Source organism: Euprymna scolopes, chromosome 2 (assembly GCF_053919585.1).
Source record: "Euprymna scolopes isolate OS-2025 chromosome 2, ASM5391958v1, whole genome shotgun sequence".
NCBI lineage: Eukaryota > Metazoa > Mollusca > Cephalopoda > Sepiida > Sepiolidae > Euprymna > Euprymna scolopes.
In genome coordinates, this window is record NC_136483.1 from 19,203,925 (window position 1) to 19,348,103 (window position 144,179).

Here is a 144,179-nt window from a genome sequence, read left to right on the forward strand (position 1 = left end):
TGCATGTTTGGTTACAAGGAAGACTGCAACGTTTTTTTTATGTTTTGATTATTATATAAAGTCTTTCCTGATTAAACAAAACGAAAACACAATCTGGACTGAAAGAATATAAAAAATGTTCAAATGTTCTGAGCTGTTTTCACCAACCATTTTCTAGACTATATATCCTTTAATATTATATAATATCAATACAAGTTTTTAGCCGTATCTTCTACGGGAATGCTACAGTGACGAAATTAATTTATTCGCATTAAAATGGCTGCCAAGAAGGCACTAACTACATCCCTGTATAAAATCAGGCATATGTAACAGCTTACTCTGAATGGAAGGATGATATTTTACAATACACTTGTACAGTTGCTACTGGGTTAATACGTTTGAGTGGGCAGGTTCAATTCTAAATTTCTGAGGGTTTATTTCCTATAAGAAAAAGGATACCTTGAGACTATTAAATAGTATATTGGTCGAAACGTTATAACAATAGCAAACAAAACGAAAAAAAAAAACAATTATAAACATGTAAATAATAAAAACAAACCAACTTATTTCAAAATAAAGAATTGAATATACCCAGAATACTTTGCACAAAATATGCAAAACATGACTTGTCTTCCCTCGCGATCACTATTCCTTGAATAAGTAAAACGTGTCTTTCCTCCTCTTGCGTTCACTACTTAATAATAAGTAAAACATGAATTGTCTTCCCGGCGATTACTACTACTTGAATAAATAAATAACGAGTTGCCTCCACTTGCGATCAGTACTCCATATCTAACGTAAACAATCATTAATCAAAATTTGTATTGTTCTATTTGGAGGGGGGATCTAGTGATAAATTGAAATATTTTCCAATAGGTGGCGATATTTTTCAGTCTTACGAAGCAAATCAGAATTTTACTAAGATAACCATTATGTCTTCCCTATGTGAATTATATCCATATTTATGCATTTTTTTTTGTAAAAACTACTGACGAAATTGATAAATATTCGATATGTCATTTTACCCAAAATTTTGATTCGTAAAAACTCGTCTTTATGATCATATAATTTTATACAAGATGTTGTACAAAAGTAATGTACATTTTTTAAAACAACCAGAGAATTAATGAAATAGCAGATTAGTAGAATAATAGAATAACAGACGCACGGATGGTGACAAAAAAAAACACGAAACTATCTGTGATCCTTTGAGTTAACTTTTGTATATTATACGTTTGTATATGCATTTCTTCTTTGTTTACGTCGTTTACTTATTTACATCATCCTCTTGCTCTTCTCTTACGTTGCTGACGCTACCAGTACTACCACCGCTATTCTGTCCTCCAAATCACCCTTCCCCACCTTATTCTACTACTCTTACCACTTCTCGTTGGCTTACGCCAATCCTTCTTTCATATAAAAAAAGTAATGCGCAACCAAGCAAAAATACGAAAATTCAGCATTATATAGATATTGGAGATATTTTGAATATTGAATTTGTAACTGTTTATAACTATTAATATTTTGCGTGTAGACCATTGTCAGTAATTTAAGGCGTGAAGTTTGAAATCTTTGCATCAACATATGTTGTTTTTTTAACCCTTACAAGTATTTCTTTTTACTAGAAATCACTTCAGACAAGACATGAAGTCACTTGATATAAGGGGATAAAAATACTACTTCAAGATAAAAAATTAGCTGATGATATGTGTTATAAAGATAGATTCCAACCCAGAAAACAGTAATTCTTCTGACTTTGTCGCAAGCATCGCTCATGGAATGTGAGGACTAAAGGACAAAATAAGTGAAGCTAAAAGTAAACAAAAAGTACACTTTCTGCATTTTTATAGATAAAGAATTAAAGTTAAAAAAATTCTGAAGATTCTAAGAATTAATAGATTGCTTTTGTTTTATCGAGTCTAAGGAAGAATCAATGTGTAACATCTGTTCTGTACTCGGGAGGAGGGGGAGAAATTCTTTTAATGTTACATAGATAAATCCATTCGTTTGCTAAGACCTTCATTACGTAAGTCAAAAAGTGAAATACTTGTTTTCCCGTTGGAGGATTTTTTAAGCATTTTCCTCACGCGTGTTTGTTCACCATTAAAGACTCAAATAATCTAAAACGATTTTGATCGCTCACTTTATTTGAGGTTACATTTTTCTTTCACTCTTCCATGTATCGTGTGTGTGGGGGTGTCGACACCCATCTCTAGTTAGTCAATGCTTATAATACATCTTTGCTGCTTAGTACAAAAATTCGCTCTGATTATTCAAGTTTTTTTTTGTTTGTTTTTTGTATAATTTTTTTTTTGTTTTTTACTTGGGAGGCACCATTTATCAAGGCCCGGGGGTCACTTCAGAATAAAGATTAATAAGTGTAAAGTAGATGGTGAGACAGCATGATCAGTAATGGTGAAACTTAGGTATTGGCTGAAGTATTTAAGAGGACGGCTCACTAAGAGCTTATCTATTGGTAAATAGCATGTATCCATATCTAATTAGCATAAAAATCACTTTATCTATTGACTTCTCAAACTTTTCGTCATAATAAATTCACCTCCACTTACATCAACTCTTCAGAAAAGGTAATTTTAGTGTCCATTTTCATTAAAAAACCGATCTCGTCGGAAAGCAAGAAAAGAAGTGCATCCAATAACTTATATTAAACGGTTTCTCCAAATCTCCCGAATACTGCCCAGTGCTGAACTTGCAACGACAATGGCATATACGTATACTCGCAATACCCTACTCTAGTCTTTTGTAATGCTTCATATTCCGCATTGGTTTATGTTTTTTCTCCTACTGGCTTCTCAATATTTAGTGCTTTTATGTATTATTCTACTTTTTAACGCATTTGCAGGCGTATGTTTTAATGTCACTGATTTAAATGTATATTAAATATTCAAAATCAATACCTCTATTGTCACTGCTGGCTAAATATTTTTGGACTGGATTAGAGTTCAGAAAAGATGGGAAAAATTGAATATTAATTCGACCATCCCTTAAACTAAATGCCTGATTTTTTTTATAAATAAATAAATGCTTATGTGAGTATCATTTAACTGGGTTAGTATTCAGGAAATATGGAGATAAATTAAATATTATTCTGTGTTATCCGTGACAATGAACGTCTAAATTCATGAATGAGTAGGGAAATATTAAAAGTTAAATATTTAAAATTATTAAAAGTACTATTTTTATTGTTTAACTAGCGTAACTAACGGGTTAAAATACGTTTAGATGTATTTTAATTCATGCACATTTCGTATGTATTATTAAAGAGCCAATTCTCTATTTAATATTATATATATACAGACAGGGTGGCGCATAAGTCACTGCGTGGCACAGAAATAACGTTGGTATTTTAAAATAAAATATCGTTTTTGTAAATGAGTGTACGTTATTAATTTTTTTATTAAATAGTTTGAAGATTTATTCTTATTTTCATTTTATTATTATATGAAAAGTAAGGTAACGTAAATCAAAATTAATTTCATATAAAAAAATTTTTTAATGGTAAAGTGTCTTTTGCGCTATCATATATATATATATATATATATAATATATATATATATATAATATATATATATAATATATATATAATATATATATATATATATATATATATACGTGTACGTGTATATGTGTCTGTTTCTGTGTGTGTCTATGGTATTCATTTAAAAAATTAAAAGAATGACTTGGGTGCCAGTCAGCGAGATTCGAAACTAAAATATTTACCGCTTCAATTCCGTTCCCTATCGTTTAAGCTATCGCTAAATATATAAAAATATTTAAAATTAAACAACTTCGAGCTATGAATGAATTTGCGCGTGCGCAAAAGTAATAGAAATATGTGAGCAATAAAATGAACATTTTGCATTTCAAACTGCCGACATATTTCTGTATACGTTATTCATAATCCAAACAACGATTTTACTCGTCAAACTATCTGTCTCTGATTATATTTCATGTACAATTTAGAGTGTTATGTGACTAGTAATTTAAGAGTGTATCTCTTAAATATTTTCACACACACATATGCATACATCTACTGTTTTACTTCTTGTGTAATGTTATTCAATCTAATTTACGTTGGTGACAATAGACGTGCATTTGAAGTTTTACTTATAATCCTTGTAAATACATATGACTAGGTGCAAAGCCATTAATTCAATGATGTCAGCAGATCTTTTACTGCGTTATTTTATTTTCATTAACTTAGTTAATCTAATCCCTGACGAGAATAGAGTTAGTCATCGTATCTTCTTTCTTTTATAATGCATTAAGATCTGCGCGTTATGTTACCACGGTGAGTGCTGGGAGTTTCTCATCAGCCAAAAAACAACTCGCAACACGAATTCGTTTGTTAGAAAAATATAAAAATATTATTTTATTTCTTGCCTTGTGTGCGCGTTCCCAAACTGTAGATGGAGAGAGGAAGCAAGAGTGGGTGGATTCAACAGCGGGCTCGTTTAATGTCGTTTTCTGACTAGTGGCTTGTGCTTCCCTTCTTTTATATATATAAAATATTTTCTAGCAGGTGTTTCAACCCAACAGATTTGAGGGTTAGTTACTTGACCTATTTACCTCCGACGACATCAGTTTTGGAAGCTTCACCCCCATCTCTCAGTACGTTTTGGCTACCGACTGTCATGCGGGTGTGTGCGTGTGTGTACGCAGAGTTTCAACACGCGACTTACATCTTTTGATTGCAATGGCAGGAAATGTTGCTCTTTAAAGAAAAAAGATAAAATTTTCGGCCACTAGTAAACATTGTCAACCGCTTTCTAGAGATGTCTTCCAATCTTGGAAAGTTCCATTCACAATACCTTTTACTCTGTATCTTGTCTTGCTCGCTTTTTACTGCACACCAACCTCCTGACAAGGGAGATATGACACACAAGATCCTTTTTCTGTGGTTGCGATAAGTTTTGAACGTTTCTCTCTTTTAACGGGAATAGAGTGAGTAATTTTTTTTATCCTCTTTATTTGATAATAAGTTATGGTATGTATTATCGTGTATTGATTGATTTTCTCTATCTATAAACGTCTTTGAATAGGTTAAGCCTTTATATAGGTCAAGCCATAAGCACCAGAAAGACGTCTTGCTACAAGAACAGAAGAATAGCATTTACTTCAAGTATGAGACATTGATTTATCGGCTGCAACCAAAAACTATTTCATACACACTATAACAATAAACTTTATCGTATCTTCTTATATTGATTAGCGATATATAAGTTTGGACGATTCATACAAAATTATGCATTACGTCAGGGAGGGTAATTTTTTAAGGCTGGGGCAATTACATATATAATTGTTACCGGTTATCTTGAGAGTAATAGTGCGTACAGTTGAAGAAAAATTCGAACATGCGTAACATCATCTACCTCTGTAAATAAAGACTATCTCCGTTTATTTACCGTTCGTTTCTGCTCTTTAAAATCTATTTTGTACTCAGAGTGTTGAAGAGCTACAGGAATTATACCATTAAAACGAGTGACGTTTTGTGATCCAGGATTTAACATTCAATTTTGCTTTTATTTGATAAAAATATCTTTTTAATGTGCTATTTGCACGTAACTATGATTTTGGCTACATATATATATATATATATATATATATATATATATATATATATATATATATATACAGTATAAACCCGGGATACAGCATTAAAAATAAGTAACAAAATACAGTATGTATATGTATAATACACATGTATATAATCAAATAACATTATAAATAGAACCGTAAGGCGGGTAAATACCGCAATCAGGGACCGTAAAAACGTATTCCACATCTTAACCAGAAAAAAACAAAACATATCTGAGGGCCACCGTATCCCGGAGGTTTACTAACATATATATATATATATATATATATATATATATATATATATATATATATATAGGCAGTTGCGTTTTCCTTACTCTGATATTGATATTAGAAACATTTTTTTTATTTAAAAATTATATGAAACTAACTTTTTAATATACTCAGTCATGGATATGCAAGCATCTACATGAATGCTGACTAATTTGCATATTCCGTTGAAAAACGAGCGCTAATTAATTACTTATTCATATTATGGTTTCGTATTAGATGATTGGTTTAATTTCAGTGTTACGTTAAATTTTGTTTGTGCATAGTTTCTACATTCTGCATAATTGCGTAGAATTTTGAATAAAAGCGTTGAGAGTTGTATGTTTTGGTTTCGATTCTAGCTGATGGCACCCACTCCATATTGTTTTTTTTTACTTTTGAAATCACTATATATTACGTACAATATAATAATCGATAGAAAATTGGCTCTATAATAATAAATACGTAATATTCACGAATTAAAATATATTTAAGCGGATCTTACAACTGAACAACGCCGAGCGGTCTGCTAGTAGATATATAAAAGTGACCTTGTCGGTGTATGTGCGAAACTACTCTACTAAACTCCTTTTTGAATATTTGGTCAACAGACTTGAAATTTGATATATAGGATATATAAACCATGAGGACACTTCTAATTTGATTTTTAACCTGTTAAAATTTCTGCTAAGGGGTAAAAATTGAAAAAGTTGACCTTGTAGGGGTAAATCGACTAACTTCATAGCATGCGTAAATATTCCTATTTTTAGCTTGAAGTCGCTTAAATTTAGTGCTTTTATCTAAATAATTACTATGGCTGAAACCATGAATGTTTTGGTTTCGATTCCAGCTGATGACACATTTTTTTTTTACTTTTAAAATCATTACTATATATATTGGGTACAATATAATAATCAATAGAGAATTTATTTTATAATAAGTATAAAATCTGCATAAATTAAAATATCATATTTAGGCGTATTTTACGACCAGGCAACGCCAGGATGACTGTCATAAATATCTCAATTAGGAAACTTTTTGCTATAAAATTACACATAAACCTTTTTTTATTGTTCCGATAATTTAAAGACAATAGCGGTTACCTAAAATAAGTGTTGCTTGAAATAGAGAAGGAATTATCTTCTAGATCATCTGTGAGCTGTTTAGTCAGTATTTGTTGTATATATATTAATAAATATGTATAAAATACTTTTGAATTTTCCAAATATTTTAGAAAATCTTCTGGAAATTCCCAAATACTTTCACAGCTATTGAAACAATTCCCAAACATTATTATATGAGAGATATATAAAACTGTTTGAGTTGAAAAAGGTTTACCTTGTGATGTCATAGTAGACTTTCTTTCTCTTGTAATAATAGACACTCTGCCCCCCTGCTTTCTCTCTTTCTCTCTCTCTTTCAATTTTCTCTTCAATTTGTCCTATCCTTTCTTTCTACGCTTTTCTCTTTCTACTTCATTTTATTTTTCGCATTTCCTTTTTTGTAAACCCCAACCCTTACCCTAAATCACTCCATCTAAAAGTGTGCACGGTGACAAACAATAACAGCATCATATGTTGAGTATAATAAAAATTTACACTAGAAAAAGACTGGTGAAATAAGTGAGAGAGTTACAAACGATTTCATAAATTATTTCTCATCCATACTTTACAAAAAAACAAAACAATGAAAAACGAAAAAATAATAATATTAAAGAAAAAACAGGAAAGACTTTACAAAAAAAACTATGGAAAGAAAAAATAACACTTTCAGTCTTCCCTTCCTCTTCTATTTGACCAATGTGTATTGATATAAACAGGAATGTACACCAAAAAGTGATAATCCCCTGATTTTTACTCAACTGTACATCCATACATGCATATGCAAAGCGTTATTTGTATATGCGTGTATATTGTGGATGTATTTGTTTGCGTTTGTGTGTATTAAACTGTAACAAAAAAAGGAGATACGTGAAGGTCCTTTATGCCTTTTTTTTCATTTAGTAATTGAAATTGTAGAATGTTTTTAGTGGAGGAATTGTAGTTTGCAGTCATCATTCTGAATAAACCGCTGATGCTATCTAGAATCGGTCATTATTCTTAGAGACAGCATTTCATAGGATATATATATATATATATATATATATATATATATATATATATATAAACTTGTATCTTTCGTTTCTTTACAGAACGTCGTCAAAACAGGAAGTTAACACAATATTGTGTAAAACACAAAGATAGCGTATGCATAAATAGGTTTAAAATAAGAATTGTTTTCTGTGAAGTGCTAACTCTCTAAAGTTTTCAAGAATGGCACAGGATTTGCATGCCAATCACGCAGCATTTGTATCAAGAACAACAAATATACGGTACATATCTAATATACATGTCAGTCTGATTTCCTATTTCATACAAAGATAACATTGCATATTGAAATTAAATTTTGATTGTGTTTAGCATTTTTATTTCGTAAGAGGTTGATGCATGTTATTAAGAAAAATCCATTTTAATTTCTTTGTCGATATAATTTATCCTGCTCGGAATTGTAATTGCAGAGCTTCTATCAGTAAAGTAAAGTTGAGATGGAAGCTAATTTTGTTATCAGTAGAAAAATTCATTAATAATTAGTACAATTAGTAATAAAAAATATAATTTCTTCTTTAATTACTGATAACAGTTTAAAAAAATCGATAACTTTATTCCGATATGATCCGACATACAAGCAAAAAGACAATACGCTAACTCTTTTATATGCCGATTCACACTTTATAAGCAGTATATACAGACAAATAACTGAACATATTCATAGATATGATTATCCAAAATAAAAACTCCAAAGTTTTAATTGAAAATGATAAAGAGCGATGAAGATGGGAATAGAATCATTAAAATGAGCAACGTTTTGTGCTCTAGTATTTATTTTTCTACATATTTACCATGAATGATGGCTAGGCATGGGCGTCTGGAGCGTGCTTTTTCGCACGAGTTTCGTTCCAAAGGTTAGGCCTCCTATTTATTTTCAAACTCAAAATGTTGAAGAGCTACAAAGACGGAAGTTATACAATCAAAATGAGCGACGTTTTGTGCTCTAGAAGTTTTTTTCTCTATATAGTCACCACTATTTTCAATGCCTTTTTACCAGGAATTAAATACCGCCTCTCTGCTTCTGACGGACGTCGATGACAGGGTTGTATTCTCATAGTGTCACAATACAATATCAACAACAGAGATATGAAAATTTTAGGTCATGAATGCACAAGTTCAATCATCATAAAAATACGATTTGCAACTTCCCTCTCATCCATTTGGGTGGAATAAAATAGGAGGTATTACTTTTGGAACACTCCTTGTACTTATCTTGGGTTTCGGCATTGTTTCTCGAAACATCATTGCATTTAAACTGTTCAGCAATTTCACTATGTCGCTATATTTTTATATGAATGGTGGGTATGATTAAAGAAAATTGGAAGTTTCTGCTTATAGACATTGGCGATATGAACTGACCAATCAAATGGAGCCACGTTCTGTTAGCAAACAATCAGAAACAGGAATTGCTCCATAAAAATATTGGATCTTTTAGAATTCCTGCACATAATTTGTTCGTGTCCACAGAGCCTACCTCCAGAAGTTTAACGTTCAAGGCTTATACACATTAGCTACCCGTCGAAAACATGTTTTATCTCCAGACTTATACAGAAAAGCTACCCATTGGAAACTCTTCTTAAATTAATCATTTAGGCTTTTAATTCAAAACACTATATCACTGAACTGTGTTGGTTTGACATCACTTTCTGGAAACGCTTAATTAACCTTGCATCTTTAATTCTTGTGATAAATTTGCTTTTGCTGCCTGAAGATAACTTACATCTCGGTGTAGCATTATGTCAGTTTAGTTAAGTTAAGGGTATTCTGAAAGATGACAAAAGTAGTCTGAATTGGACATGTCGGCATTTATCACTAAGGGAGACTCAAATGATTGAAAATAAACAAACCCTCTCTCGAAATGTCTAGGAAAATGGCTCTTTGAAACCGGGCAGAACTATAGTTGAGTAAAGTTAGCCATGAAAGTTGACTTGACGCTTAACCCTCTACATCCGAGGTCTATCGGGAGGATATTTGTTGGCTAACTATTTTTAGCACATTGTTCCTACATATATTCGTATGTTCAATATTCTTCCTCAAAATACACCTTAAGATACCGACGATGATAAACCTTATTTCAGTTGGAAATATAATTCGGTGTTTTAAAACACCTGTATGGTGTCATTCCGTGGAACAACTAAGCATATCTATTTTCTGTTCAAATGCTCGAAATGTTCTTTTCGTTTACAAAATGTATTCTATTTTTTCCTTCAAGCTTTTATTAACAGTATCACAACACCTTTCGTAGTATTGACAATGATCATCAGAATTCATTATTTCTTCAGATATTGCTTCCGAGAGCATGCGTGCATGTCGTTTATATAAAACATTGTACACGTATGGTTCACGTATAGACAATTATAGGTTAAATTGACAGATGAAGATAAACAGAAGAAAACCAAAGAAAATAAATCGCAGATATTTGTTAATACTTTTTTCTATATGAATTTAAACATAACAAGAAAAATGAATAAATGTTGAAAAGATTTTAACCTGAATGCATCAAAAATACAAATAATCATTTCAACATATTTCCCCAACGAATCAAAAGTGGGTACTTTAAAGTGTGCAGATTATTTCAGAATAACAAACAAAATATCTGTATATCTATTATTATATAAAAGAGTAACTGTGTGTATGTTCGTTCCCAATGGGTTCGCAAACGTCTGGGTCGATTTTTATGAAATTTTACACGGAGGTACTCTCTGTGCCCGGCAGTCTTCTTAGGTTTTGTATCGGAATATCTTCAATAAGTATTGATAACTGATAAACGAATTTATCCGATGAAAGGAGTAACAGGCGATTTGACCAAAATCAACACCTTATACAGCCTAACATCACAAATGCAGTTGAGAAATGTTATTACCACACAAGCCGAAATCTGATAGGGTTGTTATAACATGCTTTCATAGCGCGTTTGCACACGTCGACATGACAGAGGTAAGGATGACTAATTTTCCTTTTTACTATTAGTAAATTCACCGGAGAAAATGTCTTTTGAGATTCACTCATTGTCCACGCGGTGCACATGGCGTATCAAGCGTAGGTATATTTGGCGAAGGAGAGTGAACATGGAGTGGATACCAGCCCTAGCGAGTACAGTATTGTTTATAACTTTGTATTTCCAAGAAATTCCAAGAGTTCACTGTAGATTACGCATGTGAAATGTGTTAAGTCTCCGTTTTCGGTGGCTGTAGATTGACCATACTTTGATGTCATACAGAAGAGTGCTGATGATACAGGCCATGTAAGCGTTTACTTTTGTGGAGATAGTGAAATATTTATTTTCCCACAGCCTAATTATCAATTTTGCAAGAGTGGTGGATGCTTATCCGATGCACTTGCTGAGTTATATATCAAGAGATAGGTTGTCTGAGACTGTAGACCTGAGATATTGGAATTAATGGAATACATTTAAGTAATGCTTATTTATAGTGATGATGGGAGATGTTCCTTGGCTAACGACCAGGGTTTTATTCAGATTGACTTCAGCAAGCATTGAAAAACCTGTCCATGAGTATTGAAAGTCCTTCAGTTTGAGATGCTACCAACAAATCATCAACAAACGGTAGGTCCTTGATCGTAAATTGTCTGACTTTGGTCGTGGGTCGAGGGCGGTTGATGCTGAAAAGGCGGCCACCTGACTTGGAGCGAAGGTAAACTCTGTCTTCTGACGAATTAAATGCATTTTTTAAGAGAAGGGCAAAGAAAATGCCAAATAGCGTAGCATCTCTACTGATTATGTTGAATGTCTTAGTAAGGGATCAATGAATGCAAGTTGAAATGGCCTGTTTTGTTTCCATGGAATTGGCGTAGTGAGAAGATCATGTCAATGGTAGAACATTGTGATTCAGCGTATGCCAGTCTCGGCAAAATGATGCGGGGAAAACAGTTTGCCAATGATGCTCAGTAGCGAGATATCCCTATAATTACTGCAGTCGCTGCGGTCTCTTTTATTCTTGTATGGGGTGAGGGGTGACTATGTTTGCATTCCCATGTCCTGTGGAACAGAATCTTCTTCCCAACAACGCAGCAAGAGTTGGTATAATGGCCTGAGGAGAGAGGATGTGCCGCTCGCCTGAGATGGAATCAGTACTTGAAGCGTTCCCCAGTGAGAGTTTGTCAATCGTCTTGGAAACATCCTCGGTGGTGGGTAGTATTTCCAACTTTTTTGTGAACTCTCAGGATCCCTAACAGGGATCTCCTTCGTCACATACGAGTCTAACCTTGGTCACGGCCCCCAATGTGACCTGTACTCGTTCTTCGCAGGGGACTCAGTCGATCTGGTCGGAATCACTTCACCTTCGGGTTGATAGATCGCTGCTTCGTTGGTCTATTACTCTGGAAATGAATCAATTTTTATGCACGCAAAAGAAAGACAGAGTCAATTAATTCTATTCTACTGGTTAATTCAAGATAGATTTACAAAATATAACTTATACACAATTGTCCATATGTTCAGTTTAACAAAACGCGACCGAGTTCCAATCAGTTTTGCGGTGTTGCTGATCGGAAAGAGATGGGTGGCGACGACTCTTCAATTAGTATTAGATTTCTCTCAAATCTCAGCTCCAACTGCAGATTTTGGCTCGGGGACTCGCTTATATACGGAGGTGTCGGTGTAGGTTCGGGCGCTCTCTAGACCAATCGCCAGTAATAACGTCACCTTAGGGGAATCCCCGTGTGTGTGTACTTTTAAATCTGCAAGCTCTCTCATGCCCGTTTCTCACGATCGGAAAGATTAACCCCGCGACCTCTCGGCCTGGTATTATACTCAGAGGCCAGACGTCCTGAGTTGGAGCTTGCTGGCACCGGAAACGAAATTATATTTCGTTATGTCTCTCAAAATGACATCAAATTGTCACTTTCACCGAACCATCAGATTTATATGTCGGTTTCATAAAAATAATAAAATTTGTCACTTAACTCTTCCTTTCAGCAGGGTCGGCTGCTGTTGCCGGACATACAATAATACTTAACAAATAAAACAAGCATATCTACCCGGAATTCTCCAGTTTTTCGGGAGTCTCAACCTCCCCCAATTGGGAACCATACTGCCCCCCCCGTAGAGGGTAACATCACATTTTTTATATAGTTGCATAGTTTGTTCCAGTACTCGCTTAATATTGACTTCACCTTGTTAGAAAGTCTTACTTGGGTTATCCTTGTATTCCTTAAGAGTGGAACTCTTTGACTCAATGAGAGGATCTAGTTTCTCAGAGTTCGCATCGTACCAGTTATTGTTTTGTCTTCTTCCATAAGCTGAGATTGCAGCATATGTGATCTTCTTCAGATTTCCCATATTTCTGTACACAAGCCGTCGGGGTTGATGTAATCAGCTGCGAAGTTGGCCTCGAACTGCCTGACCCTGTCTTGATGTTACATAGATCTCTAGTTTTCCAGATTGTTTGGTGCGGAAGAATTTCTTTAGTTGTAGTTTAACTTTCCAGCGTACGAGTGAGGGATCGGTGTCACAGTCAACACTGTAATAAATTCTAGTGATTATGAAGTTAGGTAGAAGCTTTCTCCTGGTAAGAATCAGATTGAGCTGGTGCCAATGTTTTGATCTTGGATGTTTCGATCTTAATCTATGATGGGGGTTTGTAGATAAAAAGTGTTGGTTACACTCACCAAAGTTCTAGTGGTCTTTGTCCATTTTCGTTGCACTTTTCTACTTCCAAGTGTCCTAGGCAGGTGGGAAATGTTTAGTTGTCATTCCCAACTAGAGCATTGGAATCACTAATAACTACCAGAATTTTATGGTTCTTGAGGTCTTGAATGTAAGTGTAAAGTTTGCTGTAGAAAGCATCTTTGGTGTCGTAAGTTGCTGATATAGTCGGAGCATGAAGGCACATTAGAGTGATAAGTCCATCTGCGGTGTTAATATATAGTGACATTATGTGGCTAGTGGCGATTTGTCCTCGCTGAGTCTTGTCGAGGAGAGGAGGAGAGAGTTTTTTACCCCGAAACCAACACCGCGCTCATTGGTTTTATCTTCTTTCTTCCTTTGTCCAAAGAAGGTGTAATCGGGCTCTCTGAGGCACCCCGAGTCTGCGATTACAGTTTCCTGAATGTCATAAAAGTTCTTTGTTGACGACAACTGTTTACTGCGTGTCAGAGATGGAGTAAAGATCGTTTGTTCAACCGGTCAGCATCATGTGGGCATTCCAACACATTAGCTTGAGTGTTGGTTTCTTTTAAAGTTGTGTTTGATTGTTTGATGCACCGATATCTGTCCACTTGTAGGAAGAGATCCTATACCTTATGCACCCCATCAGGTAGGTGGCCAGTGATAACACAACACCTTACTTGCTGAAGACTGCTCAGTTTAAGGTATACGATAGCTGTACGATGGGGCTGAATACCACCAGAAATGTTCCCTGGTGCCAATATGTACGCCAACGTAGCTTTGGGCTTATAACCGCTATCGTTTATCTAATTGATTCTACGATGTGTAGCTGGAATTGTCTCTCCAGGGCGCAAAGTTAGGCATTGGTATGGAAAATTAAGTTGCTCAGCATCAATATCCCCGTCTCCAATCACACTGGTGTACTCCAGAGGAATGGTGGAACCAGTACGTCTGGGACCAACTCGACAGCAGTAGCTGCCAGAAACAGTGAGATGTACTACACTGACCTGCCTACGAGACTACACTCCGAATTTTCTATAGGGGTTGTATCCCCTGGCATTCGCTGGGTCAACAGTTAACCACAAGGTAGTGCCACCCCATCACATGATTTAGCTAGCCTGAAGAAGCAAGGAACCAGGGTATGGCAACGTTGAGCCACGTGTGAGAAGTAAGAAGATGAGCGAGGACCAATGACACTCGTTCAACCCCGCAGGATGTAGCAGCTATCTTTTCCAAAACTCCGTATAACCGTAAAATAAATGTATTATAATAATTATAGTTGAATGCATTATGATGATCGTTAAAACTTAATGCCTTTTGGATCCGGAATAGATCACAGGATATTGCAAATTACATTGTTCTTATTACAGAACTTTTAGATTAATGACCTGAAAGTTTCATCTCTCTGTTGCAGATATTAACGGTGCGAGGCTTTAAAAAGGCAATCTATGTCATGGATTTACATCAAAAGCAGAGATGTCTTATAGAATTCTATGCAGATAAAATTAAAACAACTTTGACTGGCGACAGTTGAACGTTTACGAATCCGATGTGAACACATTTATGAGATGGATTCGTCGATTTCAGAGTGGCGGCAGAGATATAAATGCAAAGTGCTCTTCATAGTTTTACGACTGAGACACAGTTATCGTTGGTAAAAATGCATTGAGAATGGTGGTGACTATGTAGAAAAATAAATTCTAGAGCACAAAAGGTCGCTCGTTTTTATGGTATAACTCCCGTCTTCGTAGCTTTTCAAGATTTTAGTTTTTAAGTAAAAAAGTAAGATGCTTTACTTTAGGAATGACCCTCGTATATAATTACAAATGTTTTTAATAAGCAATTTAAAATCTTTAATAATCGCCACTTAAGTATCAAGTTGGACAGGAGTTTTTTGTATGTAATATTTCGGTTCTTCATATCTAAATGACAGCGTCTTTCTACCAAACATATCCGAAACGATAGATAATAACAAGCAAACAAACAAAAAAACAAACAAACAGAAGTAGAGAGAGAGAGAGAGAGAGAGAGAGAGAGAGAGAGAGACACACACACACACACACACACACACACACACACACAGAAAGAAGATTTTATGACAGAAACAAGATTTTTTAGTAATTTTAACCTGCCGTAACATTATTTTACACTAAATTATAAAATTACGAACGCTAATGTTTTTTTATATATATTTTTTCTAATTGCGATATATATATATATATATATATATATATATATATATATATATATATATATATATATATATATATATATATACAAACGGGAGAAGGCGCTTGACTTAGCCCGAGCGTAAAATACGCTTAAATATGTAATATGGAGAAGAACGCACTTTAAACTTCTTTTCGAAATGTCTATAAAAAGGCGCTAATATTGAGAATAATACTGTTAGACACCAAGTTGCCGAAGAAGGCCGACAATGTCATTGCGATATACTTTTTTTTCTGGATGAAATATGGCAAGAATTCAATACGGCACTTTCTATAGAAGTTTATGAGAGTTCCAGGCTGAAGCAGGTTTTTCTGTTAGTTTTGTAGCTAAGAGTTTAGAAGATTCTTTAAGAAAGGTTTAGATCTCTAGTCGGGTCATTAAGTTCCCCTTGACTAAAAATCTGTGGTAGTGAGGAATGAAAAACCGACATCTGAAATAGTGGCTTCACTACTGTCAGTTAACAAAATTCGGAGATTGATTTATAATCCACTATTATATTTATTTAAATAGAAAAAATAAAATCTGAAAGACATAAGGAAAAAAAAAGACGTGTATGAGAAAGTAAAATCAATAACAACAAACGAGAGTATGAAAATGAAGGAGTTAAAGGAATCAAAAGTTAAAGGAATCAAAAGACTGAATAAGTTCGTAAAGGAATGGAACATGAAATATCACAATGCACGACAAAGTTAAAAAAAAAAAAAACATTATCCAGAAGAAGAAATGAGTAAACATACCGTTGATGCCAGGGATGAATGAGGCGTGCTGTGTCACCAATTGTTGCAAAAAGGAAGTAAAGCCTAATTGGAAGACGAAATTAGGAAGAAAATCACTTTTTAGTTAAGAGTAACAATAGGTTGTAAGTTTTGAAAATATATTTGGCGTTACAACTATATAGAATCTTCCACGTTTCATTCTCTGAAATATGTTTATTAGCCTGAGGAGTTCTTATGTGGACTAAACGCAAAAAATTATATAATATTTAATTACCCATTATAGTTTCATAACTTACTAAATATATATAAGTGAGAGAGAGAGAGAGAAAGAGAGAGAGAGAGAGAGAAAGAGGGCACACGAGAAATAGTCCATCAATTTGAAAAAAAGAATGAATAAGACATACTGTTCATAGGGAAGGTATAAATATAGGAACTGAAAGATTTGATTTATGAAGCAAAGAAAGAAATAAGTAAAGCGAATTGTTAAATCGAAAGAAACATTAAAGAAAATAACTTTGACAAACAAGTAACATCGGTAATCAGGAGTGCTTTTGTCATTATTGAATTCATTTCAATTATTCAGCACAATCGAAACAAAATAATGTTTTTATTTTATTTTATTAAAGAAATGGTGCAGGTTACGATCGCAGACAACAATTAATTACAAGTTTTATCTGTTCTACACTATATTAACTTCTTTGGGGAATTATTTAATGCGAAAATTGTTCAATCCTATGCAAATATTCTTTTCGTTAGATCATCAAAATTAAGCGACGTTAAACGTGGTTAGAACTTTGATGGATGACCATTTCAGAATTCTAGGCGCTTTAAGCATACATTCTCCCCATGTGTATCAATAGAGATTTACTTTACTTGGAGGAGAAGCTGTAGTAAACAAGCGTCGGTCATGGGGGTCTTTCTGGTCGGACTTTAAAAAGAGTTTAACTTATTTAGTTAAGACTGACACAGACTGATGAGATGAGCGACCTCTGACCACCAAGAATTTATCTGCCGATCCCAGGAATTTGCACGGTATCGGACAGTATTTCTTTCTTTCTTTTTTTTATTACATTTTTACCCCAAACAAGGCAAATTGCCACTTTGGTGTAGGGGGCTACTATCAAGGTTAACAACAACTGGGATGTTATGTAGGGATTTGGGCAGCAAGATGTCGGTTCACGTTACACTTGAACTTCTGCATGTCAGTACAGTTCGGGAAGCAGGGGCCTGGAATTGAATTCCAGAGTCTAGCGATTCTGGGGAAGAAACTACTGGAGTAGAAAGATCTTTTATATCTAGGGATCTCTACTGTGTGGGGGTGGGATTTAGCTGCCTGTCGGGTTTGTCGAGGGTGTCTACGTCGTGGGGGCACAAGTGTCTGCAGTTCGCCAGAGCATTCACCATTAAAATACTTGTAGAACAGGCAGAAGGATGCTACATTTCGTCGATGGGACAGAGGGTGAAGCTTAGATACCAGTTCAGGGCCTATCAGATTGGTGACTTTCTTTTGAACCTTTTCTAGGAGCGAGAGACTAGTAGCAGCTGCACCAGCCCAAATGTGACAGCAATACTCCATACATGGGCGAAAGGTACAGGATACTTTCGGGTGTTAGTAATTTTCTAGCACGGTAGAGAGAGCCTACCATCTTCGCTACGGCTCTGGCAATGCTTTCAATATAATTGTTCCAACTCACGTTTCCTGTGAACGTTAGGCCAAGCAGTTTGAAAAATGTACTCTCAGATAAAGAGTCACTGGCCATTGATATTGGTGGCAGAGAAGGTTTCTTGCAATTATTGAAGGAAACCAGTTTAGTCTTGGCAGCATTGAATGTGACGATCCATTTTTGTCCCCATTCCACTACAGATTGGAGGTCATCCTGTAGTGTTTCTGCCATTTCTTTAGATATGTGTTCATTTGTTTTCCTGCCATGCCTGTTATAGAGTAGCATTCTCCCGTTCCGTCAGCTACGACGTATTCTTGGGTGTCGTTCGCACTGAGAATTGAATCTTTACCTTCCCGAATAGTGATAATTAAAACTGAATTATTAAGTATTTTATCCACTACGTCCTCTTAATTTATCCGTGTGTTTGTCTGCCTGCTCATTTCCCTTAAATATATATATATATATATATATATATATATATATATATATATATATATATATATATATACATATATATTCGTATATACAAACATGTATAATAGTTTATAATTTATTGATATTCTTTTCATAAGGATGCATACACAAATTAGAATTAATAAATTTACTAATTATTAAATAGAACATTTTGATTCATAAATTAATTAAAATTTTTAGTACGAATAGTTGGGTTTAATGACTTTGTTTGATAAAAATTCAATATTGCGTTATGGAAATATAAAAAGGTATTTGCAGCTTCTCTTCCAATTTTCGGATTTAACTCACAGTCCATTTCCGTTTGACGGATTTATTGTTGCTATTTCTATTGATAAGTTAAGGGCATAATAGATTCACTAATTGATATAATAATTAAGTGATTGATTTTGTGCTGCGAAACAGATACTGTCAAGAATTGTATAAGTCAACTGAATTAAAGGAATAAATTATAAGATGGTGAACGTCATGAATTTTGGAATATAACTTTTTGTCATTTATTCTCTATATTGCTCTGTAATTATATTGAGCTTCTTTAATAAAGATTGATATACAAGAAAATATATTTCTACAGAAATATATATATATATATATATATATATATATATATATATATATATCTTGCAAGAGAAAAATTCGAACATGAAAAGTAATAAGGTTAAGTTTTAACATCGAAAAGTAAAGGACTAGTTGTAAAAACTGGAAAAAAGGAATTTATAACTTGAAATATTGCAGCATTAACAATTGATTATATAATGTTATAAATTGCATTAAAAAATCTTAATGTTGCAATATTTTAAGTTATAAATCTATTATATTTTTTACTAGAATATCTTGTCCTTTTCTTTTCCAGTTTTAACAACTTTAAGCTTAATCATATTACTTTTCATGCTCGCATTTTTCTATTGTAATCCATGATTTTTCCAGGCTTCTAGTAAATTCACTTCTTTGTTTAATTCCAGTCTTATCTTTTTGCTCCCCATAAACATAACATACACATATGTAATAACAATGTATGGCACTCTTCTGCTTTCAATAAAATCCCCCAATTATCTCCCTTTGATTCTTTTATTCTCTCTGTTCCACTTGTTACATATATATGGAGGGACGATAAAATAAGTTGTTGATGATATTATTATGTATATCTATCATATGAGGTATCTACACTTTATATGATAATCTGAAGCGTTTCTACCGTCGCCCACTTGTTTATTTTACTGAACCAATTTAGTTATTAAATTATGAGAATAATCAGTTTTCCACGGAAGTTGATTGATTGAGTTGTTTTAATTTATTCATATCCAAATCAACATTTGTTATTTTACTTGTTTGCAAAATTTAATTAAATTAAAACGAGCAGAAGAAAATTTAATTTATATTTTACCAGGGAAAATCGATATTAGTCAAAGAATTCCACTTTTACTGTGTCTTTTTATTAATTATATTGTTTATCCTCTGAAATATCCGAGTCACAGAGGCTCGTGAATAATGAGTATTTTTGTAACGCATCAATTATAACTACATGCGTTCACGTCATTGTTTGCCTCTTAAACGTTGATTAAGTAAAGATGTTCAGAACAATTATTTATTATGTTCTTATGTTTGTCAATGAATCAGAGATGAAAAAGTAGGGGGGAATATATATATAAAAAAATTAATTCATCTCCCCTCTTTTTCCGATTCATTGTGCCCCCCTTTTCTTTTTAAAACGTTATTAAGCTCAATTTTAGCTCTGTTGAGCGAGCTTCGAAACCGGTCAGCTGACACATTCATTTTTATTTTTTTATTTCACAATCTTAAATAAATAATGCTTTCGAACAAGTTTAAATTTAGTCTTTACATAGCCATAATAAAATTTTGTACCCCGCAAAATATATATATATATATATATATATATATATATATATATATATATATATATATATATATATATATATATATAAGTCATAAAATCAAAAACTTACCACAAAACATAGTTATTTTTTATTCGAAAATCTGACGACTACTAACAATTGCAAATTCATTATATTTGATATTTACTCGTACTAGCCATCTATAAGTTAGATTAGACTACCCATGACCCATTGGGTCAGTATATATTAACTATGGAATTAATGTATGAGCGTGACACTTTTGACGTAAAGAAAATATGTTTTTGTGACGTAACAGAAACATATCTATGAAAGTATATTAAAATGAAAAAAGAATATAGATAGATTTCTATGAGTCGTTCTGTTCATAATTGTTTATTCTTGAAAAAAAAAAACTTACAGTCATTGGATTATAAGTGGTTTGCCATACTTATAGGTAAATGTGCACTGAACAGATACCATAATACTTAAGTTAAATTCAAATTTTGAAATATCTTTTAATTTAAACGTGAAAAAAAATAAAAAATAAAAAATGGGTCGCTGAAAACGTACACAGTAAAACAATACATTGTAAAATAATAGATTTATTTGTAAGAAAATTGCGTTAAAATAACTTAAACTTAATAAGGAAATTAACGATGTAAAAAATGCAGAAAGTATTAACAATTGTTTATTTGGATAATTTAAAACGTAAAAAAAAATTAGGCTACTGAAAACGTACACAGTAAAAAAATACGTTGTCAACAGGTCGAAGTTGATTTATTTGTGAGAAAATTGCGACAGTATAGTTTTAATACAGAATAGTTGCAAAACATCCCCTAAGGGGTCAGTATGTTATATTAGCTATGGAATTAATGTATGAGAATGACACTTATGACGTAAAGAAAATAGATTTTTTGTGACATAACAGAAACATTTCTATGAAAGTATATTAAAAATGGAAAAAGAATATAAATAGATTTCTATGAGTCATTCTGTTTATAATTGTTTATTTTTGAAAAAAAAAACTTCTTCTTCTTCTTCTTCATTAGTAGTATTAGTAGTATTAGTAGTAGGAGAAGTAGTAGAGTAGTAGTAGGAAAAATACATGTCAACCAGTAGTAGTAAGGAAGAGGAGGCGTAGTAGTAGTTGTAAATTGAGAAGTAATAGTAGTAGCAAGAAGAGGAGGCATAGTAGTAGTAGGAGGAGGATGATAGTGCGCAAGTAAACAAGCAAACAACCAAGAAAGACAAAGTTTTCGTATTATATAGATAAGAAGAATAGGGGATGACATTGCAAGAATTTTGAAGTTATCTGTTGGGAAAGCACAAAAAATTGTCTATAATGTCCTTGCAGTGTCTCTCTGTCCTTCTCTCTCGCTATGAGAAGGATAGTGATGAGTTCTTGAAGTAGATGGTAACATGTGACGAGATAGGGGTTTGGCATTATGAGCTTCAGTTCAAACAGCAGTTAATAGATTGAGAACATGTAGACTCTCCAGTGAAGAAGTCTAGCGGTCCACGAAGAAGACGATGCTCACGGTCTTAGGGATATGCAAAGACCAATCAACATTTCATTCCCTGAGAAAGGAAGTACTGTGCCAATTACTGCGGACTGCTGAGGCAGATCAAGAAAGACATAAAGAAGAAATACAGGAGTCATCAGTCAGAAGGAATCATCTTGCATCATGACAACGGAAGGCCCCACACAGCAGCCCAAACGGTGCAGACCATCAACGAACTATGCTGAAAACTGTCACTCAGCCCTCTTACAGCCGATACCTTACTTTTTCGTACCAACATCTGCTTGGTCACTTGAAAGCGTTCACGAGATGCACGAAGTTTGAAAGTGCTGATGAAGTCAAAAGTGTTGCGACTTGTTAAAACATCAGTCCAAAGATTTTTACGCTGAGAAATACATTGTTGAGAGATTACGTTGAAAAATAAAAACAAATGTAAGCTTCTACTTGTATTAGAAGTCCTTATACCGAAAAAATCCTCTTATATATTGAATGACTTTAATATATATATATATATATATATTTATATTTTTATTTTTATATTTTTATTTTTATATTTTGTGTACAGAAAGTTGTTAGTTGAGACAGGTCATTGGTACCGTCGGTTTCAAGCCCGATAATAAGGCCCGTTTAAGGTATCCTTATCAAGCTCTCTTCAGCCAATATTTTTGGATTTTCCTTTTAATTGAGCACTCTGCTGGAATTCTTTTTCCAAAAAAAACTAATCAAATTATATATATATATATATATATATATATATATATATATATATATATATATATATATATATATATATATATATAATGCAAAGTTTTGTTGAAAATTCAAAGACTCACGTTTTCTTTTTTATAACCTTCGTTTATTTCCTGGATTTTTCCATTACAGCTGTTTCATTAATAGGTTGGCAATTTTACGATTTATGTTTCCGTAAAAATATCCTGTCCCCACCAACTTCTTCAGATGTTTATCCATTGGAATTTTACAACAAATGGTATATTTTTAACATGCTGGACATCGTATTCGGGTAAAAAGATTGCCACAGCCATGCTTTCTCATTTCCTCCATCTTTGGTGTTATATATATATATATATATATATATATATATATATATATATATATATATATATATATATATATTTTACTATAATATTTAAATACCTACGGACAATAGTGTTTCGTCCTTTCGGGACTCTTCAGTGCAGGGTGTAACGATTAACACCATTTGAACGATTCGAACCCGGCAACACGAAACATCTGGCTCGATTAGCAAAGACCATATCCATTCGGCTAGCATTAGCCGCGTGAAATAACGTTGAATTTAAACATTTTAATTTAAAATGTTCTTTACGTCAGTCAGACAGTGATCTAATCGTTATACGATGATCTATGCATAAGAGCTAAATTGACCGACTTTAATTCAACTGAAAGTGCTCAACGATAAGAAACGAGTTTCTTAAAGGGGCTGTCATAATTATTTTTTTACTATAATAATTAAATACCTACAGACACTAGTGTTTCATACTTTTGGGAATAATCAGTGCAGGGTGTCACGATTAACACCAGTCGAACGAACCCGGCAACACGAACCATCTGGCTCGATATATATATATATATATATATATATATATATATATATATATATATATATATATATATATATATATATATATACAGAGTACCCATAAAGTTCGTGTGCACTTTAAAAAATTTATAACTTTATTTATATTTGCGATAGAAATAATCTGTAAAAAATGTTATAAAGTTTCATTTATCTAGTTTTAAGTATAGTTATTGAATAATTTTTCACCACAAAATTCGTAACAATTTTTAGATAAGTAAAAAATAAGTAAAAAATATTTTCTTTTGTTTTTCAACTTCAATTGAGGAACAAGTAAACTGTGTCCTTTGGTTGGCTGAATTGTAATCTACTATTGCTGTACAAAGAAAGTTTAGAATTGAATACAATAAAAAAGCGCCTCATAGGAACACCATTGTTAAATGGATGAAAAAATTTAAAGAGGCAGGCTCTGTCCATGATAAATCACGGTCTGGAAGGCCATGTGTCAGTGACGAAAGTGTTGGTTCCATAAAGAACCCTTTACTGCAAGTCCAAGAAAGTCTGTAATACGGGCATCATTGAAGCTCGGGCTGCCAAAGTCTACTGTGCATAAGATTCTGCGGACAAAACTGCATATGAAAACTTACAAATTTCAATTACATCAACATTTGTTAGAAGAGTATTATTATGCACAGCTAACTTTCAGTCACCAGTTCAATGGAAAACTTCGCAATGATGATGCATTTGTGAGCAATTTATTGTTTTCTTATGAAGCAACATTTCACATTAGTGGCAAGGTCAACGGGCATAATTGCCGAATTTGGGGAACTGAAAACCCAAATGAAACTGTTGAACATGAAAGGGCTCTCTTAAAGTTAATGTGTGGCGTGCTTTGGGAATAAATCGAATCATAGGGCCATATTTTTTTGAAGATCGTGTTATTAACAGTGACAGTTACTTAGATATGTTGCAGAATTACTTTATTCCACAACTTGAACAATTAAACTTGAAAGATGATACAGTGTTTCAACAAGATGGAGCTCTTTGTCGCTAGGCTCGGCGAGTTAGACATTTTCTAAATCAGGAATTTCCTAACAGATGGATCCAAAGGGGTTGACCATTTCACTGGCCTCCACGTTCGCCAGAATTTACTCCATTAGATTTTTTTATGGGGACATGTGAAAACAATTGTGTATGCAACCAAAGCTAGTTCATAGGAAGATTTGAAAGCTAGTATAACTAATGTGATTTCAGGCATTACTATAAATCATTTGGCAAATGTTTTTCGTGAACTGCAACATCGTATTACCCTTTGTATTGCAAATGATGGAGGGCATGTGGAAAGTTAAATAAAATTTCAATAAAAGCTTAAAAAATATAAATTTACTTCTTTCAAATCCATTTTACAGATTATTTCTATTGCAAATACTAATAAAGTTATAATTTTTTTAAAGTGCACACGGACTTTATATATATATATATATATATATATATATATATATATATATATATATATATATACTAGCAAAAGTACCCGTCGTTGACTGGGTTCAAAAACAGCCTACAGAAAATGGACTCTGATTTATGAAAGTATGATAGCTTATGAAAAGGGAGGGTTGTAAAGAGATAGCTTCGAATTTGGGGTATCAAAACCAAAGCAATATATGATGAAAGTAAAAATAAAATAGATAAATTCCATAATTTATTATACCATACCTGTTCACACTAAAACACTTATCACGATATTCTGTGGATCTATATTAAAAAACTTTGTTAAACTTTCTAACATATTTTCATTCTATGGAGGTCATGCGCGAACGAACACCCCATAATTTTATTATACCATATTTCTTCAAACTGAAACATAATTATCAAAGTATACTACGCAGATAGATGTGAAAAGTCTTTATTAAAGTGTGTGCCTATTTCCATTCTATGGAGGCCAGGCGCGAACGCAGACTCCACAATTTTATTATACCATCCCTATTTAAGTTAAAGCATACTTATCAAATTATTATGCACATCTATATCAAAAACACTTGTAAACGTTTTTTTTAATTTTTAAACTTTTTATTTCCATACTTTGTGGACCAGGCGCGAACGTAGGCCCCAGAATTTTAATGAACCACTGTTCTGCCAGATCAAACATACCCATTCCTGTGTCTCGACACATCTTCTATCATTATATGTAATCAGTTTTTTTTAAATAGTCAACCATATATGAGCCTATTCGTGACCAGATACACACACACATACATTATATATATATATATATATATATATATATATATATATATATATATATATATATATTCTGGAGTGGTAGAGCAGATGGATGTAAGAGGGAATCAGGTATGGCTTTTGTATAAATGCATCAATTCTTTCTTTTACTATAAAGGCATCAATTCTTTCTAGCCTGGAAGAACTTCCCTGTGGTATGAGTGACCAAATCATAACTATGAGGTTACCTCTGGTAAATGGTATATATATATATATATATATATATATATATATATATATATATATATATATATAAATGACAAAAGTACATATTCTAAATTTCAAAATAATAACCATCTTACCGATTATTACTTTAAGCATATTAGAATATTCACTTCTTGACAATACCTGTTTCGTAACGCAGGATCATGTAATTTTAAAAAAAGAAAATTCATCATTAACTCATTAGAAGAAAATGAACTCATTAACTTTAAAAGAAACTAAAAGAAATATTATAACTTCTGTTTAGACGTTGATACTTAACTTTAATATAATACATATTTACTCAATGACAAATAGAGGGACTTTATTTTATTATATAGTGTCCGGTTTTGTTCTTTAAAAAAAACCTTGTTAATAAACAAACGCTGAGATGGTGTCTATTAATTAAGATCTCGTTTTAAAATGAGTTCATTTTCTACAAATATTAAATTTATTTTTTCTTTACAGCATTTAAACAAATGTTGACTCTTTAATTTATGATGTGTGCTTTGTTTTCTTTCTTTTGTTTTTACAGAACGTAGTAATAAACAAATGCAGACATCGTGTGTCTATCTTATTAAATTATTGTTTTTGTAATGAGTTCGTTTTCTAGGGTTATGCGATTTATATTTAATGTAAATTTGTAAAATAATACATTTTAAATAATCAAAAGCAAAAGTTGTATTTTTATGTGAGGGCTTTTATTTTTTAAAACATTTTTTATAAACGAACGCCAAGATGGTGTCTATTAATTTAATCTCGTTTTAAACTGTTCATTCTGTAAAACTATTCAATTAGTTTTTTTTTTTATTTTAGGCGTGTAATAAAAAATATAAAATCTTTAATTCCTTGAAACTCGGCTAAATAAAAATATTTGACCGGTTTTTGTAAGGTATTCTGTCAAAAAATAAATTTTACATGTAAATTTCGGTTTGCAGTTCTCATTTTTGTTTCTGGTATATATATATATATATATATATATATATATATATATATATATATATCAGCACTAAAGAGCTGTGATACAGCGAAACAGTCTGTTGATTATATATATATATATATATATATATATATATATATATATATATATATATATATATATATATATAGTAAAATTGGTAATTAGTAAAACCTGAAGAGAGTGCTCAATACTATTGTAGAGCAAATATGTGTTTACGATCCAGCAGCCAAATATGTGTTTACGATCCAGCAGCCTCGTCAGACCTTACAGAAATACAGTTGGCAGGCCTGCTGAAACCAGTACACAGAGTATAGCTCTTGGAGCTAGCGAGAGATTTAGGATTTGAGTGAGGACCAGTGATCTCTGTCCACCCTATTTGGTGCAGCGGCCAGAGATTCAAAGGTACTATCTCTACTCAGAACCCCCTTAACCCTGAAGCGTTGTTGAATTTCTCTGAGCTCCTGAGGGGGTGCAGCAAGGGATCGCAGAACGTGTGTTTTCTAGAGAGAAGAGAATTTGAACATAACCGCCTTCGTCATAGGGACGCCCTTCGTGCAAATATGAAGGCAAAACACCAGAAAAATCCACCAAAAATGAATATGTATGCCACTGTGGTTTCAAAGCATGCGCCAAGCAGGTTATCTGCTCACTCGAGAAGGTATCATTCACCGACGAGCATATGGAAGTTCACCATCTGCGGAGGAGTGTGCCGGACGTCTACAGGATTACAATTATGCATGTGGTGTTACAGAGCTTAGGAGCTGCTGAAGATTGCATACTGAACCCTCATTCATCGTCTTTGATGACGAAATCCACCACACACACACGCGTGCGCGTACACACACACACATATATATATATGTGTGTGTGTGTGTGTGTGTGTGTGTGTGTAATTGGAGGCAAATCCATCATTTCCAAGTACTGAATGAAAACCGATATGCCATTTTGCCCTAAACCCCATGTTACAAATTAGTAAAGTCTGCGTATTAATTTGAATTCATATCAGCTTTAGGTATTTTTTCTTTTTATATATTTATGCGCTGAGCACGTTTTTATATTTCCTATTTTCCCAGCCTTGTATTCATAGGTTTTCTTTTGCAGCGGCTTGTTAGTATTGTGGTTGAGAATGCCGGTCCTGTTGCCTTGGTAGCAAATTGGAAATGGCTTCCCTTATCCGGATGACTAGAAGAATTTTGTTTCTCAAAGTTGATTTATAAGCGGTAAGCGAGTCCTTTACGCACGGGGCTTCCCAGTCTGATAATTGCATTAGAACAAAACTCAGTAATTTAGTCGGTTAAACGGTTAACGATTATCGTGTTCGTTTCATATCAACTCTTATACCAAAGCTGAGTTCATCAACGTTTGTTCCACAACGACTTTACTTCTATATTTTAATAATACCATGTACAAGCTAAACTATAAACCCTTAGTTTTGTTATTATGTTTAAAAAAACAAATTCGATTTAAATCCTTTTAATCAGCCATAAATTATAATTAACTGAAAAGTCCATCTAGCTCTCAATTAACAAAGTTAAAGTAAGGTTTTTTTCAGACACCGCATCTAAATTAAATGCGTATGTGTGTACACACGACAATCATGTTTATAAACCTGATGACTATATAGTGTTTTTATCTTTATAGAAGAATAATAAAGAATAATAATACTTGCATAAAATAATAACAATGATAATAATAATATAAATGTAAAAAGACTTATTATTTTTAGTTATGCAAAAATACTGTCGTAACAGATATGCCACAGTTTATAATTTTTTTAATGAAATCAGTGTAGAAAAAATATTTGTAATCCTTACAAACCCATTATTTCTGATTGCTTGTTTTTAATAAAATATTGTAAATTCAATTCTACAGTATATTGACTTTTTTAATTTATTTCCTATTTTTGCTATGAATTTTAAATTGAAACCAAGAGGGAAAAGTATTGAGTTTATTCTGTTGGATACCCAAACGAATGGCGAGATTAGGTTCTGTCGCTAGTTTGTCACATTGTCACAAGTTTGAAATTGCATCTTCGTTGTTAAATGTTCACATTTTAAGGGCGCATCGTATTTTAGGTACATTCAAGAATCTACCCAACAGGTTCTCTCTGTCTGTCACCTATTCAATACCAAATAAACCAAATATTTTCATACGCGGGTCTTTTATAGTCGCCATTTTTTCACAGCTTTCTTGGTTCATTCTTCCGTTAGTTTTCTCCTGCTCTTCTGTTTCTCATTATGTTCATTATGTATATGCGTGCGTGTGACGTACCCTAACTCTCTTTCAATGTTCACTGATGCCGCCGTTACTCTTCGCCTATAAGTTTACTTGGACTAATAAAACTTCTTTTGTGTAAGAAGAAATACAGATACGTTTTGGAGAGTTTCTAAAGTTTTATTTACGGATAGAATTGACTCGCACAGAAGAGAGAAAGAGAGACAAACGTTCTCTTAACTAATTCATTATTTAATTTATCTTCTTACTTAAATCTTTAAGTGACATGCGAACAGATGTTAGGGGTAACATTTCGCTCTTAGCGATATTTAAAGTTTCATTCCAGCATTATCGGTGATGTGTTTTGCACCCGCTTCCACAGAACAAATTTGAAAACCTTTGTTTTCTCTCCGTTTCTACGCCGTTTAATCTGCTACATCACGTCACTCATCTATAATTTACACATGGGAATGATTCATTTTAGACCATTATGACATGTATTCAGTGTGACTCAAGCATTATTGGTATAGAGTCCTTAATATCATTTGGTTTGTCACGCTGAAATTTGAAATAGGATTTTCATAGATAAACGCACAGGTTTAATGGGCACATTAAAAAAATGTAACGACGTAATTATTTTAGAGGTTTGGTATTTCAATTAATCTGTCTGTCATGCTTAAGGTAAAAATAACATTTTCGCTGTCCTGTCACACTTAAGTATTTTCAGCAGTTTGTCACATATAAGTCAGAAATAGCATTTCAAAGGTTTGTCATGCTTAAATTAGAAGTTTAAATAGCATTTTCTTCAATCTATCACACAAAATTTAGAAATAGCATTTTTATCGTCTGTCGCGCTTTACTTAAAGGCAATATTTTCCCCGGTTTGTCCTGCTTAATTTATTAAATACCTTTTCTTTTAAACTATCACGTCTTTGTTAGAAATAGCATTTCGTTTCTCTTTCTTAAATTAGAAATAACATTTGGCCATTTTTGTTCATGTTTAAATTAGAAATAGTATTTCGTAGGTATGCCAGCTTAATCTAAAAATATCATTTTCGTCGGCCTGTCATGCTTTGGCTAGAAATACTATTTTCGTTTGTCTATCACGCTTAATTTAGAAATAGAATTTTTGTTTGTTAATCACGCTTACGTTAGAAATAGCATTTTCGTGTGTTATCACACTATAGTTAGAAATACCACTTACTTTTGTCTATCATGCTTAAGTTAATATAATATTTTCGTGTGTCTATCACGCTTATGTTAGAAATAGCATTTCCGTGTGCTATCACGCTTAAGTTGGAAATAGTATTTTCATTTGTCTATCACGCTTAAGTTAGAAATAGATTTTCGTGTGTCTATCACGCTTAAGTTAGAAATAACATTTTCGTGTGTCTATCACGCTTAAGTTAGAAATAGTATTTTCGTTTGTCTATCACGCTTAAGTTAGAAATAGCATCTTCATTGTTAAACGTGCAGATAGACTGATCGAATTTTATCGACGATGCGGCTGCACATCCATTTAAAAGGTTGTGCCAATCGAGTTTTATCACACTTTTTTTTTGTAATTGCATTTTCACGTCAAAACAAATTGGATGGGCGCAACATCAGAAGATCCTTTGTGTAGTAATTTTCTATTCAATCTGTGTTAGCGTGTTCCAAAGTGTACAATTGGAGACGCATTGGAATAATTCACAAAGCAATTAACGATACTTTCCGTCTCCATTAATACAGTCACTATTAAAACTAAATAAATAAACAATACGAGTTATAATAAAAAAGAAGCGATGTAAAAGAAGTATCATGCGAAAATTAATCGATCTTTTTTTTTGTTTTGTGTGCGTTCGAGATTGTGACACCAACGATTTCCCATAATTCATCTGTAGCAATCGTCCGTTTTATTGGTGTAATGGGGAAACTAAAGACTTACGAAATAAAGACAGCAGGGCTTGCACACACAAATCTCTATAGCAATAATACACAATTAAAATGGTTTATCACATTTTCTAAAGATTATTGACTACATATGTGCATACATATTTCTACTGCACCCCTTTTTAAGAGACAGCTTCACCAAGGCTTATCTTTTGGAAAACCAGACTTACATCTGTTCTACATTTATCATAAAAAAGAAAGAGAAGGTGAGAGGGAAAGGAGAGAGAGAGAGAGAGAGAGAGAGAGAGAGAGAGGTGAAGAGATAAAATACAAAAGGGTTTAAAAGGTCATGGACCGATCCCAACTTTAGAGTAAGAGTATTGATAGGAATCATACTACTGTGAGACGAAAGAAAAATGTTTTTGAACACTTTAAGTGGTGATATATAAGATTTCAAACTGCCCAACCGCCATACTCCATAATTTTTTCCCAGTCGCTTCTTTTCTTTTATACTGCATTTTTGTACTTTCTTTCATCCACCCTCTTTCACCTCTCTTTGTTTTTATTAAAAATTGGTTAAAAGAAATAATTCCATAAATGAAGAACAGATTTAAGTTTGGTTTTAAGATAATATAAGGCTTGATGAAGCTGTTTTCCTAAATGGGGTGCAGCAGAAATACGTATGTACTTATGCAGTCAATACATTTTGTATAAATAAACATATTATATATATAAATATATAAATATATATTTTTATTTAAGTTCGGTTTTGAAATATCGTTAATTTCAATGTATACCGTTTTAATTTAACAAGTCTAGATTGTTATTTTAAAAACCAGTCACCGTTAATTTTGAGTTAAGTATCTATTTAATAGGTGCAGAGCATATATGCGTTTTCTTTTTTTTTTTGTAACCTTCGTTTATTTCTTGGATTTTTTTTTCATTACAGCTATTTCGTAAGTGGAAAGGGAATTTTACGTTTTATGTGTCCATAAAAATATCCTGTCCCCACCAACTTCTTCAGGTGTTTTCCCATTGGATTTTTACAAAAAAAGGCATATTTTTAACATGCTGAACATCGTATTCGGGAAAAAAGATTTCCAAAGCCGTGCTTCCTTACTTCCGCCATCTTTTGGTGTTATGTGAAGATATTTTTCCGTTTTCACCCGTAGTTTCGTATTTTTATTTTTAATTTATTTTTTATTAATATATTATTTATTTATTGTTTTGATTCCCGCTTTTCCCCCCTATTTGTTTTTTCCAGTTATCTTATAATTTTATTTCTACATTTACACGTGTTTATTTTAATATTCCTTTTTTGCTTGGTGTTTGAATTCGTATTTTCACCTGATCCCTCTGTTTAAAGGGGAGGTCACTCTCATGGTATCATTTTTTATCTCTAGGATTACCTCCCTTGCACCTTTTTATCTTTCCTTCTATTATACGTTTAGTTTTTACTAGTTTATATATATATATATATATATATATATATACACACACATTCTGAAAAATATATAATTATATATATACATATATATATGTTTATATATAGAGAGAGATAGAGAGAGAGAGAGAGAGAGAGAGAGAGAAAGAGAGAGAGAGAAAGAAAGTGATGCAATAACCAATCCAGAAGCAGTCACATAATTTCTGTACTTTATATAAATACCTATTCTTGTTAACTACCTCATCGTTGTCTTTTTTCTTTTCGTCTCTTTAAGGCCACAGCTATTATATAACATTTGGAATGAACTTTAAAACGATACTATCAAAATACTCTAATAGAAATGTATACGATAAAAGTCCCCAATTTCTTTATACTTTTTTAGATTTTATTCCGAGTTAAAAATAAACAAATACCTATTTTAATTATAATTTCAGCTTTTTTAATAATCAGGTACCTCATATCTAGAGGACTTTTGAAACCCCTCTTGCTTATGACCCCTCCCGTCTTGTAACCTTTGACCTTTTGTTCAACATTAGCACATACTTGTGCTTTGGCTCTCCTTCCCGTCGAAGTCTACATAACATTTTCTTTTAACTTCGAATGAATGTTATTGCCAAATAATATACAACGCATGCGTATGCGTCTACCTTTCCAATCATCCGTGAAAGGCTAACAACATTACTTTTTATGATAGCTGTTCCATTGTTGAATGTTATTTTTGGTTGTTGCGTTCGTAGGCATCTTTCCAGATTTATTCAACTATCGAACCCTCGTCGCTGTTAATCGAACCTAATCAGTACTCGACATTTGCAAAAATAGACGCGCGAGGGAGAAAAAAAAGCCTATTGATAACGCTGTTCGGATCTCTTCTCATGACCATTTAAGAAAATCCGTTTTTCTCTACGCTGTCCGCGTCCTCTCTCTCTTTCCTCTTACCTTTCCCTTTGAGTACATATCTAAATCTGATCATACAGGTATTTTTCTAAGTTTAGCTTTGTCTGGGGCAAAGCCAGCTGGCATGACGTTCAGATGGAATGAGGCCATAACACAATCAATTAAGTTGCTTCATAATATACGAAGTCTGTTCGATCTCTCATAATACTCAATTGATACCTATTTAATGATATCGAGAGAACAAAACAACAATATTTATTATGAAAAACATTTTGTAGTGCATCTATATCATTGTGTACGCATGAATGTGTCTTTAATTAAAAAGAATGACATAAAGAGGAGATAATTCAAATTTTGGCGGAGGAAGGGGGAGATAAATTCATTATCAAATAAAACTTATATCTGATTGCTCGAAATATGGGCAATACGATATGAACCTAGAAGAGTTGGGTTTTTTAATTAGAGATAAAAGCAAGTTAATTGATTTTTTCCCTAGCACACAGACTTATTTCAGGTGCCGAAATCTGAATTTACGACACTTTTTGCACCGATTTCAATTACTTTATTTCATTTCAATTACCTACATTTTTTAATTGAAAACTGTGTTATCAATCACTAGCGGGATGAGGGCACTCGGCTTTGGCCGGTCGTAAAATACGCTTAAATATGATATTTTAATTTGCTCAGATTCCGTATATATTATTAGAGTCATGATTTCAAAAGTAAAAAATAAAGTATTTGGATGCCATCAGCAAGAATCGAAACCTTAAGCAAAACTTTAGCATTCAAAGCCGGTAACGTTACCATTATACCGACGTGACACGCCATTGGACTGATTAAAAATAAACTATGATAAATGTACAAAATGTATAAATATATTTTCAATTTTGACCCTTTTTGACCCCTTAAAAAATATTTTAACCGGCTAAAGACCTATAAAAAGACAATCCATAAAACATCCAATTATTTGAGGCCCCTTGCGCTGCTCTGTGACTTTTAGTTTCCGAAGTGATATAGTTTGAAAATATGGAGATAGACAGACAGGCAGACATAGTGAATTTTATAAATTAGACTAAACTTAGATATATTTATTTTGTTCAGATTTCGTATATGTTATTATAGAGTCGTGATTTCAAAAATAAAATAAGTATTTGGGTGCCATCAGCTAGAATCGAAACTGAAACTATAGTATTCAAAGCTGGTGACGTTACCACTGTACCAACATGACATAAAAATTAACAATTAAAAATAAACTAAGATGAATATACAAAATGTATAAGGATATTTTCAATTTTCACTATTGCTGACCCCTTAAAAAGTATTTTAACCAACTGAAGACCCATAAAAAGACGGCCCATAAAACAAACAATCACCCCGCGACTTTTAGTTTGGGGGGAGATAGAATTTGAAAATATGGAGACAGACAGACATATTTTATATACATTAGATTTGGTGTTTTATTTATTCCACTAAATTAATTTAATTTAACGTATCCTCTGAAGTCTCATTTGATTTTGGATTTATCTCCCTTTTGATCCATCTCCCCCTTTTCATTTCCTTCTTTTAAATTAAAGACTGAAGTATTTCATATGGACATAACGATGCAGAAGCACCATTTTTAAAGGTGTTTATACATACACATGCACGCTCGCACACACAGACATATATATATATATATATATATATATATATATATATATATATATATATATAATTATGAAACACAAATAACCTTTTAACGAGTGATGTAACCCACTTTCCGGTTTACAACATCCGGTTGCGCATGCTCGCATAAACGTTAACCCATAGCAACGTAAAGAAATAAACAAAAATCGCTTCTTTTGCAGCTTTTGACCTGCGCACTGAAATATTAACGTTATTATTTCGAAATTATTATTTAACATGGGAAGAGTGGGGGTGTTTTGCAACTATTCTGTATTACAACTATACTGTCGCTATTTTCTTACAACCAAGCAACTTTAACCCGTTGACAAATATAAGAACAATTGTAGTAAAGTCAAAACTACTACTACTCTCTTACGTCGCTTTTCCTTCCTTCCTTCCTTTTTTATTTTTTGTTTACATTTCTAGATACAAAATAATTGTGTGAGAACGGTGAATTTGTTGACACATTTGCTAATCTGTTTCAATATTAGTTTTATTTTATTTTATTTATTTAGGTTTTATTTTTTTTGCTTCAGGTTTTATTAAATATTTTTTTATTTTAGATTTTAAGTTTCTATAACTTGGTTGAAAGATTCCAATATGGGTTTTCATTCTTACATTTCTCTTCGGTAGGTTCATGTGCGTTTTTGCGGCTAAATGATCTTCGTCGGCGTTCGATTCGTAGGAAAATCATGTTTAATTTTCGATTTTTGAGTGATTATTCGGAAAAATAGGTAACTTTACACTAATAGGGAGGATTTTTTCCATGTTGGAGTTATCTATCCGTGATTTTTCATTTTTAATATACTTTCATAGAAATGTTTCTGTTATGTCAAAAAAAAAATATTTTCTTTGCGTCACAAATGTCACGCTCATACATGAATTCCATAGCTAATATAACATAGTGACCCAACGGGTCATGGGTAGTCTAGTATATATATATATATATATATATATATATATATATATATATATATATATATAGATATATATATAACTTAAATTTGAACTTAGCATTTTTATATTACTGTTAAAATTGAACTATGCATTTTCATCTGGTTTTACTGATGAACATAATGGCATGAATAAATATAATACAGGGTGTCCCAAAATGATCTGACACATTTGTAAGTGAAATAAAAATGAAATAAAATTAAATAAAGAAAATATATTTTTTAAATTTTTTAAATGTACGGGGAATGCCATTTTATTTTAATTAGGTCAAAATTTATTTATTTCTATATTTATTTCTATTGTTTTCTTTCTATTTAGAATTCCTTATGAATTTGATTTCTTTGCGTTATGATATTGGTTGGGCCACATAATCACCTGATCTAAATCCTTGCGATTTTTCTCGCGGGAGATATTTAAAGTCGAATGTATTCAGCCACCATCCTTGCTCTCTTGAAGAATTAAAATGAACTCTTCGTTCTGAAATTGCTTCTATTGAAACTGTAATGACCCACTGAGTTATCGAAAACCTTCATGAACATCTACAATTGTGTGTTAACAATGATGGGAAACATTTAGCCGATTTAATATTTAAGAATGCATGAAATAATATGGCATTCTACATACATTTTTTTTATTCATTTATTTAATTGTTATTCAATTTTTCCCTAGCAAATATGTCAAGTCATTTTGGAACACACTATATGAGAAAATTAATAATAATAATAAAGTGATATATACTAATTATCTCAGTCGTAGTTTGAAATTTCTGGTTGGGGATTGATGATTTATATTATAACGTTTGTATAGTTTATATGGTTTGGACTACAATTCTCATTGCATACGTTATTCTCACAATGTTTCAGCCGAATTAATCGGTGTATTTCGTTAGATGCATCTTCTCAAAGTTAGAAATCATTGCGACGAACTCGAAAATGTATATGAAATTTGGTACTGAGCTATTTATTACAGGATGGTTCGATAAAATTGTTGCCCTAGATGGTTCCATTTCCGTTCGATAAAAACCGGTTTTCTTACCTGCTGTGTGTTATAGCTTTCTATATAATTAATTCGTGTTTTTGGAATAACATTTCACTTAGATGACGCCATCAGTTGAGAATGTATAAATAATGCATCCTTCCAAATATTTACAAAAAATATTTGAATATTGGTAATGTTTAATTTATTTGGAAATATGTTCGGACTAGCTTTAAACTTTAGAGAAAAAAACGAAAAATTTTAATGATATCATTTAAAACTTTCAATTCAACATTGGAATGAAAATAAAAATAAAATTGTCAGAAAAAACATGGCGATTGTGGCAATGCAATCAACACACTGTTAGCTAGAGGCATGTCATTTTGTTGAGATTAATTGACATTTGAGGAAATAAATTAAAAAACGACCAAGACGTAATATTTGCTACGTTTTTTTTTATCGATTCGAGACAAGTATTTTCAAAGTTTATTGACTCTGTTTTAGAAGTAGTCAGTGATACAACGACAATTTATTCAGAATATACAATTTTACTTATAAGCATTTTTAGGTTAGACTTATTTTCCTGGAGCAAAACGATATGAAGTGCTTGAATGTTTGCTTCGTGGCGTGGTAAACTTAGGAGTGGAACGTCATCGTATATATAATAAACTAACAAAAATTACGCAAGTATAATACTCCGGTCTTTCAGGGGAGTTGGCGTAAGTATGAACACAGATAATTACTAGCAAAGATATCCGCGCTTCGTACGGGGCCTTGCTATATGCAATTTTCATGGTTACCCGTGCGTACACCAAAGTCTCGCCCTTAACCTTGGACCTTGACGTTAATAAATGGTGTGCACCATCTCTAGATTGGAGATTATAATGTCAGGTTTGATCATGATCGCTCCAGGGGTGTGGGCTGTAGGAGAGTATATATATATATATACATAGGCTACGACATTGACCTTTGATCTTTACCTTGGAAAATTGTGTGCACCATCCCTAGGTGGGGGACCATCATCATGCCAGGTTTGGTCATGATCTGTCCTGTGATGTGTACTATAGGAGAGTTATACACACAGACACACACACACACACACGAATGCTACTACTTTATCTCTCTCTCTCTCTCTCTCTCTCTCTCTCTCTATATATATATATATATATATATATATATATATATATATATATATATCCTGACAAACCGCCCCTTTAAGTAAGACACTCTATCAAAACTCCCAATACTAATGATTACTACAATATTATCTCATCGATTACTGTACACGTACTAACCCTTATCTCTGAGTGGCCTTCGGGCCTTGATAAGTGGTAACCCCATGTAAATATATATATATATATATATATATATATATATATAAACACACACATATATATATATGTATTAACACGCACATACACACACATATGTGTGTGTGTGCGTGTGTGTGTGTGTGTGTGTGTGTGACCTTACAAAGATTGAAATCTAGTTATAGTGTAGTGCTATTAAACCTCTTGGGTCTGGAATATTTGTTCTAATCTTGAGAAAAATCTATTATATGATTAGGATACTTGAAAACATCTAAATTTTAAGGTTCAAGTAAAAAAGGTTTTTAAGAAAAAAAACCTAAGATTCCGACAATAATTGGTGATTCATAATTATAGATCAAATGCAATGCAAATCTGAAATATTTAACATTTCAAATGAAAACAATTTCCACATATAAATCATTCAAATAAATATACAAATATGATACTTGTTGCAGAAGTAATGTCTCCTATTTATTTAACACAAAAACTCAAACGCTGAAGAGCTACGAAAAAGGGAGTAATACCATTAAAAAGTGCATCGGAATTTATTTTTATACATAGTCACCACGATTCTTAATGCACTTTTACAAGTCTCTTTTGGTGCTTCAGTCATAAATGTACGGAGCGCACTTTGTCACTCACACCTCTGTTGCCACTCTGAAATCGACGAACCATTTCCTAACTGGTTTGGTATTAACGACATCGGAAACGTTCAACAGGCGCCCGGTTCTATTTTTTCTGCATGGAGGAATTCAATGTCGCATTACTACTTCTGACGCACATCCATAACAGAGGATGTTTTCTTGGCGTCTCACAAGTCAATATCTGCACCAGCGAGATTAAACAAGTTCAGTTCCTATTACAATGCAATTTGCAATCCCTCTAATCTATTCGGGTGGAATCAAATTAGAAGCATTATTTTTTTAACACACCTCGTATATGCTTAACTTTAATGGATATAATTTACTATATATTCGAGCGAAGTGCTGCTATGTGTATTTATTTGTTCTTCCAACAACACTATACCAAGTACAGTAGTAGCTAACGAAGTGTTAGCATTGATTATAAATAACTGCAGAAAGAAATGAAAAAGAAATATTGATATATTTTACGGCATGAGAATAGTAGTCTAGATATATCATAAACACTAAAAAAGTGCAAGATATCGTTGGCCATTTTTATAAACAGAGGTGCCTCCAATTAGTTTTCAGACTATTTTCATGTAGACACTTTTATTGATAGTATACACATGAAACTCAAATCCTCTTCGAAGTAATCTCCTCTGTCTGCAATGCACTTGTATCGCTCCAACAACTTCTGGAAGGCTCCATCGAAGTCCTCTTCTTTGAGTATGTCAATGACCCTCGTCACAGCCTCTTACATCTCCTCAATTGACAGTCTCTAATGTTTTCCTTGAGATTAGGGAATAATAAAAAGTCACAGGGAGCAAGGTCTGGACTATAGGGAGGGTGAGGAATTGTCTTGATGCTCATCTTGGTCAAATAGTTTGACAAAGATGGAGTTTTAAACTGGTACATTGTCCTGTTGGAAATGACACTGGCCTAATTTCCGACGGAATCTCTTCCTGAACTCCTGAAAACCTCAACATAGTATTCCTTGTTGACTGCTTATCTACCGGTGCTGTCAAAAAAAAGGATCATCATGTTTCTGAATGGAGTTGCTCTATTTGGTCTTCTTGAGTATAGGAGAGCCAGTATGCTTCCACTGGAAACTCTGTTTCTTATTCTCTGGGTCATAGCTATAGATCCAGCTTTCATTGCAGGTCACCAGAGCAATTAGAACTTCGGGATTTAAATTACTCAGCTCGACCTTTGCAGCTATGATACCGTGTTTCTTTCCGATCTTTCTGAACAGCCTTGGGACAGACTTTGCGCAAATCTTCTGCATCTTCAGTTCCTCGCGAATAATTGTGTATAGTTCCCAAACTGACATCAAATTGCGAACTTAATGTCTCTATAGACACAGCGGTCTTGATCTATGGAATTCCTTATTTGGTCACGTAGAGCACAATTGTGGTTTAAGAAATTTCGTGGAAGTTGATGAGCGTAGTCGTCTTCCATCAGATGTTGACAACGATCAATTAAGAGCCTAAATCGAAGATAATTCATGCACTTCACTTCGAGAACTTACTTCTGAATTAGACATAATGTATCCGACGATTTCCAACCACTTGAGAGATTAGAAAGACAGAAAACGTGATAAACTTCAGAGATTAAATATCAACCAAAACAAAACGCCGTTATGAAGTGTCATTTTCCCTTCTTTTGCACAACAAGACGGATCCGTTTCTCCACCAGGTTGCGACTTGCAATGAAAGTGGGTTCTTTATGACAATCGGCGATGCTCAGCTCAGTGGCTAGACACCGGCAAACTCCAGGACACTTCCCGAAGTCAGAATTACACCAAAAGAAGACCATGCTGACTGTTTGGTGGTTTGTGACCGGTACAGTTTTTGAATGTAGGTGCAACCATTACGGCTGACAAGTACTGTCAACAAATGAATGTAATTCCTCAGAAACTTCGACAACAACATACAGCATTAGTCAACAGGAAAGGCCTAAATCCTCCGCCAAGATCGCGCGTTGCTAAACCGACTATGTAGAATGGTGAGCGAATTGGGCTCTGAAACTCTGCTTCATCTGCTATACTTTCCAGGCATTTCACCTGTCGACTATCATTTTTTCAAGCATCTCGACAAGTTTCTGCATGTGAAATTCTTTAAAAGTCTAGGTGATATCAGAAACGCCGTCAGCGACTTCATCGCCACTACAATGCAAGAATTTTACGTTGTTAGCATAAATACACTTTTTGTGTTGGCAAAAGTGTGTTGATGCTGATGGTGCTTATTTCAATCAATAAATTTTTGTTTAGGCCGAAGTATCACAAGAACTTTCTTGTAAACCTTCTATATGGATAGGTTTTAATTTTAAGAATATTCTTTATTTTCTTTGTAATTTTATTTATACATCCACAACTTTATATATAAACATACCTAACTTTATATAGAGATATTTGATTTTATTAGAACATTTTATGCAAACTTATTGTTATTTATCGCACCCAACACTTTTATTGCGTTTTTTTTTTTTGTCTCATCTTGGAGAAAATCTTACTATGCCCAGTTAATGCTTAATAAAGAGGGCATAAAGCTTATATGAAAGCTTATAGTTGATTTATTTGGACAAGCTTAATTTGAATACGTAAAGCGTCTAACATTGGCGATTTAATGCGATTATATATTGAAAGGAAATGTTTTATGGGAAACTCGAAAGAAGAGATTTGCTTTAAAAATAAGTCCAGGGTATTAAAAGAATGAGTGTTATCTCCCCTGATTAATGGGCCTCTCTCTTGTTCTTCCATAATTCAGTTAAGCTAGTTTGATTCTACTCCTATTGGCGATGAAAGCAAACGGCCATGTTTTATTACTGGTTCCACTTTTGAAGATGATATCATACTTTTATTTTTACTTTTCGTATTTTAATTCAACCATGTTTGTTCGATATATTCTCAACCAGGGTTTTACTAGCATAAATATTGTTGGAACTACTCGGATCCGTCTCATGAAAGCAAGAAAAATAAGGCTTTCGTTTAAAAAATGTGTTTTTGAGATAATGGTTAATACATAAAAAACACCACCACCACCAATAATAATAATAATAATAATAATAATAATAATAATAATAATAATAATAATAACAAACACAATAGGCATCAGACAAAGCCAAAGTATTTGCCAAGAACTTTGCAGCTAATTGTATCCTATGCGACCAAGGCCATCAACTCCCCGTATTTCCTCCTATAAGACACCACGCTATGCAATATACAAATGTCCGTGCGAGATGTCACCAAGCTAATCAAGAACTTTGATTCCAGTAAAGCAATTGGCCCTGACGGCATTCCAATTAGTGTTGAAAAAGCTTCAACTAGAACTTGCCACCATACTTACGAAACTGTTTAAGCGTTGCCTTAAGGAGAATTGCTTATCAATACCCTGGAAAACCTCATCAGTATGCCCTGTATTTAAGAATTCCGTCTGCCTGCTTCCCACCTGACTACAACTTGGATGTCTTCAAGTCCAACGTTAACAAATTCCTAATGAACCGCCCCCTTAAGTAAACACTTCATCAAATTTCCACACTAACTTACTGTACTTGCAGTAACCCTTATCCCTGAGTGGCTTCCGGGCCTTGATAAGTGGTGACCACCGTATAAAAAAAAATTAGGTGATAGGTCATCTCCCTCACAGTATAGACCAATAAGTTTCCTGTGTGTCATGAGTAAATTGCTGGAATCCATATTAAATAAAGAAGTAGTCAACCACCTCAACAGAAATAATCTTCTTAGTGACATGCAATATGGTTTCCGTTCTGCTAGATCTAGATATCTCGACAAAGGCTTCCTTTCTAGGGCAATTGCTCTTGACGTGTCAAAGGCCTTCGATAAGGTATGACCTAAAGGCCTACTTCACAAGATTTCCAGCTACGGTATAACTGGAAATGTTTTCTCAATTATTAAATCATTTCTCTCTGATAGGCTCATAAGAGTAGTGGTTGATAGGCAGAAATCAGAATCCCACAGAATTAATGCTGGAGTCCCTCAGGGGTCCATCTGGGTCTCACTCTCTTCCTGATCTATATCAATGATTTCCCAAAACACATACTTAAATCATTTGTTTACATCTATGCTGATGATACGACCATCTATGACAACACATCAAAGGTCGTAAATGACAAAGTTCTCTCTGATGCTCTCTCCTTTCATCTTGAGCGCATGGTACAGTGGGTGAAGAGGTGGCTGGTTACTTTTAATGCATCTAAAACCAAGTTTCTATCTTTACATCATAAACGCTCTGATCCCCATCTGGCATCGACTGAAATGGATGGCTCTCGTCTTGGGTAGGCTCCATGTTTTGACAAGCTTCTGAGATTGACCTGAAATGGAACACGTACATCAAATCTGTTGCCAAGCTCGCTGGAAAAATGGTGGGATCCTTCTATCGCTCCAGTAGATATCTCACTGCTGATGTATTTCTCTATCTATATAAAAGCCAAGTACGTCCAAGGATGGAGTACTGTTGCCACATCTGGGCAGGAGCTGCTAAAAATAGCCTATCCTGCCTTGACTGAGTACAAGTGCTCGTAATTTATGTGGATTAGTCTCAGAGTACGTAGCTTAGTGGAGGATGTCCTTTTCTCTTCCCTACAACCTCTCTCCCACAGAAGAGACGTTGCGAGCCTGTTTTTGTTTTATCGATATTTCCATGGCAATTGCTCGTCTGAGCTCCAATCACGTTAATTTTTCACAAAAAACATCCGTCTAGCTGAAACCACTGTCAATAATTTTCCCCATTCTTTATCTGTGCCTAAACCAAAACGTAGATTCCATGAGCAGAGCTTCTTTTTTAGAAGTGCACGCCTGTGAAACTCTCTTTCATTTTCCTGTTTCCCGCCTGACTACAACTTGGATGTATTCAAGTCCAACATAAACAAATTCCTGATAAACCGCCGCCTTAAGTAAGAGACTTTATCAAATCTCCATTACTAATGATTTCTAGGATATTATCCCATTGATTACTGTACACGCAATAACTCTTATCCCCAACTGGTCTCTGTGCCTAAATAAGTTGTGACTACCACGTAAATATAATAATAATAATAATAATAATAATAATAATAATAATAACAACAACAAAAATAACAACAGCAATAATAATAACAATAACAACAACAATAACAATAATAATAATGATGATAACAACAACAACAACAACAACAATAATAATAATAATAATAATAATAATAATAATTAACAAAAAGGGAAAATCCTGTCAGATCGTAGATTTCGCCGTCCCAGCAGACCACAGGGTGAGTATCAAGGAGATAATGGAGCGAAGCAAATATACAGAAGTAGTCAGAGAATTGAAAGAGATATGAAACATGAAGAAAGTGAAGATAATACCACTAACCGTAAGAGCACTGGATGCAATCGAAACAAATTGGAATCAGGGAAATGATCTAGGAGCAATACTAAAAAACGGCTGAAATTTTAAGGAAACACTTGAATGCTGAGACTAATCCACAGAAATGACGAACACAAAATTGAATACTGCAATAAAAAATAAAAAAAAAACAGAATAAGGCAACAGGAAACCTAGAAAACTGAAACCACAAAATGTTAAGAAAATGATGACGTCAACATCGGATGGCATACATGAGTCGGGAAGAGCCCAGAAGGACCAAGGATGGAGATCACTAACCAGACCTACACGCGGAAAGTGGAGAAAGCACTGGGGCTTTTTTGCCATCACAGTCGCAGGCAATATCCACGACTGTTGCTAGTGATATATCAATGATAAGCGGCTGTTCCGATAACGTGAAGCTATCTGCACTGATTACACTTGTCAACAGCCAAATTGGATCATCAATGTGATCCATGGAATTATACTTTACTAATGACACTGAAACCGATTTTGTTATCAATTTTGCTGAAATATGCCTAAAGTCTAAAACATTTTGAATTGTATGATTCATTAAAAAATCATGGATGTTTTTCAAAATCCAATTTGTTAAAAAATGGTTCCTCAACTATTCAAGAATTAATACTATTGGAATAAAAATACGAAAATACTAATAAATATGATTTTATTATAATAAATGTTGAAAAGACTGCATTTGGCAAGCAAAAATAATGTTCATAAAAATGCTTCTGGACTTCTTTCGTTTTTTGCATACAGTGTCTTCATATTCTCTCTGTAAACTCTTACAGCAGTCACCCAAAATGTTTGGGCTGTACTTCCCTTGATATCTCTTCTTGATAACACTTATATCTTCTCGATAACACTTATATCTTCTCGATAACACTTATATTTTCTCGATAACACTTATATCTTCTCGATAACACTTATATCTTCTCGATAACACTTATATCTTCTCGATAACACTTATATTTTCTCGATAACACTTATATCTTCTCGATAACACTTATATTTTCTCGATAACACTTATATTTTCTTGATAACACGTATATTTTCTCGATAACACTTATATCTTCTCGATAACACTTATATTTTCTCGATAACACTTATATCTTCTCGATAACACTTATATTTTCTTGATAACACTTATATCTTCTCGATAACATTTATATCTTCTCGATAACACTTATATCGTCTCGATAACACTTATATCTTCTCGATAGCACTTATATTTTCTTGATAACACTTATATTTTCTCAATAACACTTATATTTTCTCGATAACACTTATATCTTTTCGATAACATTTATATTTTCTCGATAACATTTACATCTTCTCGATAACATTTATATCCTAGTGGAAACGTTCACAGTGTTCGTCACTGACATCTCTCATGTTGTTAAGGAAGAAATTAAGATGAGAATGAAAGGAATGTATTTTCATTGACATCTGGGCTCCATCTTTATTAAATTGATTCAACATACCTGCTACAATATCCTTGTAATTTGCTGATCACACACTTCCAAGAAATTTGTTCATACCTCGTTTAATGGTCGCCATGCTCTTTTCTCTAGAGTAATTAAGTAGTCTTCAAAAGAAGCATCTTCAACAAACATGCATATCTGAGGTCCATTCAATACTCCCTCCTATTTAGACTTAGACACAATGCTTCCTAATTTTTGGAGAATATATTTCAAACATTTTTATCCATGGATTTGATGAAGTTTTTGATGGTCCCTAACTTTAAATGGAGAAGGTGTAGGAAAACATTTTGGGGTCCACAAATCGTAGACAATAGCAATTGTATCTTGCAACAATAGGTTCTGGTCTCATAAGCCAGTCTCTCCTTGTGTAGTGTTGCTCATCTGTTCTGCTATCGCAGAGACACAGAAATGACATGTGCTTTGTATAACCCTAATGCAAGCCCAACAGCAATTCTAGTATTACTTTTAAATCTCTACAAATGTTTCATTTGTGTCTAGAATAATTCAGATTTTATAGAAGAGCTTTCATGATATCATGAATCTCTGGCATACTTGCACCATGAGTTAAGGAGATGGAAATTAGCCGATTTCTATTCTAAAGCAGAATTGATTTCAGGCTGTTTTTACCTAAGCCTATTGTGACAAAATACTCTTTTTTCGATGTCTCAGACAAAGCCCGAATGAAGAGGGAGGAGAATTTCGCGAAACCAATATCAGACGTTCATTCTTTAGATTTGACCATCACCCGATCCAGGCTGATTGTCCTTGGAACCAATAGCCGATAAGGTTTATAGCTATTAATTCATTTGGTTGTTATTATTATTCTTCAATTCCGGTGATTAAAATTATCTTCCTTCGGATTTAAGTACGTCTCCATTCAGGTCCAGCAGGGTGAAGTTTAAATTCGAATCCAACAGCGAAATTTTAGTATATACATAAATATATAATCTTCCCTTCCTTATCGATATTCTTAGGAACAAAATGGGTGTGACGCGTATTCAAGCTTTACTAACCGTAACTGGTGGAGTCACTTGTCACTCTCTTATATATTCCTTTTTTTTATCCAACGGTTTACAACCTGAGGTTTGGAGTGCGGCCAGCCGTCAATATACGCTGTTATCTCCTTCCCCCAAATTCTGCAATTAATTTTATTTTATCGTCGATTCTCGACCATGGCTAAGAAGTGAAACTTGATCTGATTGGCCGGATCTCGACCAATTATGTTACTGTTCACTATCCTCATCACCGTCATCATCATCACTATTAATACAGTGTTCACTGATATTATATTGGTTCGCGACAGAGTCTCCGGCATGTAAGATCATATGACTCCGTAGTGCACATATGCATCATTCAGCGACATAGCAGTAGCAGAATTATATTTTATGTTTTTTTTATTGTTGAATGTACTTTTGTGGTCATAGTATCGGGTTTTGAAATCTAAGGAAGTCATACCTACGTAATATTTCTTGTTATTCGGGTTTTCTTTCGCAAATATTGTGGCCTGGTAAACTAAACTTTTGGTTAGATAAAACACCGTATGAAAACAACACTAGCGAATAAATACTGGGAACTCAAAGAAAGCGGACATTCGCCGGTAGTCGAATGGAAAATAATAAGACAAGCTACCACGTGTAGGGACCTAGACGACCCATGTAGATTATGCCTTCATGAAAAATTTGCTATCCTGTACTTTAAAGAACCCCAATATCTATTAAACTGTAGAAGAGAAATAGCAAACAACTGTGTTCACAAGATAAAATTTACTCTAGGATAGCGATACAAAATAGTTTTAAAACTAACAAAAACAATAGGAAATAAAAAAATAAATTAAATAAACATGTATGCACATAAACGATCACACATATATGTATGTATATATATGTGCATATATGTGTGTACACATATATATATATATATATATATATATATATATAAACTAACATAAAAAAACACTAACCTAGTTTTAAAACAGATCAAGAAACTAAATAGAGCACACACAAAGGAACAGGTCAACCAGAGGCCAAATAGGCCTTTGTCCGATAAATGCATGCTCATTGGCTGATAGGAAGGGTGCGGTGGATACTAAAAAGCTGATTGACTAACTAAAATCTCAAAAGAAGAGGAGCATATAAAAACGATAAACAACCACGGAATTCGCGCATAAGCCTGAAGAGTCCGAGAGTGGATGAAACGCGTAATATTCAGTGTAGCTTAATCGGCATATATATTTTATGAATTACTAACTAGCTCTACCTACGTATTGAGCACTTTTGAAGTAAATACTTAAAGTTTACGCATAAATCTATACTTTCGTATATTAATTTATGTGAGTAAATTAAGTAGCTATATATATATATATATATATATATATATATATATATATATATATATATATATATATATATATATATATTCGGATTTTTTAATACTGCATTTACTGCATAATACCACATACATTTTATTTTCGTTTACTGGATTGATAGGTGTGGTTACTTTTGTGGAATTAAAATCAGAATAGATTCTTGATTGCTATAATAATTAAATGAATGATTTTGTACTAAAGAACAGTTGCTGTCAAGAATTGTAAATGTCAACGTAATTAAAGGAATAAATTGTAAGATGGTCAACATTATGAAATTTGGAATATAAACTTTTGTCATTGGTTTGTTATATGCTCTATAATTACATTGAGCTCCATAAATTAAAGATTGTATAAATAAAAGGATAAATATAATTGAGAAATAATATTTCCATATATATATATATATATATATATATATATATATAGTCATCCACATACAGTACTGTTTCGCTGTTTCACAGCTCATCAGTGCGGCTAGACAGGCAACTACCTCAAGCCAGGATTGAAACCCGACCGTTTACACGGCAGTCAAGATACATGCATTAGTGTTGGGAAGATTAATTGGAATCGGGAATCGAAAAATCGGTACTTTTGGTGGCGTCAGAATCGGTAGAGGAAATATATGTGCGGATTTTCCGATGCCGAGATCGATTTTTTTAATTATCTTTTTTTTATTTGATTTTGTTGAAAGTAATTTCTACTTGCCGGTATAATAATCAATATCTAATGATTTTAATTTACCAGTAATAATAAAATCAATAGCTCATCCTCATTTTGTGTATTTTATTTGTGCAAATAAATATTTATCCCCCCTCCCCATTATAAGTCAAAAATATTGCAACAATAGGCACTAACATTAATTTAAGTAAGAAAAGGTATTTTTCTCCCTATCAACAAGAATTCTTCTAGAGCGAATGCTGAGTGTCTGTGATTTTTATCGATTTTTCTTGCACGGTCGCCCTTGATGATGCCATGACGATGGCGCTTGCCGACATCTGTCGCTAAAATATGCATGGACCACACAGAATGGTGTTTAGCTGCGACATATTGAACTGACTTTCCTTTCTTTCTTTTCATATTTGCACTTTCTGTTGCTTTTTTCTCTTCTTTCTTTCTCTCCTAAGATTCCAGACAAATTGCGACTTTTTAGTATCTGAAGCCTAGCAGCAACATTTTTAACGTCTAATGATATATATATATATATATATATATATATATATATATATATATATATATATATATATATATGCTTATTCAATTATATTTCCTCTTTTATTCATATCAGTTCTTTTAATTTATGAAGCTCGATGTAACTATAGAGCATATGCAAATAACTAACATAAGAGCTATATTCCAAATTTCAAGATGTTGTCCATCTTACCATTTATTTATGTAAACATGTTCAATTCTTGATTGTATCTACGCTACGAAATAGGTGATGTCAAGAATTGAATATTTTAACATGCTTAAAGAAATAAACGGTAAGATGGACAATATCTTGAAATTTGGAATATAGACCTTTTGTCATATATATATATATATATATATATATGTATGTATACATATATATATATATCAACTGACATTTTACATTAGTACGACATTCCCTTGATACCTTCGCTTTCACGGAAAAACGAATAACTCGGCCAATAGGGTTAAACCGATCCTTTATTCGAACAGTCGAATAGTATCGGCCAGCTGGTGAAGGAAAAACAGTCTAAGATATAATTCAAATTAAGAATCTGAATGTGTTTCTATTCGAATAAAATTAAATGATTATTACTAGTAACAATAGAGAGATTAAAGAAATATAATCTACAAGAAAATATACCCAGCGTCGTCCAGTATTAAACTTAACGTTAAATTCCTTTTTAAAAAATGAAGTAAGAAAATAAACAAAAAGAAACTGAGAAATGTATTGCGAGTATTATGCTTATTCTAAACAGTTCACTTCTTGTAAGTTAAAAAAAAAATACTAAAGCTAAATTCGAAACAAAACCTAAAGACACTGAGTCAAGTACGATAACCATTAGACCAGCTTGCCAAGATCTTTAAAATTTGTCTTCAAATGTTGTGAAACATTTGAAAAACCGATAAAAATCCGATCCCACTTTCAAGTATCAATTGTTCAATTTTGACCTATTAGCAACCGTTTTTCCGGAACTGATTAAAAAGCTTTCATCGTGTCTGAATACCCTGTATACCAAATTTCAAGCCTGTACATTAAAAATTCGTTGAGTATATAGGTTGAGAAGTGTCCTCACACACACATTCTTATATTTGTAGATATATTAGCAGGCCGGCCAGCATTACCCGGTCTTAAAATACGTATAAATATTATATTTTAATTCATACAACTGAGGTATGTGCATGCAAATATTATGATTTTTCTAAACACTTCTCTTCTTGTAAGTAAAAAATACTTGAGCTGAGATCGAAACCTAAACCTTAAATCAAGTACGATAACCATTACACCAGCTTGACACGAGATTTACAAAGTGTTTTCAAAACATCTCATTCTAAACATAAAGTAGCCGTCATGTTTCTTGGCCGTGAATATTCAGTCGTAAAACAGTTGAAAAACATTTAAAATTCGATGACTGCCAAGTATCAATTTTTCAATGTTAACCCATTAGTTTTCCGAATTAAAACGTATTAAAACGTTTTTCACATGTCTGAATACTCTATATACTAAATTTTAAGTCTGTAGATAAAATTTCGTTGAGTTTTTCGACCGCGTATACGCAGTCGTAATGTATTTGACAAACATATAAAAATCCGATGACCTCCATGTACCAATTTGCTAATTTGATTCCTGTAGATCAAAATTTTTTTGAGTATATAGGTTGAGAAGTCTCCTCACACATATTTTGATTTCTATAGTCATATCGAAATATCAGTGATCTTCGCTACACTCAGTTGTTTTTCAGGGAAAGCGGAACGGACAGAATGACAGACTTACAGACTAAGAAAGAATATAATATAGATAATCTTCTTCTATTCTTTCTTCTATCTTTCTAGTCTATCTATTCTTCTATCTTCTTCTATCCATCTATCTATATATCTATATATATACCTCTCTCTCTATATATATATATATATCTTCTTCTCTTCTCTATCTAATCTCTATCTATCTATCTTCTATCTATCCATCTATTCTTCTTTTCTTCTATCTATTCTATCTATCTATCTATCTATCTATCTATATAAAATGAAATCATTTTTCCCATCTGTTTTGATCTTAATAGGATTACAAATTAGGACATTTCATGCAAATGTAATATGCACGAACTGCAGCACATTATCTGCGGTGTGCTATAGGCCTATTTCCTCTACACTTGCTCGATAATCGTATATTCCTATATTTTTCTTGTGACAGTTCACTGCCAAAATCGGTTAGAATCATTGGAACTTGTAAAATCTTTTCTCTCTATTAAATTCCTCCTTTCCCCGCTTCCCATTTACACCGCTGATTGATTGTTCACGAGGGACTGTTACCAACGCACGCCGATTTCGGGTTTAGTAGTTGCTTTACAAAAACTGAAATGTTTCCTATTGGGGGAAACGCACTACACTTACTTTTACGTTGTTTAATTACCATTTATTTCCGTACAATTTTACACTAGGAAAAATAAATAAAAACGAATTCTTTCAATTTTTTTCTTTTCCATAAACATACAATACATCATTTCCGGTTTATTTCGTTTCCATTTCGTTTCGTTCCCTGTTTCTTTTTTCTGTTTAAATTTTTCCGATATTTTGGTGGGAAGTTCGATATCGTTATTTTATTTTTTTTTTCTTAAACCACAGTTAAATATCACTTTTCAGGTCAAAATAATTATAGCATCGTGCTTATAGCATTTCAAAGTGTAAAATATCAATTTTACACGTCAATCGATTAGGAAAAAATCAATTTATGAATGATTAAACATATTACTCGATTTTAAAATGTAAACAATGCATTTTTACATGAAACTCTAAACCTACGATTCGTAAACCCAAGCATTACGCAGGAAAGAGGGAATGCATCATATTAGTTACTGTACGTCTGTTTCTCTTTACACCAAAAAAACAAAAAAAGGATTCCTTCCATTTTTTCTTTTTTTATATACATAAAGATATAATACATCATTTCCGTTTCATTTCGTTTCGTTTCGTTTCATTTCCTTCCGTTCGGTGTCTGTTTCCCCTGCTTCCATTTTTACGATTTCTTTCCCAAGTTTAACATCGTTATTTTACTTTTTGTTTTTACCAACAGTTAAATATTAATTTTCCGGTCAAAATAATTATACTATCGTTATTATCGCATTTCAAAATGTAAAATATCCAATTTTCACGAAAATCGGAAAAGAACAAATAAAATTATGAGTAATTTATTATATTTACCGACGAAGATCGAAATTACTCGATTTTAAAATGTAAACCATGCATTTCAACATGATACTAAACGTCCGATTCGTAAACACAAACATTACGGGAGGGGGCATCATATGAGTTAACCAACGTTTGTTTCTCTATAGATTACAGATTATAATATTATACGAAATGTGAATGGATTTGCTGAGTTTCTTCTGTTAATACAAGGAGGGGGTTGTATTTTACTATTAGGGAATATGGACTGTGCTTAAATAAAAACATTATATTTTATATGGCAATTTAATCATTCTTATTATGAGGCGGGTAGTAGTGTATTATATGAAATATAGACCGTGTTTAAATGGAAACGTTATTATTTACAAAGCTATTCTTAATATTGGAAGGGGATCTTTTTTTAATCTATGGTCATTATCAGATAGTAACTACTTAATGCTCGAAATAGCAAATAATAAATAGACATTAAAAATTACTCTCTCCTAAGAATAACGAATATATTCAAAATCAAATTACATTTTCTCATTGTTTAGACGATCCCGAGCAACGCCGGGTAACCCCGCTAGTTGGTTAATATAATATAGATACATTGGTTGTCAGCTTGTCCTCGTGAAATAATCCCATGAATGTATCCAGTCGCCGTCGTATAAGCATTTAATTTGCAGCTTTTGTGGTGATCCGAGCTTTTCCCGTCAATGCGTCAGCTAACAACACCCGCACTCAAGCCGAATCCACGAACAGCATCATCAATGTAGCATCCCACTGAAGAGCAAGATTCATTCCACACAACACCGCGTTCAATTCGACTTAATTTGTGCGTTGTGTATTACGCTCTGGGCGTAGTCAGCATCGATCTACAATGACATTTTCGTTTCGTTAGCATCCACTCACACGGGAATTTCAGTTTGTTTCGGTAGCTAGCAAATTTGCATCTACCCATACGGGAATTTCAATTCAGCTAATACACCACTTTCCTTGTGCAGGATCGTTTTAGTGTCCTCTGTTCAACATATCAGGTATCATGGTCCTTATGTGAGCATCTTGGTGTTCATCGTTTCATCCAACTGTAATAGCAGTTGAACGGCGCTTCATGAATGACGACGTAAGACGCAACCATCCACAAACTGGAAAATTTTCCAATAGTTTTCTACACGTGAAAAATACTGCTCGTTTAGTGATAATGGTGATGAATTCCAGGATATCACCATATTGAAGGGGCCCGTTTATGTCATGAACGTGCAGACCAAGTACTCGTTATCCTGTTTTAATTTGCATTTCAACTCCTAGCTCTCTAGATGTTTTTTCACCTCGGCCGATACTATTCTTTCATTGATATATATGTCATCTATATAAAACTACATGGTTTGCTCTATAGTGTGATTTTGGGATAAGGTGGCTTTCATAATTATCTGTGCCCCATAAACCGAAACCTAGTCAAGAGATGCATCACCGCCTGAAAAATCCATAATGATTTATGAACCTGAAGGTAATCCTGCCATAGGTCAACGTCCGTCTCTTGCATCTCCATTCTCGTAACTTCTGGGCACAGACAAAAACATTCGCAGTAAAAACGTCCACGTGCTCATTAGACTTCTTGTAATCGAGCGCGTTACCACCATTAAAGGTATAAATCCATTTCAGCTCATTTTCCTACGCCTTCTGTATATCGTTCGACACGTGGTATTCTACCACGAAATTTTTACACTGAGCTGATGGCTGGCCTTTGGACCACTTCCAAGTTGTCGTCCACACTCTTTCCTGTTGTTCAAACAAAACCTCAAAATCCGGTTCCTTAATTACTACAGTTGTACAAAGGTGGGTATCTTCCATCCTAATCCACAACTCGCCTGCTTTCGATGTCTGAACTCCTGACAACTTCTTGATAGCGTAAAATCCAAGCAACACATAAAACGCTAGCACTCTGTTGCTAGTAGTCATATATTTAGTATTTGTAGTCGCATATTTTCAACTGTAAGTTCGATGTTCCTAACCCCCACACAACACAGTGGGTTGTTATTCACAGTTATCATTAAGGTGTCTCGTGAGTACCAATTTCGACATACCACCAGGCTTACCAAGATCCGAGAGCACCCGGTATCCAACGACTACACAATCGTCCATGCGCTTTAACTTCCAATACTGATAGTGCCGTGGTAGTTAACGAGGGGGAATTCGGCACCAATCCTGCGTCCGGGACATTGCTTTCCCGGACAATTCTTTATTAGGTGCATGTTTTGCTACATCGATAACATCTTATTATTGTATGGAAACAGTGTCTGGTCATATGATTAGGTTCACCAAAACTGAACACATCTTGGTAGGTATTAGACGTGTTGACATGGCTGTTCCAGATTCGAGATGAATCACTTCAATTAGTACTTTCGACGGTCCTAGAGACAAACTTATAATTGGAGCTATAAACACGAATAATTTTTTTCCTTTTTAAATTTGTCTATAATTAATTACCCCTTACTTGAATACTTTAGGACGGGAAAAATGTTATGATTTAATTTGTTGTTAAGAGTTATCCCCCTTGGGGTTGACATTCATAATAAAAGCGCCCTCTGTTTCATTTTCCCGCTCGATCCTTTCAAGAGCGTACGTGTATTTTACAGTTAATAAAACTTTCTAAAAGGCAATTCTTTACTTACTGATACTATTCACTTCAATTTTATTAACTGTAAAATACACGTACGCTCTTGAAAGGATCGAGCGGGAAAATGAAACAGAGGGCGCTTTTATTATGAATGTCAATCCCAAGGGGGATAACTCTTAACAACAAATTAAATCATAACATTTTCCCCGTCCTAAAGTATTCAAGTAAGGGGTAATTAATTATAGACAAATTTAAAAAGGAAAAAAATTATTCGTGTTTATAGCTCCAATTATAAGTTTGTCTCTAGGACCGTCGAATTTAAGTGTTACTTTTTTATATTTTTTTAAAATATCTTTTCCGATTATTGAAATCATTGAAAACCTTTTCATTTATTTAATAATCGGAAAAGATATTTTAAAAAAATATAAAAAAGTAACACTTAAATTCGACGGTCCTAGAGACAAACTTATAATTGGAGCTATAAACACGAATAATTTTTTTCCTACCATAAACGTTCCACCCCCTCCTCTCTTTTCTAATCTTTCTCCTCATACTACTCCTATTGCGACAAAATCCCGACGTTACACTTTTGCCGCCAACAAATTTATAAAAGAAGAGACTGCTAGAATGTTGAAAGAAGGCATAATTGAACCTTCGATATCTCCGTGGCGAGCGCAAGTTCTTGTAACTTCGAATGAGAATCATAAGAAAAGAATGGTAGTCGACTACAGCGATACCATTAATAGATTCACGGAACTAGACGCTTACCCAATGCCTAATATCAATAAGATGGTAGACGACATCGCTCAATATAACATCTTCTCTACTCTCGACCTAAAATCTGCTTATCACCAAATACCTATAAATCATGCTGATCGTAAATTCACTGCGTTTGAAGTAAGTGGCAAACTTTTTCAATTTACTCGTCTTCCTTTTGGCGTCACCAATGGAGTAAGTGCTTTCCAGAGGAGCATAGACCATATTATAGAAAAAGAAAATCTAACCGATACATTTGTGTATGTTGATAACGTAACTATATGCGGAAAAAATCAAGAAGAACACGATTACAATCTTCAAAAATTCTACAAAATTGCTAAACAATATAACATCACTTTAAATGAAAATAAAAGCATAATTTCTTCTAGTTCTATTACTCTACTCGGCTACACCATAGAAAATAATCAAATAGCTCCCGATTATCAAAGACTAAAACCATTACTCGAAATGCCACCTCCGCTGAATCTTAAATCTCAAAAAAGAATAGTTGGAATGTTTTCCTATTACTGCAAATTCATTAAAAAGATTTTCTGATAAAATTTTATTACTAAATCAAAACAAAGAATTTCCACTACCTCCATCTGTATTAAAATCTTTTCAAACATTGAAAAATGATCTAAAAGACGCCACTTTAATAACGGTAGATCCAAATAAAGAATTTGAAGTAGAAACGGACGCTAGTAACTATTGCATTGCTGCAACACTAAATCAAGAAGGTCGTCCTATTGCATTTTTTTCAAGAACTCTCAATACTAACGAAATTAAGCACCATGCAGTAGAAAAAGAGGCAGCCGCTATTGTAGAAGCTCTCCGTAAGTGGCGACATTTTCTACTCGGCAGGCACTTTAAAGTCATCACAGATCAGAAGAGCATCAGCTTCATATTCGACAATAAAAGAAAATAAAAAATTAAGAATGACAAAATATGTCGTTGGCGTATAGAATTATCCCAATACAATTTCACTATAGTTTATCGACCTGGACCTGAAAATATTGCTGCTGACACATTCTCTCGCATCTCTGCTCTTACTTACAATCTACAAGATCTTCGTGATTTACATAAACAATTATGTCATCCTGGTGTTTCAAGACTAAGCCATTTTATAAGAACGAGGAACCTCCCTTTTACTTTGGATCAAATTAAGAATATTACTGACTCTTGCTCATCCTGTCAATTACTGAAACCCAAATTCGCCAATACCAATGGAGGGACTCTCATTCAAGCCATATTACCTTTTCAACGATTAAATCTTGATTTTAAAGGCCCCCTACCTACTTCTATACATGGCAACAAATATCTACTTACTCTAATTGATGAGTATTCCCGTTTTCCTTTCGCTTTTCCTTGCAGAGATATGACAAGCAAAACCATTATCCACTGTCTAAACAAACTCTTTTCAGTTTTTGGTTTGCCTGACATGATACATACTGACCGTGCTTCTGATTTCTTAGCAAGAGAAATAAAGGATTTTTTACACAAAAAAGGAATTGCTACTTCTAAAACAAGTAGATATCATCCTGAAGGTAATGGACAGATTGAAAAACTCAACGGTACCTTATGGAAGGCCATTCAAACAACATTACATTCTAATCAAATGAAACTACCTTATTGGGAAGACATACTACCGGACGCACTTCATTCAATTAGATCATTACTTTGTACTGCCACTAATATGACTCCCCATGATAGACTATTTAAATATAGTCGTAAATCTGCTTCCGGAATTTCAATTCCTTCTTGGGTTAAACCAGGCCCAATATATATTAGAAACCACACTAAAACAAGTAAACATGACCCTCCTGTAACGCCTGCCACCCTAATAGATGTCAACCCCCACTACGCTTATGTTCAACTACCTTCTGGTACTGAAACCACTGTCAACGTTCGAGACTTAGCTCCAAACTCATCAAATGAAGAAAACTCTAATAATAATCCTACTACTTCAGAGACTTTATTTGAACCTTCTACTAATGAAAACATTGGTCATGAGGAAGACAAAAATCAATCGTCTGATCTTGAAGAAAATCAGATTTCACTAAAAAATAATACTGAAAATCAGCATTCCTGCCAGTCTGTGCGGAGGTCGTCCCGAGTTCGACAATTCCCTAGTAAATATAAGGATTTTGTGACTAAATACTGAAAAAACTGCAGTTTGGGTTCATATGTTATTTGTAAATAAAATGATTCTTATGTGATTGTAAAAAAAAAAAAAAAAAAAAAAAAAAATTTGTCTATAATTAATTACCCCTTACTTGAATACTTTAGGACGGGGAAAATGTTATGATTTAATTTGTTGTTAAGAGTTATCCCCCTTGGGATTGACATTCATAATAAAAGCGCCCTCTGTTTCATTTTCCCGCTCGATCCTTTCAAGAGCGTACGTGTATTTTACAGTTAATAAACCTTTATAAAAGGCAATTCTTTACTTACTGATACTATTCACTTCACCCTGATTGTGTAATAACTCCTCCAGAGTTAGAGTTTCTATTCTAACTGAAGATCGAAGGAGTCCTTTGATGTGACAGGGTAGTCTGTCCATGAATGCATCTCGAATCCAGCGTTCCATAGTTGTTTACCATGAAGAACTCAAAATTTCTTCCGGGCGAATTTGGCGCTAAGTAAAGAGGTTCAGGGCTAGAAAAAAAATGGAGGTCTGTTCAATAAGCTTCTGTGAGAGTTCGCTTTATTCAACACTCTCCCACTGTTTTTAAATAGTTTACAGTAGGCTTCTGTCGCATCACATTTAAGGTGCAGTGGCAGAACCTGCTCAATCATATTTATTTTTATTCACACAATTTGTAAGTAAATTCCAAGTCCACCAACTAGTCCACGATTGACACATCTGTTGACGAAACACTGAATTCAGAGATTAGTCGCAAATCCATTTGTTTGTTTGCCATGTTCACCGAAAATAGCTTGTAAGATGTTGATGTCATTCTTCGGGTTGGTATGCCGTTAAATCGGCTGTAACACTTCGACTGTAATATTTGTCAAAGTTCGAGTCTCTTTTGTATTTACAGGCAAAACGGTCTTTTCGTCTTTCCTTCTTTTTTTACACAATCTTCACTACACATGCCAACAAGATAGATTTAAAACTTCACCATATATCAAAATCAACACTTATTTATATTTTTTGCTTTCAGCTCATTTGCATATTAAATAACCAGTGCAGCGTCCTGGGCCTATTCAATGGCTTCATGTACACATTTCTAAAAATGTAGTGCTTCACTAAAACAACAATTACTAATTTAAAAAGTTCTGGTGGTTTTCATTATAAAAATACTACATTACCGAATATATATATATATATATATATATATATATATATATATATATATATATAAGTGAAAGTGCCTGTCTGCTTGTCTGTCTGTCTGTGTACATTTCCCTACGCAACAACTGTCAATTTTCAGTCTACAGACTCTAAATTTGATATACAGTGTATGGAGATTTGGGAAAATTTTGTAATTAGTTTTCAGCCAGAAATTTTGCTGTTAAGGGGTCAGAGTTCAACGATTTGACCTTTGAGAACTCTACCAAACTCCTCCGCCAATTTTGAGTCTAAACACTTGAAATTTTAGATATAGGTTCCTTAGACATGGATCTAACGTAATAACTGGATTTGAGCCCAAAATAATAAATGTTAAGGGGTCATAATAGGGGTCGATTTTTTTAAAAAAAAAGTTGACCTCTGCGGTCTCTACCAAATTACTCAGACAATTTCTAGTCTAAACATTTGAAATTTTACATAAAGGGTATTCAGAGAAAGGGCAAGCTTTTTAATCGATTTGGGTCGAAAATTTGAACTATGAATATATAAATCTATGTAGGTATGTTTGCATGTCTGCCTAAAACTTTTGACTGAGACGACGGATTTTCACAAGATCAGTATTGTTTTGAAGCTTGATCCTTCAGACAACGAATACCGGAAAATTGGCTAAAAGCATTCATTTCTTCACCTTCAACTGGGCACTTTTCTACAGTGAGGGGTCGCTTTTTGCACCGATATTTTCGAAAGTCATCCCCTCTTTTCGATTGTCTAGCCTTAATTAAAACCTATGTAACTTCCGGTTTGGTGGTGGTCGTAACAGCAAAGACGTAATGTTTTTTTCACGTTCTTTTCCTCCTTCGCGGTACAGGTTTAAGCCTACCTTCCTACTATATATATATATATATATATATATATATATATATATATATATATATATATATAATGCGGAGCGTTTTAAAAGTAATGCTTCCTATTTTGTCACCCGAATGGATCAGAGGGTATTGCAAATTACATTGTTATGACGAATAAATTATATAATCATGGTATGAAAATTACATTTTTCTGTTGCAGATATTGACGGTGTGAGACTTGAGAAAACAACCCCTGTCATAGTGCGCCAGAAACAGAGGTGTATTTTTGAATTTCTGGCAAAAGCACATTGAGAATGGTGATGACTATGTAGAAAAATAAATTCTGGACCACAGCGGATCTCTTGTTTTAATGGTACCACTATCAATTTTTTTAGTTAAAGAAAATCGGAGGCTTAACTTTTAAACGAATAACTGAGCGCGCTCCGGATGCCCATGCACAGCTGTTGTTTATCGCTAGCAACATTTAGAATCGCGGTCACTATCGAGAAAAGTAAATTCTGGGGTAGAAAAGGTTGCTCCTTTACAATGTACCACTCTAGTCTTCGTAGTTCTTGAACTCTTTTAGTTTAAAAAAATAGGATACCTTAAGTTTAAAATGACTCTCGTAGTTATTATTATTATTATTATTATTATTATTATTATTATTATTATTATTATTAGTCCATGAAGAAAATTAGGAAGTATAAATTCTGAATCTTATTTAAAATTCTTCTAAAATCCAAATTTTGTGTTTAATCTTCAAAGATAAAAACCTGACTGACCTCTTGGATTCCTTCGGGCCTAACTCCGACTCATTTTATAACCTTCGATGATTTCCGACTCAGATAATCTTCGATCCTGATAGCCATTATGCTGCAATAAATAATCTTACTGGCAAACCTCTTATTCTATTTACTTCAATACTCTAATGCGAACAACTCATGTTAATGCTCTTCTTGTCGAAAGAAGACTGCTTAGTTGATAAATGAAATGCACCTCTAGTTGTCAAAAGTCAATATTGCATCCCTCTGCTTGTTCTACAAGTACTTTGACGGTGAATGCTCTGACGAACTACAAGAACTTGTGCCCCCTCGACGTAAATAACCCCGACAAACCCGACAAGCAGCTAAATCCAACCCCTACACAGTAGAGATCCCTAAATGTAAGAGAGCCTTCTACTCCAGTAGTTTCTTCCCCAGGACAGTTAGACTTTGGAATTCCCTTCCGGGTCCCTGCTTCCCCAACTGTACTGACATGCAGAAATTCAAGTGTAACGTGAACCGACAGCTTGCTGTCCAACTCCCTACACAGTACCCCTGATGCCTATGTCACTGATAGTAGCCCCCTACAACAAAGTGGCAATGTGTCTTGTTTGGGGTGAAAATGTAATAAAAAACATACAGAAAGCCACATCCAGAACGGAAAATGTGTAAATCAATTTAACACTGACTCCCTAACAGTGAGATACGCACACATTTTATCTCTGACACACTATCTGTAATCCTAGTATTAGTGTACTGCAACCTTATGCCATACATGGAAATTTATAATCTTGACTTGTTCTGCTCATCGGGATATTTTAAAGCAACTTTTTCGCAATTTTGACTACATACTCACTCGCTATTTGAGCCGTATAACGTTACATATGTTTCTATAAATTCCAACAATCAAGCTGATGCAACACTCAATGTCATCAGGTTTAATCCAGCTGAATTTTATTTCCTGTTATTTTCAACTAACCAAATTATATACTAGCGGATCTACCGCCTAATACCAGAAACATAGTTGTAAAAAAACATAACTTTGGATTACGTATTGTCTTGTTTGTTTCAATAATCAAACTCTGGGAGATACATAACTTAAATATATTCCAAACTAGCTTTTTATTGCTTTTTCATTCTTTCTCAGGCGACCTCTCTCGCCATTTTTCTCTTTCTTTCCTTTTTTCATCTATTTTATTCTTTGCTTCTATGTCTTCATTTGATTTCATATTAACTGGTGAACAACAAAATGGCCGCCGATTGTCGTCATTTATATGCTTGTCTACGCTGATATTCTTAACCCAAATAAAGTCTAGCAATAGACAGACATCACGTGACCACATATTAAGTATTCTCCGTTAACATCAATGTCCTCCATTAATCAGAATCCGACGCGAATTATTATGGTGCCAGTAACATTTTTCCAATATTCCGGTGCATTCAACCATCCTAACAATATTATATTAAATTTAAAGTTGTGCCCATATTATGTGCCCTAAAACTATTTTAATATCCTCTAAATGAAAGCAAAATTGGTGAAAATTATCAGTTGATGTCTAATACTAACTGTGAAAATCTCACAAATTTCGAAGGTATGTGAATTTTCATGAAAGGTTTCCATTCCCTTTTAAACTCACCACTTGCACAAACTAAATTAAAGTAATATAGCTCACATTTGAACCTTTTTTTCAAAATTTATTTTCACGGTACTTAGTCTACAAGTTAATTCTATACATACAAATATATAAACATGTTTAGCTTTTATATAATTTGGATTCTTCGGACTACTGTTCTCATATTAAGTGTTACTTTCACAACGTTTTGGTCGATGTAACTTCCGACTTTATTTAGGTGAACTATTGTATATCCAGAAAACAAATTAAGTTTAAGGTTCCTAAAATGCACACTAAAATTTACTGCATTTGTTGTCTAGCAGGGGGCTCATATTGGAGACACATAAATGGGGATGTCAGGAATTCAAACTTTGATTTACATAGTCTATTTTCTTCCCTTCGCTTCTAAGGAGCTCTCCTCTCCAACTGACTATCACCGTGCGTGATCTGCTCTGAATAGCTGATCCTCATCGATTCTCTTATTTCGAACCCTCAGATCCTTATATTGAGAAATCTCCTTTGTTTATGAAGTCAGAAGTGTGTTTACCAACGTGACTACTTCACGTGGATTTTCAAATGATTGTCCAAACTTACTTATGGCAAACAAAGAATCCTGCCTAATTCTAACCTATTTTTAAACAATATATTTTAACTCGCATTGTGCATTCATTTAACTGACATATTTAATATTCAGATTTTTAAAAGAATGAACAATCGGTACATTTTTCCGACATAAACAATATTTAACTTTTTCTAATAGATTTAACAATGGACTGAATTTCTAACATTCCATTATCTATTTTTAACACTTGCCTACGGGGTTCGATTCTAGCCTTATCCTGATATCATTTTCACTTATCTAGTATGTCTTCTTACTTACATGAGAAGAGGACAACCCTTTCAGGTAATGCATTAACTCTTGGATAAAAGACTTGATAAAATTCAGTTATACATTTACACTAGTCTGAATAATTCAAAATTAAATCTTAAGTGCGGGCAACACTAAAAAATACAATTGACAAATGACTTAAGACTTATACGCAGTCAAAATCGATGACACGACACCATGCTACCATAGAAGTACATTCAAAAAGGAAAAAACGAATTCTACACATCGATTTGTGGTTACGTCTATGAAAATTAATGATTGCTCAGAAACTGCACGAACGCGACTATAACTATAACTATATATATATATATATATATATATATATATATATATATATTATGTGTGTGTGTGTATGTGTGTGTGTGTGTGTGTGTGTGACTTATAAAACAGTAATCCACGGACATGTGTGGTGTCGTATTTTTGATATTTTCATTATTAAATGTGAACTGGAAATAAAAATGTATCGATGTGTAGGTGGCAATAAGCTTTAAAGAAAAAATAGAATAATTAACCTTTTAAAAAAATTACCTTTTTTCTGGTCTAAAATCTTTTGCCTATCTGAAGCCGCCATCACTTAAAAATGATTCTAATGATTTGTCTAGTACGTCTACAGAAGAAGCTGACCAACAAGAATCAGTAGATCTTCCCAAAGATTCAAAAATTACAACGACAAGATCAGGCAGAAGAGTAGTTTTCTCCAGGAACAACGACTACCATTATTTTTAACAATATAATATCTCCTGATACTGAGATGAAAAGTATTGTGGTGTCGTATTTCTGATGTTTTTTTTTAAATGTGAACTGGGAATAAAAATGTATCTATGTGTAGGTGATAATCAGCTTTAAAGAAAAAATAGAATAATAAACATTTAAAATAACTAAAAAAAATAATATTTTTTCGATTGGTCTATAAACTTTTGGTTATTTGAAGCCGTTATAAAAAAGAAATAAAAGAACTGCCATCAGTTAGAATAGAGAAAAAGAAAGCAATTATTAACGAGGAATATAAGTGTATTAAGTCTCGTAGGCCTAGTTAAGCTCTTGAAAACCTTCACTAAACCTACAAATTGGTGACCACGACTACAAACAAATATATACAGATTCTTCCCCATGACTTAAACTGAGTGCTCCAATGCTGTTGCTGTTCTGGTGCCGCCATTCATGGAAACTGCCGCTAACGGATGGTTCGCCATAATTGAAGCTCAATTTGTGATCCGAAACATCACAGTAGAAACCATTAAATTCTATAATGTACTCTCCAACTTGCCACCAGAACTTGTAGCACAATTACCTCCAAGTCTACTTGAAAAGAGAAGCTACGAGGAATTAAAAGTTGCCGTCGTTAATATCTACGAGAAAACCAAACCTGAATTATTCGCCAAGTTAATGAGAGAAACTAAAATGACCGGTAGACCCTCGCACTATCTAGGGGAATTAATGACAACTATTACTAAAGTCGGCGTATGTGATGATTTAGTGAAGCATAGGTTCATACAATCCCTGCTATCCACAATCTCGCCTGTAATCGATGCTCAAAATGACCTCACTTTGGAACAACTAGGTAACCTGACCAATCAATTAATGCTGATACTGCAAAAAAAGGGGCTAACCAAGTAAACTTTGTTAATCAGCAAAGTAGTTCAAAGACATCTACACATCAAACTAGTAACTCTAACCAAACCATTCGGAGCTAATCAGAAACCAAAAGTATGCCGCAGTCGTTTATACTTCAACAGCAATTCATGCTCGAGTAAACGCTGGTGTAAGTGGCCTAACAAACGCAATTGTCAAATACAACCAAGTTCTAGGTCATCATCATCATCATCAGCTCCTGTATCTAGGCCTAATTCCGAAAACTAATACGGCGAATTGCTTTTGCCACTTCCGGTCCACCTTTGGTAGAAGTAGAAGTAAAAGTCGGTTGCACAAAAATTAATTTTATAATCGATACTGGCGCAACAGTATATATACTGCCACGAAATTACGCGGGAGGTCTCTTAATAAATCCAACTCCAGTAAGACTAACCACAGCTAATGGACAAAATATTGAAGCATTTCGTGAAGCTTTGAAATTAGTATCTGCGCTTTACGTCGCATATATATAGTCATTGCCAATATTGTAAATCCTTATCTTAGACTTCTTATTACATTTCGGAATACTAATTAACTGTAAAAATAAATTAATAATTGATTCAAACACCAAGTTTGCTCAACAAGCATCCATTATTAATCAAGTCAATCAGAAAGTATATATTAATAATATTAAAGATCAACATCCCGAAATCCAATTCCTACTGGAGAATTCAATTCTCTAATTCTACCAAGAGCGAAAGATGATGTCAATGACAACTCAAAAGTGAAGCATCACATCGACACAGGAGACAACAAGCCAACCTTTTGTAAAGTTCGTCAACTGTCTAAGGAAAAATTTGATGCTGCTAAAAAGGAATTCACAACTTTATTACAAGCAGGAATTATTAGACAATCTACCTCACCATGGGAATCACCATTCCATATGATACCAAAGAGTACACCTGGCGAATGGAGAGCTTGTGGTGATTATAGATTCCTTAATGCAATCACAAAACCCGATCGGTATCCTGTCCCACATATATAGACTTTAGGCTTCCTTTCTGGGATAATTGCCCTTGACATATCAAAGGCCTTCGACAAGGTATGGCATAAAGGCCTACTTCATAAGATTTCCAGCTACGGTATTACTGGAGATGTTTTCTCTATCATTAAATCATTTCTCTCTGATAGGCTCATAAGAGTAGTGGTCGATGGACAAAAATCAGAAGCCTGCAGTATTAATGCTGTAGTCCCTCAGGGGTCAATCCTGGGCCCAACTCTTTTCCTGATCTACATCAATGATCTCCCTAAACACATACTTAAATCATTCGTTGACATCTATGCTGATGACACGACAATCTACGGCAACACATTAAAGGCCGTAAATGACAATGTTCTCTCTGATTCTCTCTCCTCTTATCTCGAGCGCGTGGTTCAGTGTGGGGGGGGGAAGACGTGGCTGGTTACCTTTAATGCATCTAAAACTGAACTCCTATCCTTACATCATCAACGCTCTGATCCCCATCTGGCATCAATTGGGATGGATGGCTCTCATCTAGGAGAAGCCCCATGTTTTGACAAGCTTCTGGACGACCTTTACTCCTGATCTGAAATGGAACACGTACATCAAGTCTGTTGCCAAGGTCGCTGGAAAGATGGTGGGATCCTTCTACCGCTCCAGAAGATATCTCACTACTGATGCAATTCTCTATCTATATAAAAGCCAAGTACGTCCAAGGATGGAGTACTGCTGCCATATCTGGGCAGGAGCTGCTAAAAACAGCCTATCCTGCCTTGACAGAGTACAAAATAGACTTAGTGGCTTAGTGGGAGATTCCCTTTTCTCTTCCCTGCAACCTCTCTCCCACAGAAGAGACGTTGCGAGCCTATCTTTGTTTTATCGTTATTTCCATGGCAGGTGCTCGTCTGAGCTCCAATCCCTCGTTCCCCCTCGCTAATCTTTCACGAAAAACACCCGTCTAGCTGAAACTACGTCAAAAATTTTCCCCACTCATTATCCGTGCCTAAATCAAAACGTAGATTCCATGAACAAATCTTCTTTCTTAGAACTGCACGCCTGTGAACCTCGTTTCCCTCTGCCTGCTTCTCTCCTGACTACAACCTGGATGTCTTCAAGTCCAACGTAAACAAATTCCTGATGAACCGCCCTCTAAAGTAGACACTTTTATTAAATCCCCACACTAACATTCTTTACATGCAATAACCCTTATCCTTGAGTGGCTTCCGGGCCTTGATAAATGGTGATCACCTTGTAAAAAAAAAAAAGCGCTATTCTTAAGATCTGGTTTCCAATGCAGCCGGAAATATAGGTCACCCGAGACGATCGAAACGATAGTTCTTTTATTCTCTTGACATGAAGTTATTTGTTTACATGGATGTAAATAATATATATTAAGTAAATAACACACAAGCACGCACACACACACACACACACACACACACACACACATATATATATATTTATATATATATATATATATATATTTGTCAAAGCCATTAATTTTCGTCTTTTCCTTCTAACTGTGTGTAGTAATTCATACGTTTTTTTTTTCATTGCAGTTTTTATCTTTTTTGTTTTCTTTCTTTCTTATTTTTAAAACTTAATTGATTAAGACTTTATTTTGTATAAAATATCAGTGCAGACTTGTGAAGCATAATCGATTCCCGTCACGATAGAGAGTATACACCTATTTTATATATAAAGTGACATTCTTTAGGCATGGGCTTAATGATAAAAAAAACAGATACCCAAAAGGCATAATAAATGAATAAAATAAATATAATTCGTAGATAAAAGTTGCACTTCTGAATGTGCGATATATTGTTAGGCTTTGAAATTTCGGGCAGTTGAATCCTCGTTAGTCACACATCCTTACTTTTCTGTAATTCGTCACGCATCTTCCGCAATTCTTCCACGAAAGATCAAGGGATATAATCGCTCCAAGGAAAAGTGGTGTGTCAAGATGACGGACATAAACATTCTCAAGACCTCTTAACTTTCCGCAGATATTTCTCCTCGTTAGTCCACTTAATGACGAAGAATGCAAAGCCATCTACATATCATGGAAGCAAATTAATCGGCAATCACGTGACCGTTTATGGTAGACGGCTCGGACTTCCGGTCGCCATGTTCCATCTCATTAATACGCATCTCTTCGACGTCTCCTGTCGCAATGGCTATCTGCAGTTCAATTTCTCGATAGATTTTGATTCCAGGCACGATCAGATGTGGTCAAATTGCTAAGATCTTCTGTGGCGGACATACACTGGTCATTTGATATAAGGTCAAGTGATAAGTGGTTGCGTTGGGGAGAATGGACAGTTACTGGGACCAGCGATTAATGAAAAATAAAAAAGAAACAACCCTCGAGACATTTGTCATCTTGATTTGAAACAAACGAAGTTAATTTATTCAGCGACAGTGAACGAATATAAATAAGAGAGAAATAGTCGTCGAGTTGTGCAATACACATGCATATGCACACAAATATGTAATAATAATATGAATAATAATATGAATACCTATTAGAGATTATCTTTGATTGTCTAAGATCTCACTGTACAGTGGTTTGTCAGGACTACCTTGCATGATGATACGTTATCTACATTTAAACTTTTACGAAATATTTCAAATCATATAGTATTCGTAGCAGAAATAAGATCGTGGTATAGCTAACTCCCACTAGCTTTTACAGGGAATAGTGCACCTTCTTTAAATAGCGTTGACTTAAGTATTATAACTAAGCTGGATACTCTAATATACTAGATGAAATCTTGTCCTTGAATACAGTAAGGTCAAGAGACCACAATCAATATATATATATATATATAATTATTTTTTTTTACTATGATAATTAAATACCTACAGACACTAGTGTTTCATCCTTTCGGGAATCTTCAATGCAGGGTGTCACGATTACACGATTAATACCACTCAAACGATTCGAACCCCGCATCACGAGACATCTCTGGCTCGGTTTAGCGAAGACCTAATCCATTCGGCTACCATTAACCGCGTGAAATAACGTTGAATTTAAACATCTTAATTTTAAATGTTCATTTACGTCAGTTATATATATATATATATATATATATATATATATGTGTGTGTGTATATGTATGTATATATGTATATATATACATATATACATATATATGCATATATATATACATATATATACATATTTATATACATATATATATATATATATATATATATATATATATATATATATATATATATATATATTCGAATTTTGGGGTATTAAAACCAAAGCCAAATATGATGAAAGTAAAAATAAAATAGATAAACCACATAATTTATTATACCATATCTGTTCACACTGAAACACTTATTACAATATTCTGTGAATCTATGTTAAAAAAAACCTTGTTAAACTTTGTGACATATTTCCATTCTATGGAGGTCAGGCTCAAACAGTACGCCCTATAATTTTATTATACCATATTTTTTTAAACTGAAACATAATTATCAAAGTATACTTACGCAGATAGATATGAAAAGTCTTTATTAAAGTTTGTGCATATTTCCATTCTATGGAGACCCGGCGCGAACGCAGACCCACAAGTTTATTATAACATTCCTATTTAAGTTAAAATATACTTATTAAATTATTATTATGTACATCTATATCAAAAACACTTGTAAACGTTTTTTTTTTTATTTTTTTGTTTCCATACTTTGTGGACCAGGCGCGTACGTAGACCCCACAATCTTTATGAATCATCATTATGCCAAATCAAACATAGCCATTCCTGTGTCTCGATACATTTTTTATCATTATATGCAATCAGTTTTCTATAATAATCAACCATATACGGGAGCCTATCCGTGACCACACACACACACACACACACACACACACACACACACAGATGTTCAGCTTTATATTATACTAGCAAAAGTACCCGTCGTTGACTGGGTTCAAAAGCAGCCTACAGAAAATGGACTCTGATTTATGAAAGTATAATAGGATATGAAAAGGGAGGGTTGTAAATTTGGGTTGAATTTGGGGTATCAAAACCAAAGCAAAATGTGATGAAAGTAAAAATAAAATAGATAAATCCTATAATTTATTATACCATACCTGTTCATACTGAAACACTTATCACAATATTCTGTGGATCTATATAAAAAAAACCTTGTTAAACTTTGTGACATATTTCCATTCTATGGAGGTCAGACGCGAACGAACACCACATAATTTTATTATACCATATTTCTTCAAACTGAAATATAATTATCAAAGTATACTTACACAGATAGATATGAAAAGTCTTTATTAAAGTTTGTGCTTATTTCCATTCTATGGAGGCCAGGCGCGAACGCAGACCCCACAATTTTATTATACCATCCCTATTTAAGTTAAAACATATTTATCAAAGTATTATGTACATCTATATCAAAAACACTTGTAAACGTTTTTTTTAATTTAAATTTTTTTTATTTCCATACTTTGTGAACCAGGCGCGAACGCAGACCCCACAATTTTAATGAACCACCGTTCTGCCAGATCAAACGTACCCATTCCTGTGTCTCGATACATCTTCTATCATTATATGTAATCAGTTTTTTAAAATAGTCAACCATATAGGAGCCTATTCGTGACCACACACACACACACACACACACACACACACACACATTCAGCTTTATATTATATATATATATATATATATATATATATATATATATATATATATATATTGGCTAAATACAAACCAATCAACATAATGATTTAAAAAAAATAAAAGTATGAAAATAAAGGTTAGCTAACCAGGTTTCGTTCCTCGCTCAACTTACATTACAAAAAAAATAAATAAAATAAAATAAAAAAAAAACTAGTTAATCTAGGTCGTTGTTTCTTGGTTTAAAAATTAATATATCCAGTTTGGAAAAATACTTGATTACGCCGGAACAAGCGGTTTCATATTGTCAAGAAAGAAGTAATTTCTGAAAAAAATGCATTTCCTGCGGCGAGAAATGTCTCATCGCCGAAAATAGCAGCGTTTATTACGCTTTTATAATCGGCAGAGCTCGGTAGTTAACGTCGTGTTCCGAGCAACACCAATCGGACGTTGAGTTACGTCTAGTTCCAATTATGCACAAGTACTTGAATTTATTAAAATGGTCCTTAGTAAATTAACTATGTAAACTGAAGTGGTGTGTCCCGCGCTATTGTTGTAAATATGGGCAAGTTAAATTCAAGTTTTACAAATATTTATTTTTTTAATAAATTGTTTGGCGTGTCTATGGTAAATAAAAATTTTGTTCGAATGGAAAAAAAAACGATATAAGTCTCTCTCTCTCTCTCTCTCTCTCTCTCTCTCTTTCTCCATCTATCTATCTATCTATCCATCTATCTATCTCTTTCTCTATCTATCTATCTATCTTACTCTCTCTCTCTCTCTCTCTCTCTCTCTCTCTCTCTCTCTCTCTCTCTCTGTTTCGGTCGCTCAGCAAAAAGTACTTGTCACCTTTGCGTTCAGACAATTCATTCAAAGCTTCAATTCTACACACGCAACGCACGTTCCTCTTAATCCCTTTGATTTAAATCCCATGTCTGATATTAGCTCTCTACGTACCTACATACCTTATTTCTAATCTATCTATCTATCTATCTATCTTGCTCTCTCTGTCTCGGTCGTTACAGTGCTCGAAAACGCGTTAATGTATTCTCAAGTAAGCCAACGTTAAATGTAACTTACATGCTAGGAAAAAGAAAATATATTTTTAGTGTAATATTTTCACAAATAAACAATATGATGTAAGAGTATTTAAGCAGAAAAATGTCGTGAAATATATGTAAATAAAAAATAAGAATAATGGGTACGTACAGAAATGGCGTCCTGATTTAGTTTCGAACTGTTCGTTTAATAGCTGAATAACAGAATGTTGGAATTGTAGAATAAATACGTCTCATTCAATCAGTGGCGCCAGATATTTGAAAGGGATAAATAATTATTTGTGTCGGGTGTAAGGGATAAGAATATGCTTTTGTGTATGTAATCGGTAGTCATTTGATGACGGTTAACGCGCAGGAAAGGAAGAAAAAGTATAAATGCCCTCGGTGTAGAATGGTGCTGTAAAGGGTGAAATTTTTGCTACTTTCTTTGTAGGTTAGGACGATGATGGTTATGGCGCTCCTCGGAATAAAAATAATATTTGATTATTACGAAGTAATGTGTATGTAATTGCATTCTATAGCTAGATAACATAATGGCTAATGACGTAAACATAATAATTTTCTATGTGCCATCTGGTGTTGGCGACCTACGACAGTTTCGTCCAGAGGGGAAAATTGCGTTTACGTTATTATATATATATACAAGATAATAATTAAAAGTAGGTACACCATATAAAAACAAATCAGAAGTATCGTAAATATGAAGGTAATAATTTCCGTCTTCCCTATTTACTGTTTCTATCTTCTCCCCTTCTTTCTCCACTTTCTCTCTTATCTTCCCTATTTTTCTTCTTTCTTTTATAGCAGCCTATATATATATATATATATATATATATATATATATATATATATATATATATATATATATATATATATATATGCTTGTGCAAATGGAAATAAAATTAACTTTATTGAAGTTATATTTTTGAATTTTACCGTCATTGGATTATTTATCTTTCACTAAACTATCTATTCACGTGTAATCACCTTTTTCTTCACCATATTCCCTCTGCTTAACTTTTTGTTATCAAGTAAGATCTTTGACTTACTTGTTGTTTTATCAAATTCTTTTGTATGCAAAATCTAATCCCGCATTTTTCTAATTCCTAACCTCTGATGAAAAGGTAAGTATTTCTTCGAAACTACGCGGATTAAGGACTAACCACTTATCAAGTGTCTCCTTTTCAGATTAATTATGTTTTTAACTTTTTTTCGAAGTGTTTTTAACATGTTTTATTAACTGTTTGCTCGTATATATATATATATATATATATATATATATATATATATATATATATATATATACATACATACATAATATATATATATATATATATATATATATATATGTATCCTTGTTTAGTAATTTAGGATTTTCAAATGAAAAAAAAACAGTTCAAAACAAGATAATTTGAAACTCCGTGATATGCTTATGCTAAAAAAAACAACGCTTTTTTATGACGTGATATAGTGCTATGTTCGAGCCATTTCTTTCTGTTACTGCCAGGTGCTGAAAGTGCGAAGCAAATAATAAAATGGAAGTTAAAATCTATTGGAAGCAACCATCTAAATAAATAGGAGAGAACACGAATTTCGAAGACATAAAACCGATGTGAACAAAGAATCTGAACAAATATAGTTTCAAGAAATTAAGAATTCCAAGAAATAATGAATTACAAATTGCGCATGCGCTATTGGAACGAATCAATTCAATGTATAAAAAAATAAAATGAATTTTAAAAATGGAAAAATAAACAATACATAAAAACATGAAAAACAAAACGGGGGGAACGTAATTCAAAGACAATAGCGATGAATGCCTAGAGAATTTGCACAATGTCGTTTGAATAAATTAGCAAAAAATAAAAATAAAAAAATAGATTAAAAAATGATAAGCGAATGAAGAGGAAATGGCCGAAGGTTTTAGTAAGGCCGTTACTTTAATTTAGAGGGAAATAAAACTGAACGCGAGTTTTTGGTTGTCTTTGCATTCGCTGATTAAATAAGGAGCCTTTCTAAATGGTTGGGCTATCACTTGCGGTGGCCATCTTGTTTTTTTTTTTGTATTTTTCGTTTATCTCTGTTTTACATTGACGAAATTACATTTCGTTTTCTCATCCTACAAACTGTTTTTCTTTTGTTTTGAAAACTATTCTGGATTTGAATTCACACCAAAATAAAATCAAGATCGTCTTATAATCAACGCTTATGAATAAAAAAAAAAGGCAGTTAAAGGAAGATTCAGTAGCTATGTTGGTGAGAATGACAGAGAAAAGGCTGAGCGCAAGTAGAGCTATAGGAAAATAATAGAAATATATTAATCATTATGAAATAGGGTCGCACTTTTCAAAAATATATTTCAATGTAAATTTGCAAATGTCATTCTTCCAATCTACTTTTTTTCTGTTTCCTCGCGTTTTAATGTGTTTGCCATTTTAATAAAAAAAATGTGAAGTTTACATTTCTTCATTTATTTCTACTGAAGTCGTTGGAATATAAAAAAGGTAGAGAAGAGTGTAGCGGTGGCTAAGTTGTTAACGATACACTGAACTCCAGTATGTGTCAAATTCGAATCCAATTTGTTCCACGGAAACACTTTCATCAAACCCTTGTTTGACCTTGTGTCTCACCACATAGAAAAACGGCAAATAAAATAACGACCAGTTATAAAATCTTCCCATGTGAGTTTATTCGATTATATAGGGTGAAAATATCGTCGAGTGTCCAATGGCTTCTGTACAGGGATGTGTCAGGACAAAATAGCGTTAGGATACTTTTTCACTACGAGTAAACCTTTGACTAAATATTCAAAATAACATAGTTTTCGCAACCCAAATAAAATATCTTCTCTATGGCTTACCCACATTGGCTTTTATGAAGAATGGCACACCTTATCCAAGTGGTTTTACCTCAAGTAATAATACGAAGTTTGATAGTCCACCAGATTAGATGATTCCTTGTCCTAGAACCCGGTAAGAAACCACAAGAAAGACTAACAAAAAATAGGGAGAAAAAATATGTTCTCAACTTTTTTTTTACATTAACCCAGTATTTGAAGTATAAAGGAGAACTTTAATAGATTATTCGAATATCATTAAGAGATCAAGATTTCTGAGAACTTCAACCGAAGTAAAATGAGACAAGTAAGTTTTAAAAATATATGTATGACAATTAAGCTAGGCAGAATTTTCCACGTTTCAACCTCGTGAGAATTCGCCAGACTATTGCATGGAAGTGATGTTACTCCGTGTTTTTATATATTACCGTGGTACGTGATTTGCTAGTTAACCGATCAGATTCTTTGTTAATCACAAACCAATTTATCGTAGCCAATGGCCGTACGTTTATCAGGCTTGGGTTTATTTGACCTCTAAATAACCTGTTTATTTTTGGGGCGGGGATCGGGATTCTCTTTTTTGTGTTGGGAATTGATCTAGTTTTTATCTGGATGTTTTTACTCACATTTTATTTTAGACTAGTGTATTTTTATGTATTTATTAATTGTTATTATAATCATGATTATCATTTTTATTGTTGTTGTTTTTTATTATTTATTCATATTTTCTGTGTTGTTATCCTATTTTTTATATAGGATTTCTATTTCACTTATGCAGTTTCATAAATTCTGTGGTTCATTAAAGTTTAAGATAGTTAATTTCTCATCTAAACATAGTCTACATGAATCTTCTAAGTGCTGGCGTGTCGTACTATTTTCAACTCTACAATCGGTGATCGTCCCTTCTCCTTGAGCCTCTACTAGTGGTTCTCTAATGCCGAGAAGAGAAAAAGCGCCATAATTCTTCTGATGAGGAGCATTTAGTGTCGAAATTTCATAACCTAAAGAGTTTAACTTAATTTTCCCCTTAACCTTTCTTTATCGTTCTGATGATAGAATAAAGTTATATATAATTTTTCTTCCTCATCTTTCATTCAATATTATATATTGGAAATAGTATTCCGATGAAATAGAAATAAAAATAAAAACCTCCGCGTTGTTTAATTGTACTTGAATTTGCGATAAGCGCTGATTCGAGAATTCTCCGAGGCGGTTTATTTAAAATAAATTTAACTATTTTTCCTTGTTTGGAGTCAAAAGTATAATAATGCTGCAATAAATGAGAGATTGCAATTTCTTATATCTCTTTTATGTTTATTGAGCCTTTTCTCTAATCTACGTTGGGTTTCACCAACCTATATACGATGGCAATTCTAGCAAGGAACAGTGTATATGCCTGCATTGGAAATTGATTTCTTTTGGAGATGTTTTGTTGTTTGCAATGTTTGTTTTACAGTTTTTGATGTGGTTTGATGATTTGAATTCCTAGTTTGCTTAGTGTGTTGCAAATTATATATATAATGAATCCAATCAATATGACATAAATGCGGGAGTACCTCAGGGGTCTATCCTTGGACCTCTATTATTCCTGATATTCATAAACGACCTCCCTGATAATATTGTTTCGGAGATGGGTATATTTGCCGATGACACCACTCTCTATAACAGATATGAGGGGAAAACAAATGAACACATATCCAAGGAAATGGCAGAAACACTAGAGGATGACCTCCAATCTGTAGTGGAATGGGGACAAAAATGGTTGGTCACATTCAATGCTGCTAAGACTAAGCTTGTTTCCTTCAATAACTACAAGAAACCTTCTCTACCACCAATAGCAATGGCCAAGAACACATTGCCTGAAAGTACTTCTTTTAAACTCCTCGGCCTAACGTTTACAGGGAATATGAACTGGAATAGATACATTGAGAGCATTGCCAAGGCTGCTGCGAGGAAGGTTGGCTCCCTCTACCGTGCTAGAAAACTACTTACGCCTGCCAGTATCCTATACCTCTATAAGGCAACCATTCGCCCATGTATGGAGTACTGTTGTCACATCTGGGCTGGTGCATCTGCTGCTTGTCTCTCGCTCCTGGACAGGGTTCAAAAAAGAGTCGCCAACCTGATAGGTCCTGAACTGTCATCTAGGCTTCAGCCTCTGTCCCATCGACGAGATGTTGCATCCCTCTGCCTGTTCTACAAATACTTTAATGGTGAATGCTCTGACGAACTGCAAACACTTGTACCTCCCCGACGTAACTACCCCCGACAAACCCGACAAGCTACTAAGTCTCATCCCTTTACAGTAGAGATCCCTAGGTGCAAGAAAGCCTTTTACTCCAATAGTTTCTTCCCCAGAACTGCGGGTCTTTAGAACTCCCTTCCGGGATTCTGCTTTCCCAACTGCAATGATATGCAGAAGTTCAAGTGTAATGTTAACAAACATCTTTCTACTCTTCTCCCTTCATAATGTCATAATGACCCCGCTAATTAATTCCCTAATAGTAGCCCCCTGCTTCAAAGTGGCACTGTGCCTTGTTTGGGGTGAAAATTGAATAAAAAATTAAAAAAAATGAATGACAAAAAATTATTATATTGCTCTGTAATTATATTGAGTTTCTTAAATAAGGATTGGTATATATTATAAGGAAATAAAGTTTATTTCCACAGAAATATATATATATACATATATATATATATATGTGTGTGCGTGTGTGTGTGTGTGTGTGTGTGTGTGTGTGTGTGGTTCCAAAAGAAATGCATTTTATTTTTTTTAACTAAAATTGAAAGTTGAAGAGCTACGGAAAACGGGAGTAGTACCATTAAAACGAGCGACCTTTTGTTTTCCAGAATTTATTTTCTACACAGTCACCAATATTTTCAATGCCCTTTTTCCAGCGATGGGGCGGTGACTATTCGTTGGCACCCGGGATGCGCTTTTTCAATTGCATCTCTGTTATAGTAGGAAGACAGGCTCGAACCCCGAATATTGGTAAGTTCTCAAAGGTCAAATCATTGAACTTTGACACCTTAACAGACAAATTTCTGGCCGACAACGAATTACAAAGATTTTCCAAAATCTCAGTATCCTCTATATAAAATTTCGAGTCTGTAGACTGAAAATTTACAGAGTTATTGCGTATGGAAATGTACACAGACACACACACAGACAGACACTTTTACTTTTATAAATATATAGATTGTTCTTACTCTGTTTAAAGGGTTATAATGAAGGCAGAACACAGGAACATGGTAGAAAAATATGCTAACAAAAACATACAAAAGTGGGAATTAGACGAACAACCTCGATTGGTTCGCTGGACTTAGAACTCCCCATTAAGGTGTTGTCTTCTGGTATTTATTGTATTTGGATCCGTTCATTCTTAAGAAACCTAGATAATTCTATCACAACCCCTCCCCCCGTTTTGTTTTCAAACTGATTACTCCGAAGTTGTATCAGGCTTTCTCTTGATTATAAGTTGTTTGGTGTCTTCCTTTTTCTGCCAGAACGTCATGGCTCTGATATGATTTGGGGATGCTCAATATCAAATGTGTCGTAGACGATTTCAATGGCCTCTACGTCTTTCTGGGGCCAATCCTCTTGATCCTCTGTTACACGTTTCCTTATTTGGTTCACATGTCTTTTGTGTTTGCATTTCGGTCCCTGGATTATGGAAATACCACTGTCGATCATCTATATCGACCGCTATCAATTGATAAAGATCATCTAGCGAACCCGCAAAGTCTATATGCATCCTGGGTCACGGTTGTTCGAATTTAGTCAGGGTTTGTGAATAATGTTGTCACTAGACTGGTGATATCTTGGTCCATGCACGACTAGTAAACAAAACTGCACATCAGGCATTTCATCCTTATAGTACCAGAATGGCCCATATGGAAATTCTTAAGTATTCTTATTTTTAGGAATAATGACTCTTTCGCTATAAAGCAGGACGTTGTCGCAAATTGAATAAGTGTCTGAAGTAAATTCCACCTTGTACTAATTTCTGCTTTGTACTTTTGATCAATTCATCATTCACCGCTTCCGCCTTTATTTCCTGGAGAAATATTAATAGTTCCCGGATTGTTGCAAAATATCGTTTTTATTACACTATTTTGCAATGTAGCGATTACTGATAATTGAATTGGAATTAAGTTAGATAGCCCGCCCGCATGCGCGATTTTCTCTGAAAATAAAAATTCCAATTTGAACTTGTAGTTCAATTAAATGATCCCCGCTCTTAATAAACGGTTGGCAGTAAAGGTGGGTAGTCCAAAGCGGCTGAAGCTCTTGCGGGGTGATAGTCGCTGCGGTACTTCTTTATAGCCAAATAAGGGATGGCGATTGTCGTTGTTCCGCGTGTCACATTCTGTTTTCGCTATCGACGAATCTGCGATGAGGTGATTCCGGACAGATCTTTTTTTTTTTTTTTTTTTTTTACATTTTCACCCCAAACAAGGCACATTGCCACTTTGGTGTAGGGGGCTACTATCAGGGGCAACAACTACTGGGGTACTATGTAGGGATTTGGGCAGCAAGATGTTGGTTCACGTTGCGCTTGAACTTCTGCACGTCAGTACAGTTGAGGAAGCAGGGACCTGGAATGGAATTCCAAAGTCTAGCGGTTCTGGGGAAGAAACTACTTGAGTAGAAAGATCTTTTACATCTAGTGATCTCTACAGTGTGGGGGTGGAATTTTGCAGCCTGTCGGGTTTGTCGAGGGTGTTTCTGTCGTGGGGGCACAAGTTCGTCAGAGCATTCACCATTAAAATACTTGTAGAACAGGCAGAGTGGTCAGTTCCAGATAGCCAGTAATTGTCCTGTATGCTTTGTTGTGCTCGTATATATATATATATATATATATATATATATATATATATATATATATATATATATATATATATATAGTGTTCTCTTCTTCTCAATATAAATAAAATGAACTCATTTTTCCCCTCCGACTTTGACCTTAATAGGATTAAAAAAATCATGACATTACATGCAAATGTAATACATACAAACTGTATCACATTATCCGAGGTGTGCTATAAGCCTATTATCTCTACAGTTCCTCGACAATGGTACATTCCTATATTTTTCCGGTGAGAGTCCACTACCAAAATCGGTCAGATCTAATGGAAGTTGCAACATCTTTTCTCTCTATTAGATTCCTCCTTTCCCAGCTCCCCATTTACACAGCAGCGAATACGTTCACAAGGAACAGTACGAGGAACCCCCGGTTTGGAATCGTACAAGGTTATTTATTCCGTTTTTTGTTTGTTTTTTGTTTTTGTTTTTTAATTTTTTTTCACTGGTTTATGCTAATTTTTTTCCCCCATAACAAAATAAAAATAAAAAATAATAAAAATAAAACGCGATTATCAATATTTTCTTTTTGCTTTTTTTAGTTAGGATAAGACGCAACCTACGGGACTAACCGCTTCTTACTTCCGGTTTTACCAACTCTAACCGTGAAATCTAACTATGACCTTTATTTATTAGTGCTTTCAACTCAACATTTACTTTTACACAAAGAATTCATTTTTTAATATTTATTATTACAACGCAACGATATCGTGATTTCACTTGGATTACACTTAAATTAAACTTAAAGCAAATAAATTCATTTAGAATTTGAGAAAACAAAAAAAAAATCATTTAGAATACGAGTGTGATGCATGACTACTGAAACTAAACCAAAACAAACTTCGCTACGGAATTGATATTTGACCTAATTCACTTTTGGGTCAATTCATCAGGTTTATTTTATTTATTTATTTATTTATTTATTTTTTGCGCTTCCGCCTCAATGATTCGATTTCGAGCCACCCCCTCGAGCTTTATTGGGATTTTTCAAATACCATTCGTATTGCATCACGCTCATTTTTATAATTATTTTTGTTTTTTTCACTATTTTTATTTTATAATTTTAACATTGTTTGTTTTTATAATATTTAAACAGGATTATTACTTCGGTTACACGCCTCTAAAAACCCGTGCAACGCCGGGTACCCCCGATAGTATATATATATATATATATATATATATATATATATATATATATATATATATATATATATATATATATATATATATAGCTTAGACGCCCTAAGAATTTAATCTAGAATGCAAGTAGTTTGCATTATCTTGGACGATACTGTCTGGCTTAATTGCCGTATATATATTAACTTACTGACTAGCTCTACTTACGTATTGAACACTGTTAAAGTAAATACTGAAAATCGATCTATGCATAAAATAACATATCGCTCTATAAAATGTTTTGTAGTTAGACATTCTCGATAGAACATATTTAGTAATATGATCAGATAAATATAAGAACGATAAAATTAGAAACATCATTAAAAAATATCTGAACACCTAGCAAAACTGCATAATGAGTCCTCAGAGTATGAAACATGGAAAATTATGTATAGCATAAGTGCCACATATTTTGCATGTTACTATATATATATATATATATATATATATATATATATATATATATATATATATATATATAGTTTTCAGAATATGAGAGATTATATAATTATTTTCACCGCCAAACAATATTGCAGCTCAAAGAACCGGAAGTCCAAGACTCAAGTTTCGCCCTCATTTGGGCTTATAAGTTAGACATCTGCCAACTTGGGATTCAGAACTCCCGAACCCTTGCATGGCTGAGTGCTAGCCTTGCATACAAGAGGTTCGGGTTTCGAATTCCAAGTTCGGATATGTCTAACTGATGAGCCCAAATAAGGGCGAAATTCTAGTCTAAGACTTCCGTTTTTTTTGTTCGTTTTTTTTTCTGCTGTCATGCTTGTGAGCTTCGATGTCTTCTGGCTGTTGAAATAATTACATGTATATATATATATATATATATATATATATATATATATATATATATATATATATATATATATTCACACACAATAATACGCATACACACACACAAAATACGAACGTCTTGGCTCACCCAATCCTATGTAGACATTTTCCACACATTCGAAAGAAATGACATAAATGGCCTAAGAGCCGTTCTTTTTCAAGTGTTCGGTAAAATATCACTAAGAATCCAAAGAAAACACAAAAGTTCCAAAACAAAAACACAAAGTAACCACAGAACAGAAGGTTATGGAATCGGCTGTCCCTTTGGCGTCTATCGGTATTCTTCAAAGAATAACCGTCATCGAAAAACGGCTTCACAGAGCTGGAACTTCCGGAATCTAAAAGTGTGCCATGTTTGATAAAAGACGAAAAGGAAACTGGCAGAGAGCCTTGGTTAAAGACGACAACCTAACAAAAACCACTTTAAACACACGTGAACAATTGTCACGTGACCAACCGAACAGATGTACAAACTAGCACCCACTGTACATTTACATGAGTCTTTCCCATTTCACTTATGTACTATTATTATTATTAGATATATTTCTATATGTATTATTGTGGCTCGCAAAAGTGTGCGTCCTGCTGATGTAAATACTTTTAGTTTTATAGGCGTATACTATCACTTTCTTTCCATGTGGATGATAAGTGTTTCTGTAGCTGTTCGTTAGTTGGTAAATCTGGACCACTTCACATTATCCTTAATCATGGCCGTGATAACTTTTAAAGTAATTCGTGCATATTTAATGATAGAATCATTACACACACACACACATACATACACACGCATATATATATGTGTGTGCGTGTGTGTGTATGTATGTGTGTATGTATATTCTCCCACACCTCTGGCCTTGATGAAGGGGAGACTAAAATACGCTACTATGGTTTCAAATGATCTGAAATAACACCAAGGGAAGGCTTGAATCCAAATGTTTCTCATATGTTATATTTACCCTTAAGTTGCAAATCAATAAAAACATTTGCTAATATTTTTCTTCTGAAAATTTATCGGTTAAGGAAATAGACTTATTCAATTGTATTCTTTGTTTTCAAACAATAGAAATTCTATATTTAAAGATTAACTTTTTTAAATCATAAAATTTAAATACATATATATATATATATATATATATATATATATATATATATATATATATATATATATATACAGTAGCGTCCAAAAGTTAAGGGCTAGTAAAACCTCAGCAAGTTTAACCATATATTTGAGACAAATACACACGAACAACAAAAAATTACTTCACAATTATATAGATAACATGTATATCTTCAATGGGTCATAATTTCGTTAGCCTACACTAAGTATTTTTGAATAACTACCATTTTAAATAAAATTGTTCAAAATTTGTGTGTCCAAAAGTTAAGGGCTAACACGATTGCGGCTTTTGTCCTTGCTGTGAATGGCTGAAATTACCAACTAACTAGTATTTGGGAAACAAACCCTAGCTATTTATGACTTCTTGACATCTCTTGGCACAGGAACCGCCAACTTCTTGCAAAACGCTGGCGTTATCGCACTCCATTCAGCATGTAAGCACTGCCAGAGTTCTTCTTGATTTTTTGGGCACTGAAGTTGAGCACGTTCACCAACTATTTTCCAGATATTCTCAATAGGATTAAGATCTGGACTCTGAGGGGGCCAACGCATCGTTTCAACTTCTTCCTCGTCTAAAATGTTTTTACTTTCTTAGCAGTGTGACAAGGAGCGTTATCCTGCATGAAAATTGCAGGTTGATAGAGCGACGACCGAAGACTAGGAACTGCATGCTGCCGTAGAATCTGCTTATAAACTTCTGCATTTATTCCACCTTGCGGACGAATCAGTGGTCCACAGCCTGCAGCTGACATAACGCCCCAAACCATTACACTTCCTCCTCCAAATTTCACAGTTTTTTTCACGCACTTAATCTCCAATCTCTCACCAGTTCTTCGCCGGACATACGTGTTGCCATCAGATCCGATAACGTTAAACTTCGATTCATCACTAAAGTGCACACGGGACCAGTTTTTGGTTGTCCACACAACGTGTTCTTGGGCAAAAGCGAGGCGGAGTTTCTGATTCTTTTTGGAGATAAGAGGCTTCCTTGCTGGCACTCGAGATTGCAATCCAGAAGCGTGCAACCGGCGTGTAACAGTTTGCCGAGACGCTTGAACAATAGACCTTTGCTTTAGTTCTCAAGATATTTTAGCAGCAGTGTTAAATCTGTCTTTAAGTGACATTTTGACAATAAGACGATCCTGTCGAGCAGTTGTGATTCGAGGTCTACCAGATTTTGGGGCAGCTGCCACTGATCCTGACTGCTTGAAATGTCCCACAATACGCTTTACTACACTAGGAGACCTTCCTACGGTGTCAACAATCTAAGAAGTTTTCTTGCCATTACTATGAAGATGAATAATGAGCTATTTTTCTTCGACAGAAACGGGACGACGTTGTTTTGCTGCCATGTTGTACTAGTGCGATACAAACGCTCATTTCTTTTATCCAATTACAATAATTTTAATGTTCTTTAGTAAAAATTTGAAGTAGGATTATTCATAGTACCTGTCTGACAGCGAAACGACGTGTGTCGACTTCAGAATGAAGATGGACGTTTCTCTCTCTTTTTATAGGAGAGCGAAGTCCACAAATGTAAAGTTATGAGCCAGGGGCGATAACTCTTACCCGTTGGAAACTCCACTTATGTAAAGTATGTTCAGGGGCGATAACTCCTGTCCACCTATACAGTACCTTACTGTTATAATAATTAAAGATTATACCGCCTAGCCCTTAACTTTTGGACCACGATAATTTGGACAAAATTCTGTGTTATTGGTCATAACTTCCAAAATATCCAACGGATGCTTATGAAATTTAGGCGAGACATGAGTGATGAGTATATCTATAAGTATATATGCATATTAAGTATTTTAAATGAACGGTTTTTCTTAAAAAGTACTTAAACTTGCCTTGAAACTACTAGCCCTTAACTTTTGGACGCTACTGTATATATATATATATATATATATATATATATATATATATATATATATATATATATTACACAATTTTCCACCAGAGATCAACAGAACTGTTCGACAGATGAGAAAAAACAGTAGAAAGAGCAGAAAAAGACAGAACTTCATATGCAAGCAGACATTTTTTTACACGGTGGTCACCACTTATCAAGGCCCGGAAGCCACTCAGAGATAAGGGTTATTGCAAATACAGTACGTTAGTGTGGAGATTTAATTAAGTTTTTACTTAAGAGGGCGGTTCATTAGGAATTTGTTAACGTTGGACTTGAAGACATCCAAGTTGTAGTCAGGTGGGAAGCAGGCAGACGGAACAGAGTTCCACAGGCGTGCAGTTCTAAGAAATAAGCTTTGTTCATGGAATCTACGTTTTGATTTAGGCCCAGATAAAGAGTAGGGGAAATTTTTCACAGTGGTTTCAGTTAGACGGGTGTTTTTCGTGAAAGATTGGCGAGGGGGGACCAGAGATTGGAGTTCAGATAAGCACCTGCCATGGAAATAACGATAAAACAAGGAGAGGCTCGCAACGTCTCTTCTGTGGGAGAGAGGTTGCAGGGTAGAGAAAAGGGCATCCCTCACTAAGCCACTAAGTCTATTTTGTACTCTGTCAAGGCAGGATAGGCTGTTTTTACGAGCTGCTGCCCAGATATGGCAACAGTATTCCATCCTTGGACGTACTTGGCTTTTATATAGATAGAGAATTGCATCAGTAGTGAGATATCTTCTGGAGCGGTAGAAGGATCCCACCATCTTTCCAGCGATCTTGGCAACAGACATGCCTTGAATATGACTTATATATATGTGTATGTGTGTGTGTGTGTGTGTGTGTGTGTGTGAGTGTGTGTACGCTTAAAGTACCTTTCATATATTTGATATTCCACAGGATGTGTTATTTTAAGATGTAGTATATTTTTAATAACATTTAATTTTCAATAAAATATTGTTTAAATAAATACCAATTTTGTTTGTAGTGTGAGCGTTTTAATCGCATATATATATATATATATATATATATATATATATATATATATATATGTACTTTTTGTTTTCCATCAGCATTTATATGTCACTACACATTCATGAGCCGGTTTCGGCTAGTCAGTTGCAAGTAACGAGAAACCTCTTCATGCAATACTGCTTTTGTATAAGCAGTATCGTCTGAAGAGGTCTCTAGTTACTGGCTGACCGAAACACGCTTATGAATATGCAACGACATATGAATGCTTATGTAAAACATAAAAAGTATATTTTACCTTCGGTTTTGGGCACTCTTGCATCAACCGCGTTAAAATTCATTAATTGTTTCACTTCTGAAAATATTAATTTATATATATATATGCGAAATATTTTTGCCATATTTTCTAAATATATTTAAAAAAAAACAGATTACCCTCATTTAATTCTCTGATACAATATATGTCTAGTACACTGTAAACGCCCACAAATCCGTTTACCTTTCTTAATTTAGATATTTATTTAATAAACAGCTTTTAATAAATTAGTATTCTGTAATATACATCATCATATTTTCTCATACAGACTTCCCGAAAACTACTTTAATGAAATCAGTCATTTTTCTAAAACGTTTTACTTTAAATGTGTTAAACTATTCTACGCATTGATTTATTGCTTCATGTCTAAAACTATATTTTTAGCACTATTTTAATCACAATCAAATTACTAAACAAATGAGAAATACGATTTATTGTACGTGTGCACCTTTCGTATCTCTACAAGTTCTCAATCTATCCTTTACAGTTCTAAAAACATTAGGAAGCATTTTCGGTGTTATTTCTTGAATTGCTGAACGTCTTTGAGTTCAGCTAGATTATCAGTTTTGGTATACGAAGAAAGCAAGAAGATTTCGGTCTAGAACATATGGATATCATGGTTTTGATCCTCTTCAGTCAATCTATCTATCTAGGAAGCATATATCGCACAATTAATGGCACGGTGCGGAATCTTGTTAGAACGCAACAGTATCAACAATGCAGTCGGTCACGTTAGAGCATGTCTAGATAGCTGATGCTTGTGACAGTACCTCCTTTAAAAAACGAATTGGCCATAAATTCTAAACTTAGTCGTTCCGAGCCATACATTTACTTTTTGAGAATTTCTTTCCCGCTCCATAAAATCAGTTGATCTTTCGTTCGCATTTGATACGGATGTCGATTGACACACATGCGACAAGTTGATTCATCAATGAATGAAATAGAATCAGCTAAAATTCTTTTTTCAATTTGATCGACGAATTCAAAGCTACTTAACGCTCACTTCTGGTAGGCTTCTCAAGGGCGTGAAACATTTGATCGTGATGAGCCTTTTTCAAAAGAACTGAATAAAAAATCTGGTGTAATGATGCCTTAGGCATATTAAAACGTGACTTTTTTTTTAAAAAATGTTGCTGATTCATTTGTAAACAATTGTTAGATTGGCTAAATCCTACTGAAAACTTTTTCTTTTCGACTTCTACATTTTTTTTATCATGCATGGATTATGTTTTTGGGTTTTTTGTTTTGTTTTGTTTTTTGTTTTTATCAAGTAAGCTGATCGCCTGGTCTCCAGAGTTGTTTTTTTAATTCTTTTCAAACTTGTCGTATACTTTCTTATTTATTTCCACTTTTAATACGTGAAATCATGGCAAAACCTATTTCTTCTATAGTTATCATCCAAGTATTCTGCAAAAAAGGCAATAAATTAATACTTTGCATACAATTGTCTTGCTTTGTATGAAAAGCACGACAATTGTATGCAAAGTATATTTTGAACAAAGTAAACATATTTTAAGTAATTTTATTTTAAGAAATATGGCCGATTTCAAAAGAAAATCGACTTCAAAATATAATAAGTAATGTCCCCTTTTTCTCCCTACTACCTCATTTTTTTAACAAAACAGACGTTGCTAGTATGTTATACACACAGATAATTCGGCGTTTAATGGTTCTTAAGTCCCTTCATTCCAGTGGCAATTGTTTGGTGGCCTTGAGGTTAAGGCTTTGCAAATAAAGCCAAAGATGGCTTCTGGTTAGGTTCGAATCTCATCATCGGCAGGAATTGTCATCCTTACACTGATGACTGCGTAAGAATGAAACACTAGTGTCTGTAGGTATAAATAATAATTATTATTGAGTTACAATCATCAAGCCCCTTTAAGAATACTTAAGGATGGACACTGTTTGAGGAATAATAACTACAAGGCAATAAATTAGCGTTTATGCAATGTTCACGGTTTGCGCTCCTCCGAACATGCTAGATTGTCTTTGTATCGCTCGAATTTGTCATTTAATAATTCTAAATTATCTTCATCTCACTGGCAATCGCTTAGTGGTCCTGAGATAAAGGCTTAGCACATGGAGCAAAAGGTGTTTTCGTGACTGGGTTCGAATCTCATGACCGGCAGGAATTGTCACCCTTTACACTGATGATTGCGTAAGCATGAAAAACTAGTGTTTGTAGGTATAAAGAATAATTATTGTTTGATTATAATTGTGTATGTATTGGTTTTCTTATAAATCAGAAGTATTATGGACTGTCAACAATACTTTTGAAAGCACGTATACGCTTACTAAATAATCAATCTGTTTGCCTCCCTGGTTCTCTCTATTCAAATAATGTTGTTCAGTAAGTGTTTAAAGTTACTAATAACTATTACATTTAATTTAATCAAATATTCAAATCAAATCAGAGGTTAATATTTTGATTTCACAAGTAATTTAAAAGATAAGAGATGCATTAATCGTCATTTTGATAATAATAATAATAATAATAATAATAATAATAATAACATAAGAATAATGACGATGATGATAATAATTATAATAACAACAGCAATAATAATAACGATAACGATAAACCACATAATAAGCGAATGCCGAAAATTAACCCTTGAAAGAATACAAGGACAGACACAACCGCATGGGAAAAGCAGTGCATTAGGAACTATGCAGACTACTGCATCTCGAACACGCATGCAAATGGTTCAAAAACAATCCAAAGACTATAATGGAAAATGAAAAATACAAAATATTTTGGGATATGGGGATACAAACAGATAAACCTATCCAAGCCAGAAGACCGGACGTCATAATGATTAACAATAAAAAAGCCTGACAAATTTTAGATTTTGCCGTCCCACAGGGTGAAAAGCAAAAAGACAGAAAAACGAAACAAAGGAATATGAAACATGAAAAAGATTAACATAATACCAATAATTGCAGGGGCATCAGGAACAATCCCATAGAGCATGTAAACAAAACTAAGAGAATTTGAAATCAAGAGAAAAGCTCAGACTATACAATGGACAGTAATGCTAAAAACAGCGAAAATCTTAAAGAAAACCGTTGAATACGGAACTTAATCTACACGAATGACAATCGCCAACCGCAAGAATATAGCGTACTAGGAGGAGGGCACGATTATTAGAAAGATCAGCGAGGTGTTGAATATAATTCCAAAACAAAGATATGCCAATAAGAGACATATTAACCAAATAAAAGAACGGCACGCTGGTTGAAGTGGAAGAACCTATTGAAATTATCTACGACACGTTTGGCCTCGAGCACTCTTCAACATAGTGGGGAGAAATACTGAGTTAAAGACTTGCGAGGAAGTATTAGGAGGACCTACCTACGAATGAACACTGTCACACTTTATGAGTACTGCTACTAACTAGGAGCAGGAGTCAGTGACTACAAAGTGACTGAGTCAGAACGAATGCGAGAGAAAGTACTCTCAGCTACCCGTTTATCCATGTATTATGTCTTAACAAGAATATAATATTCGACTTGTTATCGGTGTCCTTATTTTTCTGGTAACCATTGACCACAACATAAATAAAATAATCTTATGTTACGACATTATTTATAACATTTGATTCAACTTCTCTGAAAAAGTCATTGAAGAGAAGTATTTGAATGGTATAATGCATTTATGGCGTTCACATTCTTCATGGTTTTTGATAGCAACGGTAGCAAATTTGATGGAACTGGAAACCTTTCAGAAACGGTTTTTGGGGAACAAAACATCCAATCAATTCTCCAAGATAAAACCATATCAATAACACTGCGTGCACATATCTTCATGGGAAGTGAGCTCGCCATTCGCCATTAAACTGCAACAAAGACTAACCCCAGATCGCGATGATGCGCAAGAGAATGTAATCAATTTGTGTGGAAAGGATTTGGTTGAAATCAAAGCAGCAATCGATCAATCGACAGAACTGAATGACCAGCAAAGTCTTTGAAAAGCTAGAATACTCCATGAGGAAACTGATCACGCATCTACGAAGGAAATCAATAGCGGCGAAATTTACTTTCCCTTCCTAATGCAGATCACTAGTTGAAAGAGAAAGAGAAAGAAAGGAAGAAAAAGAGCGAGAGAACATGTGTGGGTTCGCTTCATCCCCAAAGAATTTTATCTCCTCCACCCCCTTAGTCACGTGATTATTAACTTCCGCCTTTCGCCTTCCGCCCACGTTTTCCATGTATCAAATTTGAACCTCTGACCTTCTAACAATCTACTTCCCATGCGTAATCTTCAGGCCACCTAAATGTATAACATATGTATGGTAGCCGAATTTCCCCGCTATTGATTTCCTTCGTAGATGCGTGATCAGTTTCCTGATGGAGTATTCTAGCTTTTCAGCAATCTTCAAAGGATTTTAAAATGGTTTTATACCTAGACGTTCATTCGTATTTATCGGATGATAATTGTTGGCATTCGTTTTCTTGATATCATTCTAGCTGGAATTCTTTCTAGAATGGCATCGAGTACTTACAGAAGGGTCATGCGAAGATTGCACACGCCCCTAAGTCAAAGTGTTTCTGTGGAACGAACTAGATTTGAACTTATCCCCACCCTAGATTGTGCATCTATCCACTTAACCACTGCTATCCCTCTGCTTGTTGTTGTTGTTGTTGTTGCTGTTGTTGTTGTGATTGTTGTTGAGCATCATTCATGATTATGATTTTTGTTGGCATTCTATTAAGAATTTTTATTTAGAAGGATATCGGGTACTTGTTGTGGAAATCACTTAAATGTTACTAACACCTATAAGTGAAAGTATTTATTTGAATTCGAACTTAGCACACCGAGTTTGTCAGTCCGTGCCATTAACCACTGAACCACCGCTACCTTCTTGCTAGCTGGTGATGAGCCGCCCCACTGTGATAATAAAGCTAATAGAAACTTCTAATAAAAGCTATTTTCAATCAAGAAATTAACCATGACGACATTTGGAGATTTAAAAAATGTACAGAAAAAAACAAGTAGAATGTAATAATCGATCAATCAAAGTTATACTATTTTTATTAAACACTAGCTGGAGTACCCAGCGTTGCCAGGTTGTATTTTATATATTTAAATATTCCATCCGCATACATAGTTATCTTATTGATCAAACGAAACATTAATTCATAATGGCTTGTTTTTCTACACCCTTTATCAGATAGGAGCAGTAGTTACGTCTTATTTTATAGAGGTCTCGCCAGTAGCCCTAAACTTCTTTTCTAGTTTAATCTTTTATATTTTAGGCCTTCTTATTTCGGAATATGATGTAAGAATCGCAATTATTTTATATCATAGCGCATATGTGAAAATATTAAATCTCCTTTTATTTTAACTATTTAATGTACAATATATATAACGATGACATCTGTAATCTATTCTGTTATTGAAATAATTAAAATTCAGTTTCCAGCAGTGCATATCTGAATGCTGGTAAATGTAGCTGTAGCGTTTATTTTGAATAAACTCTACGTAAACAACATTTTTAGTGTGACCTCCGACAGGTGTGTAAATGTAAAGTTTTTCAGGACTTCCAATGCGTGAGCAACCAACATACAACTGGCCATGAGAAAAGCAAGGTGTCTGAAGATTAAGTCCAACTTGGAGGCTTTTCTCTTGAAGCTTTATTTATAGACATGACAAAACTAATTTTTATTGGGAATTGTACGCTTGAACGGAAATGGCATGTCAGAAAAAATAAGGGGTAATCCGAGGAATGAACACAGTTTCACCTTTAAAATTTCTAATTATTATAATGGCTTCCAGAACATTAGTTTTGAAGGATTTTATTGCTAACCATGTGCTATTACATAGTTTAGATGGATCAAGATTTCTTAAAATATTGCTGGAGCTCCTTCCTTCAATATCAGCTTACAGTGTGGCATTTCAGGCAGTTTTAGTGAATTCTATATAAAAATGCTACTTCCTTATTTTCATTAATAACATAATCAATGGATTGATAATTCTTGCAAAACATTCTAATCGATCATATTAACAGCATGATTACTAGGGGCAAGATTGCTCTTTCACTAAGCCATCTAACATTGCCGAATTTTTTTAGTAATATCTGGGAAAACCTTTGCCATCAATTGTCACCAATTGAATCAATCATCTGGGCACATAGTAATTTGTGCAATTTAAGATCTCTGTTCAATGTTATTGAACCAGTACTAATGGAAAGGAGGTTATTTGAGAAAAAATGCTGCAGATTGATCATTAAATAAATGTGTCCTCATAATGATATTCTCAAAACTGAAAACCAAAAACGTAGTTACCACGCAGTATTGCAGAAGTGCCGGATTTTCATAACAAATTTTAAATAGAAAGAAAGAATTCAGAACCGAATCAAACGTTCGGTTCTCAAGGACAGCAGACTTTTATTTGATAGATAAACCACTTATTGCAGACTATAACGTTTTGTTAGACATAGCTTTCTTTGTTTTTTATTGTTTGTTTTTTAATTACTTTTTCACCCCAAAAAAGGCACATTGCCACTTTGGTATAGGGGGCTACTATCAGGGGCAACAACGACTGGGGCACTATGTTGTGATTTTGGGAAGCAAGATGTCGGTTCACGTTACACTTGAACTTCTGCATGTCAGTACAGTTGGGGAAGCAGGGACCTGCAAGGGAATTCCAGAGTCTAGTGGTTCTGGGGAATAAACTACTGGAGTAGAAAGATCTTTTACATCTAGGGATCTCTACTGTGTGGGGTGAGGTTTTGTCGAGGGTGTCTACGTCGTGGGGGCACAAGTGTCTGCAGTTCGCCAGTGTATACACAATTAAAATACTTGTAGAACAGGCAGAGGGATGCAACGTTTCGTTGATGGGACAGAGACTGAAGCTTAGATGTCAGTTCAGGGCCTATCAGATTGGGGACTCTCTTTTGAAGCTAGTCTAGGGGCGAGAGACTGGTAGCAGATGCAGCAGCCCAAATGTGACAGCAATACTCCATACAAGGGTGAATGGTGGCCTTATAGAGATACAGGATACTTTCAGGTGTCAGTAGTTTTCTAGCACGGTAGAGAGAGCCTACCTTCTTCGCAACGGCCCTGGCAATGCTTTCAATGTAATTATTCCAACTCATGTTTCCTGTGAACGTTAGGCCAAGCAGTTTGAACGGTGTACTATCAGATAAAGAGTCACTGGCCATTTCTATTGGTGGCAGAGAAGGTTTCTTGTAATTATTGAAGGAAACCAGTTTAGTCTTGGCATCATTGAATGTGACCATCCATTTTTGTCCCCATTCAACTACAGATTGGAGGTCATCCTGTAGTGTTTTTGCCATTTCTTTAGATATGTGTTCATTTGTTTTCCTTCCATGCCTGTTATAGAGTGTGGTGTCATAAGCATATATACCCATCTCAGAGGCAGTTTTGTCGGGAGGTCATTAATAAATATTAGGAACTAAAGAGGTCCAAGGATAGATCCCTGAGGCACTCCCGCATTTATATCATATTGTTTAGATGTACGAATGTCGAGGACCATCTGGATTTTTCTCTTATCTAAGAAGGATTTAATTATGTTAAGTATTCTACCAGTGATACCGTATTATCTAATTTTCCTGAGGAAACCCTCATGCCATACACTGTCAAAAGCCTTAGATATATCTAGAGCAACCGCTCTGCCCTCCCCCGCTTTGTCCAATGAATGATATATATACGTTCAGAGATTGCAGTGAGGATGTCTGCTGTGGAACGGGCTTGTCTAAATCCATATTGTTTGTCAGTCAGAAGTTTAGCATCTGTAAGCTGACGGACTAGAGAATGGTAAATTTTGGTCTTTAATATTTTGGCGAAAAGTGGAAGGAGGATAATGGGGCGATAACTTGATGGGTCAGTTCTTTCGCCAACATTCTTGAATACTGGTACAAGAGAAGCAATTTTCCAACAGCCCGGAAAGCATGATTCATTAAGGCATTTGTTGTAAAGTTTGGAGAGAACTGGAGCTACTTCGGCTGAGCACTTTTTTAATAGCACAGCTGGGATGAGATCGGGTCCACATGCTTTTGAAGTGTCAAGGTTTTTATGATAGCATGCACCTGAGCAGAGGTGATTTTTAGATCGTCTAGCGTGGCGTCTGTCCGCAAAGGAAAGTCAGGTAGGGGGTGGTTGGAAAGGTTCAGTGTGGAGTTTGAGGCAAACCGGCTGGCAAGCATATTAGCCTTATCGGTTGCTGAGTAAACAACCTCGTGATTGTTGGTTAGTGGGGGAATTGTTGATTGCCCATTATTTACTACACTGTTGTAGATTTTCCAGAAGTCACGATTTCCTAATTTTTGTGCTTCGATGCGTTTTTAGTGGTTTCTCTCTTAGCTGTCGCTATTTCTTTCTTAACGTTACTTCTAGCTTCTATATACTCCTATCTGTTTGAACTGGACTTATGTCGGTTAAATCTGCGGTATGCATGCTGCCTTTGAGCAATGGCAGTTACGTAAGTAGAAGTAAACCATAGGGGAGAGTGGGACTTGCTATAAAATTTCCGCATGGGAACATGTGCTTCAACTGTTACTATTCTAAAAGCAGCTTATAGGAATATAATAATCAAATATTAATAATGTAAAGTTCTGGTGCAGGATGATTTCGAAATACGATGTAAAAAGTATAGAAGTTTACTTACAATCTTGTAATGACTTTATAAATGCCGCTTGGCACTTCTACCGGCGCGAGGTGGACGAACATAAACTTTATAAAATTTATTGTTTTTGAGCAAATTCAAATTTTATTGAATTTCGTTTAAAAATAATGAGCAAGAGAACTTCTGTCTATGTCTGAATGATTACTCTCGTGTCAACCTTTCATTGGTTGATTTCAGTATCGTGCCAGTTTTTGGGTTGTAAATTTCGACTTGTATAGGTTTTCGAGTATGCTGACAACGAATACCACAGTCAAAATTAGTGCTGATGATTCGTTTACTAGATATGAAATCATAAGATATCCAATGTAAAATCTAATGTCATTTCTGGTAGACATTTTGTTTTCACAACCGAGTAGTTAGTAATGCGCATACGTGTAACTGAAGCAAACGACAAAGCAAATACTTTTTACCCCCAATGGGAAAAATGGTGTTTATTCCGAAAGCTGTTCTTAATATAAGGAGGTTGGGGTGTTTATTCCAAAGTCCGTCCTATACATGGGGAGGTTGGGAGTGTTTATTCCGAAAGTCGTTCTTAACATAGAGAGGTTGGGGTGTTTATTCGGAAAGCCATTACGCCTTGTGAAAAAAATAACTGCCAAAGATTACATTAGCTTTTACATTGGATAAATATTTTCATATTTGATAAACTACTAATCAGCCTCATATTTAACTATAATATCCGTCGTCAACATACCTGAAAACCTTTATAAGTTGACATTTCAAATCTGGCCTGTAAGTTGTACTTAATATAAAAAATATTGAAAAATTTTGTATTTTAGTCAGAGAGAACAATTATTTAAAAAGTGTCATTGAAATTAATATTTATTTTCTCAAAATTTCATAATTATTTATATTTATTAGTTACGAAAATTTCTAGTTTGTAATAAATTAACCTGTATTTTGTGTTGTCATGATTTTCTTAAAAATATTTGAATTCAGTAAATATGTAAAAAAAAAAACTTTCTAAAAACATACAACGATCACAATTGAAAACTTTAACGTTTTTCGTTTGTAATTAATGTTTGTTTACCTAATCGATGGATGAATAAAATGAAAGGATATATTGGGGTGCCTTCGTTTTATTTCTTTACAAAGAAAAAGGAGAAATTATTTATAGAAAAAGGCAGAAAATATTTAAAATAAAATAAAATGCTATTTATAGAAAAGAAATTCTAAGGGGAACAGGAGTAATAAGTTTATTTAAAGAAAAATTACACCATTAAAGTTAAGTTAGACTATAAATACTTTCAATTTCAGAAACTCGAGCAATACTTATGTATTACTTGGAAGAAACAAGAAATACAAGGAAACGTTAGAACTTCACATTAGCCGAAGAAAGCTTTTCTAGCAAAACTGTACTTAGAATTTGTTCCCTGTCGTGGAAGATTTACTTAAGAAAAGCATAATTTTTTTTCATTGAATTTTGTCTTCGTTCATGAGGGATTTCTGGCAAAAGAATAATTGTCAAAAATATTTATCGTCTTAAAAGACAGGAAGAAAATAAAAAAGACAAGTTTTATTTTCCATGCCTGTAAATAAATGTTGTGATTCTGCTTGCCGTAAAATAGGTTTAAATGTTTTTAAAGCCATGTAGATATTATGGTAAAAGTTTAAAAAATAGCATGACTTAGTTCCATCAAGTAGAATCGCAATCAAAGCATTTAGCATTCCAGCCGCGTTATTGAGAGAAAGAAAATTGAAATCCTAATATTAACAGACTTGAAGAAATTAATTTTATGTGAGCATGCGCAAAAAGAAGTAAAAAACTGTCGGCCAGTTGAAATAAACATTTCGTATTTCAACTTGCCGATATATGTCTGTACGCGATATTTATCAAATCTACCTAAGAAAACATTTTACTCGTTATAAACCATCCTTGGTGTATAATTACTATTTTCTGTTAATTTCAGTGTTATATGACCTGTAGTTTAAGAGTTTACCTGATAAATATTTACACACAGACATACACATACATCTGTTGTTTTATTTATATAGAATTGTATTTCAGGAAAAAATACCATGATATTTCTCCAAATTGTTATTTCCAACTCAGTGCTATTCCAAGAGTACTTTTTCCCAATTAACAGCCTGTGAAACTAAAACAAATCATATATTAAGAATAAAGTATATTTAGATCTTTTTCAAATTTAGTTTGTAATACATGTTTAAAAAAAATGCATGCCGTTGTCAATCAAATTGCTATGGGTTTTTTTTGTTTTTTTTACAATTTCTAAATTTCAGATACGGATCGATAATTTGTAATGATCTCTGGCGTAACGGATATAACTGCTAAGTAACAATCTTCTAAATGTAAAAAAATTAATCTTCAGTGTGGACTATATTAAGAATGCAGTTGCGAATTATTTAAGATTTCAAAGCAGTTATGACTGAAGGAAAGATAAAATTTACCGTCGAGGATTTAATAAAAACTTCCGTCACAAATTCCGTAGAGATTTACGAGTTAGACAAAATGCGCCTAAAAGAAAATCGGAGGTTACATCGACCGAAACATTGTGAGAATAACATTCAAGATTAGAACAAGAGGCCACTAATCCAAATAATACAAATGTGATCCAGAAATATGACAATTAAAGCAGGGAAGGGTAGAGCGGTAGCTCTAGATATATCTAAGGCTTTTGACAGGGTATGACATGAAGGTCTTCTCAGGAAAATCAGATCATATAGTATCACTGGAAGAATGCTTAACATAATTAAATCCTTCTTAGATAAGAGAAAAATCCAGGTTGTCCTTAACGGTCGCACATCTAAACAATAAATGCGGGAGTGCCTCAAGGCTCTATTCTTGGACCTCTGTTATTCCTAATATTCATAAATGACCTCCCTAACAAAATTGTCTCTGAGATGGGTGTATATGCTGATGAGACCACGCTCTATAACAGACACGACAGGAAAATAAATGAACACATATCTAAAGAAATGGCAGAAACACTAGAGCATGACCTCCAATCTGTAGTGGAATGGGGACAAAAATGGATGGTCACATTCAATGCTACAAGACTAAACTGGTTTCCTTAAATAATTACAAGAAACCTTCTCTACCTAGCAATGGCTAAAGACTCCTTATCTGAAAGTACATCTTTTAAACTCTTCGACCTAACGTTCACAGGAAACATGAGTTGGAATAATTACATTGACAGCATTGACAGGACCGCTGTAAAAAAGGTAAGTTCTCTCTATCGTGCTAGAAAGCTACTAACGCCCGTAAGTATCCTGTACCTCTATAAGGCCACCATTCGCCCATGTATGGATTATTGTTGTCATATTTGGGCTGGTGCATCTGCTACTAGTCTCTCGCTCCTAGACAAGGTTCAAAAGAGAGTCGCCAATCTGTCATCTATGCTTCAGCCTCTGTCCCATCGACGAAATGTTGCGTCCCTGTGGCTGTTCTACAAGTACTTTAACGGTGAAGGCTCCGACGAACTACAAGCACTTGTGCCTCCTCGACATAAATACCCCCGACAAACCTGACAAGCAGCTAAATCCCGCCTCTACACAATAGCGATCCCTAGATGTAAGAGGACCTTCTACTCCAGTACTTTCCTCCCCAGAACCGCTAGACTTTGGAATTCCCTTCCGGGTCCCTACTTCCCCAACTGTACTGACATGCAGAAGTTCATGTGTAACGTTGCTTAACTTCGGTGATCTGGCAAGAATCGGTGTGTCAATGTGATTGTGTCGTATTTGATATTGATACTGTTTCACTAAATATTCGAGAATTCAGTGTATATCTATAGTACTAGAATTTCACATCTGTGGAATATATTATCAGGGAATCGCTTCCCTGCAAATTACCTGGCCGTCTTTAAATCCAATATCAATGAATATTTTCGAGTTACTCTCGAACAATCATCAAATTTTATTAATTCAGTCTATCGGCTCCATAGTATTGTTTACCATCGAACTGACAATCTCATTACAACTATTGAATATCTTTTGGTCTTGATAAGTGGTGATTCATTGGTATAACATAAAATCTACGTTACATTTATCAAATACGTTTTTTATTAATTTCTTTACATTCTGAATGTTGAGTATTATGCAATAATTGATACTGTTTTTACTATCTATTATTTTATTATAATGGAAATTCGGTGTTTTGAATGTTGAAGATTTAAGCTTCAGTGTGTGCGATATTAAGAAGGTAATTAAGAAATAAATATTTAAGATTTCAAAACAGTTACGACTGAAGGAAAGATAAGTTACCATCGTGTAATAACATTCATATCAGATATACCTCTGCATTCCATGTTTAGAAAGAACGTGTTCTGTATATTATCAGACCTGGTGGAATGGTTAATTGTTAATTATAGACTGCTTCATACCTTCCAAGAAATTCCAGCAAAAACCTAACATCCAGCCGTGATTCACTTCAGAATGTGCGGCTGTTATCCCGCACAGAAGTCACTATTCGCATTGTTTTCAACGAAATAGATGCTATAAAACTAAAGCCACCATTTAGAAGTGTAAAAGAGTAACAGGAAAAGCTAAAAATGCTCAGTACGTTAAATTTAAAGTAGCTGAACAGTGGCTTGGTTCCCATCAGTTGTAAGCGAATAACAAATAGGGTCTTGAACATAGCCGTGTTCTCTATCGCAACCATCATCAAAGCAGTAATTTTGTCAGCATCTGACAAAGCAAAGCTCTTTCCCAAGAACTTTGCAGCAAATTCTATCCTTTGCGACTATGGCTGCCTACTCTTGCTCTATTTTCTCATGTGACTGAAAACATGCTATGCGACGTACAAATATCTCTCGGTGATGTTGCCAAGCTTATCAAAAACATTGATTCTAGTAATGCAACTGACGAGATTCCAATCATACTACTCAAAACGCTTCGAGCGGAACTAGTTCACATACTTACAAAGCTGTCTAAATGTTGCTTAAAGGAGCACTTATTTCACAACATCCTGGGAAACTTAATCATTTGGTCTCCGTATTTAAAAATTCTGGAGATAAGCCATCTGCTTCTCAGTAGTAACCAATGAGTCCCGTGTCATGAGTAAGTTATTGGAATCTGTGATAAACAGCGACGTAGTCAACCACCTCAACAGAAATAACCTATTCAGTGACATGCAATTTAGTTTCCGTTTTGCTAGATCTACAGCTGATGTACTAACTAATATTATACAGAGTTAGTGAATTTATCGACGGGGGCTCCATTTCTATATCAAAAGCCTTTTGATAGAGTATGGCATAAAGGTCTATTTCACAAGAATTTCAGCTAAGGAATAGCTAGAAATATCCTTTCATTTATTAAATTCTTTCTCTTTGATAGGCTTATAAAAGTAGTTGTTGAAGGGCAGAAATCAGAACTGCGTAGTATCAACGCTGGTGTTTCTTAATATTCTATCACACACACACACACACACACACGCACACACACACACACACACACACACACACATATATATATATATATATATATATATATATATATATATATATATATATATATATATTGCTAATAATTTGATTAGAAAATTTATAATACATTGACTTCTTGGGCGACTAAATATAACACATCTTATATTCACCAACAGTAGTTTTCTAACGAAAGAGTTGATTGTATAATATAATATTAGAACATAGATTATTAGATCTTGTAATAGATAACATTGTCTAAACGTTGCTACAGTTAACCGAGTAAACGTTGAAAAGTGCAAGTTGTAGCCAATCAAATAGTTTGTGCTTCATTACAAATCGCGATGAATGCTGAGATGCAGTCGTCTAATTATAATTAGAAACGAGGGGTGAGATCTCGTGAATGGCGTCAGGGTGAGAGTTGGAAGACAACGGTCAGTCCTTTTCCCTATAGAGAACCTCTAAAACAGATGATATTTATCTCTCTTCCGTGGCGGAATGGGAGGCGAAAATTGTGATTTTAAGAGCCAGCGCCCTAGCTGAAGAGATAACTGACCTAAGCACCTAGGTAGTCCCGTCGGTATTCCATGGTAGTGGGGGCTCAGGCGATTATTATAAACTAACCCCTTCACAAAGAGAGAAGGAAAAGTCTGGGAATGCAAACTTCTTGCAACTACACATGATCCAAACGATACCCCAGTCAAGAGAAAATGATCTATCTCAAGAATGACCGCTGACGGAAGTTCCCAGCTATATATATAAGTATTTAAAACTTTTGTGCATCCCCCCATCCAACTTCATGAAATTGATGGAAGAGAAATTGGGTACAAATTGAACATGACAGTTTAGACTTCGGCTCGAGCGTTGTAAGATCCTGATCAGAGGTTTTATAAAACACCAAAACTGTTAACTCTTATTTAGTCGTAATTTCATTGGGATCACGAGAAGCATGATTAATGATGACAACGACAAGGTGTTGAGGCGATGCAACAATCGCTCATATGACAATCGCGTAAGACTTGAATTCGAAAACAGGTAACGGACATTGACTGGTATCGTTCAATTCGATCGACGGCCTCTCATAATTGAGTCGATTGTAAATTCGTCATTCTATTATATATATAAGCGAAATCGTTTTACAAAAAGAGAAAGGTATTTATTTTTTTCTTGCAATATGAGAGGTTATTTTGATATCACAACGCACAGGTTTTAAAATAAACAGTTCTCTCTCTTTCTCTTTGCCTCTCTCTCTCTATATATATATATATATATATATATATATATATATATATATATATATAAAAATTCGTATTCCTGTCTGTTTGTTTAATTGTTTGTTCACAATTTGATTAATATATACAAAAGGTTCCTTACTTTATTCTTTCATTTATTTCTATATATAGTATGATTCTTGTAAACTATATACAATTAAGAGATCATCTCATTTATATATTAGATTAAAAACATCTGTTTTATTAAATAGCGGTATCTTAATTAATGTTTCTAGCGAGAGAATTGTTATAAGTGTTCTATTTAAAATTGTTATTTAATAAATTTGAAGCAATAATTCTTTTGAAAATATATTTAATTAAATTTATTTGGAATTATTAATCCAACATCAATTTTTTAAAAATCTTTTTAGAGTTATTTGCCCTTCGGAACATAAACCAAAAAACTGTCACCGAATAAAATTTGGTAATCTCAATAAATTTCTAGCTTGAAAAATTAATTCCGAGTAGATAGAAAAATGTTTGGCTTTTATTGTTTTTTTAAATATTCAAACAAACAAACACAAAACCACTTACGAAAAACTGAAAAGATTTCATGTGTTTGTTTTCATTATTCTTTAAACAGCTATACAGAAATCGGTAAATGTTTACGATGTGACCACGCCTCGTTTAACACTTAAAAACTAAAGATCTACTGCCCCCCTCTAAATACCACAGTTTACCCTTTTTTTCTTTTTCCACGTTAATCTCATCAATTACAAACTTAACTTTCTAATTAAAAAAAAAGTAAATTTTTACGACGTGACCTGACATCGTTTAACCCCTAAAAACAAAATAAAATGAAGATCTACTTTTGGGGGCCCCTAATACGTTTAAACAGCCTTTATAAATAATATGAAAGGACTTTTGAAAAAAAAATAAAATTAACATTTTAGAATAGGGGATCGCTTTTCCGTATATATTTAAAGTAAAAATGAGCACCCACATTTTGGCCACCAAGCGTTCAACGGGACATGTCACCTGTAGCATTTTTTAAAGGATGGTGAACGAGGGAGCAAAAAGTGACAAATATATTTTTGAGGGGGCGGGGCGGGGATTACATTTGAAACATAAAATAACGATAAATAATTAATTTTTATGAGACCACTCTGTACTTTCACCTAACAATTTCATAAACAAAACAAAATATGACAAATTATATTATGGGGGGGGTTACATTAGAAATATATAATATGACGAAAAATTTCATTTAATTGGTTTTGGAATTAATCTTTGAAAGATCTTCATTTTTTTAGGGGTTCTGCCTACTTGGCTTTTTTTGCTCACATCGCACGGGCATTCACTGGCATTTTATTGAAACAAATGTTTTAATGGTTTATCTTTAATTATTTATTGAGGGGGGTCTTTCCAGTGCTCAATATCCGGGGAATAGTTTCTTCTCTTTGTAGCCCTTCTACCGAAATATCTGGTGGAGAGAGTATCACATGCTTCTTCTTTTTTGTGGCGATTACATTTACATGTTTTTATCCGTTCTTTTATTTTTGGAATTGTTGTGGAGGTATCCACGTTGCCCACGATGAAAATGATTAGTATAGCAGGGGTGTTCCATGCTAGTATTAGTCCTCGCGCGAAAGAGCAGGATACAAAATGTTTTAAATAATAATAATAATAATAATAATAATAATAATAATAATAATAATAATGATAATAATAATAATAATAATAATAATAATAATAATAATAATAATAACAAAGACTTTCGCTGGCGAGGACTACTATTGACCGTAACCAGTTATACCCTCCTTTTGAAATTTTCATCTCTATTTCTCTACTGAATATTTGTTGATGAAACTGATATGAAATATCTTCCTGAAAGAAGTTAAAAAAATTTAATCTAAAAAAATTATTTTAAAGTTTTTGTTACAAAAATTCAGATTTTCTTATTATTCAGACCTGTATTATAAAGAGGGAGTTCCAAGAAAATGAGATGTGGTGTGAGGAGAAATACAAACTGAAACAGAGAGAATATTCAGACCTGTAATAATACAAAGAGGGGGTTGCAAAAATGAGTTATGGCGTGAGGAGAAATACAAACTGAAACAGAGAGAATATTCAGACTTGTAATAATACAAAGATGGGTGTTGCAAAATGAGTTGTGGTGTGAGGAGAAATACAAACTGAAATAGAGAGAAGGAGAGTTTTAAAATATAATCTTAAACAGATAAGATACAAGTTAGAAAAGTATTTCATCCAAGGCATAAAAATTGTTAAACAAAATGTTTTTACTATAGACTTTAAAAATAAAGGTACAAGATTCAATTTGAAATTTATTTATCTTGAAAGTTACTTTTATAAATTTTACAAAGTAAGGTATAAAATTTTAATTTAAATTGAACCAAAAAATTACCTTGGATTTATCTTATGTAATGTACATTTTGTTGCAATTTAAAAACATTATCTTTCATCTAGCAATTAATGATATAGATATAGAATTTTCAATGATTTTTTTTAAAAGTGCAACAGAATGTACATTACATAAAATAAATCCAAGGTAATTTTTTGATTCAATTTAAATTAATTTTTCATAACCTTCCATTATTAATTACACCCATTTATTTATCCTAACTTTACTTTATTTACTAAGTATAAATATATACATGTCTCTGTATATATGTATATGTCTGTATATGTGTGTATTTATTTATGGATATGTATGTTTCTATATATGTGTACGCTTGTATGTGAGTACATGTGTATGTATGCATGTGTGCATATATACATCAATATCTTACTGGAGATCTGTATCTGTACATGTATGTATGTGTATGTGCGTGTATATATATGTATATATATGTGTATGTATATGTGTATATGTGTGTTTGTGTGTGTGTATATATGCATGTATGTTTGCATGTACATTGTGTATATATAGGTATGTGCGTATGTGGTTGTGTGTATGTAAGTGGATATATATATATATATATATATATATATATATGTGCGTGTGTGTATATATGCGTACATGCGCGTGTATTGGCATATGTATTCGCTCTTAACTGACTAAAAACCGTTCATGTTCAAATGAACGAATAGACTTATCGTGGCTGCTACGAACATTCGAAAATGAACCTTTACTTGCCAAACGCATATGACACGTACACATATCCTCTTTCTCTTCTCTCTCTCTCTCTCTCTCTCTATATATATATATATATATATATATATCCCTCTCTCTCTCTCATCTATTTCATATACTCCAGTGTCTAGCTAAACAACTAAAACATCCAAATCCTAAAACCCAGAATTGAAATTCCTCCCCCTCCTCTCCTTACCCATCCCTTTTATCCCCCTCTCTCCCACTCCCCTTCCTATCACTATATATCCACCCACGCCTAGCTGAATTTGCTACCCCCCACACACTACAATCTAATGTATTTTAAACTTCCAAACTTAACTATTGTCGGTCTCCGCCCCCTCCCCCTTATTATTTCTTTTCCCTTTTTCTTCTTCTTCTCCTCGCATTTCCTCTAAAATCGTTCTTCCAAATAATAATATCCATTTCTGTAAGGGATGACGAGGCTGCTGTATCGTAGATATGGTCCGGCAACCGAAATATGTGTAACTAAACAGATAAAACAGTAATAAAAAAAAATAAAACGAATATTTGCTCTGCAATAGTATTGAGCACTCTCTTCAGTTTTTATTAATTACCATTTTATATATATATATATATATATATATATATATATATATATATCTTAGACTTTATAAAAGTGAATAGCTTTTAGTGGTCGAATTCGTCCTGTGGGTTCACAACGTCCCAGGATGTACGGTTTACCCAAAGTCCATAAGGAAAATATTCCTATGTGACCTATTCTTTCAATGAATTGGGTAAATCGTTTGCCGATATCCTTAAACCTGTCCTGGAAATATATACTGGATTCTGCATTTCTGATACTTTTCGGTTTGCAGAATTTATTCGTGATGTAAAGGGTTCATCGAATACTGGATATTTATTTTCCTATGACATTTGTTCACCAATGTGACTTTCAATGAATCTCTCGGGATTTGTGCCGATATTCTTTATAGTGGTTCCCTAACTAAACCCTCTTTTCCTGAACATATGTTTCTTGAGCTCATGGGTTTAGCTACTAAATCGATTGTATTTAGTTTTGACGGGAACATATATCGTCAAGTTGATGGGGTAGCAATGGGAAGTCCTTTGGGTCCAACATTGGCCAATATTTTTGTTGGGTTTCAATTAAAACTGCATTTTGATCGCTTTCCTAAACCGATCTGCTATTCCGTTACGTGGATGACCTTTTTGTCATGTTTTCTTCCTGTACGGAAGCTGGGAGATTGTTAGAACAATTAAACTTACTTCACCCTGCATTGATGTTTACTATGGAGGGTGAAGTTAATGACTCATTACCGTTCTTAGATGTTCTCATTGAAAGATTCCGTATGAGTTTTACTACTAGAATATACATAGAAACCCCACATTTACAGCGCAATACATTAGCTGGGTTTCGTTCTCCCCTAAAATCAGAAAATTAAATCTGATTAAAACTTTAGTGCATCTGGCTTTGCTGATCGGCTCTAGTACTAAACTAGACGCGGAACTCAAAAGCATAACTAGCGAGACTTTAAAATTCCCTTCCGGGTCCCTGCTTCCCCGACTGTACTGACATGCAGAAGTTCAAGTGCAACGTGAACCAACATCTTGCTGCCCAACTTCCTACACAGTACTCCTGATGCTTATGTCCCTGATAGTAGGCCCCTATAACAAAGTAGCAATCTGCCTTGTTTGGGGTGAAAATGTAATTTAAAAAATGTAATAACTGAGATCCTTTTGGCTAATGGTTATCCGTTACACGTAATTCAAAAATGTATGAGGGATAAAATCTTGACATTTAAAGGTGGAACGTTTGTGAGCCCTCAACAATGTCCCATATATGTGAAACTCCCGTGGATTGGTCTCAAAAGCCAGGAGTTTTCACATAAAATTGCTACAGCTGTTTCACGTTGCTATTTTGCAACGAAGGTTCGAACGGTGTTTGGGACGAGAAATGCTTTTGCCTCCTTTTGAAAAGATGGTATCCTACCACTCAATATAATATGGCTGATTATCGATTTAACGGTCAGTGTGAAGCTGACCATGTGAGCCATACCATTCAACGTTTGGAGGTTAGAATTTCCCAACAAATCCCCTCTTCGATACGTAGGCACAAAAAGGCCAACATCCGGGCGTTTACCAACTCATAAGTCGGTCATTGGTGAGCATCTATTACAGTGCCAAATTTGCACTGACGGATACACGGATAAAACTTTCTTGGTTTTACACAGATCGCGCTCGAGAATTCACTTAAAAATTCTCGAGGCTGTATACATTAAGTTGCGCCAACCATCTCTGTGTAAGCAAAGAGAGTATACCCATAATTTAGAACTTATGGGTATTTGCTGAGATTGTTTCTCTTTTTCTCTCCTATTCCCTATGCAATTTTTTTTTTCTTTTTTTATCCTCGCTATTAATTTATGGTCTTTTGACCACGTTTTTAAACGATGTTTTCTCCCCCGTTGCCAACGTTAATCTTGAAAAGGGTTGGCTGAAAGAGATCTCGATAGGGTTAGGGTTAGGTTAGGGTTAGGGTCTCGATAGGGGTTTTCTGCCCCACCCCTTATTTATCCTCTTTATCTAATTTATGCTTAGGGGAATATACTTTAGAAGTGTATTTTTGTCTTTTCGAAAGTTTCTTTTTAATGATTTATGCTTAAACTATAGAAAAAAAGAAAAAATAATCTAAACCCTCAGCAATTAATTACGACACTACGTTTGATGTTCTTCAAAAGTGTTATAAAATTATGTACCCATAAAAAATCTTTATATATATATATATATATACATATATATATATATATATGTATATATATACATACATATATATATATATGTATACTATTTTATGTATTCACATAAGATATTATAATGCGATATAATACTTTATGTATCGATTTTCAGTATTTACTTCAACAGATATCAATACGTAAGTATAGCTAGGTAGTAAGTTACGAAAATGTATGGCAATTAAGCTTCCAGATTTCTTGGCGTTTAATCCTCGTGAGAACTTAACTTGAATTTAACGAGAAAAAAATCTGTGAATTTTAATTGCCATATATTTTTAAAACTATATATATTTATAACTATATATATTTATAACTATACATATTTATAGCTATACATATAAATATATTTTTGAATAGTATAAAATTAACCATTAATTATAAAGAAAATGCAAAACTATATTAGTAATGTATAATATGTATTTAAAAAATACACTTTTAAAAAAGTTACAAAAATGTATATATTTATAAATATTTGTAACCCTTATATATATATATATATATATATATATATATATATATATATATAATTAATTATCAATAAATAAGAATGTAAATATACAAAGTACTAATCGTAGTAAATTAAAAAACATATCCATTTTGAATTTGGAAACAGATGAATCTCACAGGTAAGAAATTCATTTTTATAATATGAATTGGTTAGATAAAGTAATTAAGAATAGGAAACTAGATCTAATATTTGTAACATGTCTTCTTCTTAAGATTAAGGGAGGTGGTGTTTGATCGACACTGCTGGGGAGTCATGATTTAATATACTGTTTTGTTTTTATATCCCCGAAAAAGTGTTTCCTGGTAAACAACTGATGACCCCATAAATTACATTAGTACTATAGTGAATTCGAGAGAGCAAGTTGATGCACTGATTGCAGGTTATTAAATGACTTACTGACTAAATGGTTCTGTAGTGGTTTGTATAGTTTTAAAGGTTAAAAAACTTCCAAGACTATATATTATATATATATATAGGGTTCAAGATTTTACCTAAAATTTGGTCAGTATATTCCTATTACTAGTCTAACTAATATTTGGGGTAGTAATTACAAAATTAAAGTTTAGAAAGTTTATATTAAAGTAAAAATATAAATCAACTAACGCAAAAGTATTGGATACATTGATTTAATATTTAGTTGCATAGCCTTTATTGCATTCAACAGCTTCCAACCGCTATCTATAGTTGCACACAGGTTTTTTTGCAAATATGTGCAGGTGTTTTGCGCCATTCTTCTTTGCAGAATTGTTCTAGTTGTTGAATATTTTGTGAATTCCTCTTGTGAACATTGGTCTTAAATATTTTCCACAAATTTTCAATTGGGTTGAAGTCTGGAGATTGACTGCACCAAATAAGAACGTCAACTCCGTTATTTCTAAGCCATTCTTTGGTTAGTTTTGCAGTATGCTTGGGATCATTGTCCTGCTGAAACACGAAATTGCTATTATGTTCCAACAAATCAGCAGATTTCTGGAGGTTTTTCTCTCTAAAATCTCCCTGTACATATGTCCATTCATTCTACCATTGATGATTTCTAGTTCATCAGTACCTTTGGATGAAAACACCCCCATACTATAATCGAACCACCGCCAAACTTTACCGTAGGAATGGTATTCTTTTTGTTATAGGCGGTGCCATTTTTACGCCATACATGTGCTGCTGTGTTTCTTCCAAAGATTTCGATTTTCGTTTCGTCTGACCAAATTACCTTGTTCCGAAATTCTTGGGGTTGTTCCCCATATTTTTTAACATAATTCAAACGTGATCTGACATGTTTAAGCTTCAATAATGGAACTTTTCTTGGGAACCTTGATACAAAACCTGCACGATTTAGAACTCTACTGATTGTATCCTTGCTCACATTGATTCCGGCTTCTCTGAGGTCGGTTTGAATTTCACCACGAGTAAGGAAAATTTTTTTTATACTTTTCTGCTTACCCACCTTGATTTTTTTTCGTTTAATTTACTTGGCCGACCACATCTTGGAAGATTTACAACAGCTTCGCCAGCGTTTTTAAACTGTATAATAACGTTTCCAACTGTACTGAGTGGTAGATTAAGTTCCCTTGATATTATTCGATACCCGTTTCCTTCTTTCTGCTTATCTATGATTTTTTGACGAATGTCTATTGACAACTCTTTAGTTTTAGGCATTTTTATAAATGAACTGGTTGATTTTGAAGAAGTGAGCCCAAACTGGAAGAATTTTATAAAATTATTTTTATATAAAGACTCTGATTGGTAAGTAATAACTCATTTGCATTATTGCAACACGCTAAGCAAAAGTCGTTTAAATTTATTTCAGAAAACGAATTTTTTTAAAGTGTATCCAATACTTTTGCGTTTGTTAATTCGTATTTTTCTTTAAATATAAACTTTCTAAACGTTGATTTTGTAATTAGTACTTCAAATATAATTTAGAATAGAATTAGAAATATACTGACCAAATTTCAGGTAAAATCTTGAACCCTAATTAAAGTTATGAAGAAAAATGTAATGTATCCAATACTTTTGCGTGGCACTATATATATATATATATATATATATATATATATATATATATATATATATATATATATATATATATATATATATATATAAATATATATATATATATATATATAAATATATATATATATACAGTTATGAAAACAGTAATTAAGCTTCAGAGAATTTTTCGCGTTTTCTATATGTATATTCCATCCAGACCTCGTATTTATTTGTCTGTTAGTATGTCATGTTTCACCTTGAAATGTTATTTTGTAGGTCCTTTCATCAGAATGTCACCTTTAAGTTTTGTGAACACATTTCATTGCGAGAGGCGCACACGCCTCTCTCTAAGAGCCTCTAGCTGTCGGTTATCGGCTAATTGATTTATCACGCTGAACCTTGAAATATTATTTGTTGATGCGTCCATGCTTCACTATAGGACCGTCCACCTCTGCAGCTTTTTTTTTTTTTTACTTTAGTCTTAAATTTTAAGTAGTATTACCCACTGGTCTGTCACACTTATTTTGAAATATTATTAAGGTTGCGCTGTCATACTTGAATTTGAAATAGTATTACCGCTTAAGTTGAAAATAGTATGACCCTTTTTTTTAAACTTAAATTTAAAACAGCATTGACATTGGTCTGTCACACTATGGTTTGAAATAGTATTAACGCATGCCTGTCACACTTAATTTTTAAATAGTATTAAGGTTTTTCAGTCACACTTAATTATTAAGTACTAACGTTGGTCTGTAACATTTAAGCACGAAATAGTATTTTCGCCACTAAAAGCATAGTTTGCATAGACGCATCTTAAATAGCTGTTCGTATTTTTCATTATCTTTTAGAAAGTATCGAGAAGTGAATTTTAGAAAAGTTTTTTTATTATATAGAAAAAATAATCATAGATATTTGCAATTGGAAAAGGTAATTGCTGCCTGCAGTGAAACATTTAAACGAACTCCAATTAAGTTGGTGAAACTAACTACACATCTGAGCGAAATATTTGACTTCGGTTATAGTTACTTAAATAGCATCAATTGCGCATGCTCGTTGCAGTATTTAGAGTGTGCGCAATGCAGATATTGCGTTTCAACCGTGTGTGACACAAGCAGAAATCAAATTGCTGTAATTCTTACGAGGGGCGTGAAATAAGTAATGCCCCTGGCCCACTTCCCATAGCAGTAGAGCAACGAAACTTTCCACAGTTATTAGTCTTTCTCTACATAGGAACCACCCAGAGTTATGCATTTCTCCCGTCGTTTGATGCAGCTCTGGAGACCGTTTTTATAGAACACCCCAGGTTGGTCCTCCACCCACGACGTGACTTCAGAAATCAAGACTGCATCATCTGGGAAACGCTTTCCTTTCAAAAACAACTTCATGACTGGGAAGAGGGGAAAGTCGGAGGGTGCAAGGTCAGGAGAGTAGGGAGGATTTCATAACCACAAGCCCGTGCTTCTGATCTGGCGACATGCGAGTTGTGGACCGGGGCGTTGTCCTGCAGGAGGAGGGTACCATTGCTGATCTTGCCCCGCCTCTTGATTTTGATAGCTTCCCTTTATTTCCTCTAAAGTGAAGCATAATAGGCTCCTGTTATGTTGGTACTCTTTGGCAAGAAATCTGTCATCACTACTCCGTCCTTATCCCCGAAGACTGTGAGCATGACCTTGCCAGCGGAGGGCTGCACCCTTGCCTTCTTTGGAGGTGGTGAGTCCAAGTGCTTCCACTGCATTGACTGGGCTTTGGTCACTGGATCATAGTGATAGACCTACGTTTCATCCTGTGTAATCAGTCTTTTGAAAAACTTTGACTCATCTTCTTGGCACGTCTCCAAATTCATCCTCGAGCACTCGACGCGTTCTTGCTTCTGGAATGGTGTGAACAACCTGGGAATCCATCTGGCAGACACCTTATGCATATGTAAATGGTTATGAATGATTGTTTACACAGACTCTGTACTAATCTTGACATCTTAGGCTATTTGGCGAATATTAATGCGCCGATCTTCCAAAATGGCAGCCTCAACTTGACGGACAGATGCCTCATCAATGGCAGAAGAGGGGCGACCAGGTCTGGGAGCTGTTTACACAGACTTCCGGCCATGTTTGAATTCACGATGCCAGCGTTTTACAAGGTCATATGATGCGGCATTATCACCATCAGTTTCTTTCATTTCATCAAAAGTCTCCTGTGGTGTGCGTCCTTTCAAATACAAAAACCGGATCACTGCTCGACATTCAACAGGCTCTATTTCACACCTGACTCAGATCAAACACCTGGAAAACAGAAACCACAATTAGTTCAGAGCTGTAATTTGTCACATAACCCGTAGAGATATAAATCATTGCACATGCAAAATTTCAGCTAGATAAGACAACTGGAAGTGGTCAGGGGCATTACTTATTGCACGCCCCACGTACAAAAATAAAAATTACATTCTTTCTTTAATCACTACACGTTTTCCATGTACGTGCGTCATTCTCAATCGAGCGAAAACCTCCTGCGATTAAATTGTTGCATATCCTTCAAAGGACTAACCCAAGGGAAGAGCTGTGGAAGACAGTAACATGTATTGAACTTGATCTTCTTCCATGAATGTAATAAATGAAAAATATGTCGATGTTAAAAAGGATCTGAACAAGAATAAGCTTCATCTGAAACACCCTGAAGTGAAGCATATTTTTGTATAAAATAAAATCATGGTTCACGAGATTTAAAAATAAGTTGGCTAGTCAAAATCAAATATTGATTGCTCACATCAATTGCGTTACCGTACCAGTGTTATCAGTTAAGGATAACGCCACGAAACTGGTTGGTCCGTTATCTTCCTGATAAAGTCTTTGTCTTAGACCCAAGAATAGAGGTGCTAGCTATGAAGCACTACAGTGATGGATACTTTTATGACAAAGACAGTGCCGAAACCGGAAACCGAAAGCAAAGTGAACAGCATAGAAAGATGGAAGTTAAAGCAGAGAGATGTTTGGCACGTGATGAGCAATAGATTTACTACTGTAGTTGACTTTAATGAACTTAAAACTGATGCTCGATTCATGCGAGATGATACAAAAGCAGTCGGAAGCATTCCATACTTTTATGTAGCATTTTTCCAAGTTTAACATTTTAGTGCATATTTTCTGAAGTATTCTCACGTCTTGATTGCATTTTTTCATCAGCTGTGACAATCAGGTTTTAATAGGGTGTATTCAAAATCCATGCTGTAGCTGTTCATTTTTACCTGAAATCGTAAAAATTGGTCAGTCACTTCATAAGATGTATAGCAATAATATACTGAAATTTCAAGAGTCAGCGACAATTTTAAATGCTTGTACAAAAAAATCAGGAAACATATTGAAAGCATCTAGTAAGAAAGCAAGTATGGAAATAACAGGAACAACGGATAAAAAGCTGGATCACATTAGTGGTGATAATATATGAGTCAAAAGACAACTGTTAGACAAGCAAATTAAATAATATAAAAAGGAAATGACACTCAGAAGACAGGAAAAAATCAATAAAAGGAAAAAAGAAAATATGAATTTACATTATCTATATATCTATAAAAGTGAAAGTGTCTGTCTGTTTGTCTGTGTTTGTCTGTGTACATTTCTCGACACAATAACTCTATCAATTTTAAGTCTACAGACTCGAAATTTGATATACAGTGTATGGAGATTTAAGAAAATCTTTGTGATTAGTTTTCGGCCAGAAATGTGGCTGTTCACGTGTCAAAATTCAAGGATTTGACCTTTGAGAACTCTACCAAACTCCTCCGACAATTTTGGGTCTAAACATTTGAAATTTTAGATATAGGTTCCTTGGACATGGATCTAACTTAATAACTTGGTTTGAGCCCCAAACAATAAATGTTAAGGGGACATAATAGGGGTCAAATTTAAAAGAAAAATTGACCTTTGCGGTCTCTACTAAATTACTCTGACAATTTCTCGTATAAACATTTGAAATTTTACATAAAGGGTATTCAGAAGTAGGGCAACCTTTTTAATCGGTTTGGGTCGAAAAATTGAGCTACCAATATATAAATGTATGTATGTGTGTTTGTATGTCTGCCTAAAACTTTCGACAGAGGCGACGGATTTTCATAAGATCAGTATCGTTTTGAAGCTCGACCTTTCAGACGACAAATACCGAAATATTGGCTAAAAACATTAATTTCTTCACCCTCAACTTGGCACTTTTCTACAGGGAGGGGTCGCTTTTTTCGCCGATATTTTCGAAAGTCATCCCCTCTTTTCGATTGTCTAGCCTTAATTTTAACCTACGTCACTTCCGGTTTGACGGTGGTCGTAACAGCAAAGACTTTACGTTTTTCCCCATTCTTTTCCTCCTTCACGGTACAAGTTCGAGCCTGCCTTCCTACTGCCACTTTTTTATGCTCAATACACACCCCCAAACACCCAGGCAACGCCGAGCACCCATGCTAGTCGTGGATAAAAGCAGAAAAACATAGAAAAGACAATATTGCCAATGGTTTGTAAAAAGAATTTTTAAAAAGAGAGCTGATGCGGGTTGTTCTTGTTTTTATTGTTGTTGTTGTTGTTGTTGTTGTTGTTGTTGTTGTTGTTGTTGTTCATCATTTATCATGATTTTATTGGTATTCGTTTCTCTGATATCGTTCTATTATGAATTCTCTCTAGAAGGATGTCGGCTATTTACCACGTGAAGGTTGCCAACATCTCTAAGTGAGAGTATTTTGTGGATAAAACTGGATTCATCGCCTCCTCGTCGATGCATGTGTAAATGGAAAGCAGAAAATAGAAAATAACAATTGTGGCGAAGAATTTGTGAAGGATTCATACACGTTCACAAAAAATGTTATTTGATGAAAACAAAAGGGAAGCTATCATGTGCGTGATAGAAACTAGAAAAACACTTGGAAGAAAAGGTTTGTTTCGTGCGTACTATAATCACACAAAATACATATTAGAATACTTATTAGTGTTGGAATTGAATTATTTATCAAATTCCATTTTAATTCTCTTTTTTTAATTCTCTGTGTGTTTTAAATTGCAATCACATCTCGAAGAGACATATCTCTTCCTAAGTTTTTATCGCTCGATGTTTTTTTACTTATTTTATACACCTTCCATCAGTGTAGCTTCCGTGACTCTCTCTCTCTCTCTCTCTCTCTCTCTCTCTCTCTCTCTCTCTCTCTCTCTCTCTGTGTATTAATATTCGAATTAATATTAGAACGGAAAAACAGCGCAGTCCATTATATAAAATGAAAATACACAAATAGTAAACATTTTTAACATATAGTAGAGAAAGTAAAAGAGAGACGGGCAAGACGATTTACTCAGAAAAAACGACATAGATTATGTTATATAATAGACTTTGCAAACTAACTTTGTATGCCAACTCCATATATATATATATATATATATATATATATATATATATATATATATATATATATATATATATTTATGTATATATACGTTTTATTTTTTATTACCGTATCTTTCTGTTAAGTTACATTATTGTTTCAGCTACCCGGCCGTTTTTTGCCGTCTGTAGCTTCCTCAGACTTTTACAGAAATGTTCGTTATTATGGGATGAAAAGTCTGTAAAAGTCTGTATTGCCAGTCTGTAAAAGTCTTGGGAAGCTACAGACGGCCCAAAAAAACGGCCGGGTAGCTGAAACAATAACGTAACTTAACAGAAAGATACGGTAATAAAAAATAAAACGCATATTTGCTCTACAACAGTATTGAGCACTTTCTTCAGTTTTTATTAATTACAATTTTCACTGATAATAAAAAATATGGGCGTGTGAAATATTCATTTATCATCATTCAATCCTGGTTAACGTCGGTTCTACCTGCTCGTAAGGTATAAATGCATTCGTGATTATAGTACGCAGACATGTTGATCAGACATGTTGATCTGACATGTTGATCTGACATGTTGATCTGACACTTGTGCTAGTGTAAATATTTAATATCTGTTTGAACTCGTGCAGTAATACTCCCAGGCATTAACTCCTTATGAAATGAAGAATTGGTTTATTGCCGGTTGCTTGCTTGAGACACCTATACCGGGTAATGCTGATTGATTTCATCTAGGCTATATTTTGCGTTTAGAAATGGTCACCACTCATATAAATCTCGTTTTGTTTGGGGGTACATTCATTCTGCGTGAGGAGGCTATTAAATTCACAAACTATATTTTCTTGGAGATATAATTGGAAAAGAAAAAGATTTTTTTCTTCAAATTTTAAACAAACACAATCATTATTTAATAACGATATTAAAAATACAATCATAATAAATTTCTATTTCACAACAAGCAAGGGTCCGTAGCATAGTAGATAAAGTATTTTGTAAAACCCAGTTGGAAAGTTACGTTCTTCAGGAAGTTGAAGGTTCAATCCTCAATGCGGTAGACACTCAAAATACAATTGTGAATTAATTAGGACTTATCAAGTCATGGTTGACGGAAGGAAAGCATGCTACCCCAGTGGATTGAATAAACAGTTCCGTTCAAAATTACGTTCAGAATTCGACAAGATACATCTGAACAAGATCAGATGTTACATCGATCGAAACGTTGCGAATATTAATTACCCTCAGGATCAAAATAGTAGTCCGAAGGATCCAAATAATGCGAGCAGTTTACTAGTTTTTTTGTTTTTTATCTATTTGCGTTGCTCTTCTAACTCAACGGCTATCCAAATGCATATATATGTACAGATTTGGCATGTTGATCAGAGATAAAATTTAAGTATTAATAGTATTCATATAGCAACTATGTGATTAAAAAGAAACATTATTTATCTTGTTGATCTTTGATCTAATGAAAATAAATTTTACCTTTTTTTTATGGATTAAAATACATCATTTTGAAAAATTAGCTCACATTTCCATCAAAACTAGTAAGGCTATCCTGCGTTGACCGGGGAAAAGTATGACCTATTTCTATTAACACTTCTATCTAAGAAGGAAATAGCTGAAAATATTTGCCCAAAAATAGGCATCGATTGTTATTGTCTGACAGACGGACGCATAGTGTATCTGACTTAAAACACTGACTCGTATTTCCAATCGAAATAACGTAAACGGATCAACATCAAGATATGGTTACTGGATCCACTAATTAAAATAAGGCTCTTGGTATTTAGTTAGCGGTTCCATTTGAGGAAATGTTCGACTAGATGTCATCAACGCATGTTAGAAAATTATCAAGATATTCTAGAAAATCCGTCAGTATTTGCTATGAAGGTCGAATGCCAAGATGTTATTGTTAACTCAATTTCGACATTCTTTCATAATCTTGGATTTTTTCCATCAGATAATAGGAAATACATGAAACAATATAAAATAAGGCTCTAACGACACAGACGTGGATATGACAATCTCACAGTGAAAACAATCCCACAAGGTTTGGTTGTATCGTATGCTATGCAACTCAGAACTATTACTAATGATGCTTCCACCCTGAACCATGTCTGAACCCAGAATCATTGCTGTACAAACAACAGCTACTCCTTCTTTCTCTCTTACGCTTTTGATCTCTCTCTCGCTCTCTACCTCTCTCTCTCGCTCTCTATCTCTCTCTCTCTCTCTCTCTATATATATATATATATATATATATATATATATATATAAGTAACATTGTCTGTGCATATTTGTGCAGAACAGTCCCTACCAAACTACTCTGTGAATTTTCGTCTGCAGATTTTAAAATTGATATATACGGGATTTGGTTACATTTATTTGTTACAGATTTATTTTTCATTTCTATTCATATTCTGTTAGTTACAGTAAAAAATGCCCGAATCTTTTCTTTTTTAGGGGGTTATGAGTTTAAGTGTAGATTTATTTTCTTATGTAATTCAGAAAACTTCCAAATGTTTCCCTTTATGTATTTTATCTAAGATTTTGATAAACTCATTTCACTTGCGTCCAAAGCAAAAACTTACCATAAAACATAAATTATTTCAGAAACCGAAGACAGACACCATTCATGTCGAGACGGCGCCAACGAAATTGAAAGTTCTTGTCCAGAACATTAAAAATATTTTAATAATCAAGACCATGTCAATCAATTGGAGAGAACTGGAGCAACCTCAGGGGAGCATTTTTTAAATAGCACAGCCGGGATGAGATCGAGTCTATATGCTTTTGAAGTATCTATGGGTTTTATGATACCATGTACCTGAGAAGGGGTGATTTTCAAATCATCTAGTGTGCCATCTGTCCGCAAAGGAAAGTCAGGGTCCAATATGGAGTTTGAGGCAAACCGACTAGCAAGCAGGTTAGTCTTCTCGGTTGCCGTGCAAGCAACCTCATGATTGTTTGATAGTGGGGGAATCGTTGACTGCCCATTATTTACTACACTGTTGTAGATTTTCCAAAATTATTGGTTTCCAATTTCTGTGCTTCGATGCGTTTTTTGATGGTTTTAGTGTATTCTGTCTTAGTTGTTACTATTTCTCTCTTACAATTACTTCTAGCTTCTATATACTTCTGTCTATTTTAACTGGACTTATGTCTGATAAATATGCGGTATGCATGCTGCCTTTGAGCAATAGCCGCTGCACAAGTAAAAGTAAACCAATGGGGAGAGTGGAGCTTGCTATAGAATTTCCGTGTGGGAACATGTGCTTCAATTTCAGTTTTAGTTTTTTAACCATTCAGTGGTCTCATTTGCGCACTGTTCAGCTGCAAGAGAAAACATATTTCTCCGTGGCTTCCCAGTCAGCCTTTTTATAATACCTCGTTGTTTTGAGTAGTTGGTCGTCAGTATTGGGTCGAGACATTCCTATACACACTAGTATGTTTAAGATTTAGGGCAGCCATCACACACGCATACACATAACATTTTTTCTAGTTTTCCATTATCTCTATCTCAATCTTTAACCCTCTATCCTTTCTCCCATCATACCTATATCTCAATACAGACCCTAATCCTCGCCCTTATTGGGTCTTATTTACATATAGCAAACTTTTATTTTTCACAGTTGACGGAATCTCCTGATATTAACTCCCTGTGACGAAAAAGGCCTAATATTTTCATTGCAAACTTTGCTTTCGTATAAGCTGTATCGCCTGAAGAGGTCTCTGGCTACTGACCGAAACATGCCCATGACTGTGTAGCAACATATTATTGCTCATGTAAAAACAGATAAAGAGTATATATATATATATATATATATATATATATATATATATATATATATATATATATATATATATATAATTGACTAATTTTTATGATTTCGGGTTCAGATGAACAGATACAGTAAGAATTGAAATACACCATACTAAAGCCTGATTGACGCAGCTGGTGAATTTCAAATATGCAATCTGGGCATAAGGAGGAACACGCAATAAAATACTGATTTCAACTTGGAAAAATGCCACAGAAACGTATTGAATGCTTCAGACAGCTTTTGGAATATCATGCGTAAATCGAGCAGCAGTTTTTTAGTGGTATTAGAGATTCAAGGAGGGTAGGGGTTTGTGAGAGACGATGGGAAGTGTGGGAAGAGTAAGAAAGTCAGAAAACTAGAGTTGATTGACCAAATAAAGAATTTAATGGATAAGGACCGTCGTGTGTCTATAGAGACAATAAATGCACAGTTTTATGCCAGTATAGGAACTGAAAATGCAGAAGATTCCTGCGAAGTTTTCCCCAAAGGTGCTCAGAGATCAGAAAGAAAGACGTTTTCATTACAGTAGGGGGATAGTCAGGCTAATCAATTCAGATCTTCACCTTCCCTATAATCCAAATCTGGCTACTTTTGGTTATTCCCTATTCTCAAGAAAAACCTTATAGGCGATCGTCAATAATACATGACGGATAAAAAAACTCGTTAAAACAACAAAAAAAAATATAATCTACTAATTCATTTGCTTTTTGGGAAAATGTCTCTTCAACAATTCCAGTAAAAATAGTTACATTTGTTATACATGAACACATTGTCCCGAAGACTAATACTCCACCTTTTCCGACTCAAGTCCCATTAGTCAACACCTAAAAAACATGACTGCCAACACTCAGAATTTAGGAAAATCATGATTGAAAACATCAAAATCTTACATAATGATCCCAACGTAAAACGACTCAAAATTCTAGAGGCTTTGTATATAAAAATGAAACGTCCAATGAGAAATGATATTAACTACCGATCCAATCGTTATATTTTAAAGTGTCTGCGTATGTAATTAACGATAAGTAAGCGTGAAGAAAGCGGGAAAATGTAAATTTTATCATATTCTAATTTTAATACACCTGTTTATATGTTGTACATACATCTAATTAGATACGCTTTAAACACGTGACCACGTCCCCTAAACGTACTTTTCTATAAATATCCACACGTTTTTAAACTTAGCAGACAAACAATCGACTGAGCGTTCAGCCGAAAGCGCTAGCGGAAACAATGCAACAACACGTAACATATAGATCCTTTATACAAACATTCAATAATACTACAAAAGGATTAATACATAAATTGCAAAAATCAAAAAGAAAGTCGTTAAACAGAAACTATCCGTGGTTTTCAACAATACACACACACACACACACACACACACACACACACACATATATATATATATATATATATATATATATATATATATATATATATATATATGTACTAGCATGGGTGTCCGGCGTTGCCCGGGTATTTGGAGGTGTATGCTGAGCAAAAAAAAAAAAAGAAGCGGTCAATTTTTTTAACTTTGACCCCTATTATGACCCCTTAAAATTTATTGTTTTGGGCTCAAATCCAGTTATTAAATTAGATCCATGTCCAAGGAATCTATATCTAAAATTTCAAGTGTGTAGACCCAAAATTGTCGGAGGGGTTTGGTAGAGTTCTCAAATCGTTGAACTTTGACCCCTTAATCGCCAAATTTCTGGCCAAAAGCCGATCATGTCGATTTTCCCAAATCTCAGTACCATGTATATCAAATTTCGAGTCTGTAGACTAAAAATTGGCAGAGTTATTGCGTAGGGAAATGTACACACACAGACACACACACAGAGACAGACTACATATATATATATATATATATATATATATATATATATATCCTACAATTTTTTGTGTGTATTATATTCATATTAAAACGGAGCAAATAAAGAAAGTAAACTTTGTTATGTATGGGTCGTAGAATTGCATTCATCTGCGGAAGATCTAGTTAATTTGCATATTCTTTTTAACAATCATTTTAATCAATTCCTTAATAGTTTTTTTCGGTTTTCTTATGGGATGATCATCTTAGTTAACTATTATTTGTAACTATATTAATGCAGATATTCTACATGATTTATACTTGCGTAATATTTGCGTAAATTATTTTAGTAAACACAATCCTTTTTCTATATCTATTTATGCATGCGTATATGTATTTTTTTTAATAATTTGCCAAACTCCTCTGTCATTTTTTGGTCCACAGACATGAAACTTAATACATAGCCTATTCGAACCAGGTCAATCCAAGGATGAAGTACTGTTGCCACATCTGGGTAGGAGCTACTAGAAGCACATTATCCTTCCTTGATATAGTTCAAAATAGACTTTGTAACCCAGTGGGGGTTGTCCTTTTCTCTTTCCTGCAACCTCTTTCCCAAAGAAGAAATGTTGCGAGTCTGTCCCTGCTTTATCGTTATTTTCATGGCAAGTGCTCGTCTAAGCTCAAATCTATGCCCCCCCTTGCCAAACTTTCATGAAAAACATTCGTCTAGCTGAAACCACTATCAATAATTTCCCTTACTCTTTATCTGCGCCTAAACCTAAACTTTTTTAGAACTGCACACCTATGGAACTCTCTTCCATTTCCCTGCTTTCCAGCTGACTACAATAGTGTCGTCTTCAAGTTCAATGTAAACAAATTCTTGGTGATCCATCCCCTTAAGTAATCCAATTTACTAAATTTACACTACTAATAATTATTACGACATTGTCACATTGACCACTGTACACTAATTAACCCTTACCCCAAGTGACCTACGCGCCTTAATAAGTGGTGACTCCTTGTAAAAAAACAGAAAAAAAAACAGATAGACATACATATAAATCTAGTGTCCAATATATATAGATTAGTGTAATTTAAGTATTATGTCAAATACTGGACAGATATCGATATACAATATTTTTATTGTTGAGGTTACAGTTAATAGCAGTAGTAGTTTAAGTTATGTTGGATATTATAAAGTAGTTATAGCAGCATTTTGAAGTTTTGAATCATGCAGTGTATTTGCTAATTCATCAAAGATATGATTCCTAATTAATAAGGACGTGGTTTATATTTTTGTAGGATAAAAGAGAGTAGTTTATCACGGTTCAGTAGAATCTACCAATCGCTATATTTTAGGGATTTGTAAATTCACTCTTGTAATTTCAGAGACGAAAATTTAATCTGGTTGTTTTTGTACATGTAGAAGAGTTAAACGTGTTATTAGGGGTGTCAATGGAAACATCACAGAATGGGGTTTATTATAACGTTTCGATCTACTGTGAATTTATAACAGCTTTATTTTTTAAAGGTCTTCTAGTTTTGATACTTGGCTATTATTATCAGCAAAAATAAAAATATCGATATAGTGTACGTCAATAGAGAATTTTAAAATGTTATTAAATATTTTGTTTCACTATATAGAGTTCGCTAAAAGTCGGCTCGAGAATCGAATCTATGGAAATACCGTTAATTTGAGTGTAAATGTATATGTTTTAGTGAGTGACTACTTATTGTATAATATTATTGATAATTGTATGTTGCAAACTGATATCCGCTATTTAACATAAGTATATTACACCTATTTACAATAAGAAATTTAAAACAAAAGACCCAATGTTTTTGTAGTTAAAATGTTCTCTAACAAATGCAATTCAAATAAAAAAAAATAATAACAATAACAATAACAACAATAATGATGATAATAAAAACGATAATAATGACATTAATAACAATAATAATAACAATAATGATAATAATAACAATAATAATAACAATGATAATAATAATTATAACAACAACAATATTAATAACAATAACAATAATAACAATAAAAATAATAATAATAATAATAATAAACAATAAAAATAATAATACCAATAACAATAACAACGATAATAATAATAATAACAATAATAACAACAATAATAATAACAATAATAATAACAACAATAATGATAACAATAATAATAACAATGATAATAGCAATAATAATAATAATGATAACAATAATAATAATACTTATTATTATAATAATAGTAACAATAATAATAGTAATAATAGTAATAATAATTATTATTATAACAATAATAAAAATAACAATAATAATAACAATAATAATAACAACAATAATAATAATGATAACAATAATAATAATTATAACAATAATAATAACAATAATAATAATGACAATAATAATAATAATGACAATAATAATAATAATAATAATAACAATAATAATAACAATAATAATAATAATAATAATAATGAAAATAATAATAATTATAATAATGACAATAATAATAGTAACAATAATAATAATAATGACAATAATAATAATAATAACAATAATAATAACAATAATAATAACAATAATAACAATAATAATAATAATAACAATAATAATAGTAACAATAATAATAATAATGACAATAATAATATTAATAATAATGACAATAACAATAATAATAACAATAATAATAACAATAATAATAATAATAACAATAATAATAATAATAACAATAATAATAATAACAATAATAATAATAATAACAATAATAATAGTAACAATAATAATAATAATAATACCAATAATAATAATAAGAGGTGGAGAGTACTGGAAACATGGGGACACTTGTTGTCACACAGCTTCTAGGGAACAACATAGGATGTTTTCAAGGAGTGATCTTTGATGACCTGTTTGAAAGTTTCTTGTGAGCTAATAATAATAATAATAATAATAATAATAATAATAATAATAATAATAATAATAATATCCCTATATATAATAAAAGAGGCACAGTTTTTCCTCTCCGGACCAAAATACCGTCAGATTGCACATCAGCATCAGATTGCACATACAAATATATTATGTTCACACTATGAGCCATTACCTTATTTAACTATAGAACAACATTTTAGACACATTAATTCGTTATATTACTTTTTCCTACTCTCCTGTGCCTACACCGTATTAATTTGCTACTGAATTCATAAACATCGCATACTCTTACCACTTTTCATCTACACAAATAATAATTTCTCACTTGCCGAAATCAGGCCAAGCTGATTGGCTGCGAAGTAAACATTCTCAAATTCCACTATTTGCTTCTTCCACCATTAAACGAACGGTTCGCCACATTAAAATACATCGCCATTTTTTTTATATATCCATTCGTTTCTTTACAGCCTTTTGCTCTACATTTATTACTTATTAAATAGCGACAATAACTTTGCTTTTCTGAACTTTTTCTTCGCCTCCTTTTCCACTTAGCATTCCGCGTTCGTGGCTTCGACCTGCCAGTAACTTTTTCTATTTATTTTGTAATTTTTGTTTGCTCGACACAGTGCTAGATGCTATTTGCATTTTTCCATACCGGGTTTTAAGGCAAATAACTAATATTTAATGTTTTGCTTCTATTTATAAACCCACGTAGTTTACAAACCAAAATGCAATTGTAGTTTGTTTTTTATGTATATTTGAAAGATACCTGAGAGTAATTTAGATATTTTTAATTATTTTTAAACGCAAATACGTCACAAACCTAATTAATTTGTTGTGAAATATATTTCTGTCAAAAATACAACTCCTCCCCTCACTCACTAAAGAGGGTGTTTATTCCAAAAGCCGTTCTTAACATAGGGAGATTAGTGGTGTCCATGTTGAAAGCCGTTCTAAAAGGTAGCAACAACACCAACACCAAGTAGTACTAAGAAGTACTTTAAATTTGTACGTGAGGAGGGGCATACTAACACCGGGCAAAGCCGGTTAACCGGTCCTGCTAGTAGCTAATAATTACATTAGTTTTATAACCATTATCCTCTCCCGCTTAACTCACCATGCACTTTGTAAAATCTAGATCAATTTACCAGCGTTTATAAAAAAACAATTGTTTCTGACTTAAGGCAAATTTTACTTATGTAATCTTATTAGAAAAAATAATTAACAGCACATTCCTTGTTTCACTACTTCTCTTTCCTCTTCTCTGCAGTCTTTTTATAACGTATTTTTCTAATTTACGAATATCATCTACACACGCTTACGAGTGTTAAAGATCATCTCACATAAACCCGTGTCCAAATAGCTACTCATATCTTTTTTTTTATTACATTTTCACCCCAAATAAGGCACATTGCCACTTTGGTGTAGGGGACTACTACTGGGGCACTATGTAGGGATTTGGGCAGCAAGATGTCGGTTCACGTTGAACTTGAACTTCTGCATGTCAGTACAGTTAGGGAAGCAGGATCCTGGAATGGAATTCCAGAGTCTAGCGGTTCTGGGGAAGAAACTACTGGAGTAGAAAGATCTTTTACATCTAGGGATCTCTACTGTGTGGGGGTGGGATTTAGCTGCCTGTCGGGTTTGTAGAGGGTGTCTGCGTCGTGGGGGCACAAGTGTCTGCAGTTCGCCAGAGCATTCACCATCAAAATACTTGTAGAACAGGCAGAGGGATGCAACGTTTCGTCGATGGAACAGAGGCTGAAGCTTAGATGCCAGTTCAGGGCCTATCAGATTGGCGACTCTTTTTTTAACCTTGTCTAGGAGCGAGAGACTAGTAGTAGACGCACCAGCCCAGATGTGACAACAATACTCCATACATGGGCGAATGGTGGCCTTATAGAGGTACAGGATACTTTCAGGTGTCAGTATTTTTCTAGCACGGTAGAGAGAGCCTACCTTTTTCGCAGTGGCCCTGGCAATGTTTTCAATATAATTGTTCCAACTCATGTTTCCTGTGGACGTTAGGCCAAGCAGTTTGAAAGATGTACTCTCAGACAGGGAGTCACTCGCCATTGCTATTTGTAGCAGAGAACGTTTCTTGTAATTATTGAAGGAAACCAGTTTATTCTTGGCAGCATTGCATGTGACCATCCATTTATGTCCCCATTCCACTACAGATTAGAGGTCATCCTCTAGTTTTTTTTGCCATTTCTTTAGATATGTGTTCATTTGTTTTCCTGTCATGCCTGTTATAGAGTGTAGTGTCATCAGCATATATACCCATCTCAAAGGCAGTTTTGTCGGGGAGGTCATTAATAAATATCAGGAACAATAGAGGTCCAAGAATAGACCCCTGAGGCACTCCCGCATTTATATCACACTGTTTAGATGTTCGACCGTCGAGGACAACCTGGATTTTTCTCTTATCTAAGAAGGATTTAATTATGTTAAGTATTCTACCAGTGATACCGTATGATTTAATTTTCCTGAGGAGACCCTTGTGTCATACCCTGTCAAAAGCCTTAGATATATCTAGAGCTACCGCTCTGCCCTCCCCCGCTTTATCCAGTGAATGGTATATACGTTCAGAGATTACAGTGAGGATGTCAGCTGTGGAACGGGCTTGTCTAAATCCATATTGTTTGTCCGTCAGAAGTTTAGCATCTGTAAGCTGACAGACTAGAGCATGGTTAATTATTGTCTCAAATATTTTGGCGAAAAGTGGGAGGTGGCTAATGGGGCGATAATTTGATAGTCAGTTTTTTCGCCAGAATTCTTGAATATTGGTACCACAGAAGCAGTTTCCCAACAGCCCGGAAAGCATGATTCATTAAGGCATTTGTTGTAGAGTTTGGAGAGAACTGGAGCTACTTCGGCTGAGCACTTTTTTAATAGCACAGCTGGGATGAGATCAGGTCCACATGCTTTTGAAGTGTCAAGGTTTTTTATGATAGCATGTACCTGAGCAGGAGTGATTTTTAGATCGTCTAGCTTGGCGTCTGTCCGCAAAGGAAAGTCAGGCAGGGGGTGGTTGGAAGTGTCCAGTGTGGAGCTCGAGGCAAACCGGCTGGCAAGCATATTAGCTTTGTCGGTTGCTGAGCAAACAACCTCGTGATTGTTGGTTAGCGGGGGAATTGTTGATTGCCCATTATTTACTACACTGATGTAGATTTTCCAGAAGTCACGAGTTCCTAATTTTTGTGCTTCGATGCGTTTTTTAGTGGTTTCAGTAAATTCTCTCTTGGCTGTCGCTATTTCTTTCTTAGCGTTATTTCTAGCTTCTATGTACTTCTTTCTGTTTGAACTGGACTTATGTCGGTTAAATCTGCGGTATGCATGCTGCCTTTGAGCAATGGCAGTTGCGCAAGTCGAAGTAAACCATTGGGGAGAGTGGGGCTTGCTATAAAATTTCCACATGGGAACATGTGCTTCCATTGCCGTTTTGAACCATTCAGTGGTCTGATTTGCGCACTGTTCAGCAGGAAGAGAAAAAATATTTCCCCATGGGGCATCTCTGATAAGATCTCTGATGGCTTCCCAGTCAGCCTTTTTATAATATCTCGTTGTTTTGAGCACTGGCTCTTGAGTTTTGGGTCTAGAATTTAGGGCGATTTCTACCATTATCACTGCATGGTCAGCGTTCCCGAGTGGGCTGTCAGCATTTGTTGTACAATCCTCGGGAACTGTAATCAGAAACAGATCTAGAAGTGATGCTTGTTGTTCTTGCTGCTCAGGTAAACGGGTTGGAAACGTAACCATTTGTGATAGGGAGTGAGATATAGCAAAACTATGTGTTGTGCTGCCCGCTGCATCTGTGTAAGTAGAGAATCCAAGCCAGTTTTTGTGGTGAACATTAAAGTCACCAAATACATGGACTTGTGCGCTAGTGTCGAGGGAGAGTGCTGTGTCTATACTGTCAGAGACTTTGTTTATTATGGTGCAGTCCTGGGTCGAGGGAGAGCGGTAGAGAAAATAAAAGTAGCTAATGTTGTGTTGTATGTTTAGTCTAAAGCACATAAAGGCTTGGACGTCCGTTTCTAGGTTTGTTTCTCTAGTCAGGGAGAGGGTGTTACGAATGTAAACTCCAAGTCCGTGCATATGTCTGTCAGAGTGGGAGATAGCCAGGCATGTTAAAGTAGTTAGAGGGGATTGAGGAGTGTAGGTTAGTCTCGCTTAGTGCCAAGATATCCGGGGTATTTGTTAGGAGAAATGCTTCAACATCAGCTAAATTAGTTCTAAGCCCACAGATGTTATTGAATGCAAGCCTCAAGGGAGGAGGCAAGTTGAATTTGTTTGTCCCTAGGCCTGGTTTAAGCTTATTTTTTTTATTGTAGTGTCACCATGTTTTTAAAGAGTTTCAGTTAGGTGAGGGGGAGCTGAACAAGAGGTTATGCAGGATATCAGACATGCAACACAATCAAACCATCAGCTGACCTTTCTTCAACTAGGACTGTGGCCTCGGGAAAGCTCATCGAGGATGAGTGTAGAGTCCGTTTCCATGCGCGACATGGCACTACAAACAACCCGATATTATACAACTGTTGATGGAGCAGCCGCTCTAAGCGCTACCAAAGAGTTAGGGTGCCTGTACTACCAGTCGGAAACAGCAGCCAGGAACTGTAAATCCGGTACCCTCAGCCCATCAGAAGATCACCCCAATCTAATTGCACATGCATGCGTGGTACTCAAGCACTTCCAAGTGCCCAGTTATGAGGGGTGGGATGTGTCAGCAGTGGGGGAACGGCATTCAATGCCCTAGACAAGAAACAAGATCTACCACTGAGTGTTTTGTCGATTCACCTGTGATAGTGTCTCTGCGCCTGACTAATAGGCAAAGAAGGAGTATGGAAGCCGGCGATAGACAGAGCCTATCTACTCCTTAAAATCTCCAGGGCTTCTAGCAACAAATAGCCCTTCAAACACGGTTAGACACAGCGAGCACTCATTACACAACGACTCCAATTCTAAAACAAATTTTAAAAGACCGGCTCAAATTGTAACTCATCCCTTTTCATAAAGTAACGACGCACGTCTCAAAAGTCCAACCCCAATCGTATTTTTATCTCCATTTCACGACGACAACACTTTTCATAAAGTCCAACCAGTATCTTGTTTTATCTCTCCATTTCCCGACGACAATGTTTTGCTAAAGTCCGATCCAAATCGTATTTTAATCTCTCCATTTGACAGCAACGAATTTTCACATATCCAGCATCCGGAGCATAAACTTTACATTTATCCGAAATCGCTTTAAATTTAAAAAATTGACAGTATACTCGTTATATTCATCTAGTTCTATTTTATATTCATCTAGTTCCATTTGCTGCCAACCACCCCACGTCCTCTCATATACGGTTCTTTTATAATGTCTTTTTAAGGCAACTAATTCATTGATGTGCAAATCAATAAATATTAAACTACAACGTAATAACACAAAAATAATACATTCTGAAACAAATTATAAAAATATAGAAATGAGACAACGGCGAAATGGATGTTTCATTCTATATTAATAAACTTTATTTGTTATCTTCATTAGTAGCTTTATTAGAAGAGCACAAGAGAGAAACGTATTAATAAAAGAGTTCAGTGTTCATATGCGCTTGTATTATAGTAGTGAAGAGTTCGTTGATAGAGAGAAGTGTTTCCATGTATGTAAAGATAGAATTGTATATTGCCGGCGTGTTGAGGGAGACAATAGTGTTTATAGCTAGTAGCCGTCGGTACAAAGGAAGCCGGTTAAAAGAAAGAAATGGCAAAGACTTCAGCGTGTTGTCGTGTTGTTATGAGTATGTGTGAGTCGTATCGATGAGGACAGTTCTTTAGCATGACAAAAAATGCACGTGGGAATAAATGTAAGTTTTAAGAAATATATTGCTAGCTTGTAATACTCACGTTCAGCCTGGGGAAAGTGAGAGAAGGGTTCGTGATTTTGCCTTTTATATACTCGATCACGTGACTGAGAGCTGGCTTGTGATTGGACAAGCCAGGGAGAAATAGATTTCAAATCTCGAAGTTATGAGAAGTAGCTCTGTTTGTTAGTAGCGGTGTCGGCTGCTACAATAATATAAAATCCACTGATTAATAAGAAGCACTGTTGATATTAAAAAACAAAAATCAAAATTTAACGGTTTAAAACAACCAAACATTTGAAGAATTCTTTAAATAAATAAATATATTTATTTAAATTTAATTTAAATTTGCAATTCATAAAAGAATCCTTGACAGGGAAAATTCATATTTATTTTCTTTTGCTTACCTGTCGTGCTGATGGTAATATCTTTGTTGTTATCAGCAATGCTTCTTATAAAATAATGAATTTTCTATTATTTGGAACACACGTTCAAGTGGTGCCTGCATACTGTTTCGGACATTAAAGCCATGTTATTTACTAATTATCCTCAGCATGACACGTTAAAGAAAGAAGAAAAAAAAATCTGTATTTTCCTGGCGATGATTCTTTTATGAATCGAAAATTTCAATTTAATTTTAATAAATAAATATACTTATTCGTGAGCATGTATCCAGTGACTCAGAGGTTGAATTGCCGACTAAATGCTTGTAGACTCGATTCCTGAATTAGGATGGACGCTAGTTAAGCCGCACTGAAAAGATGTGATGCAGTGGAACAATTTGTGGATAACTCCACACACACACACACACACACACACACACACACACACACACACACACACGTGTGTGTATGTGTGCGTGTGCGTGTTTATATATATATATATATATATATATTTTTTATTAAGCGGTATAGTATTCAAATATATAAATAAATAACACAAAGATTTTAGATAGCAATTTTAGAGCTATAAATATTTTTTATAGTGTAACGTTTTATCAGGAATAAACATTTGTTGTTCATATAAAACAATTAGGGTTTTATTGACAATATTTTCGTACAATGGTTCCGGCCTTTAGCTGGCATTTAAGTATATAATCGTTCTTGATTATAAGTATACCAGCTGGGCATCTCATCAACACAGGACAAAGTACTTGGTAAAACAAATTCTCGACGTCTCAACAGTCTATAGACAGACGTTTAATATCAACAATCTAGTATCCACAATATTTTTGTACCCTAAACATATACACACACACATATGTGTGTGTGTGTGTGTGTGTGTGTGTGTGTGTGTGTGTGTGTGTGTAGGTAAGTTGCCTCTGCACGCAAGTGTTTCCAACAAAACCCAAACTATTTGAAATGAACAATAAAGTGAGTGTCTATTCTTGGTAAAGCGGTTGGTTTTACACGTGCAGGGTTATGTGTCGCAATGATACACACATCCATTTATCCATCCATAATACATACATCTATATTCGTTTGTACGTATTTTTGTACAAATATTCTCTTTTTGCGTTCGTGTTCAATGAGATTCGGTCACTATTTTTATTATTTGAGATTATTTTCAATGCTTTATATTAGAAAAATAATTGCCCGAAAAGAATTTCTTTGAATTAAAAAATAGCAAGAATCGAGTTGACCGTCACTCTCTCCACAAAAAAAATGAACTAGACTTTTTTTTTATTTCTGTTCGCCAAAGATAAAGAATCCAATTCTGATAGAATATCTTAAACCAGCTGAGTTCTACGATAGTTCTATTTGCAGCGTTGAACAAAATGTAATGCGGACACTTGCGAACAAATATCTTTTTGAAAATAATTTCTACGCGTATATTTCATACAAATTAAATAAGATGACACATTCTGGTGTAAAATGAAACAGCTGATAAAATAGAGTCATTTTTATACTACAAAACCTCCGTTCTTATTGTATTGTTATACAGCGCGTTTTTCCCTTTGCATATTAATGACGTCATAAAAATGATGCCGGTCACGGAACGGTCTCTCATATTTATGTTGTCATAAATGTACGAGGACTGTTTCGAAAGTTAAGCCGCCGATTTTTTAAACTCAAAACGTTGAAGGTCTAACTCAAAACGTTGAAAGTCAAACTCAAAACGTTGAATACCTACTGTTGTATATTTGTTTATATTGAAGGGGATGATAATTAAAACGTGTCATGTGTTATCTAGTGGATGTAAGATATTGTTCTTTTAACAGACAGATAATAAACGTATAAATCGTATGTATGTTGCATAGCCAGGAGGACATGATATTGACGTGTAAACTGAGTCATGTTGTATCAGACTTATCACACGGGATTTTTTACAGTTCATATGTAAGAAGAATAATATATTCCTCATACCTTTTTATTCTTGAAGAGTTCTTCTGTATTTTCCTGCTGCTCCGTGACGAACCATGAAGCGATCAGCATCATCCAATTGAGACATCTGTTCTTATTTGTGAAACCATTAAAACAACTCTTTATATTTTTATAATATAAATTTATTACAGTTGTCTCAAGTGGTTTTCACAGGATCTGCAGTTTGTCTACATTTTCTATTCTTACAGCTCGCTCCCTAGCTGTCTGTCTACCCCTGTCTAGACGTCTGTGTGGTCAATCCTCAACTCTCTGAATCTCTCCAAAACTAACTACATCACGTGTTCTCTTACGTCACCTAATTACATGTCTCAGACCAACCTTATCCACAACTAGTTATTTGTTTATTCAAAACCCCAACCCAAAATAATGTTTACATATATTTTCTATTTTCACATTCCTTTTGCGATTCACACGTCAATCATTTCTTCCCCAGTTTAATTGTTTATTCTTCTAATCATAATAACTGATCCAGCGACCATCAATCAATTAATAAGAATACAATAACAATACTAATAACATTTTGACCATTGACCCCGCTTGCCACAGTTAACAGATACTACGCTATGATCACAGCCTAAAGGGTCATAACAACGATAGCCCTTTTGCACTCCAGAAGCTAATTTTCTACACAGTCACCACTATTCTCAATACACATAAAAATAATGAAAATAAATTTAAATAAATAACACATAGTAATTCACTTTCAACTTTGAATAAAAATAAATAAATTTATTTCTAAGATATTTCCTGCGTCCCTGTTCATAATTGTGATCCCAGAATTTGAAACACCCGCCATTTGAGAAAAAGAATTTTCCTTGAAATATTTTATGGAACAGTTTACATTGTCACGGTATATTGCTGTGTAGAAGTATGACTCTTAAAGTAAGCCTTAATATTGACAAAACATTTATGAAATTTATATATGTGTATGTGTGTGTGTTTGTATGTGTGTGTGTGTGTCAGCCCCTTTAGTATATATATATATATATATATATATATATATATATATATATATATATATATATATATATATGCCAGCCTATTTAAGAAACTTATTAAGTTTAAATAAAATGTCGGTCAATTTAGCTCTTATGCTCAGCTCATTATATGATTAGATCACTCTGACAGACGTTAAAAAGTATTTAAAAAATAAATGTTTAAATTTCAACAATATTTCTTATGGTTAACGGTAGCCGAATGGATTAGGTCCTTGCTAATAAAGCCAGACATGGCTTCTGATGCCGGGTTCGAATATATCGACTGGTGTTAATCGTGACACCCGGCACTGGTGATTCCCGAAAGGATAAAACACTAGTGTCTGTAGGTATTTAATAATTAGTATATATATTAATATAATATCAGTTGTTTTTTTTTCTTTCCTCAACACCGACAACATTCAATTCATTAAGATAGCCTTCTAAAATTTAGCTTTACATGTTTTTTTATTGCATTTCATCACAAACAAAGTACAGTGCCACTTTGATGTAGGAGGCTAATATCTGGGAATAATTGTAGGGAGTTGAGCAGCAAGATATCTGTTCACATTACACTTGAACTTCTACATGTCAGTAGTTTGGGAAAGCAAGAACCCGGAAAGAAGTTCCAAAGTCTAGCCGTTCTGGGGAAGAAACTATAAGAGTAGAAGGCTTTCTGTCATCTGGAAATCTCTACTGTGAAGGGGTGGGATTTAGCTGCTTGTGTTTGTCGGGGGTATTTACGTCTAAGGGGTACAAGGGCTTGTAGTTCGTTGGAGCATCTACCATAAAAATACGTGTAAAACAGGGATTCAAAGTTTGTCGGTGGGACAGAGGCTGAAGCCTAGCTGACAGTTCAGGACCTATTAGTTTGTCGACACTCTTTTAAACCCTGTTCAGGTGCGAGAGATTAGTAGCAAATGCACCAGCCCAAATGTGACAACAGTACTCCATACATGGGCGAATGTTGGCCTTGTAGAAGGACCGGATACTTTCAGGCGTAAGTTTCTAGATCGGTAGAGAGAGCCCACGTTCCTCGCAGCAGCTTTAGCAATGATCTCAATGTATCTGTTTCAGCTCATGTTTCCTGTGAGCGTTAAACCGAAGAGTTTGAACGACGTAGTTTCAGGTAATATATCATTAGTCATAGCTATTATTGGTTGAAAAGGTTTTTTGTAATTATTAAAGGAAATAAGCTTAGTACTGGTAGTATTGAATGTTGCCATCCATTTTTACCCCTATTCCAGTACAAACTGGAGGTCTTCCTCTAGTGTTTCTGCTATTGCTTTAGATATGTATTCATTTCTTTTCCCCTCGTTCCTGTTATAGAGCGTGGTGTCATCAGCAAATATACCCATCTCAGAAACAATTTTATCAGAGAAGTCATTTCTTAATATAAGGAATAATAAATGCCCAAAAATAGACCCATGAGGTATACCCGCATTTATATCTTATTGTTTTAAGTACGACCATCGAGGACAGCCTGAATTCTTCTTTTATTTAAGAAATATTATTTATGTCAAGTATTTGTTCAGTAATAGAATATGATTTTCCTGAGAAGACCATCGTGCTATATCCGACAAAAGCCTTAGATATAACTAGGGCCACTGCCCTAGCCTCTCCTGCTTTATTCAGTGCATGGTATATACATTCAAAGATTACAGTTCGAATATCTGCAGTAGAACGGGCTTGCCTAAATCAATATTGCTAGTTAAACAGATGTTTAGCAACTGTAAAGGTGGTAGAGCTTGATTAATTATGGACTCAAATATTTTGTCGAAAAGAGGGAGGAGGCTAAAGGGGCGATAATTTAATGGATCAGTTCTTTCGTCAGAATTCTTGTAAACTGATACCACAGAAACAGTTTTCCAGCATTCAGGAAAGCAAGATTCGTTAAGGCATTTGTTGAAAAGTTTGGAAAGAACTGGAACAACCTCAGTAGAGCATTTTTAATAGTACAGCCGTTATAGGATCAGGTCCACATGCCTTTGAGGTGTCTAGGTTTTTTATGATATCATGTACTTGTGAAGGGGTGATTTTTAAATCATCTAGTGTTGTTTCTGTCCGCAAAGGAAAATGTTATCTGGTCGATCTAATAAACGGTTCGGAAACGTAACTATCTGTGATAGGGAATGAGATATAGAGAAGCCATGTGTTATGCTACCAGCTGCGTCTGTGTAAGTAGAGGAACCAAGCCAATTACTGTGGTGGTCATTAGTCACTAAATACATGTACTTGCGCGTTACTATCAAGGGAGTGTGTTGTATCCATGTTGTCAGAGACTTGGTTGATTAGGGCACAGTCCTGAGTCGAGGAAGACATGTAGAGAAAATATAAGAAGTTAACGCTATGTTGTAGATTAAATCAACAGCACATGAAGGCCTGGTTGTTGGATTCTAGCTTTGATTCTCTGGTTAAGGGGAGAGTGTTTCGAATATAGACTCCAAGTCTGTGCATATGTCTGTCTGAGCCTTTACAGCAAAGTGGGAGAGGTAAATATTCGGAAATGTGCTTCTAATATTACTAATCCACGGCCTGCTAAATTCGGGAATTCTTGCACTCAAAATATGCATATATGACTCAACGTATAAGGGTTTGGAAATTTGCACACCCATGAACGTATTTTATTATCGACGGAAATATATGCAATGGAATTGAACATTGATTCAATATTTGATGCACTATCTCAGCACCCCCTAAGGATTCTGGATTTCTTCTACCAACGGATCTTTATATCGCCGACGAGGACGACCATTTCATATGCCCTCCGAAATAACGATATGGGACAACCAAACATTCCTGATATATCGGATTACTGATTTTTCCCCTGGATCACTACTTCTCCGACCCCTGGCAGTAATATGCCGGAAAATATTGAACTCATTCTGATAATGGACTGCCCAAGTTGTATAAAATCCTTTTTTCTATGACTTTTATTCACCATTCAAAAAACATTTTCAATATATGTTCTGAAAAGCAAAATAATTGTTTGTTTATAGCTGAACGTTTTGCTAATTGCATTTCATTTCCTTTGATAATTTGAGCCATTATTGAAAATACATGGATTAAGGAAATAAAGATAATTTTTCTCTATATATTCCTTGTTTAAAACAATAAATTCTAAACTTAAATATATGTGTATGTATTTTGAAGTTGTGTATATCTTCTAGTATGTATATAATCTAAAATTTTAAATTTGCAAAATAAGAGATACGTACAAATATTAATATTTATAGATTAATGCTATTCAGATGAAAGATGCGCATTTTTATTTCATATATATATATATATATATATATATATATATATATATATATATATATATATATATATATATATAATATATATATATATACATATTCCAAAATTTATTATTTATCCATCTGATTTACACGTTTATTAATGAGCTGTGTAATCAATATACATCGTAAGAATACAAGATAAATACAAGATAGTTATATAAAAGATTGGTAACTCGTTCGCTCAATAACAAATTAAAATTAATTTCTTTTTCAAACTTTAATCAATAACAAAACGAACATATCTTTAGCATGTGGTTAGCGGTCGCGAGAACACCGGTCTTAGTTATTAAGACAAGGTTAACGACCTAGAGGTGCACAGGCATTGCCACTGCAAATGAAAGAAATTACACGAGTTTAAACATGAATACGAGCGCATATCACAGGCTTCCTATGAAAACAACTTCTTAGAAGTTTCAAAGTCCTGTTCATGTGTATAAATACAATTACTTCATTATTTTGTCGATGAATATTGATCAGACGTAAGGTCCCGCTTTTCAAATCATATCAAACACGATCGCAATACCTTATGAAATTGCAATATATAAATATATATATATATACTAACATTTCAGCCCGGCGTTGGCCGGGTGTTTGGATGTGTCTGTTGAACAAAAAAAAAGCAAAAAAAATAATGTGTTGTAGTAAAAAGGCAGGCTCGAACCCGTACAGCGAAGGAGGAAAAGAACGGGGTAAAATCTAACGTATGTGCTGTTACAACTACCGCCAAATCGGAAGCGACATTTTTTTAAAATTAAAGCTAGACAATCTAAAAGAGAGGATTACTTTAAAAAATATCGGCGAAAAAAAGTCATCCCCTCTGTAGAAAAGTGCCTAGCAGTGCCGAACCGGAAGCGACATTTTTTTTTTAAATTAAGGCTAGACAATCTAAAGGAAAGGATAACTTTTAAAAATATCGGCGAAAAAAGTGACCCCCCCCCTGTAGAAAAGTTTCTAGTTCAAGGTGAAGATATTAATGTTTTTAGCCAATTTTTCGATATTTGTCGTATGAAAGGTCGAACTTTAAAACGATACTGATCTTCGTAAAATCCGTCGCCTCTATTGAAAGTTTAAGGCATACATACATGCATACATTTATATATTGGTAACTAAAATTTTTTTACCCAAACTGATGAAAAAGCTTGCCCTGTCTCTGAATACCCTTTATGTAAAATTTCAAATATTTAGACCAGAAATTGTCTGAGTAATTTAGAAGAGACCGCAGAGGTCAATTTTTTAACTTTGACCCCTATTATAGCCCCTTAAATTTTATTATTTTGGGCTCAAATCAAGTTAGTAAGTTAGTAAGGAACCTATATCTGAAATTTCAAGTGCGTAAACTCAAAATTGTCGGAGGAGTTTGGTAGAGTTCTCAAAGGTTAAATCGTTGAACTTTGACCCTTTAATCGCCAAATTTCTGGCCAAAAACCGATAACGTCGATTTTCCCAGATCTCAGTACCCTGTATATCAAATTTCGATTCTGTAGACTGAAAATTGACAAAGTTATTGCTTAAGGAAATGTACACAGACACACAGATACACAGATACACAGACACTTTCACTTTTATAGATAGATAGATAGATAGATAGATAGATAGATAGATAGATAAGCAGGCCGCCCGGCATTGCAAGTAAAAATTCATTCATCATTAGAATTTTATTCATAAGCTATATGACAAATTCTACACATAAAACACTATATTTTGAAGAGAAAACTTTCTGTTTTTTTATATATGGTAGTCACCAATTATCAAAGCCCGGAACCAGTCGGGGATAAGGGTTATTGCGTGTACAGTAATCAATGGGATAATATTATAGTAATCGTTAGTATTAGAGATTTGATAAAGTGTCTTACTTAAGGGGGCGGTTTATTAGGAATTTGTTTATGTTTGACTTGAAGACGTCCAAGTTGTAGTCAGGTGGGAAACAGGCAAACGGAAGAGAGTTCCACAGGTGTGCACTTCTAAAAAAAGAAGCTTTGTTCATGGCATCTGCGTTTTGATTTAGGCACAGATAAAGAGTGAGAAAATTATTGACAATGGTTTCAGCTAGACTGGTGTTTTTCGTGAAAGATAAGCGAGATGGGGCCAGAGATTGGAGCTCAGACAAGCACTTGCCATGGAAATAACGATAAAACAAAGACAGGCTCGCAACGTCTCTTCTGTGGGAAAGAGGTTGTAGGGAAGAGAAAAGGGCACCCCCACTTGGCTACGAAGTCTATTTTGTACTCTGTCAAGGCGGGATAGGCTGTTTTTAGCAGCTTCTGCCCAGATATGGCAGCAGTATTCCATCCTTGGACGTACTTGGCTTTTATATAGATAGACAATGGCATCAGCAGTGAGATATCTTCTGGAGCGTTAGAAGAATCCTACCATTTTTTCAGCGACCTTGGCAACAGACTTGATGTACGTGTTCTATTTCAGGTCAGGAGTGAAGGTAAATCCCAGAAGCTTATCAAAACATGGAGCCTCCCCAAGACGAGAGCCATCCATTTCAATTGATGGCAGATATAGATCAAAGCGTTGATGATGTAAAGATAAGAGCTTGGATTTAGATACATTAAACGTAACCAACCATCTCTTCTCCCACTCTACCACGCGCTCAAGATCAGAGGAGAGAGAATCAGAGAGAACGTTGTCATTTACGGCCTTTGATGTGTTGCCATATATGTTCGTGTCATCAGCATAGATGTCAACGAATGATTTTAGTATGTGTTTTGGGAGATCATTGATGTAGATCAAGAAGAGGGTTGGGCCCAGGATGGACCCCTGAGGAACTCCAGCATTAATTCTGTGGGCTTCTGATTTCTGCCACCAACCACTACTCTTATGAACCTATCAGAGAGAAATGATTTAAAAATTGAGAAAACATTTCCAGTTATACCGTAGCTGGAAATCTTGTGAAGTAGGCCCTTATGCCATACCTTATCGAAGGCCTTTGGTATGTCAAGAGCAATTGCCCTAGAAAGGAAGCCTTTGTGAAGAGATTCACTAATCCTATGAGATATAACTGTTAGCACATCTGATGTAGATCTGACAGAACGAAAGCAATATTGCATGCCACTAAGAAGGTTATTTCTGCCTAGGTGGGTGACATTACTATTACTGTTCACGGGTTTAAAAGTGCCGTGCATAGTGTAATTAGCAAGTATTATACCGATAAAACGTTAGATGCTAAATTAAAAATCGGCAGACCTCCACAAACATTAAAAAGTAATTTTTTAATTGTCCATAAAAATCGTTATGAAACTGTTACTTAAATTGCCAGCAAATTTAATAACGAGGTAGATAATATTTCAAAGGAAATGGTTGTTCACTTTGAAAGCATCCAGGATTCGGAGCCTCTCATGTCAAATCGAAATCAAAGGGCTTGAAACATGCAGAAGAATATATTGTTTAGACTGACGCACAATAAGATACATTCATTTATGTGACCATGCCAAGTTCCACGGCGGTAAAACATGTACACCATAGAACAGGTTAAAGCCTGTTTTCTCAGTCTATGAATAAAACTGTTAAGTCTGATGGTAGCAGTATGATTGTGTGGAGAACGATTTCATCTGCAGGAATTATTCTTGTTATTCCCATATACGGCAATGCCAGTGCTGAAATTTAAAAAAGACGTCTTCAGCATCATGTAGCATCAAAACTATACCAAACTCTATTATTTTTCTAGTTTCATGTAACACAATGCACATTGACATTAGGCTCAGAAGTTTATGCTGTTATTTGAAGAAGGAATCGCCCTAATGAAGTTGCCAACCCAAAGCCACAACCTGAAAACAATAGAAAATATTTGGAAGATACTTGGAGAAAGGGACCAGAAAAGAACCCTGAAAAGCCAGGATCGCCTATAGAAGTTATTGAAAGACAGATGGAGTAGGGGAATTACTACTGATTTGTGCTATAAATTAATTAGATCACGTGGTCGACAATGAAGAAAGGTTACTGAAGATGAGAGAATATTTAGCCAATATTAAATTGTGTTGATATTTCACAATCAAGTATTAACAAAATTGCTTTTTCAATTTGACTCTTTTGTTTCGATTAATCTCAATTGTTTTTAGAATTATATCTAAAATGTTTTTAATTTCAAGTCATATCTATACATTGCAACCTTCATCTTTATTCGGTAAAAAATTATTGTTTTCTTGTTTCCGTTTCTTATATTATGGCCGCTCTGGTACATCTGTTCATATAATACTATATAGCTGATAACTTTGTTTGTTTTTTTACAAGGTTGGTTGGCTGGTTGGTTGTTTTACAGCATATCAACCCTTTTCAGGTTATTTAATGCCGAATCCAGTGATTTTGAAGAAAAATATTTAATAGAATATATATATATATATATATATATATATATATATATATATATATATATATATATACATATATATATATTTAAGTTAGTTTCTATTTAACCCATACTTGGGACCCTAACAGGTACTACCACTCCGGATCAGAGTGAACCTGGGAGCAATGACAATTAAAGGGTGGATCCACACCCCCCAACGCCCGCAAGCTGGGACCTCACTATCGGATATAGTTTAAGATCATATCCAGGACCGTTTTTACAAGGGAGTCACCACTTATTAAGACTCGAAGTCTACCCGAGGGTAAGGGTTAAGAAAATGCAGTATCATTACTAGAGGATTCTATTATAGAAAGAGATTTTTCTTTGTATTTTTTTACTGTTTTTTTTTTCCCCAAACAAGGCACAGTGCCACTTGGACGTAAGCGGCTACTATTTTGTACCAATTCTACAGAGATACCATGTAGGGAGTTTAGAAGTAAGATGTCTGTTCACACTACACAAACTTCTGTATGTCAATACAGTCAGGGAAGCAGTGACTTGAGAGGGAATTCCAAAGCCTAGTAGTGTATGTGCATATATAGTTAGAGAGGAATGTGCTGGGTGGGGGTGAGAAAAGAAAGATAAAGAGAAAGATAAAAAGAAAGAGAGAGAGACGTAGAGAGAGGCTTTTATTTATATATATACATATATATATATATATATATATATATATATATATATATATATTGAGTAAGATGATTGATAATTTATGATTAAAATTAAAAATTAAAAATCGGTTTCACAGGGAAGAACAAACAAAAATCAATAAATTGTACGATCGTTTCGGAAACGATGTTTTTATTGAGATAGACAATAAGTTTTGGACAATAATTTTATCATGTCTTTTTTTAAACAAAGTCTCCTCATCAGCAAGACTATTGGGTGGGTTTCATGTATGATGAGATATATATATATAAATTGGTTTGATAAAAAATAAATATGGCGTAATGGAAAAATAAAAAGGTATTGACAGTCTCTCTTCCAAGTTTCGTATTTTAACCATGTCAAATCATACTTCAATTCGTTTTGACGGATTGATTGTTACTATTTCTTCTGATGAGTTAAGGGCAAAATAGATTCACTGATTGATATACTAATTAAGTGATTTTGCGCTACGAAACAGATACTGCCAAGAAGTGTATAAGTCAACTGAATTAAAGGAATAAATTATAAGATAGCCAACGTCATGAATTTTGGAATATAACTTTTTGTCATTTATTCTATATATATATATATATGTGTGTGTGTGTGTGTGTGTGTGTGTGTGTGTGTGTGTGTGTGTGTGTGTGTGTGTGTGTGTGTTACACTTTTACCCTCGGCAACGCTGAGTAGCCATGCTAGTGTAATATACAGCTTACCGACATCAATGTCGTCGCATGTTGTCTTTATTTGTGCAAACGCTTCACATTTTTTTAATAATTTCTAAATAAGACTCACTATTTATTTCAGTGAACGATTGTGACATTCTTGTCCAACGTATGACTCATATCTACATGAATAATTGACCACGAACGAAACAGCGCTCGATTAATTAAAGTCTCAACAATATACATTTATCAAACTATAGTGTTGTTATGAGTTTGTTACCAAAAGTAACGTAATTCTAAATGGATTTCAGTAGATTTTTACATCAAACGAATTTTGTGTGTCTGCGAATCTGTGTATTTGTGACTTTACTTCAACGACGATCAATACGTTAGTAGACCTAAATAGTAAGTTTTTACATACATATACTTATATACTCACCTTAATCTATGAACACAGGGTTAAGTGGAATAATTCCGAATACAAAAAATAAATATAATTGAATAATTATGTTCGTAAATGTTCAACTTGATAGCCATTATTGTCCAAACAACGCTGATAACAGTAAAAGGGCGAGTACATTTTTTGAACCATATTATTATTTCATGTATCTACTTATGATATGAAAATGAGATACAATGTATTATGTATTGATTTTCGATATTTACTTTAAAACTGCTCAATACGAAAGTAGATCTAATAGATAAGCTATGAAAATGAATTTGTAGCATTCCTTGGTCTAACGTTCACAGGAAACATGAGTTGGAACAATTACATTGAAAGCATTGCCAGAACCGCTGCGAAGAATGTAGGCTCTCTCTACCGTACTAGAAAACTACTAACAATTGAAAGTATCCTGTACCTCTATAAGGCCACCATTCACCCATGTATGGAGTATTGTTGTCATATTTGGACTGGTGCATCTGCTACTAGTCTCTCACTCTTAGAGAAGGTTCAAAAGAGAGTCGCAAATCTAATAGGTCCTAAACTGTCATCTAAGCTTCAGCCTCTGTCCCATCGACGAAATATAGCATCCCTCTGCCTGTTCTACAAGTATTTTAATGGTGAATACTCTGACGAACTGCAAGAACTTGTGCCCCACGGCGTAAACACCCTCGACAAACCCGACAGACAGCTAAATTCCACCCCCATACCGTAGAGATCCCTAGATGTAAAAGAGCTTTCTACTCCAGTAGTTTCTTCCCCAGAACCGCTAGACTTTGGATTTCCCTTTCGGGTCCCTGCTTCTCCAACTGTACTGACATGCAGAAGTTCAAGTGTAACGTGTACCGACATCTTGCTGCCCACTACCTACATAGTACACCAGTAGCTGTTGCCCCTGATAGTAGCCCCCTACACCAAAGTGGCAATGTGCCTTGTTTGGGGTGAAAATGTAATAAAAAAAGGTCAAGCTATACAGACCGTTTAACCCTCATAAGAAATGAAGAAGTTAAAATCATAGACTCCGTATTACTAAGTGTTTTTATACATTTACGTGTTCTTTAGTTTAGGTAGCTAACAAATAAGATTTATTGTTATTCCCTCTCATAGGTTAATGCTTCATCAGCCAGTGGCAGGGCTTCTCTCAAACAAAGCTTTGGCTGACCTCTACTTTACAATTCTTCTTTTGCTTTCTTTGTATAGAGATGATGCGCCAGTTTATGAGTGTATTATTAACTAATAAGTCATCTTATTTTAACACTTGCTTGCTTGGAATATATATATTTCTATCTATTGTTATTCATTGTCTTTTAGGTGTTGGTTTAGTTTATTGTTTTATTTAATTAGCTATTTTTATGCATTGTTATACTAAAATAAAGTTAATTGTTGGAATATACTTGTTTGCTATTTCACTTCTACAGTTTAATCATTTGTTTGATAGTCAAATTTATAATTTCACATTTCTCATTAAGACATTACCTACAAATATACAAATGTTACCTAAATACGCACTATATATATATATATTGTGTATATATATATATATATATATATATATTGTGTATATATATATATATATTGTGTGTGTGCCTAAATACGCACAATATATATATATATATATATATATATATATATATTGTGTGTATTTAGGCAGCATTTCTTCATATATATACATAATATGCATTTTATATATATATATATATATATATATATATATATATATATATATATATATGGAGTATATTTAAATATTTTGTTAACCAGACATAAAAATGACAGAAAGCTTTTGCTTTATCACACAATTTTTCGATTTTTCTGGTGATCTATTTCTTGTTGAAATAAAAAAACAAGATGATAAGAAAAAGCGAATAAATAAAAAGCTATAATTAAACATAAGTTCGATTATATTTAACTATGCTTGCTTTAATATATAATCTAAATTGGCCGCAGATTGTATTTCGCACAGAGACACTTCTATTTATTTGTTCTTTTAAATAAACATTTCGATAGTGCTTTGCACTCGACAAGGACCTAAAAAAACACTTTGCAAAACATCTCCACTCATTGCCTTAAATAACTTTCTCCTACTGTATATTTTATCGGTTATCGTACTTTCGTTTTATCTCTTGTCTTTGTCTAGCTTGGCTCTTGATATCTTTATATTTTTGTACTTATTTTTTCATATTTATTTTATTTCCCTATCTGCTGGCATATTTATATATATATATATATATATATATATATATATATATATATATATATATATGTATATCT